The sequence below is a fragment of the Siniperca chuatsi genome, linkage group LG16 (assembly GCF_020085105.1).
Source record: "Siniperca chuatsi isolate FFG_IHB_CAS linkage group LG16, ASM2008510v1, whole genome shotgun sequence".
Lineage (NCBI taxonomy): Eukaryota > Metazoa > Chordata > Actinopteri > Centrarchiformes > Sinipercidae > Siniperca > Siniperca chuatsi.
Window position 1 is genome coordinate 9105615 of NC_058057.1, and position 124018 is coordinate 9229632.

General features: G+C 41.5%; 4 protein-coding genes across 11 annotated transcripts; 3 read left to right on the top strand and 1 right to left on the bottom strand.

The window, feature by feature from the left end:
• The first annotated feature begins 441 nt into the window (after positions 1–441).
• On the top strand, positions 442–20036 carry LOC122863503 (cholesterol 24-hydroxylase-like). The gene is given in 26 exon segments (XM_044170070.1): positions 442–691; positions 850–924; positions 1128–1209; positions 1437–1510; positions 1774–1860; positions 2079–2217; positions 2347–2457; positions 5254–5537; positions 5768–5845; positions 9343–9420; positions 11027–11104; positions 15613–15690; positions 16054–16135; positions 16363–16436; positions 16700–16786; positions 17005–17143; positions 17273–17383; positions 17465–17627; positions 17908–17973; positions 18178–18250; positions 18335–18419; positions 18632–18742; positions 18965–19053; positions 19190–19256; positions 19344–19395; positions 19398–20036. Coding segments are annotated over 26 exon segments (2607 nt in total). The 5' UTR covers positions 442–542; the 3' UTR covers positions 19493–20036.
• A 632-nt stretch (positions 20037–20668) lies between these two features.
• ccdc85cb (coiled-coil domain containing 85C, b) lies at positions 20669–68054 on the top strand. 6 transcript variants are annotated; one of them, XM_044170077.1, is made up of 9 exons: positions 20681–20909; positions 21040–21136; positions 21389–22157; positions 52981–53060; positions 54400–54441; positions 58999–59103; positions 63632–63724; positions 64753–64851; positions 65853–68054. In XM_044170077.1, the coding sequence occupies exons 3-9, from the start codon at positions 21440–21442 to the stop codon at positions 65940–65942; spliced, it is 1227 nt and encodes a 408-aa protein (XP_044026012.1). In that variant the 5' UTR covers positions 20681–20909; positions 21040–21136; positions 21389–21439; the 3' UTR covers positions 65943–68054. The 6 variants fall into 6 exon arrangements, with proteins under 6 accessions (XP_044026011.1, XP_044026012.1, XP_044026013.1 ...); XM_044170076.1 differs by having other exon boundaries at positions 20669–22157; XM_044170078.1 differs by having other exon boundaries at positions 20681–22157; positions 59002–59103.
• A 1388-nt stretch (positions 68055–69442) lies between these two features.
• ccnk (cyclin K) lies at positions 69443–76264 on the bottom strand. The gene is made up of 11 exons (XM_044169740.1): positions 76096–76264; positions 75150–75385; positions 74636–74717; positions 74413–74544; positions 73263–73368; positions 73100–73157; positions 72409–72578; positions 72105–72313; positions 71893–71923; positions 71540–71611; positions 69443–71051 (listed from the first exon to the last, which is right to left on the bottom strand). The coding sequence occupies exons 1-11, from the start codon at positions 76102–76104 to the stop codon at positions 70501–70503; spliced, it is 1656 nt and encodes a 551-aa protein (XP_044025675.1). The 5' UTR covers positions 76105–76264; the 3' UTR covers positions 69443–70500.
• A 3604-nt stretch (positions 76265–79868) lies between these two features.
• On the top strand, positions 79869–112517 carry bcl11bb (BAF chromatin remodeling complex subunit BCL11B b). Of its 3 annotated transcripts, none has more exons than XM_044169583.1 (4): positions 79869–80025; positions 80876–81182; positions 89017–89400; positions 107273–112517. In XM_044169583.1, the coding sequence occupies exons 2-4, from the start codon at positions 81119–81121 to the stop codon at positions 109333–109335; spliced, it is 2511 nt and encodes an 836-aa protein (XP_044025518.1). In that variant the 5' UTR covers positions 79869–80025; positions 80876–81118; the 3' UTR covers positions 109336–112517. The 3 variants fall into 3 exon arrangements, with proteins under 3 accessions (XP_044025518.1, XP_044025517.1, XP_044025519.1); XM_044169582.1 differs by lacking the exon at positions 79869–80025 and adding an exon at positions 80394–80775; XM_044169584.1 differs by lacking the exons at positions 79869–80025; positions 80876–81182 and adding an exon at positions 88726–88869.
• Positions 112518–124018: the final 11501 nt, after the last annotated feature.

A 124018-nucleotide genomic window follows, 5' to 3' on the forward strand; every position in this document is an offset into this window, starting at 1 on the left:
CAGATACAGGTCCAGGAATAGGAAATGGGTTACCAGCTGGCAGTGGTAGAAACCAAGCAAAGAGTCCAACAAGGCTAAACAAATCTGACAGGGTGCATGCAAAGTGTAAAGTCCAAAATCCAGATACGGTCCAAGAGAGACAAAGAATCCTTACAAACAAACTCAACAAGGAACAAGGTACAACAAAAAATGCACACCGCGCACACACACACACACACACATACATACATACATACATACACATACACACACAGAAAAACAGCCACTTTGAAATAGCTGCTTCAAAATAAAGGATGAAAAGTGAGCATTTTCAACCACCAAGCCCCATTTTTAAGACATTGACTGCCACTGAGCTATGGAGCCTGTTATACTGCCGTTGTTAGTACACTACGTATTTAAAGGTCAAAAATATTACAGGTATGATGACGTACTTACTATACTGGAACACTTAACGAACGACTGACTAACTTTGACTTCACTGTGGACTAACATTAGCTAACTGGCGGTACAACGTTACGGTCTATGAGACTTGACTTACAGTAATGGCAATTTTCCCTGTGATTTTGAGCTGGACTGCTCAAGTGCTTATGTTTCTGCTCTTTATGATTTTCATAGCGTTTCTTGGTTACTGCTTGTATATTAAACACATTCACATGAAATATGACCACATACCTGGGCCTCCGAGAGACAGGTAACGTTAACGATAGCTTAACTAAGTTAAGTAGGTCGTTGTTTAACGTTAGTTGGCGCTTATGTTAGTCGTTTCCTCGTCAATTAGCTCACGTTAGCTAAAACAACAACAAGTATATTGACATTAACGTTACCCGACACTTTGTTTTTCTTCCACAGTTTTCTCTTCGGACATTCACCAACGCTCTGGATAATGAAAAATGGCGGAGTTGTATATGACACATTGCTGGAATGGTAAGCTCAAGCGATGTTTCATTCATATTCATCTATTCATATTGACAAAATTGTGTAGTTTAACACTTAATGGAAAAATGTCAACTCAGAACACACACACATGTATATGTTTTCAGTAGTTATTGTGACCGGTGCACCTTCAGGTTTACCTGTGTAACCGTATTTTTTCCAATTCAAACTTATAATTAAGATGCCATTTACAGGGCCGAGAAACATGGTTCTGTTTGCAGGATGAATATTCTGCATTACGTTTTAGTCTGTGTGACCTGTCCAGAGGCGACCAAGGTAAACACAGCATCTTCCAATAGTAGCCTATTTGTGTAACCATGATTGCATAAGCATTGCCCAATAACCAGTGTAAAAGTGCACAGATAGACCTATTTTCATGGAGACCCTTGCAAAATAAAAAACTATTGTCATTTTTGGTAAAATTGTATAAGTATATGTCTTGATAATATTTGCATTAAAAACACCTACTCTTTTTTTGTTCCCACTTTTGATGGCTGTTTCAGGAAATCCTGATGTCCCCAAAGTATCCCAAAGATAGATATCTTCACAGCAGACTCTTCAACCTGTTTGGTCAAAGGTAGTTTACCAGACTGTCAGATTCGCTATACTGTTCATACTGTATACATTTCAGTGATACTGCATCAGCCATTGTTGTCAAACTGGCCTAGGAACAATTTAGCAATAATAAGAGGAGGAGGTGTAATTTGTCATACTGTCAAGTAATCTTGGCATGTTTTAGATACACTTGTTAGTATTGTCAGTCAACAAAGTCTGGTACTCAGGCAATGACAACCTTATTTTGTTATTTTGAAAGTATTGTGTTCCATGTCTCTCTTCAAGGTTCCTAGGTAATGGTCTGGTAACAGTACGGGACCATGAACTGTGGTATAAACAGCGCCGGATCGTGGACCCTGCTTTCAGCAGCTTGTGAGTTTATTTTATAATTACAAAGAGACAGATTGAAGTATCTGCTCAACCTTTATTTTATATCCTGTGTTTGCAATCATTGTAGATTCTGTTCAGATTGCGGGTATCTTTTATCTGTTTCTTTTGGACAACATAGTCCAATTACAGGATTTCTGTGGAGCTTTGCAAGTAAGTCCTGGCCATGCTAGTCTGCTGTCTAAAACTACCATTATTTCCAGGTATTTGAGAGGTCTAATGGACACTTTCAATGAGAGGGCAGAGAAGCTGATGAATAAACTTACTGATGTCGCTGATAACCAAACAGACGCCAACATGCTCCACCTAGTCAACTGTGTTACCCTTGATGTTATTGCTAAGGTATTGTGCTGTATTCTGTTTTTCTCGAATGTGGCGAAAGCACCAGCTTATCACAAGAGTTCATCTAATCAAGTTGTAACTACCTTAGTGTATACGTATGTATGCGTTTGTTTTCTTGAAAACTCCCAGGTTGCATTTGGTGTGGATTTAGACCTGTTGAAGAATAGTTCACCTTTCCCTAAAGCCATTGAGACATGCCTGAAAGGTCTGATATACTCTGTCAGAGACATCTTTTTTGAGGTATGACTTCCAAGTTTGTATGTAGTTTGAATGGTGAAAATATTGTAAACTGCGTGAGATCCTAAAATCTTGCATTTCCAGTTTAAACCAAAGAACCGACCATTCATTAATGAAGTGAGGGACGCTTGCCGCCTGCTGCGTACAACTGGAGCTCAGTGGATTAATGACAGAAAGACTGCCATGCAAAACGGCGAGGACGTCCCCAAGGACATCCTCATGCAGATCATCAAAACTGCTGGCAAAGGTTATGGTCCATAAAGTTCATATTCGATTTGATTACATAAGAAGAAAGTTAAAAAATCCCTGTGTTGTCATAGGGTCATGGCAGTGGAGAATACTATAACAAATATCATTTACTTTCCTTATTGTTAGATTTGCAGAGCAGAAGTGCAAAGTTAAGCTACTACCTGTTCACCATTAGAAACAGTAGAGTATGTAACTAGATAAGATAGGTCAGTTAATATGCATGTACAGTATAAATGAGTTCGAATTATATTTAAAAAATAAATAAAATAAGATGACCAGAATATTGGTTTAGTTGTTTAATTGTATTTTCTTATTATTCCAGAGGAAAGCATGACTAAAGAAGATGAAGAGTTAATGTTGGACAATTTTGTGACATTTTTCATCGCTGGTGAGTCTGTGTTGTTTCTGCTTTGATGTGTGAAATGCTTCAAAAAAAATAAAAAATCCTAAATTGTATGGTGTGTTTAGGTGCACAAGGATCATCCCGCCCCGTGGTTTAGAGATAAAGACTACGATCACTTTAATGTGCGTTGTGTGTTGTACGTTTACTTCATTTGAAGGCAATGTTCTGATTCATTTTGCCATCTGTAACATTTTAGGGCAAGAAACAACAGCTAATCAGCTGGCTTTTTGCATCATGGAACTTGCAAGACATCCTGATGTACTGGAGAAGTGAGAACTAATAATGCCGTGCAAAACAGTTTCGTAATGTAGCTATTGAACGATGGTTTCTTCAGTTGTGTTTTTATTTCTCAGAGTAAAGAAAGAGGTGGATGATGTCATTGGGATGAAACAGGACATTAGTTATGACGATCTGGGGGAACTGAGCTACCTCTCACAGGTACATATCATAAAGTTAGGTTATTATGGTCCCGCTCATTTTAGGAGTGAAGCATGTGAATCCATTGTGAAACGTACTCACATATTCATTCATTCATTCATTCATTCACTGACTAGATTGGCTTCTTCTCTGCAATTCTGCTTAAATGTGCTTAAATGTATTTATTATTTTTTAAGCAATCGACCCAAGATGTGCACCTCACACTGTAACTTCCCCCCAGGTGCTAAAAGAGACTCTGAGGATTTACCCGACAGCTCCAGGCACATCTCGTGATGTACTGCAAGACATTGTCATTGATGGTATCCCCATACCTGGAGGAGTCACATGTTTTGTGAGTCATTCACTTTTGAGTGTGTTTAGACCTCTAAAGCAGGAAGTGTGTGTCCGGAACCAAAACTGTTTTACAGGGTGTTTCTGTTTTATATACAGTACGTAAAGGGCAATGGCACCTATCACTTAAAAACACACACAACAAAACAAGACTTTTTTTTTTAGAATACTGACAAAGCATAGTATCAATATGTTCAATAAATGATTCTGAAATTCAGTTTAGCAGCTATCTGACTGGGAGAATGGATAAATTCTTCAAGGACCCGCTGACATTTGATCCAGACAGATTTCACCCAGATGCTCCCAAGTAAGTAGCATATAATTTTCACATAATGGCATGCTTTATTTTTAGTCTTAACACATTGGAACACTGATCGTTGTCCCAGCTAAAAGAAAGAACATGGTGTGTATTGAGTGATGCTGTTTCTTATCTGTTTTACAAGGCCCTATTACTGCTACTTCCCCTTTTCCCTCGGCCAACGCTCATGCCTGGGACAGAACTTTGCTCAGGTGAGCGGTGACAGTCATAAATAATCAACACAAACACACACCAAACTACACATGGAGTTAGCTCAATGGGTGGTGGGGTGATTGCAGATGGAGGCTAAAGTGGTGATGGCCAAGCTGCTCCAGAGGTTTGACTTCACCCTTTTGCCGGGACAGACCTTTGACATCCTGGACACTGGCACGCTCAGGCCGAAGAGTGGAGTGGTGTGCTCTGTGAGACACAGGAATCCCAAGACATAAATGGTCATACAGCACCATAACATAATAATAGTCTATGTGGTGAAATTGGGTTATTGGGTTGTTTAGACTAGCTTACTGCCTGCAGCGCTGTACTCCTGCCTGAGCCAAAAGCGTCTTATGCTGCCAAGTTGTTTTATTATGTTTTCTATTCATTTTATTTAGCCTTTGTAAAGAAAACAGTATCAGTGATGCTCATTTTAATGATATACACAGTATATTCACATGAAGTTATAGTGATGTTTTTATAATTTCCTAACCATGAGGATACGGGGAGTAGGTTATCATTAGCACTTTAATCTTGGTGGAACTAACCCTTTAGCTCTGCGTAGTTGTTCTTCCATACTCGCTGAGCTTCTAAACTCTTAGAACTTAAACGTTTGTGCCTTTAACAATAATAATAAAAGCTGAATTTACCATTTTTACACAAATGAAATCAAACCACAGAAGGAAATGATCAACTGTTTTACACATTATTTTACTGATGTAGAAATAACTTGTTATTATTTGGTTGTTTTGCACTTTAATAAACTGATAATTGATTTAATGCCTGACAATCTGATTTTATTTCATGCTCAGTTTGTATGGTGAAAATATTGTAAACTGTGTGAGATCCTAAAATCTTGCATTTCCAGTTTAATCCAAAGAACCGACCATTCATTAATGAAGTGAGGGACGCTTGCCGCCTGCTGCGTACAACTGGAGCTCAGTGGATTAATGACAGAAAGACTGCCATGCAAAACGGCGAGGACGTCCCCAAGGACATCCTCACGCAGATCATCAAAACTGCTGTTTTTGAGACTGCTCAAGTGCTTATGTTTCTGCTCTTTATGGTTTTCATAGCGTTTCTTGGTTACTGCTTGTATATTAAACACATTCACATGAAATATGACCACATACCTGGGCCTCCGAGAGACAGGTAACGTTAACGATAGCTTAACTAAGTTAAGTAGGGCGTTGTTTAACGTTAAAGTTAAGTTAACGTTAAAGTTAAGTAGTCGTTGTTTAACGTTAAAGTTAAGTAGGTCGTTGTTTAACGTTAGTTGGCGCTTATGTTACTCGTTTCCTCCTCAGTTAGCTCACGTTAGCTAAAACAACAACAAGCATATTGACATTAACGTTACCCGACACTTTGTTTTTCTTCCACAGTTTTCTCTTCGGACATTCACCAACGTTTTTGAGGGTAATGAAAAATGGCGGAGTTGTACATGACACATTGCTGGAATGGTAAGCTCAAGCAATGTTTCATTCATATTCATCTATTCATATTGATAAAATTATGTAGTTAAATGTTTAACACTTAATGGAAAAATGTCAACTCAGAACAAACGCCATCACAAACATTGTTAAGTTAACTTGTTCCCAGGTAGCCAGGTACCACACAGCGTTACGCCACTACCGTAGACCCCCTATAGGCTGCTATAGGCTATAGCTAGCTAAATCCGTGATAATAATAAAGCTTAACGCTAGTTCACTAGTTTCGATATGTCTGTACCTCTTTGTTAATGCAGTTTTTTTATGTTTTTAAGTTGTTAACACTGAGATTAAAAGTTGTTGGAGCAAAGTGGTGGACCAACCGACTGACTAACAGACCGACATTGCTGACATCTCTTTATTAAACCTATGTGAGATTCTGTGTTGACTCAAACAATTACGCTGTTATTCCAGTGCTCCTGGAGATGAGTGTAATTGTATAAACCGAGGGAGGGTTTCCCGCTTCACCAGCTGAAATGAAGGCAGGCGGGATCTGACGTGTGAAGTGCATCTACCTGGTGTCTGGTGTCTATTTTTCAATACACCGTTGACATTGTGTACCCTACTATATATTAACTTGATAAAGATTCTGTCGTACGGGATGCAGTATGTGGACTCAAATGCAGACGACCAGGAAGCGGTATGAGGATGAAGTAGCCGCATGGCTACAGTGTTTATTGGGGTGAAGTAGCTTACAGGCAGATAGACCGGTAGGCAGACAGGCAACAAACAGGTAACAGGCAGGTAGGCAGATACAGGTCCAGGAATAGGAAATGGGTTACCAGCTGGCAGTGGTAGAAACCAAGCAAAGAGTCCAACAAGGCTAAACAAATCTGACAGGGAGCATGCAAAGTATAAAGTCCAAAATCCAGATACGGTCCAAGAGAGACAAAGAATCCTTACAAACAAACTCAACAAGGAACAAGGTACAACAAAAAATGCACACCACACACACACACACACACACACACACACACACACACACACACACTGAAAAAACAGCCACTTTGAAATAGCTGCTTCAAAATTAAGGATGAAAAGTGAGCATTTTCAACCACCAAGCCCCATTTTTAAGACATTGACTGCCACTGAGCTATGGAGCCTGTTATACTGCCGTTGTTAGTACAGTACGTATTTAAAGGTCAAAAATATTACAGGTATGATGACGTACTTACTATACTGGAACACTTAACGAACGACTGACTAACTTTGACTTCACTACGGACTAACGTTAGCTAACTGGCGGTACAACGTTACGGTCTATGAGACTTGACTTGCAGTAATGGCAATTTTCCATGTGATTTTGAGCTGGACTGCTCAAGTGCTTATGTTTCTGCTCTTTATGATTTTCATAGCGTTTCTTGGTTACTGCTTGTATATTAAACACATTCACATGAAATATAACCACATACCTGGGCCTCCGAGAGACAGGTAACGTTAACGATAGCTTAGTGTTTGTTAGCGATAGTGTTTGTTTTCTTGAAAACTCCCAGGTTGCGTTTGGTGTGGATTTAGACCTGTTGAAGAATAGTTCACCTTTCCCTAAAGCCATTGAGACATGCCTGAAAGGTCTGATATACTCTGTCAGAGACCGCTTTTTTGAGGTATGACTTCCAAGTTTGTATGTAGTTTGAATGGTGAAAATATTGTAAACTGTGTGAGATCCTAAAATCTTGCATTTCCAGTTTAAACCAAAGAACCGACCATTCATTAATGAAGTGAGGGACGCTTGCCGCCCGCTGCGTACAACTGGAGCTCAGTGGATTAATGACAGAAAGACTGCCATGCAAAACGGCGAGGATGTCCCCAAGGACATCCTCATGCAGATCATCAAAACTGCTGGCAAAGGTTATGGTCCATAAAGTTCATATTCGATTTGATTACATAAGAAGAAAGTTTAAAAATCCCTGTGTTGTCATAGGGTCATGGCAGTGGAGAATACTATAACAAATATCATTTACTTTCCTTATTGTTAGATTTGCAGAGCAGAAGTGCAAAGTTAAGCTACTACCTGTTCACAATCAGATACAGTAGAGTATGTAACTAGATAAGATAGGTCAGTTAATATGCATGTACAGTATAAATGAGTTTGAATTATATTTAAAAAATAAATAAAATAAGATGACCAGAATATTGGTTTAGTTGTTCAACTGTATTTTCTTATTATTCCAGAGGAGAGCATGACTAAAGAAGATGAAGAGTTAATGTTGGACAATTTTGTGACATTTTTCATCGCGGGTGAGTCTGTGTTGTTTCTGCTTTGATGTGTGAAATGCTCCAAAATAAAAAAAAAAATCCCAAATTGTATGGTGTGTTTAGGTGGACTGTCCTTTTAAGGACCCCCCCCCCTTGTGGTTTAGAGATAAAGACTACGATCACTTTAATGTGCGTTGTGTGTTGTACGTTTACTTCATTTGAAGGTAATGTTCTGATTAATTTTGCCATCTGTGACATTTTAGGGCAAGAAACAACAGCTAATCAGCTGGCTTTTTGCATCATGGAACTTGCAAGACATCCTGATATACTGGAGAAATGAGAACTAATAATGCCGTGCAAAACAGTTTAGTAATGTAGCTACTGAACGATTGAACTCTGAGGTGGGAGGCAGTACAATTTGGTTCAAAGTTTTAAAGTCGTGAAAACTCTCTAACTCACCTCTGCGTCATGTTTATCATGAACCGAAGTTTAGGTGCAGTGGGTGCATGCCACATAGGCCAACAGCTCAGTGTTTAGGGACCTTGCATACAGCATATGCATGCAAAGTGTAAAGTCCAAAATCCAGATACGGTCCAAGGGAGACAAAGAATCCTTACAAACAAATTCAACAAGGTACAACAAAAAATGCACACCGCACACACACACAGACTCACACACACACACACACACACTGAAAAAACAGCCACTTTGAAATAGCTGCTTCAAAATAAAGGATGAAAAGTGAGCATTTTCCACCACCAAGCCCCATTTTTAAGACATTGACTGCCACTGAGCTATGGAGCCTGTTATACTGCCGTTGTTAGTACAGTACGTATTTAAAGGTCAAAAATATTACTTACTATACTGGAACACTTAACGAACGACTGACTAACTTTGACTTCACTGTGGACTAACATTAGCTAACTGGCGGTACAACGTTACGCTCTATGAGATTTGACTTGCCGTAATGGCAATTTTCCATGTGATTTTGAGCTGGACTGCTCAAGTGCTTATGTTTCTGCTCTTTATGATTTTCATAGCGTTTCTTGGTTACTGCTTGTATATTAAACACATTCACATGAAATATGACCACATACCTGGGCCTCCGAGAGACAGGTAACGTTAACGATAGCTTAACTAAGTTAAGTAGGTCGTTGTTTAACGTTAGTTGGCGCTTATGTTACTCGTTTCCTCCTCAGTTAGCTCACGTTAGCTAAAACAACAACAAGTATATTGGCATTAACGTTACCCGACACTTTGTTTTTCTTCCACAGTTTTCTCTTCGGACATTCACCAACGTTCTTGAGGGTAATGAAAAATGGCGGAGTTGTACATGACACATTTCTGGAATGGTAAGCTCAAGCGATGTTTCATTCAAATTTATCTATTCATATTGACAAAATTATGTAGTTAAATGTTTAACACTTAATGGAAAAATGTCAACTCAGAACAAACGCCATCACAAACATTGTTAAGTTAACTTGTTCCCAGGTAGCCAGGTACCACACAGCGTTACGCCACTACCGTAGACCCCCTATAGGCTGCTATAGGCTATAGCTAGCTAAATCCGTGATAATAATAAAGCTTAACGCTAGTTCACTAGTTTCGATATGTCTGTACCTCTTTGTTAATGCAGTTTTTTTATGTTTTTAAGTTGTTGTTAACACTGAGATTAAAAGTTGTTGGAGTAAAGTGGTGGACCAACCGACTGACTAACAGACCGACATTGCTGACATCTCTTTATTAAACCTATGTGAGATTCTGTGTTGACTCAAACAATTACGTTGTTATTCCAGTGCTCCTGGAGATGAGTGTAATTGTATAAACCGAGGGAGGGTTTCCCGCTTCACCAGCTGAAATGAAGGCAGGCGGGATCTGACGTGTGAAGTGCATCTACCTGGTGTCTGGTGTCTATTTTTCAATACACCGTTGACATTGTGTACCCTACTATATATTAACTTGATAAAGATTCTGTCGTACGGGATGCAGTATGTGGACTCAAATGCAGACGACCAGGAAGCGGTATGAGGATGAAGTAGCCGCATGGCTACAGTGTTTATTGGGGTGAAGTAGCTTACAGGCAGATAGACCGGTAGGCAGACAGGCAACAAACAGGTAACAGGCAGGTAGGCAGATACAGGTCCAGGAATAGGAAATGGGTTACCAGCTGGCAGTGGTAGAAACCAAGCAAAGAGTCCAACAAGGCTAAACAAATCTGACAGGAGCATGCAAAGTATAAAGTCCAAAATCCAGATACGGTCCAAGAGAGACAAAGAATCCTTACAAACAAACTCAACAAGGAACAAGGTACAACAAAAAATGCACACCACACACACACACACACACACACACACACACACTGAAAAAACAGCCACTTTGAAATAGCTGCTTCAAAATTAAGGATGAAAAGTGAGCATTTTCAACCACCAAGCCCCATTTTTAAGACATTGACTGCCACTGAGCTATGGAGCCTGTTATACTGCCGTTGTTAGTACAGTACGTATTTAAAGGTCAAAAATATTACAGGTATGATGACGTACTTACTATACTGGAACACTTAACGAACGACTGACTAACTTTGACTTCACTACGGACTAACGTTAGCTAACTGGCGGTACAACGTTACGGTCTATGAGACTTGACTTGCAGTAATGGCAATTTTCCATGTGATTTTGAGCTGGACTGCTCAAGTGCTTATGTTTCTGCTCTTTATGATTTTCATAGCGTTTCTTGGTTACTGCTTGTATATTAAACACATTCACATGAAATATAACCACATACCTGGGCCTCCGAGAGACAGGTAACGTTAACGATAGCTTAACTAAGTTAAGTAGGTCGTTGTTTAACGTTAGTTGGCGCTTATGTTACTCGTTTCCTCCTCAGTTAGCTCACGTTAGCTAAAACAACAACAAGTATATTGGCATTAACGTTACCCGACACTTTGTTTTTCTTCCACAGTTTTCTCTTCGGACATTCACCAACGTTCTTGAGGGTAATGAAAAATGGCGGAGTTGTACATGACACAGTTCTGGAATGGTAAGCTCAAGCGATGTTTCATTCAAATTTATCTATTCATATTGACAAAATTATGTAGTTAAATGTTTAACACTTAATGGAAAAATGTCAACTCAGAACAAACGCCATCACAAACATTGTTAAGTTAACTTGTTCCCAGGTAGCCAGGTACCACACAGCGTTACGCCACTACCGTAGACCCCTATAGGCTGCTATAGGCTATAGCTAGCTAAATCCGAGATAATAATAAAGCTTAACGCTAGTTAACTAGTTTCGATATGTCTGTACCTCTTTGTTAATGCAGTTTTTTTATGTTTTTAAGTTGTTGTTAACACTGAGATTAAAAGTTGTTGGAGCAAAGTGGTGGACCAACCGACTGACTAACAGACCGACATTGCCATCCATAGAACCATGCCACTAGCATGGCTAAAAATGCATAAAAACTATGACTGTGTACATTATTGTCTTACATTCACTTGCAGGGACTGTTGCATGTAAAAGCACAATAATATTATTTCTTATGATGTCTAGTGTCAAAATGTCCTTTCCTCTTTAACATTTTTCGTGCTCCTCAATCTTGCAGACCGAGTACAGGCAAACTGTTTTATCCAGCAAGAACAATATTCAGCACGATAATCCCAACACTGGACATCAATATCCTCAGAGAAGTCTGAATAACTGACATTCTTTGGATGAACCAGACTCTACAAACTTTTGTTTATTTACTCATGTCCAGTAGGAGTCTTAATTTTCTCCCTCTCTCTTTCTCTGTTGATAATATAATCAAAAGAGCAGCAAACACAATATCTTCGGACACGAGAGGGGCCTGCAGATCCAGTAGTACTGAGGCGGCAGCCAGCCAGCCATAACAACATCAAACAGCCCCTAGCCTCCAGCGTTTACACAGAGCCAAGACCCTGGACCAAAAATATGATTGCTCGTTCTTTTTAAGATAAGAATGCAGACAAGCTAGAAGGTTATTGCGAACGATATGTACAGGTATGAAGTGGCCATAGTGGTAGTGCATGGACTGTTGCAAACAAGTAGTAAGAAAGTGGATGCCTTAGATCAGAATGTGAGATCTTGTCTTGCAGGATTGATGGGAGCAAAAATGAAGGACATTCTCATTTAAATGGGCAATACACATTGCATGTTTTGACACTAGAAACTAGAAACATCACAATCTGTCTTATTTTCCTAGCAAGTCCACAGTTTATGTTCTCAAGCAGAGATGGGAGAGTACTGGAAATCTGAGGAAACTGACAGAAGAGCACCACCTGCTGGTCACCATGACGAAGTACACAGGACTTTACAAATACTATTCTGCCTGAAACTTCAGCAGTGTTCTTAAAATTCAAAGCTCGATTTGTAATCTTATTCATAATGTTGTTCACCAGTTGTTGCATTTAAAGTTAAGCTCATAAATAGACCATCTTATTTTCCCAATTAACTGACTACTCAATTAATCGTTTGGTCTATAAAATATTAGAAAATAGTGAAACAACACATTTTCCCACAGCCCATCTTCAAAGACTTTGTCTAACCAACAGTACAAAACCCATAGATAGTTAATTTACTATCATGGAAAACAGAGAAAACCATCAAATAGTTACTTTTTAGAAGCTGCAACCAGTGAATTTTTTAAAAAACGAATAATAGATTATGAAAATGGTTGCAGATTAATTTTCTGTCCATCAATTAATCGATAAATCAACTAAATGTTTTAGCTTTAACTTGTGATCAGTTGATCTGCAGGGTTATATATAAGGATTAAATCACAAATACATCAACATAAACAAAAACATTTTTGGTTTGTCCTAAATGAATCATATTTTACTTTCAGACTCCCTGTTTCAGCGCCTGGTTAAGTGGTCTGAAAAATGTGCTACATGTATTTGAACAGAGTAGCAGTGTAGATTTGCATTCCCTCTCCTTTTCATGTTGGTAATTCCGCCCCTCACACTGTGACTCTGAAAAGCTTGGTTTACCATGTAAAAATAATCCTATAGTGTGTGTATATCACCACCCACATGTTGAGATGGCGCTCAGATTAGCGTGCTGTTCATTGCTTCCAGCTTCGTGTCAGCCTAAAGAACGTTAAGTAGGTGAGCGTATGACTTTTTGAAGAGGACACGTTGAGCTTTTTGGGGTTTATTGGTTAAAAGGACACCAGTAGTGTTGGATTACCAAGAAGACTGCACTCGCATTTCATAGCTATAATCAGTCAGGAATATATATTTTTTTAATAATTTCACCATATTTCCTACAAATAAGATGCTGTACAGGGAAATGCATCAGGGAAAAGGTCGGGATGCTTAAAGGTAGTTCTTGAAGAACAATGCAGTCGATAAAAGTCGATCTAATTGTAACTGTGTGGTGTTGTGTACTGTAGCGTGATTTTTCCGCACATATGTCCTTTATGTTTGCACTGATGTTGTGTGTGGTGTACTGTCACAGCCATTCCATGTCCACTGAGATTAATTTCACCAGCCTAGCTGTGTGGTAATAAAAGAAACTTGAACTTGATAAAAGAAACAACATAGCTGTTTCTAAATCAGATTTTGTGCCTTTTGCGCTTACTTTGTCACAGCCTTTGACAGCAGAATGTGTTTATGATGAGCCAATATATTTACACGAGCAAACATAAGTGCGCACTGGATTCACAATGCCCATCTGCATCACTTAACCAGTCACTTCTGTATGCATCTCTTTATTAAACCTATGTGAGATTCTGTGTTGACTCAAACAATTACGCTGTTATTCCAGTGCTCCTGGAGATGAGTGTAATTGTATAAACCGAGGGAGGGTTTCCCGCTTCACCAGCTGAAATGAAGGCAGGCGGGATCTGATGTGTGAAGTGCATCTACCTACGTAGATGTATGCTCTGATTGGCAATATTGGACCTATTTTCAGTCATGGAGGAATTCCCTTGTCCGTCCGTGTTGAAACTGATTGGTGAGGGATGAACTCTGAGGTGGGAGGCAGTACAATTTGGTTCAAAGTTTTAAAGTCGTGAAATCTCTCTAACTCACCTCTGCATCATGTTTATCATGAACCGAAGTTTAGGTGCAGTGGGTGCATGCCACATAGGCCTACTTCTGCTTCATTAAGAAGGCACAACAGCTCAGTGTTTAGGGACCTTGCATACAGAGAAAGTTAGAGCTAAACTGGTTTTTGTGTGCTTTATTGTTATGCTGTATACTGGTGTCTATTTTTCAATACACCGCTGACATGGTGTACGCTACTATATATTAACTTGATAAAGATCCTTACTAAACGCAATGAAAAAACAGCCACTTTGAAATAGCTACTTCGAAATAAAGGATGAAAAGTGAGCATTTTCCACCACCAAGCCCCATTTTTAAGACATTGACTCAAGAACCTCAATCGAGTTCGAAACTTGTCTGTACTAAAACCCGACTGTTCCTGGTGATGGCTCAGTGTTTAGGACCTCATTAGCTGAAAAACACTAATTGTATACTCTTAACACTCTTCTGGACCACCAAGTTTTTGCTCAGTGGACATGGTTAGGTTGTCAGTATGAACAGTTCCATAGGAGTATAAAATTTAACTTTGCTATAACATGTTTCATTTTTCCTCTAAAAAAAAGGTGTCTGACATGACTGGCATGAAGAAATCACGTCAACTGATAAAGTCTGATTAAGACTATATTTCTCACATAAAAACATCAGTTTTCCTGTTTATAATGGTTAGTAATGTAAATTTATCTAATTGTAAAATTATCTTGCCTGTAATATAGTGTATTATATTTGATTTGCTTAGAACTTCTGTTCCTGTGTGCACTGACTTGATAGTGAGCAGCTGTAACAAAAGAGTTTCCCCTAGGGGATCAATAAAGTATTTCTGATTCTGATTCTGATCTGAAACTCTGACCATGCTATTTTCTATGGTCATTATACTTAGTACCATACTTTCTTATATTATATTTATTTATATTTATTTATTTTGCTGGTGAGAACAACCAGGAATGTCTATTGTTGAATGTCTAAATGTCTATTCTGTATACATGCTGTTGCGAACAGTTGCAAACTGCCCTGACAATATGGTTGTAAAGGCTAGCAGGCTACAGGCGGTACAGGTATGATGACATAGTTACTATACTGGAACACTTAACGAACCACTGACTAAGTTTCACTTCACTTTGGACTAACGTTAGCTAACTGGCGGTACAACGTTACGGTCTATGAGACTTGACTTACAGTAATGGCAATTTTCCATGTGATTTTGAGTTGGACTGCTCAAGTGCTTATGTTTCTGCTCTTTATGGTTTTCATAGCGTTTCTTGGTTACTGCTTGTATATTAAACACATTCACATGAAATATGACCACATACCTGGGCCTCCGAGAGACAGGTAACGTTAACGATAGCTTAACTAAGTTAAGTAGGTCGTCGTTTAACGTTAGTTGGCGCTTATGTTACTCGTTTCCTCCTCAGTTAGCTCACGTTAGCTAAAACAACAACAAGTATATTGGCATTAACGTTACCCGACACTTTGTTTTTCTTCCAGTTTTCTCTTCGGACATTCACCAACGTTTTTGAGGGTAATGAAAAATGGCGGAGTTGTACATGACACATTTCTGGAATGGTAAGCTCAAGCGATGTTTCATTCATATTCATATTGACAAAAGTATGCAGTTAAATGTTTAACACTTAATGGAAAAATGTCAACTCAGAACAAACGCCATCGCAAACATTGTTAAGTTAACTTGTTCCCAGGTAGCCAGGTACCACACAGCGTTACGCCACTATAGGCTGCTATAGGCTACAGCTAGCTAAATCCGTGATAATGATAAAGCTTAACGCTAGTTAACTAGTTTCGATATGTCTATACCTCTTTGTTAATGCAGTTTTTATGTTTTTAAGTTATATATTTATATATATGGTACAGATTGACCTGTATAACTGTATTATTTGCAATTCAAACTTATAATTAAGATGCCATTTACAGGGCCGAGAAACATGGTTCTGTTTGCAGGATGAATATTCTGCATTACGTTTTAGTCTGTGTGACCTGTCCAGAGGCGACCAAGGTAAACACAGCATCTTCCAATAGTAGCCTATTTGTGTAACCATGATTGCATAAGCATTGCCCAATAACCAGTGTAAAAGTGCACAGATAGACCTATTTTCATGGAGACCCTTGCAAAATAAAAAACTATTGTCATTTTTGGTAAAATTGTATAAGCATATGTCTTGATAATATTTGCATTAAAAACACCTTGTCTTTCAATGTTCCCTTTTTTGATGGCTTTTTCAGGAAATCCTGATGTCCCCAAAGTATCCCAAAGATAGATATCTTCACAGCAGACTCTTCAACCTGTTTGGTCAAAGGTAGTTTACCAGACTGTCAGATTCACTATACTGTTCATACTGTATACATTTCAGTGATACTGCATCAGTCATTGTTGTCAAACTGGCCTAGGAACAATTTAGCAATAATAAGAGGAGGAGGTGTAATTTGTCATACTGTCAAGTAATCTTGGCATGTTTTAGGTACACTTGTTAGTATTGTCAGTCAACAAAGTCTGGTACTCAGGCAATGACAACCTTATTTTGCTATTTTGAAAGTATTGTGTTCCATGTCTCTCTTCAAGGTTCCTAGGTAATGGTCTGGTAACAGCACAGGACCATGAACTGTGGTATAAACAGCGCCGGATCATGGACCCTGCTTTCAGCAGCTTGTGAGTTTATTTTATAATTACAAAGAGACAGATTGAAGTATCAGCTCAACCTTTATTTTATGTCCTGTGTTTGCAATCATTGTAGATTCTGTTCAGATTGCGGGTATCTTTTATCTGTTTCTTTTGGACAACATAGTCCAATTACAGGATTTCTGTGGAGCTTTGCAAGTATGTCCTGGCCATGCTAGTCCGCTGTCTAAAACTACCATTATTTCCAGGTATTTGAGAGGTCTAATGGACACTTTCAATGAGAGGGCAGAGAAGCTGATGAATAAACTTACTGATGTCGCTGATAACCAAACAGACGCCAACATGCTCCACCTAGTCAACTGTGTTACCCTTGATGTTATTGCTAAGGTATTGTGCTGTAGTCTGTTTTTCTTGAATGTGGCGAAAGCACCAGCTTATCACAAGAGTTCATCTAATCAAGTTGTAACTACCTTAGTATATACGTATGTATGTGTTTGTTTTCTTGAAAACTCCCAGGTTGCGTTTGGTGTGGATTTAGACCTGTTGAAGAATAGTTCACCTTTCCCTAAAGCCATTGAGACATGCCTGAAAGGTTTGGTATACTCTGTCAGAGACATCTTTTTTGAGGTATGACTTCCAAGTTTGTATGTAGTTTGAATGGTGAAAATATTGTAAACTGTGTGAGATCCTAAAATCTTGCATTTCCAGTTTAAACCAAAGAACCGACCATTCATTAATGAAGTGAGGGACGCTTGCCGCCTGCTGCGTACAACTGGAGCTCAGTGGATTAATGACAGAAAGACTGCCATGCAAAACGGCGAGGACGTCCCCAAGGACATCCTCACGCAGATCATCAAAACTGCTGGCAAAGGTTATGGTCCATAAAGTTCATATTCGATTTGATTACATAAGAAGAACATTTAAAAATCCCTGTGTTGTCATAGGGTCATGGCAGTGGAGAATACTATAACAAATATCATTTACTTTCCTTATTGTTAGATTTGCAGAGCAGAAGTGCAAAGTTAAGCTACTACCTGTTCACAATCAGATACAGTAGAGTATGTAACTAGATAAGATATTTAAAAAATAAATAAAATAAGATGACCAGAATATTGGTTTAGTTGTTCAATTGTATTTTCTTATTATTCCAGAGGAGAGCATGACTAAAGAAGATGAAGAGTTAATGTTGGACAATTTTGTGACATTTTTTATCGCGGGTGAGTCTGTGTTGTTTCTGCTTTGATGTGTGAAATGCTCCAAAATAAAAAAAAAATCCTAAATTGTATGGTGTGTAAGGATCTCCCCCCCCCCTTGTGGTTTAGAGATAAAGACTACGATCACTTTAATGTGCGTTGTGTGTTGTGCGTTTACTTCATTTGAAGGCAATGTTCTGATTCATTTTGCCATCTGTAACATTTTAGGGCAAGAAACAACAGCTAATCAGCTGGCTTTTTGCATCATGGAACTTGCAAGACATCCTGATGTACTGGAGAAGTGAGAACTAATAATGGCGTGCAAAACAGTTTCGTAATGTAGCAATTGAACGATGGTTTCTTCAGTTGTGTTTTTATTTCTCAGAGTAAAGAAAGAGGTGGATGATGTCATTGGGATGAAACAGGACATTAGTTATGACGATCTGCGGGAACTGAGCTACCTCTCACAGGTACATATCATGAAGTTAGGTTATTATGGTTCCGCTCATTTTAGGAGTGAAGCATGTGAATCCATTGTGAAACGTACTCACATATTCATTCATTCATTCACTGACTAGATTGGCTTCTTCTCTGCAATTCTGCTTAAATGTGCTTAAATGTATTTATTATTTTTTAAGCAATCGACCCAAGATGTGCACCTCACACTGTAACTTCCCCCCAGGTGCTAAAAGAGACTCTGAGGATTTACCCGACAGCTCCAGGCACATCTCGTGATGTACTGCAAGACATTGTCATTGATGGTATCCACATACCTGGAGGAGTCACATGTTTTGTGAGTCATTCACTTTTGAGTGTGTTTAAACCTCTAAAGCAGGAAGTGTGTGTCCGGAACCAAAACTGTTTTACAGGGTGTTTCTGTTTTATATACAGTACGTAAAGGGCAATGGCACCTATCACTTAAAAACACACACAACAAAACAAGACTTTTTTTTTTTTTTTTGAATACTGACAAAGCATACTATCAATATGTTCAATAAATGATTCTGAAATTCAGTTTAGCAGCTATCTGACTGGGAGAATGGATAAATTCTTCAAGGACCCGCTGACATTTGATCCAGACAGATTTCACCCAGATGCTCCCAAGTAAGTAGCATATAATTTTCACATAATGGCATGCTTTATTTTTAGTCTTAACACATTGGAACACTGATCGTTGTCCCAGCTAAAAGAAAGAACATGGTGTGTATTGAGTGATGCTGTTTCTTATCTGTTTTACAAGGCCCTATTACTGCTACTTCCCCTTTTCCCTCGGCCAACGCTCATGCCTGGGACAGAACTTTGCTCAGGTGAGCGGTGACAGTCATAAATAATCAACACAAACACACACGAAACTACACATGGAGTTAGCTCAATGGGTGGTGGGGTGATTGCAGATGGAGGCTAAAGTGGTGATGGCCAAGCTGCTCCAGAGGTTTGACTTCACCCTTTGCCGGGACAGACCTTTGACATCCTGGACACTGGCACGCTCAGGCCGAAGAGTGGAGTGGTGTGCTCTGTGAGACACAGGAATCCCAAGACATAAATGGTCATACAGCACCATAACATAATAATAGTCTATGTGGTGAAATTGGGTTATTGGGTTGTTTAGACTAGCTTACTGCCTGCAGCGCTGTACTCCTGCCTGAGCCAAAAGCGTCTTATGCTGCCAAGTTGTTTTATTATGTTTTCTATTCATTTTATTTAGCCTTTGTAAAGAAAACAGTATCAGTGATGCTCATTTTAATGATATACACAGTATATTCACATGAAGTTATAATGATGTTTTTATAATTTCCTAACCATGAGGATACGGGGAGTAGGTTATCATTAGCACTTTAATCTTGGTGGAACTAACCCTTTAGCTCTGCGTAGTTGTTCTTCCATACTCGCTGAGCTTCTAAACTCTTAGAACTTAAACGTTTGTGCCTTTAACAATAATAATAAAAGCTGAATTTACCATTTTTACACAAATGAAATCAAACCACAGAAGGAAATGATCAACTGTTTTACACATTATTTTACGGATGTAGAAATAACTTGTTATTATTTGGTTGTTTTGCACTTTAATAAACTGATAATTGATTTAATTCTTGACTATCTGATTTTATTTCATGCTCAGTTTGCTGTGCAGTGATTTTCTTCATATACTCAACTTGCTGTGTTTTTGGCCAATACTGACAGTGGACACAGGGGGGCGCTGCGACCTTGCAAAGAGATCTCAAAAGCACCTGTTAAACTACACTTTTCAGAGAATTAACACTTTCAAAAGTTGACACTCATCTAAGCTTCATTTCAGGAGTTTGTTTTCATATTTTTTTATATTTAAGATGAGTTTTTTTAAGTGGTGGTTTTGTAGTCGGAGGCTGATGTCAATAGGCTGGGTTAAAGTCATTTTTCATTTTGAAATAATTAGTAATTGGGCCAATTATACAACAGCTTTTTTGCTTAAAAATCAACAAAAAATCAGCTAGCTTTTACTAATAGAAGTCAAACAGTTAAAGTTTAGAAATATTAAAAGCTAAATATACCACACAAAAAGCTTCAATATATGCATGTTTATTAATGTAATAACATATTTGTAAAAATAGGTGTTCTAAGCTATAGTCTAGTGCTCTTTTATTATGTTAAATTAACAATATGTTTTTCTCAGCCCTGAACGGCTCTTACTGTTCCTTTAAGAGGGCTGAGCCTGGGCCTCGTGACGCTTCACCGCACTCCTCATCTACCTGCTGCCCACTCCTCTCCCACGTCGTGATTGGCCGTCTTGGCAGAAATCCTCTTGAATGATTTCAAACCGGAGTGTGTGGACACGCAGGAGGAGGAGGAGGGGGTCTACCGCTAATTCCGAGCTGGCAGAGTGGAAGGGCTCAAATCCTCCGTCCGCCAACACACCACCTCAGCAAAGCGGCTTATCCGAGGAGCATTGTTGACGGTAAAACGCGTTCAGGAGTGCACCGCCGGTAAAAACAAAAGTGGGCTTTTAGAGGTGTCGTGTTTACGCGAATTATCGCCTTTTAAGTCAAATTTGCCTTTAGTTAATATTAAAATACCAATTTGTTGCGTTTTCTGTTTACCTTCCTTTGAATGGAGCGATGTCCAGCGGAGACGGCGCACATTGCGATGGGACGCGGTATGTTGTGCTGACAGGACTCGGCTCCGGGGACCAGGACCTGATTGAAAATAACTGGTAATCGATTAAAAACCATGTGTTGTCGTTTATGACGGAATGTGAGTATCAGCAGATTCATAAAGGATTTTCCTTTAAAAGATTAGTGAGGGCATTCAGTTCATGCACGGGTTGCCATAGCATCACATTAATATTTTCCTTTTCATGATCCTGCTGAAGAGGAGGGCATAACGATTTTTTCACATTTTGGACAATGTATTCCTTTTTTAACACAATTCCGCAACTGAGGCTTGGTTAAATGACTTTTGACAGTTAATTTCAAGTCACCGTTTAAACGAACTGAGACTCACAGCCAAGACAGCCATGGCTAAAAATCCGTCCGAGGGACCGAAGGATGAACTGAGCCGGCTGACGGACGAGGATCTGCTGCGGTGCAGCAAAGAGGAGTTGGTCCGGAGATTAAGGAGGGCTGACAGCGAGAAAATGAACTTGATGATCGACCATGGCAACATGATGAAAGACATCAATCGGCGGCTGCAGGTGCACCTGCACGAAATCCGGAGTCTGAAGGAGATCAACCAGAAGCTGCAGGACGACAACCATGAGCTCCGGGAGCTCTGCTGCTTCCTGGACGATGACCGGCAGAAGGGCAAGAAGCTGTCCCGAGAGTGGCAGCGCTTTGGCCGGTACACTGCCAGTGCCATGTGGAAGGAGGTGGGTACCTACATGATGAAGCTGAAGGAGCTAGAGGCCAACCAGGACACCGTGCTGAGGGAGAACTCTGAGCTGAAGGAGATCATCCTCATGCTGGATGAGGAGAGGAACGGAGCAGGGTCCAGGAGCTCCATAGACAGTCAGTCCAGTTTAACCAACCTGAACGGTGGCACCGGCACCATCAGGGATGTTGGAGACGGGAGTAGCACGTCCAGCACTGGTAGTGCTGGTAGCCCCGACCACCACAATCACAACCACATACACAAGCCCACCTCAGAGAACAGTAAGATAGGCCCCACCATGAGGAGGTCCATGGATGACCTGTCAGCACCGCACCATCACAGGAGCATCCCCAATGGACTTAATGGTGAGTACACACACTCCCTCCACCTGTGGAAACACACCTGGCTGTCTTAAGCCGCATGCAGACTTCACACAGGCCCCACAAGTTGCACATCCTAGAGTCCAACCAATCAAACCAGAGATTAGTTCCAAAATAAAAGCTTTTTGGCCCTGTGCACTTACATTAAACATTGATGAATTGGCCCTTTTTTGATTTGATTTTATCTTTGAAGTTACTCTCATGGGTTGGGATGGATGGCCAAAAGTTATCCCTGACTTAAAAGATCCCCAGACAAGGGACACAAGTTGTTGCCCTTTTGAGGCCTCTTGAAATTATAGTTGATTTCTCACAGAGTTCAACCTCACATCTTACATTGTGAGGTTGAGCTCTCAAAAGACACGTACGCCACTGGCCTATTACATCTGTATTCCTGTTTCTTGGGTTCATTGCTCATGGATAATACAGGCAGGATGTGTTGCGTAGTTACCATGTGCATGTGATTGCACTGACAACATATGCTGATCAAAATTGCTGTGAAGGATAAAGCTGGGGGGTCTTGGCTTAACCTCACTGTAAAGTCCTGATTGGGGTGATTATAACACACACACGCACGCACACACACACATATGCACACGCAGCATCCTTAAGTGGCCTTTTCAGTCCCACACTACCCCATCATGTCAATCTGCACTGATTTAGGTCACTGCACTTGTGGTCCTCAAGGAAGAGGACAAATAGCTTTTAGAGGGGGCTGAAGCAAATTGATGTTGCTGATTATCATTATTGTCTTTGGTTGTGGAAGAGCACTCATGTCTGCTTAGTGCCCGTTTGAAATGCATGGCATGGGACCAGAAATCAATGTCCCTGTTCTAAGACCTAAATACACGGCTGAAAGCTTCGAGCCGGGATGAAAATGCCCTGATGGAACGGGAGGACACTAAGCCTCGTTTAGCTAGCACATGGGCTGATAACTCGCCATGATCTGTTTGGCGAGGGAATAAATTCTGTTTCATGGGGAAACAAATCCCCATTCAGTTGAAACTTTATATATTTATTTTATTTTACCGTGATTAACAAGGGCAGGGCAGCAGCAGCACGTAGAAGCTCAAAGCAAGCAGCTTCAAATCAGATCACATAGGTCACATGTTATTCATCTGACATTCCTGGAATTGTGGACTGTGTGAACCGTGAAGGTAACAAATACAAAAGGATGGAAGCATGCATGAGAGAGAGCTCAGGGAGCCCTTAATCCGGAAACACATACACTCACACACAATTTTGGGCGGTGTTTGGCTGTCATTACGTAACATCGATATTGTGTCTGCAGCGGCCCAGCACCTCTCTAAGCCGCTGTTTCGCTAGATGTGTGTGACATTGTGTGCCCCTGAGGTTCTGGCTCAATGTGTTCATCATTGTCAATGACATACAGACACACACACACACACATGCGAGAGAAGGTTTATTATTTCATTGTTAAAACCAATGCATTGGTAATGAGACTGATGCTACCTAGTCCTAAACAAAGCTGAGCATCACAGATCTTTCTGGCTTTTACATAAACAACTCCATGCGGAAAGAAACAGAGCTACTATTGACTACTGTTGTGGTGTGAAATAACCCAAGATGGCAATCGATTAAAAACAACAACAAAGCAATACTACATTGATCCCTATCTACTATTACACACAAGTTGGATGGCTGTACCCAGGAGCATTCAGATGAAACACCTCTCAATGAATAAATCTCAAAAACCTGCTTGAATAGAAAATTTAATTGCCTGCAGGTCGACACTAGCTTCAACAGGCCTGACTAGTAAGAAAATGGTTTTCTTAACCGGGACAGATTTACTCAATTGGCTGCTTGAAATCCGAGTGGAGTGACCATGTTGTGAGGTCAGATCTGGCCACGGTGTGAGGTCTGCAGAGTGACTTTATTTAATGCTGTCCAAATGCCAGTGGCTCCCCTGGGCATTTAGGAGACAAGCTTGAGGATTGGCGCTCAAGTGGTAAATGAACAGCATCTGTCCGGTGGCCAGACACACATACAGATGGGAAGAAGAGGAGGAGGAGGATGAAAGCGTTTGGTGTCCTGTCCAACCGACCAGTTGTTTCAGCTAGAGGCTTGTGTTTCATATCTTTTCAGTCATTTTTTACATTCTTTCATCGTTTTGGTAAATCTCAAAGTCCATCTCTTCAGAGGCAAAAGAGGCACTGGAGAGAGGAGTGTATGAAAGGGGGGCCCAGCAAAGAGCCCTCAGTGGGTCTTGGGGGGGTTGGGGGGAGTGGCTGAACTGGGGTAAGGGGTTGGCTGCAAAGCCTGGGGGTGGAGTGGTGGGTTGACTGTAGGAGGGCATATTGAGCTCAAAGGAGGTTGGGTTTCGGAGACATCCTGCTGTCTTCTTAATTGAATTTCTTGTGCGTAGACATGGCTGACAACCCCCCCCCCCCCTTCTTTGGTGATACAGGCAACACACACAGACGCGCATTCTGTGTGTGTGCATGTTTACTTGGACAGTGTGTGCGGTGTAGTGTGTGAGGAGTAGCGAAGGCTTCTGTTCTCAAGAAATAAAAAAGAAACAACAGCAGGGGCTACATTGAGTACCACTGTGTTTCATAACCAATAATAGTGACTTCTATTTCCAGACTAATCAACGTCTGCATTCGCTTTTGGTGGTCTGGAACCCAATTCCAGTCAAAGACCGCCTGAAATATGATGCTGTCACAGAGAGCTTGCATTAGGCTCCCCTATAGTGCCATACAGACTGAGCATAGTTGTGTGAGATTGAGACAAAGTGGCCAAGCGAGAGCAGCAAAGTGCTGCCTTGACATTGTCCAGATGAACTGATAAAGATCCTCTCTGCAATAATGCTTGTTGACCTTTAACAGACCCTCACACATTCTTCTGGCCTTTTAGCTGCCAAATGGCTTTAAAGGAACAATGTTTCTAACTCAGCAGATAAAGTGACTCCAAACAAGCCAAAGAGCGAGGTTTCTCTGACACAGAAAGGAGGAATTATCCGACCCCAGGCTGACGTAAACATATTTTGCTACTTTTACTGCAGTTGATGGGACAGTATAGCAGCTTATGTTGTGCAGAGGACTATATTTTTCATTAAAAGCGTTAGAAAGTGGTCCATGTCTATAATGTCACCAATATGATTGACTTGCAGTTTGAACCCGTCAACGTATAAGAAACTGATGCCATTTGGCTGCCGTACCCTTGGTGATGTGAGTAAGGTGCCATGGACTGACACATGTAAACTAATGCAAGGAAATAAAACATGCAATAAATAAAACATTGATTTAGTAAATGGGTTTTAGTCCTGCTGTGCAGGGACAACTGGGGCTAGTTCTAGCACATTTATGCAGCCACAGTGGCTTTATCCTTCACTTTCACACTGACTGTTTGTTTTTCCACGTGTGCCAGAGGCCAGTGAGATGTTCAATCAGGCCCGACTGCTGGAGACGGCACGCTAAAATAGTGGACCTTCATTACTGAAAAAAGTTAACAGTAGCCTCTCCCTCTCCTCCTTTAAACCATAACTAAAGGCTTGGTCATACTAGCATTTAAAACGGGCAAATTTAGCAGTGAAATCAATTTGATTTCGCGGGGGTAAAATAAATCTGTGTGAATTTTTTCACGTTGAGCTCGACATTGGTGAACTTTGAGTCGCTAATTCATGCTGTTGACCAATAGCAAGCTGTCAGTGCTAACATTTGAGGGAACAGAAAGCTACGGAGTCGAAAATGGAAGAAGCTATTGTAGCTTATTAACTGTGTTGCACCATCTATTTTTATTTAACCTCCTCTGTTGCAGGACAAACTGCTCCACAAAAGAGGCATGGTTTGCAGACAGTTGCAAGACAGTAGTATGAATGCGTCTTATGATAAACTGAATTTATTGTCCCTAACTGACAGTTAGCAAGCTCTTTTGCTTGCAGAAATTTGTTTCCCTCTTCAATAAAATTGTTTATGGAATAAAATGCAATGGTGCACAACCCTGAGAGCAAAACGCTAAGAGGCGAGTAAACAGCACAGTACAGAGAAAATAGAAAGAAGGTCAGCGAGCTATTGTGACTGGCTAATGCCACAAATTTGTTGTGAGCAGTTTCGTGTAGGAGCTATTTTTACTGATAGTTCCTACATGAAACTGCTCACAACAAGGTATGTGGACTATCTTGAGTAACCGGGTGATGATTTCTGGAAAGAGACATTGCTGTTGAGTTGTTCAAATGTATTGTTTTTTTGTTTTGTTTTTTTTTGGCGCTTTGAGCATCACAAGCCGAGTGCCATATAGTCCCATTATATTCCAAAAATGCAGACTTCTCTACGGCCGATATCTCCAAAACTCGGCAACTCACACCAAAACAATCCAGATGGATAAACAGCACTACAGTTAAGAGGGAAAATATGTATTTTTGATTTTGGGGTGAACTGTCCCTTTAATACTTTGCAGACCTCATTACCATGAGTCTGTCAGTCCACTGCGTGTGGCTCTCAGAAACCAGTCGGATAGGTTAGTGATTCACTGGAGATTAAGACCTGTAAAAGCTTCAGCAGAATGCAGTTATTTGAATTTGATTTATGTTGTTCTTGCACTGGCCTCCTACATTTTTTCTCTCGAGTAAATTGTGATGTTCCTAAGAAGCTTTCCTATGTTTAATCTACTGTGTTGAGTCACCCTGTAAACCCACTGTATACCCACTTTGGCTAAGATTAGGTTCAAATTAGTCCTAATTAACTCACTGAGAAGTCATAAAATTCCGTGTTTAAACTGGGGTCTTAAATACCTGGCCTTTCTATGTGTGTCTTAATATATGAGGTGCCACAGTGAGTGTGAACTCTTCACCCTTCTAATTTAGAGGCTTTTCTCTCTCTGTGTCTGGCTCTCTTTTCAGTTTCCTTTTCTTTTACCCTTGGGGAGTGACGTGACCTAAAAACCAGCCCTCCCAGTTGGCCACCAGTGTGTGTGCGTGTGTGTGTGTGTGTGTGTGTTTTATCACACTAACGCAAATGAGTCAGTGCCTTGATATTCACATTCATGTGTGACTGAAGCATTTGGTCGTTTTCCCTCTGAGGTGAATTATCAATAAGCTTTAAAAGTGAGATCACACATTTCTTACAGTCTTTAATTGAAGATCTATTGGGGTCACTTTTTATGAGAAAGAATCAAAGTCCCTGTTTACTTTTTTTTGAATCACTGCAAAATCTCCGTAGCTAGTTTAATTTCTTCAAAGAACCAGTCAGGCCTTCGATCACTCTTGTGTTTTTCTTAAATAAACATCAATCAATCACAGCCTGCTAAGTGAGCCTTGGCGTTTCTCTGTGTGAGCTCCTTTTCTGGTTTCAAAGGAAACCGGAGGATCAACAACACAATAGTGTTTTCCTCTCAGCCGTGGTTTCAAGTCATTGTGTGACATGTCTGGGGGGCCGAAAAAAGGGCGTCTAAGCAGGAATAGGATGTTTCTGTCACTGATATCCTGTTTGTCCACACTCTGATTCATGTTTCTGTGTTCCAAGGCGCTGATTTGGTTTCTTGTAGCCTCACCCAAATGGTTACATTTGTACTTTTCTCATAAAGGGCATAATCAAAACTTAAAAAAAAAGGAAGAACAAGAGCTACTCTTGGTGACTAAACTGAAATTACATCTCTAAGATTATTATGATTGTGAAAATTAATAGGATCGCATTAGGTCATGTTAAAACATGCAGTAGCCCTTTTTGATACCTACTATTCCAAAAAGAAATACTGACAGATAACTTGCTTCATTGTTTAGTTTTGTAGTTTGCAAATTACTCCCAGAGACATATTGAATTGGAAATTTTCTTTCCTCGGAGCACAGCACGGGCTCTACTTGCTCTCTCTGGCTTGCGTTTCCCAGCACCCTGTCTGCCTGTGTGAGGCCTGGTCGGCTGATAACACAGATAATGGAGTAGAAAAACACACACATGGATACGCACAGGAGAGATTGAAAGAGCCACAGGGGGAACTCTCAGCTGTGTACTGTTAGTGAAAAGCCAGCCTGTCAGGATGTCCCACATTCCTGGATAAACAAAAGAGGAAGTGGGTCTCTCCTCTTAGTGACACAGCAGGAATGAGACTGCATGGAAAGAGGAACTGCAAGATGGAAAACGAAAGAAAGCGTGCGTCTCTAGGTCGCTTTTTTTGAACTTCTACCTCCCCGTGTTTCCTTACCTGCCAGACTTCACTTCACCAGTCTTTCCCTCTCCCTCCATCTGCATCCATCTCTCTCTCTCTCGATTCCTGTGAAACTGCTGTCTGATCCTCTGTCCGTTCATTCCTATCAACGCAGCACCCAACAGACAGAATGAGGTTATAGAGCCAGCATGAGCCTTGCACACACACACACGGACTCCCTGTAAGATCTAATGCTAAAGCCTGTATGTTTTATGTATGTGTGGTCGTCACTGACATCTTCAACTCATACCTACCAAAACAATATGTTATCTTACAAATATGAAGGCAATTTCAGCCACTTATCCCAGCCTTCCTCTCTCTGTGTCTCCCTCTCAGTCTATACTGATCTAAATGCATGTCCTTCCTTTCTGATCATTGGGCAGTGGGCTGCTGGAAGGGCTGGGTTGCTCAGTCGCCTAGGCAACAACAATGATCAGTGGGGCGAGTGGACGGCGCCCACGCCTAGCCTCAGAGTCACTGAAGCGGAGGGAAGTAAGGGGGATGGGGATAGGTTTGGGCATGGTTGGCCTCCATGCTGGTTGACCCATGCAAAATGATGCCAGCCAGAGCGAGGTCAGCTGTGTGTGTGTGTGTGTTTTCACTTGCTGTTTCCAAGTAACTTACTCATAAAGGACAAACAGGGCGTGGTCCGAGTTACACACTCATTTTTAAGCTATTTGTAACCGGCTTTGCTATCAGATATGGAAACCTCACTTGAGCATGGGTTATATATGAAGCAGATAATTGTACCTGGTCTGAATGGCCGGGGTTTTCCAATATGGAATACCCAGCTAGTTGAAATGTACTAAAATACAGAACTAAAAAATCTAAATCAGAGTTCAAAATCTCCGTCTAAACCAAATTGTCTTTCTTTTTTGTGAAACAATGTCTGTGTGTGTGTGTGTGTGTGTGTGTGTGAGAGAGAGAGAGAGAGAGAGAGTAAGTTTATATGCTTTTTTTTTTTTAATTTTGGCATGGTCATGTCATCAAAAAGTGAAGTGTGTGAAGTCCATAAAGTGACTCACTAGCTGGCAAACTGGAGACAGTTGACTGCTACATCCCCCATCAAAATACACACATCCATGGAGACACACCCAAGTGTCCATGTATGAACCTGCCAGGATTCACCCAAAATGGATTTTAAAGATGGATACATATAGATATAATGTAAAATAACAGACCCACTCTAATTAGCATTAAACTGAATATGCTTTGCTCCTGTGCAGTACAAATCTGGGTATGCATCTCTTATAATGTTGAGAAATAACATATTTAACTTACACATATTTCCTAACCAAATAGTATAGTGGCTAATTTGAAATAAACTCTCCTCTACAAGCTGGGTTGTAAAGTGCTTGTTCTCCACTGTAGAAGGATTTATCAAAGGTACCGTCCCTCGCTTGTCCTCTGTCCCATTGTCAGCCTGTCCTTAACCAACTAAAGTTGATTTTAATGACCGGTACTGCAACCCTAGCAAGACCCACATTGATCTGTGTTGTATGTCAGATCTAAACAACTGATTTAAGATGCAAACGAGAGACAGAGGAGGGGAGTTCGAATGAGTACACAGTGACAAAAACCCATCTGGGGTTGCACCATAAACTCACCATCAGCAATTCGATTCTGTCTATGCAACACACCCAGTGACCTTCGACAGTGGAACAGTCCCAGGTTACCAAAAGTCAGCAACTCCTAGACAGAACACCTCTTCATCAGCTCCTTTCGAGGCCTGGGAGGAACAAGGCGTTCATCTGGATTTTCTGCCTGTCAGCTCTTTGCTTTTGGTTGCTGTGACATCGGAGACTTGAGTCAGCAGATTTCTTCACCTTGCTTGCATTTAGATAGCGCTGTCACCTCAGTCCAACATGTAGTTTAACAGTTATAGATTTTCTCTGGTGGTTAAAATGTGGGCATGGGGCCACTTTTGGTGGGTTCCACATGGAATGGCTCATTAGTTTTCAAGTTGAGAGACATAATTCCTCATCTGGAATTTGTGCAATAGCTGACTGGAAAATCTGTTGCGCTGTTGCAATAATGAAATATTGAAGCACTTGATTGGTTGCTTAGATGATATCAACTTCACAGCATAGTTGGGACTTACCATAACTGGAGCGCATGCAAAAAAAAAAAAAAAAAAGTGAAACTGGCGGTGAGCCCTCTAGATGGATGAGATAATGTGGAGTTTTGACGGTCGGCTGAAGCATCTGGAATGAATTGTACAGTCTCAACACTGTTGCTCCATCCTCAGGAAGTTATTTGGGATGGTTTTAGGTAACCTTGCTCTGCTAATTTCCTCTTGCAGGTCAGTTTTAAGTGCCAAGACTGGACTGCGTCACCTGGGGAAACATGTATCTGTTTTGGTTTCGGATGGACCTTGAGACAGACATTTCTCTTGACTCGTTCCTGTCACTTAGTTGAAACATTTGGATGACAAGTGATCAGTCAAAGGGGATTATGTGTGTGTTTGTGTGTGATGAATGCAGAAATGAGATGCTTTATTTTCTAAACATGTAAAGAATGAACTGATTTGGGAACATATGAGTGATATTTTGTGTAACTGCCCTCCTCCTCTCCAATAATACACCCCCCCAATTAAGGCCACTGTGGCCAGTGTAGCCTATTGTTATCCACATAATCTTACAAAGAAGGTGGAAAAAGTAGTTTCCTATCTGTCCCTCTGAACTTTAAGAAGACTTGGTGGGGGCCTTACATGAAGTATCTCTTTACATAGCAAAATAAGGAAGCAGCTACACAGTTCATGAAAGAAAAGGTGAGTTAACATTTGTTCCAAGTATCTGGACAGTTTCTTCAAAAATGGGATGATGTTTTGCTTTTACCAGATAATAGCTTCCTTTGCCACTAGCCACGCTAGTGTTATCGCCCTAGGGATGGCAATGTCAGTTATTCATCAGTCCACCTCTTTGTTCCAGACTGAAATATCTACATAGCAACTATTAACAACTATTGGATGGATTGCCATGAAATTTGGCCTTTAAGTTGACATTACTGGTCCCCGGAGGATGAATCCTTATGACTTTGGCGATCCCCGACTGACCTCAACCAAGAGATCGGCTGACTGCCTTCAGTACCAAATGAAAAACTTGAAAAAGGCTTTGATTAGAGCTGCGATAATGATCTGTATAAAGATGAAGCAAACGCTAGAGCAGCCACACCAGTCCCATAAATAACTAAATGTATTCACAAATGTTTTAACACTCATTCCCCAGGTGTCTCCTGCTGGGTACAAAACCTTTCACCTTGTGCTTTATTAGGTAAAATATTTAAAGAGGAAATTTGACAGCTGAAAAGTTGGTGAGTCACATGGGGAAGGTCAGAGGCCAGCTTAGAAATCTCTGCTGTGAATACATCATCAGTATTCCCCTGCACATTAAATATTTATTTAAAAATGATTCATCTGTTTTTATCAGAGTCCCAGTCGTGCTGCTCATGACAAATACTCGCCGACAATCTGATGGCTGTTGAAATTCCATCAGAAACGTATTAAGACCACCCCACTTAACTGGGCTTGGCCTCAGATTATAAGGGCTGATCAAAGTCGTTATTCATTCGACTCCACTGATGTGGCTGTCACAATCATAAAGCGCTTAGGTGAAAGCTGATCATATGAAAATGCTGGCTCACAGAAAGGGAGTTTGTCTGACTAAATCGATGACTGGCAGCCTTGATGGATGAGAGGGAGAGGTACAAGTACAAATGCATTTTATCCTTTCATCTATTTGCATTTATTTGACATTCATGGCATTGGAGGATATCTGTGCTGGTATTAATGTTCGTGGAACAACCATCAGGGATGGCCACATGATTATCTGAAACTCTGGAGTTGTTCCTGGGTCTCCCTCCGATCCTCTTTAACGCCACCAGAGTTAGCTCTGGGTTCAGCAGATGTACAGCTAATGTCTGATCACACACAGGCTGCTTGGCCACAGTGTTTGATCTTAAAAGGGGATGTAGTGGAGGTTGATTAGATGGAGAATAAAATGAAAGTGGGGATAGGGGGACTTTGGTTTAGGAGTGTTTTGATGGAGGATCGAGGGAAGAGATGGCAGCCTCTCTTGTTTCTGTTGCAGTCGGTTTCTGTCAGGACGGCCATTATGACTTCCTACGGAGTTGGTAGGTGTCATATGAGGCAAATGGAGCCAGTTATTCATCACGCAGCATATTTCATACTCTTCTCACTCACATGCTGAGAGGAGATGACACTTCTGACAGTCAATTATAGGCGGCCCGTTTCTCCTCTCCAGTGCTGTGGCCTCTTCAGTTACGATCTCACACTGCTCCACTCCTCTGCTGCTGTTTTTGGGAGAGTTCAGCATCAGCACATTTTGAATCAGGCGTTAGCTTGCAAGGCAGCAAAGGTTGGTGAACACTAGAAGTGTTACTATAAGCAGATCGTAATAAGAGTATGGCTGCTTTAAAACATAAGTTGAATTAAATGCATTATGATATGATAATCAGAATGTTCAAATATTACAGGGAGGGGGTGATACTTGCGATTGATGGAAATGGCGCTGCAGCCGTGACATTTTCAGTGATGTCTGGGTGAGGTTAGACTGATGAGTGAACTCAGTGAGCCCACCCACGCGTCGCCTCACATACACACACAACTGCACAGAAAAATCTCTGAAATCTTACCCATTTCTTTGATGATTCCACTTTGACATGTGGCCGTGTCTGTAGCTATCATCACTATTTTTGATCTCAATCTGCAATATATTAATTGAGTAACAAAGCCAGCCAAGATGGGTTTCCAGTGATGTTTTACAGTGTGTTACCTCCTATGTATCTTCTCTGTCTTGCTCGCTCTCCTCTCAGTCAACAAAAGATGTAAGGGGATTAAACCATTGATGTTGTAGCTCTGCCGTGGCTCTCTGAAACATGGCAGAGGGTTTGGAGGGGAGGGCTTCTCCGTTAAAAGGATTTATAGAGTGGGATCCAGTGCTGTATCTCTGCCCACCACTCTTTTAAATACATGGCACGTAGCCCTGCGTATGATATGCACTGTATGAACCGAGGCACCCTTTAGAAGACATAACGGTGTTAAATGGCATGCGCACTTGATAAAAGTGCCCTTATTAGGGTGCAACAGGGTGTCCTAACAGGAAGTAGAAGGATAAATGTAGGGATGGGGTGAAAGTGTCTCCTAGGGGGTTGTTGAGGAGAACCTCTAAAAGAAAGATGCAAGGTTGAAGATGCAGGAGCAACAGAGGACACTGCAGAGCAAGCGGCTTCTCCTTTTGCTTGTTGCTAGGATACTATGCCCTTTTATTCAGTATTATGGGGTGTCCTTTACCGCGCTTTCTCAACACAGTGGCGCCTCCTTTAGCCCTGTGGCTTTCTACTGTACATCTCTCCCCCTGCTTTTGACAAATTCAAGTTTTATTCTTCTAAACAAGTTGAATCTTATTACGGAGGAACACATCTAGAGCCATGGATTTTCTTTTCTGACGGAAAAATGTGGACCTGTAGGGCCTTCCTGTAGTCAGCACATGTACAACAAACAAAAACAGTAGGCATTACATGAAAAAGGATGAAGAGGCAGCCTGTTGCCATGTGCTACCGGTTAGTAATTCTCGAGACCCATGCTACATATAGTGCAGTATTTATACTACATGGAACAAGATGAAAGGTACAGTGTGAGCAGTTTCCATGCAATAGTTAATAATTGACCGTTGGATGAGGGAATAGTATCATAAAAGCCGCCAAGTAGAATGAAGCATGGAACCAATTCCTATTGTGTTGGTGATGGTATTTACCACAGTCATGGCAGCGAGGTTCACCAAATGGGTGGAAAGGCTGACGGAGGAGGTTTTCAAGGAGCCCACATTAGTGGTTGTCAGCCGATGTGGGCCGCAGAGAGGGGGGAATCTGGACAAATGAGGAGAGTTGAGAAAAATGTGGCAAAGGAGGAGGTGGGATGAGGAGAAATGGATGATGTTTTGGGTTATGGAGGGTTTGGGAAGGAGACACGAGGAGGGAAGAAGAGAGGAGAGAGAAATAGGAGAACATGAAAGGTGATGCAAAGGTGAAAATAGCCGAGATGGGGCAAAAAGAGAAGGAGGAGGAGCAGGTGAGAGGGCAGAAAAAAAGAAGAGCCTATAAAAGAGGAGACGATTAAGATGGAAAGGAAGATGCCACTCATCGGAGGCACAGCTGGAAATTGGCCATCCCTGAAACCTCAGCTGCTGCCGCTGAGAGGTTAGGTGAAAAAAACCCTTAAAAAACGACAAAAAAGACTGAAAGGCCAGAAATATCACTGCACCTGCAGAGCGCTGAAAAATGCACACTACTGAGCACGAGATGAAGACTTGCAGCCGACTTTTCATACTTTTTATTCTCAGAGAAGTAAATATTTCAACAGAGGAATCCGTTTTATCTCCACTCACACAGCTGCTATCGCTGTGCTTTACATTTTGACTTATAAAAAAAGGCTTGCAAGGTATGTTTTTTTTGTAGCCTTTTGGCTACACAAATAATTTATAAAGAGTTTTTTACTCAAATAACTGATTCCTGATACTTTCATCTATCAGATACTGGAAACCAGGGAACTCAAATGTTTTCTAGGAATGCAGGGAATTAATATTGTTGTCAGTACTGACAATTTGGCTCTGCTTTATACGTGATACATTGTAATAGTACAAGTACATAGGCAGACATACTGAATACTCCCTCTCCACATTCCAGTCGGCAGCCTAATTCAACAAACGCAGTGCTATGCAAATCTCTGTTGTAGCTGTGCTTTTATACACTTTCATATTACCGTCAGTGTGTTTCATAACTCATCCAACTTGGAGCGTTTCCAGCTGCCTAAATGCTTTGCTATCAACACATATCTCAGTGGTGGTCTGAAGTTGACTTATTTACAGTTTTGCTATGAGTTATGGATTTCAGTTTGAGATATTGAATGTAAAATTGTGATTATTGCAAGGCTGCAGATGTTAATGGCTCTTGGCTGGGAACTTGAAATTTCTGGGGAATGAGAAGAGCATGCTGACAGGAACTTAAGATAAAAGGTAAAGTGAGCGTAGCGTATTCTCATTGTCGTAATAAAAACAGTGAGTTGGTTATGTAAGTCAGGTGTCGGCCTGTGAACATGCCCTGTTGAACTGCCTCATGGGATTCCACATGTGGAAAGAAAAAATGTGAGATGAACTCGAGTTCATGTTCCACAAGGCGAAGAGAGAGAAACGGGACATTGTTGTCTTATTTACACATATCAGTTCATGGAGCAGTATTGAAAAAGTACAGTTTATGTTAAACATAACTGTTATTAAAAGCAATAATTAAGTTAGTGAAGTGGATAAATATGCTGACATCATTCTTCAGCCAGCAGCATTTTACATTTTAATAAGCCATTATTGTGAAATTAAAAAGTAAGGCTTGCATCTTTCTTTTTGGTCACCGTGCTGACACCACACAGATAATCAATAATCCATGCATTCCACATTGCATGGGCCCAGCACACGTTGGGTGAAAGACGGTTGAACCTGGACAGGCCGCCAGTCATCACAGTGCTGACACACAGACCGACAGACTAACACATTCACACCCACGGGCAATTTAGTTAGCCTTACCTGCATGTTTTTAGAGCAAAGGAAAACTCTAAACGGAAAGGCCTCCACCATTTGAAAACGATGAATTAAGTACAATTTTTAAGCAAGAGATCTTGTGGACAAAGAGCTAGCATATGTTTCTGTTTGCTGATCTGGAGCTTTTACAGTTTTTCAGATGATTTAGAGGTTTGATAACCCTCGATTTACAAAAAGGCATAAATGACTAAAGGCTTGTTTAGAGCAAGTTAGCACTGATTTAGTGTCCCTACAAATTCAGAATCACTATTATTTAATTATAAATGTATTAGAATTTGTCCTTGTTTAAAATCTCCACAGACAGTATATTAACAGCCTCTCCCTCCCTTCTGCCTTTGTCACACTATCTCTTCATCAATGGCTGTTTCCTCTACCAGTTTCTGTCAGTGATTTCATTTTGGCCCTCGCTCCGTTTCACCATGGAACTGTTAGTAAGATCCAGTGAGTCAGAGGGCCCACCTGGTCACTGCTGGCTCATTCTGATCTGTGTCACTCACAGCTAATGTGAGCTGACACAGCAGCTTCCAAAGGACAGCTGGCTCCGCAGCACACAATGGAGGCCATGCAGTGTCCATCCAGCTGCGCTGTCCAAGGTAAAGTTAGTCTGGCTTTTGCTGTTGACTCATCTCTAGTGCCTTTTGACTGTGGTTGCAAAGGTTGCCTGACTTTTAGTAGACAGACAGCCTCGCAGAAAAGAAGGACCGGGTGTTAACTTGGCAAAAACAGTCGCAAATAGTACAGTTTTGAGCATTAGTCATCCAACATGGATGACTAATGCTCAAAACGTTGACGCATATTGTAATATCACATATCATTAAATGTCTATGGCCCTGTTAAGACCTGGTATCTCGGATAATATCCAGACTGTGTGTAGATGCAGCTGGGACAGGTTGCAGTTCACACCTGACATAAAAATGTATCTTCAAAATAAAATGAAAATACTGGCCGACAGTCATTTTTGGCCAATGAATGATGGTGTCATGTTTTGAAGTTAAGAGTTAAAATTCATAATATTTGATATATTAAAGCAATATATTAGTTTAAAGGAATGTGTGGTCAATATGTGCCGGTTAGCTTAGCTTAGCTTAGCGAAAAGACTGAAAACAGGGGGAAACAGCTAGCCTGACTCTGTCCGAAGATATCAGCACCTCTTCAGCTCACTATTTAACATGTTACATCTTGTTTTTTTTTTTTAATCCATACAAAAAATGAAGTGTAAAAGCGACAATTCGCCATTTTTACATTTACATTTCTTGGCAGGGACCATTGCCAGGCAACCAGCAGAGACTTAAGGAAGTTACTGGTCTGCAGATTTTTATTCTTTTAGACAGAGCCAGGCTATTGGTTTCCCATTGTTTCCAGTCTTCGCTAAGCTAATGAGCTGCGGGCTGTAGCTTCATATGTAGTGTACAGACACGAGAGTGGTATCAGTATCACTATCAGTATCAGTCTTCTCTGTCTGCAAGAAAGCGAATGTGTATTTCCCAAAATGTCAAACTATTGCTTTAAGGTTCACAATCAGTATATTAGTTAACAACTAACCAAGCTAGCTAGATTGTGTCTACTTGAGTGGGCTGAATGTTGCTTCATCCAACATGATGGTGATGGTCTATAACCAAATTGTTAATTTTGGACATCTTGAAATAGTCCTTTTATGAAGATTCAGGACCGGTTTTGAGGGATTCATCAAATAAAATGTCCTCTGTCTTTTAAACTAATTACCCAGTAGGAGTGTTTTATTCAACCATCTCCTACAGTTCAGTGGCTTTGGAATCCAGTGGCAGCATATCAGCTTCAGCCACAGCTATAATTTTCCAGTCACAAACAGTTTTATTTTATAGTTTGGGAGCACATTTTGCTGTTTTGCATTTCATTTATGGGACCCAGACTCCAAAAAATCTTCAAAGTCTGCGGCTGTTAGATTGATGAGGCCGGCTTATAATTCTGCCCCGTCAGAGGATGTCTCAAACCCAACTGCATCTGCAACCACCCTGCTGTGTAAATGATATCCATGCATCATAAAGTGAGAAACTTGAGACTTGACGACCTGATAATGGGGTGTCAGGGAGGTCTAATATAATAAAATTACCGGTTGATGAGTTTCCATTAGGCTTTATGAGGTATTTATGTGTGTGTGAGATGGAGTCCCGCTGTACTGTAGTCTTCATCAGATTGATTCAGGGCAGGTTAACCAACTGGCTATAAACCAATAGTCTCCTAATGGAATTTGTTCCCCTCATTCTCCCTTCTGTGTGTGTGTGTGTGTGTGTGTGTGTGTGTGTGTGCGCGCATTTGCCCCCCCTGTACAAGCTACACTAATAAACCTAATGGCTATAAAGTCAGAGGTGGGGTTTAGGCCTATTAAAAGGATGGACTGTTTCAGTGCTGCAGTGGCAGTTATGGAATCTGGACCCTTATGATACCACAGCACAGTGTATAATGACATTTAAAACCCTCCCTATGCACTGCGCTACCGGATATATATAATGCCATAATCCACTCCATCATCCGATCAAATGTAATGCCCTCATTTTTAAACTTGTTTTACACGGGCAGGAGCTGCAGTTGTAAATGTCATTATTGCCCTAAGGGTGGAAAAAGGGTGGATGTTTGTAACAACGCTGCTGGATGAAGCCATTCATTAGCTGCAATTAAATGTTTACTGGTGTGATTAATCTCTAACATGATTGGAGCTGTATTAGGTTGAGTTGCAGCTTGTTTTATTGATTGTATACTTTGAAGAGCTCTCACACACATTCTGCCAGTACGCTGTGTGTAGGTGGGGGACAAATTATTATTTTACCTTTTAATTGATGCAGTCGAAGCTAGACAGGAAAGGGGGAGAGTTATTTTGTTATTTTTTCATCCTGGTGGTCAGGACCCCTCAATGGGTCGCAAGATAAATCTGGGGGGTTCCAAGATGATTGACCTTATAACAAAGCAGAGAAACAGTGAAGTACTTTTGTTGCACAAATTTTTATTTTTTCTGACTTTCCTCTAATATTTGTGGTTTTTCCTGTGAATTAATCAAATTTACCTCTACAAAAATCAATTATTCTGTGAAGGAAAAATTGGTTTGCTCATATACATAGTAAACTGTGTGTGCCTTGCGAAAGGGATTTAGTTTACAGTAGTTAAGTTTCCATCCAAATGTAGTGCAAATTTTAACTATTTCCAGAAAAGTCAGCTAAATAAAATGTTAATTAATGTGCCTTTCCATCCACAGTTCCAAGACAATAATCCATTATTTAGGTAGAGTAAATGTAATAGCTACATAGCCTAATCCAAATATTTTACCAACCTGTCAGAGCAGTAACGTGCCATCTGTGTCTGCCCTCAGTCCTCTCTCAGCGCTCTCCAACAAGGAAAAGCTAAAGCTACACCAATGGTTATCCGTGTTTAGTTTCTTTTTTTATCTGGAGCATCAGACACTTTTCTTGGACTCTTCTCAGGTTTTATTCCTATAGTTGCTATAGCCTACTTGTCACTACAGTTGTTCCAGAGACATGTAGAGAGAGAGTTGCATCAGCTCAGTTCAATTTCAATTCAAGTATCCTTATTGGTGTGACTGCATACAATACAACAATCCACTGGACCCTTATTTTTTATTTATTTATTTATTTTTTACAGCAATGGCAGATTGCGGAGCTCTCTACATGACTCTGAGTTGCTCCCTGCTTCCGCTCTGGCAAATCAAATCAAAACCAAACCAATCATTGCTGGTTGGCGTAAAACGCATCATTACCTGTGCGCCAGCGTGTGAATATCGCCACAGACACCAGATTTAAAAACCCTGTGCACTGCGAAATACAGAGAGATTTTCCTGGCGGTGATAGGCTTAATCAGCATTGTGCGAACTTGTTTGGAATGTAACGGATGTATACACAGACGTTATATGTAAAAGTCCTGCACTCTAGCTTTAATTTGAGGAACATTACAGTCTCCTCATCGCTCCACACAGATCTGATGTTTTCGCCTGTCACCATTTTTTGTTACTTCAGTGACAACTGACGTTTAGTCACATTTGTCATGGTTTATTCGCTGAGGCTGTTTCCATTGCACTTTGTCACATTTTGTTTTTATCGATACACCAACTTATCCCCGTAGCGGGGAGTTATGCGCAAATTGAAAATGTGCATAAACACAGGTGGTTAGAAACACACTTAATGATAGGAGATAAAGAAAAGAAAATCGTCACATTGGAGAAGCTGGATGATACAAATGTTTGGCAACCACAAATTACTTTTGACAATTAAGTGAAATTGTTGGAGGGCACACTGTGTCCCAGGTCTATTTAAACTGGAAAAAAATTAGACAAGATTAGACACCTTGGAAATGCTTGGCAGCTCCGATCAAACAGAAGACATGTTAAGAAAACATGTTCTTGGTGCAGCCCATCTCTCAGCCCAGCAGACCTAATGTTTACATGTCGGGGCTCGTAAAGTTTACCTCTTGAAAGGTCACTGGCATTTACGCTCACTTGACTCTTCCTCTCTGTGATGTTTCACACCTTTGACTCCATCTTTCACACTCACAGACATACATAGATGCACATGTGCTTTTCTCTGCATGAAGCTGCTTGCCGTCGGCAGTGTGTGCGCAGACACTTGGAAGATTAAAATGTTATTTTGCTGCTGCTGCTTCTTACAAAAAGATTATATGTTTTTAGGGGTGGGGGGGTTGTTAGCGCCATGTCCCTGTTTGGATATGTTTCAGACTGTTCTGACCTGCAGAAGAGGGTGAGGATGTCTGCGACTCAAAGCCAGATACATAGGTCACTTTACGCCAGTAGGGCAAAGTGATTTTGAGTTCAAAAGTCACTCAGAAAACTCCCAAGGGATAAATTCAGTGACATGGATAATGAGTCCCGGCTAGCCTTGTTTTCGTTTGTATTGGAGACCTGGATGTAATAGAATTCCCTTGGTTATTATGCCTTTTTCTGTCCTGTCTGCACACTATCCCTTGTCTCCCTACCCCTACCGTACGTACATCTCGCTCTCATTCTCCTGTTTCCTTTCTAATGGCCTCTTTGCCGACAACTGTGGAGCACTGTCGCCTTCGCTTAGTTTCACCACATCTCAAAACGCTGTTGTCAGGGCGAGTCAAAGGCTATGGAACTCCAGTCCAACATCAATCCAATTTTAGCCATGGTTGGGATGGGATAACTGTCTATCTGGGCAGCTCTTATGTAAGATCTATTTCTCTTTGTGGCAATTACTGTGCTAATAGCCCTTTCGGTGATCCCTTTTATCCGTCAGTGCTCGGTTAATAGTTGGTAAAGCTCCAGATGACACCATTGAATGGAGGGGTTTTTGTTTCTCCGAGTCGTTTCATTTGAGAGGCTTGTCCTCGTGCTGTTAGAAATCTCTCCATTAATTTCACAGAATATGCAATTACTTATATTGTTTAGGTTACATTAGAAGGTTATTCTTACTAGAGTTCTTTTACAGAGTCATTTGTCTGATGTCTTGCATGTTGTCACAGGTAATGCTTTGTTTAGACATATAGTCAACCAAAACACCAGAGCAAGATAGATTTTGTCAGCACAAAAGTAGAGCCACAAGTTGAATCTTGCCTGCTTCCCCTTTCTCTCTGATTTGCATTAGAATAAAATCGGAGGCGGTTATTATTCATGTAAACAGTAATGAAACCACTAGATGATGTCACTGGAAAGAAAAGGTTATTTTCTCTGGATTGGAAGAAGCCCCGGATTGCAGATTGCATCAGAACCCACATGGCAGATGGGATTTTCAGAGGCCGATAATAAAGGGGTTTCAGGGTTATACTTATTGAAGGAACATTCTCTGTATTTTCCATCTAACTGCTAGCTGTTCGACTCTGCATACATAAGCACAACCTTTGCCAGCTCAGCAGTCAGTCAGACAGGCTTTTAAAGGAACGGAGAGGCATGCAGATTTATGCAAATGAGGTTGCCATGGGGTTTGTAGTGGTGAAACCGTGGTAACGGGGAGAGGAATGAGGTTAAAGAGGGCCATGGGCTCTGGGAGGATGTTCTCTACCCACAATGCCCTCTGGTATTTGTTTACACACTGCGGTGAGTTGTGGGTTGTGCGAGGTAAAGCCAGCCATCTCTTAAGCATCTTCTGCAAAGCCTTCTATGGGTATCATGTTGATGACATCCAGATGTTTATAGGCAACATATCTGTGTATCTGTTAAGTTAAATTGTTGTTTTAGTTTTGTTGAAAGGGGCATGGTTTAACTTGGTTTAAAGTTAACCAACAAGTAAATATTCATAATTCCTGCTAGCAAAACAAATGTAATCCCCACAACAAATCATCCCATCTAAAGAGCGTGTGTGATACTGAAATGTATTTAAACAAGAGGGATTGTGCAGTTTTGTGCACTGCTATTTAAAACAAATAAGGGATAAGCACTGTAGCATAGTTATTCCACAGTGATTTGCCACCATGTTCTTCTACGCAAGCAGAAAATCTAACTGGTTGACTGATCTAGGGGAATTTAGTGTCCCATCCCTGAATCAGTCAAGAGTTATGACCCTTGACTTTCAGTGTCAAGGGCCATGAGTGTCACTGAGTGTGACATAGTGAGTGAGAGGCTTTTTAGGTCTTCTTGGAATAAGAAAATACTGAACAGAAGATATTGTTCACTTTAGTCTTAGTACACCCGTACCAGATGGCTTTCATGGACTCCATTTTAGTATTTACCCAGTAGCTCAGGCTCAGTATAGCATTATACTCTAGTCAAGGTATGACCCATTACAAACCTGCTCTAAACGTAGTTTGGGTCCTGACTTTATTCTGACTTTATGGTAACACAGGGTTGAAAGATGGTTAAGAAAGGTCATCTGCAACATAACGTAACATATATGACTGGTTTCCCGTAGACAAACAATAGCTCATAGCTAATCCATCTTCAAATGTCACTAATCTTTTCTGTTTTGTTTCACAATGAATAGCCACCATACGCACACAAGGACAGTAATTAAGGGTGCAGACCAAATATAAACCCACTGCTTTGATTTCATGGGATTAAACCCAACTGGCTGCCAGATTGCCATTCTTCTAGCCTAATCAAAAGATTAAGGGCATAGGGCACTAGCTTTACAAGAGGCCCGATCATCTACAAAACAAATAAGCTGTGGCACTGCTGTTTGATTGTTATTTTGTGGTCGAGCAACGCATTTTGTTTAAGTTTTGACAAGCAGGGTCCGAAACTAACACCCGCCAAGTGTCAAATGCGGGTAGTCACGTAATAACAAATAATGCTGACAGTCTCTACCGCGTTTTGGTGTCATTTACGGTGCGCTGCTTCTGTCGTGACACTACCATATATGTTTTACTCGCGTCTAAACAGTGCCGCGAAACTGACCGTCTGGAGCGCTCCTAGTTTCGCGGCACTGTTTACCGTACAGGACATCAGATACTCTGCTAAACTATCACTTGCCGCCGGTCTGCTGCTGCAACCCGGTATCACGCCAAAGCGTTTAATACACACGCCGGTCCACTGTGGCAGTGTCACATTTTGCCTCGCGTAGGCGTGGCAGTGTCACGTTTTCAACACATTCTCATTCCGCGGTCAAGTTAGCAATAATAAATATGCAACGTCTGGTTAGACTTTCAAAATAAAGCTTGCTGAGAAACATTTCAGGTGACGGTTGCAGTTTGGTTAGGTTTAGGAAAAGATCATGGTTTGGCTTCCTTAAAACAATAAACGTTGACTATTGGTTTCACACGGGAAATGAACCCCGGTCTTCTGTGTGAAAGTCCTGTGTTTGACCCATTACTTTTATATTTGATCCTTAAGTACATTTAATTGCAAATACATATATATATATATATATATATATATATATATTAAAATAATTTAGCTTGAATGTACTGAAACAAATATATATGTATTATATAATAATATATATATAATATATATGTAGTATATGTGACGCAAAAAGACAATTTATTATTTATTTCGGTAAAAAAATATGCTTGGCCGGTGGATTTTTTCACCAGTCCCATTGGCCGGTGAGTCAAAAAGTTAATTTCGGACAATATTGACAAGGTTTTTGACAAGTTTTCCATTGTCACACAAATATCCCTTAATAATGTTCACATAATGAGTGAACGTGTTATTTTTAAATCACACATTAACACATTGGCTCATACGTATGTGATCACAGACGCGCACTAACATCGCACATACACAGACACATTTTCAGCCAGCCGCACAGAGCTGCAGGCGTGTGAAGGCGTCCGCTGACCCTGCAAGGGTGGTGACGACGAGTGGAGGAGACAGGGGAGGGACGCATCACTTTGCTGGACAGGATGTGTGATAGCAACGAGACACACATCTGTGTTACTGTCTGCTGGAATGCCTATAAATAAATGAGTTCTCTCTCTCTCTTTCTCTCCCACTAAGGATGTTGATATACTGATCAATAGCTAGACATTTACACAGATTTACACTGGTCTTCAATTTCCACTCAATAGACAGTAACAGGCTTACATTGTTAAAGTGCCCCAGCTGACCTCTACACAACTACATACATAACATGCTGTGGTTATTGTGTGTAATTAAGTTAATAGTGATTTTTCATCAACATCTCCCTGTTTTATCCAGACAGATTGATATATGTTAGGAAATATGAGAGGAAATGAGGTTCAGCCTGGATGCAGGGAGCAGGAAACGGGAACAGTGAGCACCTTTTTTGTAATGTGTTTACACTGAACTCTTCTGGACAAATGGGGAAAGGATTTAATAATATCTCTGTGTGTGACACCCCATCTAAGTTCCTTTACTGTCTGGTTGAGAAGCTGGACCATAATTTCTAGGGAATTTCCACTGCAGCAACTTTCTCAGGGGATTAAGAACTTTTTGAGGAACTCGGGAACTTTACCTGCGTTTCGACAGAGGACAACATAATATTGAATTCCGTACAATATCAAATAAGTCCCTGGTCTGAGGGTAGCACTCTCTGACTGATTAGACTTGAGAGGCTTTTGTCAGGTAAAATTTCCATAGTCTGACCTTGGCTTTAGATTAGGGCTGCAATTAACCATTTTTTTCATTAGTGATTAATCTGCTGTTTATTTATTAATTTTATTAATAAAGTTGTTCCTTATAGTACAAGTGTTGGAGTTTTGACCTCTTCAGACTTTTCCCCTTCTCCATGCACCTTGGAAGTAATGACTTAATAATTGATTATCAGAATTGTTGCCAGTTATTTTTCGGCGATCGACAATTCATTTTCTGTTGTTTGAATGTAATTGGTTAATCGACTAATTGCTTAAGCTCTACTTTAGATTAATCCAAGGCATGAAATTTAACTTTTTTGTTAAGGTGCTAATTTAAAAAAAAAACTGGTCACAATTGAAGTATTACTCTTTAACAGTGAACACACAGCTTGTAAATTCAGTATCAGTATGTGGTCAAGGTCCAAGGTCCCCTCACAGCCAATCAGCAGTCTTGTTTCCACTGTCGGCCCAAACAGGGCTTCACAAAACTATGATACTGGCATTATACACAAAAGTGTACTAAATATTTAAGCCACTAAAAACTCCTGAAGGCAAAATCTCATCATCATATGGTCTGTTACTTCACATTAGTGGGAAAATGCATTCAGTGCTGAGTTAAAACCTGACTGAGCAGTCCTTGGTTGTTAGTAAGCCTCTCTTGGCCTTGCTGTTGACAAGCGGCAAATGATTAAAAAGCTGATTTCACCTGGTCAATGTTTGAAGAGTTGTTGATACACACACAAGCCGTCCCTTTTGAAGTGTAATCCATTTGGCACTTTAACTTTCACACTAGTCACTTAGCATGAGTTGTCTCTCTTCAAGCATAAAGTAATATTGTGCTTTTTTCACACGCAGAGACACACGCTTAGAAACATTCACATGCACATGAAAAAACATGTCTTTCTACACACACACACCAGAGAGTGCGTGGGGAGGTGAGGCGCTCTCTCTCCCTTAGAGCGGGTGCCATGTCTTGTCAGATGGGGTTAGCTCCCCGCCAGCTGATGAGCCAGTCGAGCCTTTGAAGCCCTTCCAGGGGCCCGTGGTTTACGTGCTTGGGTTGCCAGGTTCTGCCATCCTCCTCATTAATGCAGCATGGGTGCCCACTCAACTTGTTGGTCTCTGTTCCTCCGGTCGGCTTGCCCTGGCTATGACCGAGTGCTGGGCAGCCAAGCAGAGGAGGCACACACATGCACACATAGACACACGCGCTGGCATGCTGGCCAAGCACATGCATGCATGCACACACACACATACAGTTAATAAAGACACACAAGAAGGGTTGCAGGTACAGATGCAAGTGCGTAGGTGCATTAGACCCATGCAGAAATGCAATACATAACACATACCTTCCTACACCTGCACATATGCACACATCATTCCTCTGCTCTTCTTTAGAGTGTGTTGGTTGGATAGTAGAAAATACAGAACACAGAGCTGAAACAATTAGTCGATTAGTTGAAACCCCTACCCCAAACCGCAATTGTCCAATCATACTATAGCTTAGCAACCATAACTAGGCATGGCAGGCCTGTCAAGCTTTGCATTCACAAGCTCTTCAGTGTTAATTTTCCCCAGACTCATTGGTTAGTCATCATCCTTTTCTCTTGTAAAAGTGAAACATACTGTTTTACATGGTTCTCTTTTTAAAATGAGTCAGCTGGAAACATTAGAAAGTCAGCTGGAGATGGTGTTTTCAACCACCTCACAAAGTTAGCATTAATGAGCTAGCTAGCTACAGCTGATAAAACGGTTATTATTTTAGCTGCCATTGGCTAGAAATGAGACAGACAGACAGACAGAAAATTGCTCTACAACAATTAATATAGTTAATTAATTGTTTAAGTAATTTATCAGTTGGTCAGACAAAAACAAGCAACTGCAAGCATCACCTTGGGCTCTGGGTAGTTGTGATGGGCATTTTTCACTATTTTCTAACATTTTATAGACTAAACAATCATGAAAATAATCAACACGTTAATAAGTAATCAAAATAACTATTATTTGCAGGCCTAATGTAACAGCAATCAAACTATTCCTTTCCCTCAGACCCGGCTCACCTGACTGGCACCCAAGTCTGACTAGAGGCAATGGTGCCTCTCTCCTTCTTTGTTTTCCTTCTTCACATCCCTTTTCCCTCTCTGTTTTTCTTCTTTCCCTCCTTTTTTCAGTTTTTAAGGTGGGGCCTCAGTCAAATTCTCCAATTTTTCTAGAGGTTTTTTCGAAGAGATGTTGTTGTATGATAAATTAGACTTTCTGTAGCCAGTGAGGTCCGATTTCATGGAATTCACTGTACTTTGACTTGGGTGTTGGTGCAGAGAAAGGAGAGGGAGACTGTTTAAACTGTTCCTGCTCTTTCTTCAACATCTTGAGGTAATTGACCCAGCCTCCTGCTTTGAGTACACATACTCACTCACACACACACACGCAGTATAATCACAGATGGGTTTAAAAAAACCCTCTCTCTCACAAACCCTCTCGTTTGCTCTCCTTCCCACACACACACACACACACACACACAGTCACCTTAGACATCCATGCAATCCACATGCATTCCCCATCTTACAGAATCTATACATAAGCACTCATTCATACTCCACACACACACACTCACATCGCTGAGAGAATATCCATGTCTCTGTGCTAAAACACTGCGATACAGCTGTGAATAGGACATGAAAGCCAAAGCCAAGCCAGGAATAATAAAAGCAGAGTGATTTCAATTCACTGCAGGCTTCTATGAGCCATGGGATCTGACTCGAAAACATAAGGGAAGCCTGGTCCTTTTTACCCATACAATTTTACCAAAGCTACTTTGATGTAGCAAAAACCTTGGAGTCAACAGCGTGGAGGCTGGTTTTGCTCTATTTGTAAAATTCCTGTCAGTCTCAGCTAAATGCCCAGTGTAAATTTGTACACGTGTGGTTTAATTTTATATCAAGCCATCCTAATTCTTGCAGCACCCCCTTAACCAGCATGCCTGACTCCATGCTTTACGCCTGTACTTCCTAATTTGCTCCAAAATGAGTGGCCTGCCTTGACCTCCAATAAACTCAGTCCCAACCAATGCCCCATACTGGGAAACATATATATAGGGAGAGCGTGACAGAGAGAAAGAACAAATGTAGAGATGGAAAGGCAAACTACAAATGTAAGGAAGAAACTGCTATTGAAAATAACCCAAAATATTTTAAAGTATGTTATCCAAAATCAAGCATATAAAGGACCATACCAGTGGCTAATCATGTTTTAGCCCATTTACTACTAATCACATATACTAATCACATAAACACAGTTTTTCAAACACACTTTGAAAACAATGTTGCTACAGTTAAGAAATGTGAATGTGTTTTTTCTACCATTCCAGGAAACCACTGGTTTCCATTCATTTTTGTATGATATTTAAAGGATAAGGCTGGCGGCATTCTATTTTTTTTTTTGTCATTCTCAACAAATCCCATGAAAAGACCAAAGCCAAAAATGCATAGTTTCTGAGTACTTTCTGACTTCCCCAGCCTGTTTATATCTCTCAGCCCCAAGCCCATTTGTTCCTAATGAAGACCTAAATCTTTAAAAATGGCTCACAAATATATACTTTAATTTTTACAAAAAAGCTAAATAATTTCCTAAAACAGCTGGGCATTGTCGTTTTCAGCAAATGTTACTCAAATAGGAGTAAATGTGGGATTGACTCAGTGTCCATGTTCATTGTCTTGAAAGAGCATGTTACCCAGTGCAGCAGTGTGGCTCATCTGTGTTTTTAATAGTTTTTGAGAAACAAGGCCTATGGCACAGGAATAAGATGGCTACACAATTCATTGTTTGTTTTGGTCTTTTAGCAGAGGCCGCTGCTATTCATATCATAGGGAAAGGATTACAAACCAATGGCTGCCTAGATTGATAGAAAAAATACATCCAAAAATCTAGAACTGCACAGCATGCATTTGAAAATGGTCAGCAAAATGTAATGTACATATGATTTGTAGTTAAGGAGCTTAGACTTGAAAACACACTGCTCTGGTCCTTTTAAGAAGCCTGTGATGTGGATTTGACACAACTAAACCAACTCAAGGACCACTTACTACACAATCTTCCCTGACAGATGGATTTCCTACCCATGACAACTGAGCAAATGTGATCCAGTGATGAAGCCTGTGTGATACGGGTGAATGCTCCGGAAACAGATAGTGGATGCCGAGCTGGGATTTGTCAAAGTAGTATTTCCGAGGTCAAGAATGAACTTTCGTGCTTATTTATGCAAATCTTTAAAAATACTGTGGTTGCTTTTTACCTTTAACACATCAACAACACAACACCTTCTTATGCAGTTTTAGTTCTACAGTTATCTGAAAAAACTTGCAAACAGTGTGATGCTGAGTAACTGTGGCATGGTGCAGAAGCAAAGTGAGCTGTAATGGACAGATGGGGATAGGATGTTTGGAGCACAGTGGGAGACAAAGAAGAACCAGTTGAGGTCATGACCTTTAGAGGATTGCACCAAGTTTTGGGGAGCTTGGCTTTCATTCTGTTTAACGTATGGTAAAAATGAGAAAACAACCCCTCAAAAAAGTTAAGTTGACCAATTGACCGGTCTCCAAAATATTTGCAAACCTTTTTAAGAGCAGAAAATAAATACAATGGACAGAGAAGTTAAAGCAGAGGGATTTAATAAAACACAGACAGAGAGGGAAACAGGGAGTGGAGCAGAGTTAAGGAGGGAGTGGCCGTTGGAAGTGGGTCACAGCAGCACTGACGTGATACAAAGTGATGTGCAGAGAGGGGGACGGACTCGCGTCACCTTTTGTCCTGCGCACACACACACACACACACACACACACACACTCACATACACCCACATGCTCTCACATTAAGATACATCAGCTCAGTTCATTGGGTAAACAACACTTGTGCAGAGGTAAAAATAGCTTACTTGTGCATTGTACTGTAAGGACAAGGTTTCCCCTCCCTCTCTCTGTATTGTTTACTGCTTAGTTGAACACTTTTACTTTCCTACTACTTCACAGCGCCTTGTACTCACTTTATCCGCTCTTAAGATCGCATTCAGGTTATGCATAAGGAATAATGGCCTCTCCCTGGGTGCTTGTTGTGTATAAAAGAGTGCAGAGCTGAGTTTTGCAGGGTAATTATTGTGGCTCGGCTACGCGATCCCCGTATGATCTGTAGCTCTTCCTCCAGCTTCATGGAGGAGCAGCGGAGAGAGTATGTGAAGCCGGCGGGATGGAGGGGATGAAAGAATGGAGGAGTGGCAGGGGATCCAGGGAACAGTTTAATTGCCTGACCCCTCTCCCACCAGGATGACTCTCTGGAGCCGGGTGTTAAAGAGAGGGTGACGGCTGGATTCTCCCTGCAGATCCCTGCGGCTCTGGGCATGTGTACAGTGTGATTGTGCATGTTGTGTGTTCCTGTGAATGTTCCCACAGTAGATATGCGCATGTTTAAGCAGGACCATTTAATCATTTCATGTGTGATGCGCTCTGAGAGTGAACATAACCCCCTATAGCACATCAAAGGCTTAGAGATGGGGAGTGGAAGGGAGACATGGTGCTGTGGTATGTGAAGACTCAGACTGCTCATGACAGTGGGATTCCTCACTTTAGCCAATTTTGTGTTTCTCTAGTCCAATAGAGTATGCCTGCACTAAATATCAATATTCATCTTTGATTGCTTATCTTGATTTTTGTTTAAGTAGTTCTAAGGAGATGAAAAGCCTGACAGACTCAGATGACTTGTGAGTTTATTGGATTAGTGATGGCGAGATCTCAATCTCTGTAAGTAATCTAAATATACACACAACTGAGGGGGAAAAAGCAACCCCCTTCTGAGGCTTCTCTCTGTTGTTTGTGTGCTGGTGATGACTGAAGGCTGAGGAACCTTCATCCTAATCGGCTTGAGATCTGGCCGCAGGTCAGGCCAGCAGATGAATCCAGATTAGGGGGTCACAAGGCAAGAAGAGAGGATTACCAGCTCTGGCCACTGCAGCCTCCTCCTTTAGCTGTCCAACTGCCGTCTATCCAACCAACTGACAGCACTGTCTGTACTGGCCCACCTAAAAAGTCAAGGGCCAAGACATCATTCTCAGGCAGAAATCTAGCTCCATATTTTAACCTGGTTTCTCTAATCTATTACCCTCATTGTGGAAACTGGGTTTCTTGTTTCACATGATGTTTAAGAATTCAGGGTCCTGCAGAAAGCTGACTATAACCTTCTATCTTAAGTGTATATAAACATGTGAAACAAGAGTGCAGCTATTATCTGTGACTGTGTGTGTGTCATTGCAAATCCACCGAATCTAGGCTGCCCCTGAGTGTGTTTTTAATATTGGATTTGTGCAGAATAGCGCCCCCTGGTTGCAAAGTGCTGATCAACTAGATTACATGAATAACAGCCTGGTTAGACTTGTTAGGGTCAGTTAAGTATAAACAAACTAAGGTCAGAGTTACCTCACTGACCTCACAAGCTGTGATTTTATGTGTGAGTGTGTGTGCGCACAGTACCCTACAGCAGTAGCTTCTCATCTGCATCTTAACTCAACCCAGCATTTTCATCAGAAAACCTCCCCACCAGCTTTATTATATCTCCTCATCACCCTCTTCACTCTCTGTCTGTCTGTACTTCCACTTAGAAAACAAAATAAAATAAAGCTGTGTGCACAGTTGGGTGCTCCCAACTAGTAGTCGGAGTGTGATTCCTGTGCGTACTTCGGCTTTGATCTCACTGTAAATTAAACATGCCTTTTAAGATAACAGGCTCTGTGCCACCTACTGAGTCAAACTGCACCTCCACTCTTCACACAGCTCCTGTCCCTGGTTTGAACTCAGTAGAGTTGATTCATGTTAACGCAGAATGCTGCTTTATCAGGATCAACAACAGTTGAGGGAATCTCTGTGGAGCAATTAGGTGACATTTTGTTTTCAGGTGTATACAGCACAGAGACAGTTTTCCAGCAAATCTCAAACATAACATTGATGTCTGTTTTGCAATGAATGAGTGGCACAGGAGAATGTGGGCCAAACTGGGAAATGGCCCCAGTCAAGTACGAGGTCAAAAGTTAGGTCAAGCACTTCTAATCTGGGTGGGAACACTCAACGCTTGACATTAGGCTACAACTAGTTTTTTTTAGCACATGAGGGCTTTGTTAAAAGCACTATACATGGTAGATGGATTTGCAGAATAATACTAGTAGTAGTTAGAAGTTTTCTGATTAGTTGTAAAGTGACAGACAGATAAATCGCAGCCCTTCATAAATTATTTATCTGATACTTTTTTGACTATCAGGGCCTCTCATTTACCTGCTGATACTTAGACTAGAAATATAAACATGTGGTCCAGTATGCTAATTCATAATAAGCAGTTTGTACAACAAACAGCAAAATCAGACCTCTGTGTATTGTTTTTGGGTTGCAAAATAATTATTTTAAGTGAAGGGAGTTTCAAAATGGAAGATCACTGTTCAATAAAAGGGCAAAATATTGTACATATTTAAATTTTATACTTAAAGGTCCAGTATGTAGGATTTAGTGGCATTTAGCGATGAAATTGCAGTTTGCAACAATTCCAATACTGCTCGCCTCACCCTCCCCTTCCAAGCGTCTAGGAGAAACTACGGTGGCCGCGAAAAATGCGAAAGGCCCAGTCTAGAGCCAGTGATTGGTTTGTCCATTCTGGGCTACTGTAGAAACATGGTTGTGCAACATGGCGGCCTCCGTGGAAGGGGACCCGCTCCCTCTGTAGATAAAAAGGGTTCATTCTAAGGTAACGAAAACACAACAATTCTTATACACTAATGAAAACATACTATATATTCCATTTCTGCCAATGGCAACTCCTAAATGTTACATACTGGACCTTTTAAACCATGATGTAAAACGCCTCATTGGAGAATGAGTTTTTGGGTCTCCCAAAGTGCACAGTAAACTTTCAAGCTCTATGTGGTCCTTTAGCTCCAGTGGCCGTGCCTGCCTGTTTTCCTTCTGAGGTCTTTGAAATGCTAATGACTTCTTCCCTTCTTTTCTTCTCCCTCTCTCCTCCAGATTCCTCCTCCAGCTACATCAGGCAGCTGGAGACTAAAGTGCGGATCCTGGAGGACGATAACAGCAAGCTTCTCTCACAGGTACACACATACAGACACTGTACATATTGTACTTGTAAATGCTACTGCATATCGCTCAGTCGCTATTAGCCCAGTCCAGTACTATTTGAACTTATACCCTCACTAAAAACCTCTTGTGCAACTTTCCAACTCACCCAAAACATGTGATAGGTTGCTGTGATGAGATAAAGTTGTTGCCTGATGCCTCTGTGAAGCCACCCCCTCACAACAGCCTGCCTGTTAGTTGGAGAATATGTTTATCCATGTTTAATTCATGGGGAGTTGGTTAGCTTCAGTAGCGAGCAGTGAAGTTAGCCCCCGAGGCGAACTGTGGGAGCAGAGGAGAGATGAGAGGAGGAAAAAGGAGGGGAAAGAAGCATTAAGTGACGGTGACAGAGTAAAGCATTTCTCCCAAAGTTGACCTTGCTCTGACTTCTCTCAAATTTGGAGGATGGAGGGCTGAGTGAGTGGAGGTGGTAGTGTGAGAAGGAGGGGGTGGATTTCTAGTCTGGTTCACTCGGAGTTCACATGTCAGTCTGCTTAGGTGTGTCTTACATACATGCAACCACAGACAGTGGAAATCTACAACTGAAACATATTCATTGGTCATGTTACGGGGATCAAATTGTGGAACACTGAAAGTTATGGCTCTTTAATTATTGGTAAATATTCATACATTGTAGTCTTTAATACATGATTTGTTCTGTTTTATGATGTGATTCAGTTCATTTGAATGCAAGTCAGGCTGCAGACAGTCGAGTTGGAATTTCACAGTTTGAATGGCTTTTTGATTCAAAGCCTTTATTCTTTTTTTAAAAGTGATTTCTCTTTCTCCCCAATTATCTCCCAGCAGATTCACATGTAGGCGAAGAGTGTAGGCTGAAATCACTGATACGAAACCTAAATGATCCTCATAATTAGCCCTTAACTGCTACAATTAGGTGCTACACATTGTCTCACAGCAGTCAAGACATATAATATGACCCTGCTTCTTGAAGTCGACTAATAGTCCTTGTTCACATTTACATTCAAGTGAAAGTTTTTTTCTTTACTTTTAGATTTGAGGTTGAAATGAGTACCACTGATAAAACTTAACAGTAGTAATAGAATAACACTTAATAATCTAATTAATCACACACAATTAATTGAATACTACAAAATATAGGACAGTTGTGTTGCCATTAATCAGAATAGTCCTCTAAAAAACTTAAAAGTCTTGTGTTTTCTGTGTTTTTACAGTATCTTCATCTTATGTGGAGCCCAGGATGATTACAGTTGCTACCATTGCTGTTAATAATGGCTCCCAATAGACAATAATCAAAGAATGAACCAATACGCTATTATGTTTTTCTCTCCCTAGGCTTATAGCCGGTATAGTTTATCACAGATACAGACGAAAAAGGTAACTTTCTGAAATGTCACTGTTTGTTGGCTCCTCTGCTGGTCAATCGTTTGAGCCTCTTTTGCCTTTTCACTCTTTTATCTGTTTGGTGGTGGGACTTTTTCACAGCTTTAAGCTTGTTGCTTTCTCATATATAGAGGGTGGACACAATAAAAGCAACACCTGTACAATGCAATGCACTCTGCAGTAACGTTGAAGGGTATAATGTTGAGTTTAGGTTGACACTTTCACGCAATTGCTGAATCAATTCTATGGTTAACGTTTATAGGAATAGTTCGGCATTTTGGGCAATGTGCTTATTCGCTTTCTTGCTGAGAGTTAGATGAAAAGATTGATACCACTCTCATGTCTGTGCGCTAAATATGTAGCTACAGCCAGCAGCTGGTTAGCTTAGCTTAGCATAAAGACCGGAAACAGGGAGAAACAGCTAGCCTAGCTCTGTCCAAAGGTAAGAAAAGTCTGCTTACCAGCTCCTCTAAAGCTCACAAATTAACACTTAATATCTTGTTTGTTTAATTCGTACAAAAACCAAAGTGTAAAAATGACACGTTGAGGTGGAGTCTCTGTTGGTTGCCTGGCCAAGAAATGTCCCACACGTAACCCTCTGCAAAACCACAATTTCTTATTTACTTCTCTTGTTACACTTTTTTTGTACAAATTTAACAAATGAGTCATAACGTGAATTAGTGAGCTTTAGAGGTGCTGGTACGCAGATTTTGTTACCTTTGGACAGAGTGGTTTCCAGTCTTTACGCTAAGCTAAGCTAACCGGCTGCTGTCTGTAGATTCATATTTATCGTAAAGACGTGAGAGTGGTATCAATCTTCTCATCTAACTCTCACATAGTGAATGAACGATTTCCCAAAATGTCAAAATATATGTTTGTGGCCACATTCAGGTACTTGTTGTACCTAATATTTTGTCTGTCAAAATACAATCCAATACAACAAAGTGTGACCTCAAACATTTCCATAGAACTGAATCACCCTTGTGGCAAAGTGTCAGTGTTATGAGCCTAAAAGAATTGGATTGCATTACCTTATAGAGTTGTTGCTTCTGTGTTCAGTCACTGTTATGCGCTGCTAGCATGCTATGCTAATGAATGAGCACAGGTGGCTCTGCTTGTATGTGGCCTATCTTGGCAAGAAAGCCTTTCTCTGTCCTTGGAGCTGTTTTGCACAGCGCACTCAGTGTTTGGTACGAGGTACCCTAGGTGAATGAATGCTACATTGTGCTTTGGTGCATAAATGACACACGCTTGTCCTGGCTTGTCGGGACGTCTGGTGGGATGAATAATTTAAGATACAGGGGCAAAACAGGTAGATCCAGGTATCAATAATGCATGGCCGACAACTGGTGTGTGAGCGCAACTGAAGAATGAAGGAATGTCTGGAGTTAAAAAATACTATCTTGTGTCATTATTAAACTTTGCTTTCCATTAAATTGTAAGATTGGTAATGAAAACACTATTATTAAGATTCCATTAAATAATGGAGAAAATAAAGATGGAGTTTACTATTAAATTTGACTCTTGTGCAATAACCTACTTACCAATGTGTCTGAATACTAGCAGGTGCAATTGTTACAATGGATTAGTTGCCCCAATGGACCTATTGCCTAACTTCCTTTGTTATGAAACTGGCCCAGTGGAGCTTGTGTTGAGCCTGAAGGAAACAATAGCCTCTTATTGCTGGAATGTTGACCCTCCAAACCAGCTTGGCTGAAGGATTTTACTGTACTAAAGGGAGAGGGGAGGGAGTTAACAACAAGGTCCCATGGTGAATATTAACAAGGACCCACGTGGCACAGGTGTAAACACAATGAGAAAAACCGGTATGTGTGCACGTGCACACCCGCGCTCATACTCAAACACGCCCAGGATTGGAACATGGTTTAGTTACTGTTGCTAATGTGGTTTACAGTCATAACAGTGGCAGATTTACCACTCGAAATTCTTAGTAACCTTTGAAACAGTTGGTCCTTGATTTGAGGCAGAACTAAACAAAAGCAGGTCTCTCATTTCATGACACCTATTAGCTCTAGCTAGCTTGCTAATTAAGCTAACATTTTCTCTATGAGTTAGTTGAAAATGCTGTCTCCGGCTGACATTTTACTGTTTCCAGCTGATTTTTAAGAAATACAAGAACGCTCTTAAATATGATGGCTACATACATCATATTGTGCCAAAGCACTGAGGCTGAAGCCTGCAGTCCCAGGCAAAAAGTTAGCATCCTTACCCCACCAACTTGTGATCCATATAAAAGACACAGAAATAAAGAAACAGCATTGTTGCTGTATTGCAGTGTAGCGCTAGTTGGTCCTAGTATTTTAAGCATGTTATGGAAACATTTAAGGTCAGACTTTACCCAGTGTCTAGCACAGGTTACTCAGATTAAACGGATTCTGTTCTGTATTCCGCTAAATTATGGCAGTCAAGGAGCATGCTGCTATCTTCTCTACCCTTTTGTCAAAGCGGCATCACCCCTACCGTGCCCCTCATAACTCAAACAGGAAATGATGCGTGACGTCCACAGCTTCTCCATGTCAGCACCAAGACTATTGTGATGGATGGTTAGACGGAGGAGCCTGAGTTTTAGCTGAGAAGACTGCAGAGGGTCAACTGTCCCCGGCTGTCTGGCAAACAAATAGCTTTGTTGACCTAGGAGGTGGTCAAGGTCAACTCAGGAAAGGAAGTAAAGTTGGAGATGTGTGTTGGTTTGTATGTAAAGCTTGACTTAGCATAACAGGAATATTCTTTAGATGATGGAAACCTTGTCAGAAAACTATTTCTCAACTTACTAAGTCTTCTTATTCAGTTGACAGATGTGTTAATTTCATGGATTGTGTGCTTGTCACTCCCCCAGATATGACATTTAGGGCATAGCTTGCTGACAGACACAAAGCCTGAAGAAATGACACAGAGATGTTAGCAAAGGTACAGAATTGAGGACATGAATATGGAAACCCAAAGGATAGATCAAGAAGTGCCAAGGGAAGGATTGTGAAAGGTTAGAGGAACACTAGCAGGATACTGAGCTGGAAGAGAAGAGAAGGGGGAATATCAAAGGACAGAGAAGACAAGGGGAATGCTGATTGTAGCTTTGTGTGTACACACTGTGGATGTGACTGTGCACCTGCGTGTGTGTGTGTGTGTGTGTGTGTGACACAGAGAGATAATACAGAAGCAGACAACACAGCACAATGTCCACTCATTCATAGACGCACACCCACAGCTCATTGGGCTATTTATTGCCCGATCGCTGCCAGGCACCACATGTGTTTACACGCCGCGCCTCTCGTAGAGGGAACACTAGTGCCTGACATGATAAATGTCATAAGGAACAGTGGTGTTGCCGTGTTCCTGCCTACAGAGAGAAACTAGGCTGGTTACCGCCCCCAGGAACCAGTGGTCTTTGGCTGCTAATGAGGACAAATCTTAGGAACTCTGTCCCTGCGTAATGGCCCTCGATGATGACGCAACGTGATACAGCCCAGCGCATTGAAGTGCCATTTATGTAGCAAGCCTCAACAAATAAAAATCAGCTTTGTAAATGAAGCAATGGCGTCAGAGTGACGATGAGAGCGCAGGTGGAAGTGTAGGAGGGGGACAGAACCTCAGGGTCCTTAATACACCATCACTGAGGATCTTAATATACACAGTAGAGAATGACTAACATGTAAACAGATATATTATCTGACGAAGATATAGTGTTGTTGGGCTGGAGGGCTGGATCTCCCAATTCGATTCGATTTCCATTCACAAAGTCCAGTATCGGTTCGATTCAATTTAACTCAATTCAGTTCTTGATGATTCCGTTACTTCCTGGGAAGTAAGCAACACTATTGTTTCTTGAATATAAAATTATGTAATTAAGTGCACATTATAGGCTAAGTTGTAAACACATTTCCCGGTTATAAAACTGGACCAAGGATTTTCTTTGGCAAATGCAAAACATGACACATCTGTATTCTTTAGGCCTACATGTGCAAAACAGTTGAGCAAGAATAATAAAAGACCTGCAACACTTGCAAGGGCCTCATCATATGTTAAAAATATATGCTATCCCATACATCAATGGACTGTCAGTACCAGATGCTTCAACTAAGTACAGCACATCCACTTTAATTATCACTTTGAGTACAGACAGGGCAGAAACTGAAGATCTGCTTACTTATTCATCTGCACTGTTTGTGTTGACAAGACATCAGCCTGGTATCTGCAAACAGCTGGCTAGCTAGCGTTAGCTCCCATCATTATCTGCCTCAAAAATCCAGTATCAGTTGTTGTACGTTTTTGTGATATAGAGTAATGTCTATATGGGATATAACTGTATTAACACTGAGATGCAAATACATTGATTCTGAGTCATAGTAATGATGGAAAAACGTCAGAAAGATCCTATGCGTATTATGTTATTTTGGGTTTTGGATTAAGGATTTGGATTAATTGGCATGCAGTAAAGCAATTCCCAATGTATTTTCGATTGACATGGCATTGAAGCCTTATATCTCTGTTTTTTTGTGTTTGTGTGTTTGTTTTGTGCCCGTGTGTGCTCAGCAGTGTAACCCAGGTGACCTTCGGGCCCTGAGGAAGGGAATGACCCTCTACCACTCAGAGTCCCAGCTGTCCTCCCTGCCCCAGCGCCAGGAAGCCATGCACATGGTCAGTACCCAGGGGGCTAACACGCACACACTCAAACACACATAAACTGACCCACACAAGAAGGGTACACACATACAATGACTCACATTAACGCACATAGAGGGATACCCACTCATACCTAACCACTTAAACAGCCATAGTCGAAGATCAACACTATGACTTATACAAATTAGGGTCTTATAGAGACAGGGTTTAATTGCACACACACTTACACACACACTTAATTGTAGGGAAGACTGTGCCAGTGCCTTCACCCACAGTGGAATCAAGTCAAGTCAGCTCTAATTCACTTTACTTCTAACTCTCCAATTACACCTCCACAGGCAACCTCACTCTCTCTTACACATGACAGGAAGTGAAATACACACACACACACACACACAGGAAGAAAGAGAGAGAGGGAAGAAAAATAACAAGTGAAAGGAGGAAGAAGAGAGACAGACAAGAATGGAATATTACGAGGAGTCAGCCTTCCCTTCTCTTCCTCCCATATCCTCTCCCTTCAGCGCTCTTCCTCCTCCCTGGAGCCTGTTTGAACTGAATCCCACTATAAAAGTAATAATCCTCTACAATCCACCGCCACCCCTTACCCTGCCAGTGTCTGGGGAGGAGAGGCTGAGTAATTGTTTTCTGACTGCTTAAGGAAGGTCAGAGCCAGGCTATCCCACTAACCAGAGGACTAAACCATCTCCGTGTAAAAATCAATATTGTGTTTTAATCACAGGCCCAGTGTGAGGCGCAGGCTAACTGCGTTCAGAGCCATCTTGCACCTTTTTTTAGCTCATGTGTCAAACCCGCCTCCTCATGGAGGTTTGTGCCGTTCAGTGATGTCCATGAACCTTGACCCAAGGAGAGGTCTCTCCCCGCAGGAGGAAGGATAAATTGCAAATTATCTTGGTGGGTTGTCTCCCTGCATTTAATTTCACAGTGCGGGTTCACATGAAACAAGGTCACAACATTGACTTGAGCTGTGAATTTTGGCTCCTTGCTGACATGACATTTGATGTCATTCTGACTGAGATTAGAAAGTGAATTTGTGTGACTACATTTAGTAACATTCAGTCAGGAGTCGGCTGCATCAGCTGTTCGTAACTTCAAACTTAGCCTTTGTTATAACACAGATGTTCACTAACTGGAGTTTTACATATCACTAAATTAAAACAGGTTGCAAAACACACACAGCTAGCTGAACAAGCTAACTGACAAAGCTAACATTTTCTTGCTAATATATGTCCCATTAGATTGAGTGAGAGGTAATATGGAATATGGCCAATATATCTGACAGGACACTTGATTGAAGTTCAGTTTAATGGTATAAACTAGGAAGATTTAAAATGATAATTCACAAAAATAACATGATAAACCTCAAAATATGAAACCTAATGCTAATAATGTCAAACTAAATGACCAAATAAGGTCAGTTAGGTGGCGTAAATGGATTTATCTCTCACTCTAAACTGCATGAATATTTCTAACTCTGAAACACACACGTGCCTCTGTATGCATATATAAATTAAATTAAACAGGGTCATATTTACATTTATAAAGTCTTGTCAGGTAACTTTAAAGGAATAGTTCGACATTTTGGGAAATGCGCTTATTCGCTTTCTTACTGAGAATTAGATGAGAAGACTGATACCACTCTCATGTCTGTGTGCTAAATATGCAGCTACAGCCAGCAGCTGGTCAGCTTAGCTTAGCATAAAGACTGGAAACAGGGGGAAACAGCTAGCCTGGCTCTGTCCAAAGAAAAAAAAAATGCTAGTAGCACCACCTCTAAAGCTCACTATTTAACATGTTATATCTTGTTTATTTAATTTCTACAAAAAACAAAGTGTGAAAAAGGACAAATAGAGGTTACGGGGGGGGGTTAGATGCAGGACTATTTCTTAGCTAGGAATGGTGACCTCCTAGAGTCACCGTGAGGTAGCCTGGCTACCTGCAGAGGCTTCAGCAAGCTTACCATATGATACTAGCAAATCAGTTGCATGCAGCACAGAATAACATATTCTTGTGATTCATGTCCTCTTCTTATGATGGCTTTGTTGTCGTGACAACTCCACGGAGATGCACTCATGTTGAGCTGTATGGTGATCGATTGCCTGCTCTCTCATGTGGCACAAGTTCATCTGCGTTTGAGAGAAAGCCCTTGTCTTAAGATGGAGAGGGAGAGAGAGACTGAAAGAGAAGATGAGAGGTGTGAGGCCACAGACTATAACAGCAGGACTTGAGTGAATTGGACTCTTCGTTGTGTGTACCCATCCTCATCTATGAGCTCATCCTTTTTATTTAGTCCTTTGTCTCATTCAGGCCCAGTTTCAGGACAGTGAGTGTGCATGAGATTGTCATATGGAAAACGAGCAAGAAAGATAAAAAGAAAATATGGATAGAGAAAGGAAGCGGCCAGCCTGCGTGATTCTCACAAACACTCAACAGTCGGCTCTGATTCTGTATGCTCTAACTACAAACCATTGATTCTGACAGCGTTTGCTTTCCTCATCCGGCAAGGCCTAAATCAAGCCTGTTTATGCAGGCAAGTCATCCCCAACTATACATCCATATGAACAGTAAACATTGCCTGGAGCTGACTGTGTCTCTGCACTGTCCAAATCTGTTTCTTTACTGCACGGCTCCAGCGCAAAATAAACAGAAAAACGTGGCCCTGATGCTAGCAGGAAGTGTTTACACATTTCAAATAATAGCTTCAACCCACAGAGGAGAGCATCAAAAGGGGGCGGCCGTGATGTTTTTTCTTGTAGCTGACTTCAAAGTCCACTGCAGAAGAGCTGTATGGAAAATGAAGTCATTACATTTGTTGCTGTGACCTTAAAAAAGAAGAGACACACTTTACTCAAAGGGAAATATGTTTGTATTTAACAAGTCATTTTCTCACAAGTGTGGACTTAACCTTGGTGATGCATTTAATAATGTGGGGGTGTCACACAGTAAATATCTACCACTCTATATATCACTCTATCATTCTATTTAGTTGCTAATCCACTACAGTGAGCATTTCATTGACTGTATTTAATTGATTGACTGATTTTTAAATACAATTTTAATCTGTATATGCTTGTACATATACATTTAACATTGTAGAAGTTTATATTTCTCAAAGTAGCGCATTGAAACACGCATTGTTTTGGTATCAATAACGAAACTTCAGTTATCTTATCGGCATTAATATAAAAAAATTCAAATGCTACCCAAGTTGCAAGTGTTTTACAGTGTTTTGAAAACTCTTGTTGGTGCATTCAAAGGACACTCCGAGACTGTATAGCATGCTGCAGAACAGCAACCTTTTTAATACCAGTTACAACCAAATTCATATTAACTTTTTCATTTTGTCCATGATTTTCTGATATAAAAGCTCATGAATGAAATACCTTATGGCAGGTGACTCTCATCTCCATGCAATCGGGGCATGTTTGACTTTTCTAATACCATAGCTGTGTGGATAACATCAACTTGGAAAAAAAGAAGCTAAACCACTGCTAAGTTTCTCTTTTTTTAAATCACAGTTTGGGCATATTGATAACCTTTCACCATCTGAGAAAATAAAATCATAAAAGCATCACTGTACATTCACTACAAACAGTTGTAACAGTTATTCTTATGGTTTTCAGTGGTTGTCAGGTGAGCAGTTGTCGGGCTGTAACCTGCAGGACCAGCAAAAAATCTATTTTTCATGTGGTTGATTTGATGTGAATAGACTGTTGGGCCGTTTCCACAAAGCATCACTCTTGGCTGCAGTAGGATTATTATTTTATCTCTGTGCTGTTAGGTTGTGTGGGCTCATTCTGGCACCTAAATGGGGCCAGCGGGCGAGGAGGGAGCTGACAAATGCATTGCTAGTGAACGGAGAATTGAACCCGGGCTAACAGAGCCACGGAGCTGTGTCTAATGCAGGGCCCTGATGCCAGGTTACAGTGAATGGTGCCATTGTGTGTCCCAGAGATCTCTGTGTCCCTCTAACAGAGAACCACTGTCTGGAACTAACCGGGGGGTAGGATGAGTCAAGCAACCCCCTGGTCCTCTTCCTGGCTGGCTGCTCCCATCACACCCGGTTAAATCACTCTGTGCAGGTAGCAGTCCTGGCTGGGAGTTGAATATGTGGTGAATGCAAAAAGGGAAGAAAAACACAAGGGGAGGAGAGGTGATTTGAGTTGGGATGAAAGGGATGGCATTTTCAGTGCTACAGTACAAGAAATCTGTTAAATCAAAACCAGACACCCACTAATAAGGAGAGCGTGGTTTATTTTCTGTCATTGGGAGATGTATCTTGGATGTGGCTCAAATGAAGAGCACTGTGGGTTAAACTCTGTGACAGCAGATGTGAAGAGATGGGAGTTTGACAGGCTGCAGAGAAAGTTGTTGTGGGTTTAGACCTGACTCTTAACCTTTGTCGCAGGTCACCCCTTCTCTCACATCTTTGCTGTTGCTGTGCACTGTGTACTGTGGAGGAAATGACACAAAACCTTATTTTTTTATATTTTTACATTATTTTTTCTTCCTCTTCTCCCCCCAGGGTACTGGCCGTCTCCCAACCAGCGAGTCCTCTCCTGCCACAGGCTACCTGTCCTGCGTCCAGAAGCCTGAGGCTGTGGTGCATGCCATGAAGGTACTATATTCACTTATTAAATTCAATTTCAGGGAAATTGTGGTAGGGAAACTACTGTGTTTCTGATCCCTGTCACACTAGTGGAAATCCAGTTTTTCTACTTCTTTCACAAAACTCAATTTTGTACTGTTCCGTGTTGACTTCAGTCCTACTTTTTGCTGCATACACTGTTGTGCAACAGTGAACTCCACTACACTGTCAAAATAAATTGACTGAAGATTTTAGGAGAGACATTTTTCACCAGTCAGACAATGCTTTAGCCTGATAAACAGACTGAATTTCCATTTGGTTTCATTTCATTCATTCAGCCTGTTATTGTGTTCATGTAGGCCGAGAAACGTTTTTCAAATTGATAAAAGAAATATTTTGATTTTAAAGTTATTTCTGTAAGTTGACTTACAGCAACTTGTTCAGCTGCGTCAATCTCATCCAGGCTTACCATTTTTCTGTTGCTATTTTTAATGAATGTTGCTAGGTAGCTTGCTAGCTATGTAGGAAGATGACGTCCCCATTCTTAATCCTGCCTACTGTGATTGGTCAACTGTTTCTCTAACTGGGGAAAACAGCCATCAACGGGCACAACACCAGACCAATACGAATCGCTGAACAAATCCGAGACTCCAGGTTCAGACCTCTGAAACTAGTTCCAGATTCAGAGGTCTGGAACCAGGCTTAAAATGCTTCAATATCTATTTAAGTGCAAATAGTCAAAAGTTTTATATATTGTCGGTAAACCCTAACAGCTCTCTCTGTTCCAAAAAATCAATTTGTGATAATGCTAATAATTTAAATACCAAAATGCAAAGACTCAAGTTTAAAAAGGAGTAAAATTAGTGCAAAAATGCATTTGTTAGAGAAAACATTGAGAAACAAAAAGCTTGGAACAGACGTACAGTTTTGTTTTTGCTCCCCTGTAACATTACTAAAATAGTACTCACACCTTAACTATGTGTCCGTCTCGTATATTAATGGAACTGGTCACTTCAGAGCATACAAACAGACACACTCATCGCTATGTCTGCCATCAGGTGCTGGAGGTCCACGAGAACTTGGACAAGCAGGTTCCTGAGGACTATGAGGACGATCTCAGTGAGAAAGAGAAGGCCATTGTACGAGAGATGTGCAACGTAAGTGCAACACTTGCCCTACTGCCCGAGCATGTTGCTTTCGATTCTAGCTTCCAATATGTTATAATAAGTATCAGAAAACATTTCTATTGCATTAGTGCATGAAAACCAACTGTACTATATTCTTACCCTTGCTGTAAACAAAGGAACCTTGTGTCCATAATGTTCCTGTTTGTTCTGTCTCTCTGTTGGTCAGTTTTTTTTCGTTCTACTGGGTGCAAATCAGGTCAGTTTTTGAGCTGCTTTCACTAATGAGGAAGCCTCATTTAGACTCATTTGGTTTGGAATGACACTTGCAGCAGTGTCCTGGGCACAGCGCTCCCTCTTGTTTTCTTTCTTTCTTTCTCTCTCTCTCTATCTATATCTCTGTCCCCCTCTCACTCCCTCGTCCATGCTCCAGAGCCAACTCTAAACTGGAAGTACTAAGTAGAGGCTTGTAGTTGAGCTGTCAGAGCAATTAAACTGGAGCAGCAGGGAAAAGAGCACTCCCCCCCTCAATTATTCCTCTCCTCTGCCCTCCCCCTCATCTCCCTCCATCTTTTTCTGTTGGTGCTGAAAGGCCTGGTCCGGGATAAAAGGTCCGCTGATTAGAGAGAAAACGAGAGCTGGGCTATCTGGGGCCTGCAGAGATATGTGACAGGCCAGGAATCTGGGGAGCACTACAATAGTACCTCTGTAATATCACTGGGGTCCCTCGAGGGCCCCTCTCACTCACTTGCAGAGAGATCTCAGCACCAGAGAGCAGCCTCGCAGAGACAGGGGACAGAGATTCAGAGATAGCTCTACCGTAACGTGTATGTGTGTGTGTGTGCGTGCGCAGTCTTTGCAGCTCAAAATCAAACTGTGAGCATTTGAAGTTTTCACTGTTGAAGAAGAAAGTCCTTTTTTTTTCTGCCTAGCCTTACTCTTTCAGTCTCTGCCTCTATGTCTGCCTCACTCTTTCTGTATGTCTCGCTCTCTCTCTTTCCCCTCTCAACTTCTCTCTCTGCTTCTGTTTGCAGGTGGTGTGGAGAAAGCTGGGTGATGCAGCAGGATCAAAGCTGTCCGTCAGACAGCACCTCTCTGGGAACCAGTTCAAAGGGCCGCTGTAGCATGGCAACTAGAGAGAGAGAGAGAGATCAGGATTTACAGTACCTACACTCACCTGAAAACACCTCTTACTACCTGCGCCTACACAACCCATAATGCCATGCTCCCTACTGCCTACAGCACCCAGCATTCCTTCAACACTCTCTTAAGACTGGCTAAGATAGCTACTAAATGGACCTGGTAGTCTGTTATTCACATGTACAAACATGTTTTTATCTCAGAGCTTATGAAGCGTTGACAACTGGCAGCTAGTTTCACTGATTCGCCACTTTTCTTCGTTGATTTGGAGGATTCCAGCTACACATTTATCTCTCTCTGTAAAAGCTATAAACACACACCACTTTTAGTCCTTTAGAGCATAGCTGTGCTACACTAAGCTAGCGATATGACATGGTTTCAAGCACAGACCTGATGAGGCCGCAGGAGCAGAAATCTCTTCCCATGTTGCGGGGATGTAAAGGCAACATCGTGGCGGTATCTTCAGATAAGTTTTGATAGTACTTCCTGTAGAGACCCTAGCTCATGTCATATGTATTGCCCCCTAGTGGTCAACGAGTATAACTAGCATTAGCATTCTAAAGTGTTAACTAATGTGAAACCCACTGTGACCTAGCGCCTTTTGCTCATAAGACAAGTCTATGGATTATAAAGTCTAGAGATCACTGTTAACTTGTGTATATTATGTATAAAACCATAGCACTACTTCATTGTTATTGCTGATTTTACTTTTATCTATATTTTGTATTCTAGCGTGGCCATGTGATCAATTATTTCGTTTGAAAAGCACACACAACTGGACCTTTTAAACAGGGTTTGCTTTTGGAAAAAAAAATGTAATCTTGTTTTTGTTTGTTTTTTATTCTTTTCCATATTAATTGATATTATTCCTTCTCTCTGTAACCTCTGAAAATGTATCAAGGCCATTCTGAATCAAACCATCTCCACAGGCTAATGGATAGATAATTTTCTTACATTGTAAACCTAACTACAATTGTATGCTGTGTGCATGCTAGACAATCATTTTCTCAGGTTGGGAGGGCTCCAGCTTTACCTTTGCCCATCTGGTGACAGCGTGTGTGTGTGTTGGCGTGCATGTGTGTGTGGAAGGAGACTGAATGGTTCTCTTGCAGCTGTAGCATCTGCCTGTGAATCCTCTTTTTCTCTATTGAACCCTGGTTACAACTCGGTTGAAGACTTCTGAAGGCATTTGCTGAATCCATAATTAGTAAACAAATACTAAACCCTAAAGTTCAGTTTGGATGGCATTTTTGGATTGCTCCTATTTCCTTGTTTATCATTTTATATCTGAATAGATGAAAAAAGTAACTTTTCTTAAGCTCAGCCCTTTTCTGTTGTCATGGATTCAGCAGGTGTGTTCATGTAGCGCATGTTTCTTAAAGTTGAATCTTTTTTTCTTAGAATATGAGAGATACCGTAAGTCTTCCCTTAGATGTCTCCTGAAAACACTTAACATTTAAAAACGAGTATTTCTTGATGTCAGAATGAACAAACACTGTTTGTCAAAGTATTTATTGCCAGGTGTCACATAGAGATGGGAGCGCTATCAGTAACTGAATAGTCATATTTTAAATTTATCAGATTTGTCAAAGTTATTTGATAGATAAGTTTAATGACTGACAGATCAGGCTCTCCCATCTCTAGTGTTATTTGTTCCAAATTAGAACATTTCTGAGGCTGCCCGCCATGCACCTCTGTTCTCTCAAATAATGGGTCAAAAATAAATCAAAATATGTTTTGTTTTTTTTAAAGTGTCCTTTTTTCTAGGAACTGATTTGAAGCCATGATACAATTTTGAATACTTTATATATGGCATTTGATTTGAAATGTGCCACATTTTTTCTGCATGGTGTTTTGATTTGGAACCCAACTGTCTTTTTTAAAAACATCTAGAGTTTCTTTTTTCTGCCTATACACTTAAACCACAGTACAGAATCCTAGAATCTACAGCGTAAATGTCAATTCCTGTAGTAACTAGCATGGCTGTAAATTCTTTTCATGAATTTCACGATGAATATTTGGCAGGTGAAAAGAAAACTGAACTAGGCCACTTTTAGAAAACTTTGGGAGAAAATAAACAAAGTTGGTTAATGATACTGTGGAGTGCTGTCTTTATTTGATGAAGCAAACATTTTTGCAGGCATGTTGTTTTCTTCAGTGGATGAGTTAGACTGCCCTCTGTTGGTACAGTACTGGAAGTAAAACCACTTATGAAGTTATGTACATCAGTGGGTACTGTGAGTGGAAAGCTCAAATAATAAACTTAAAAAATAGAAATTGTGATTTGATTTAGAAAAAACTAAACATCCGTGTGTGTTAAGGAGGAAAATAAACAGCCAAATAGGATTACAAATTGGAGTATCCCATCAACCTCAGTTACACATTAACACCAACTGCTAAACAATAGTTAGCAAGCAAGCAGTTGAAGTTGAATTGTAAAGGTTGCTCATTTCTTCCATTTTTCCCAGTTAAAGGGTTTTTTTGGGGTAGTTTTTCCTAGTAGTTACCCTCATATAGGATCTAAGGATAGAGGGTGTCATATAGTGTACACATTGTAAAGATCAGTTCAGAAATACTTTATTGATCCCCGAGGGGAAACTCTTTTGCTACAGCTGCTCACTATCACGTCAGTGCACACAGGAATAGAAGTACTAGCAAAAAATATAATACACTATAATACAGGTCAGAAAATAAATTAAGTACCAAGTGGGTATAAGTATAAAGTGGGTTTACCGGTTGATGATAATAATAATACGGTATAAAGTAATAGTGCATGAACTGTCAAGTTAAGTGTAGCTATTAAGATTATAATGAGATGGAGGATATTGCACAGCGGTAATAGAGGTATGAATAAATATCAATTTCAATAAATAGGGAATTTTTAAACTGAAAAGAATATATTGCACAGGAGTATTAACACAGAATATTGCACAATTATTAAGTATTGCAGAGATGTAGGGGTCAATGTCCAGTATAATGACTTAGGGTCATATAGACTAACTCCTCCCTCTAAGTGTTAAAGAGTTTGATGGCCACTGGCAGGAATGACTTCCTGTGGTGCTTTTTGGAGTCCCTTGAGGCATTTGTGATATTGGGCTATATAAATAAAACTGACTTGACTTTACTAGTTAGCTACAGGTAATGAATGAAAAAGCTTCAAGTATGGATAAGCAGTAGAAATAGTTAGCAGTAAGTAATGGATAAATAGTTGAAAAAGTGAGATAAAGGTAATGGATAAATGGTTGAAATAGCTAAAAGTAATGGTTAAATTGTTGTATGTTGGTTATATGAAAAGAAATATATTGTAAGAGCATTCATAAGAACACGGGTGGTCAGGATGAAGGAGTACTTGAGCTCATGTGACAGGGCTGTGACGGTACATCAGACACAAATATTGGGAACCACTGCTGCACATAATGAATGCAGTTACAACTAGATGATCAACACCTTTTTACCTTATACAGCTTGAAAACACACTAGTCAGTTCAAAGTAGGAAAAGCAGGTCTTTATTGTCCTAAGTGCCACACACCAAACCAAAGCTGCGTGCAGGATACAGAAAAGAGAAGCCTGACTAAGGCACGTACGGATAGAAACTCTAAAAAAAAATAAGCCTAAATGAAAAGATCAGAAATGTACAAATATACCTTGTACTGAAATATACTGTCCAGTGTTAGACATGGTTGGTTTGATAACAGGGTTTATGTACTGTAGTTCATGTAATACTATCTGCAGGGCAGACTCACTAAAAATAACGGGACAGGAAATAACTGAAAATGAAAAAACTGACAGCATCTAATGGTAGCGTTAACATCTTGTAACATGATCTCAGTGTTTTCACAGAATGGAAAGTAACATATCACAAAAAGGATATACATCCCGTTTTAACAAACTGTATATTCATAAACATGTCCAACAATCCTTTTTATATTTGACTACTGCATGTTCAACCATCAAGATTTTATTACACTGTTTTTCTCAGCAAAACAGTGGGATATGTGGAAAAAAACAGATTGCAGGGGAAAGGACTGGAAATTCATGAAAACCAAAACATAATCAGGTTGGTTATAATATAGAAGCTAATATAAGACTTAACCTTTGATCTCATTAAAAGGTAAAGTAAAAATTGTACATTTCACCCACCTATAATTACTGAATGAGCATGTGTGACAACAACTAAATTCAGGGCACTAATATTTCCTGGTACATTTCCAGAATAATAACAATGAGTGGAAAGTGTTTGTTACAAAATCCTGGAACTATGCACATTAAGTACCATCCTGTACATGTTTAAGCCACTTATTTCAGGACTCTCACTGCAGTCTTTCAGTGCCAGTTCAGGTTCTCATAAAAATACTGTCCAGACCACACTTTTCCTATAAAGTCTATTTGTTGTTAAGCCTTCATTAAGAACCTCATCAACAAAAGTCATACTTGAGGTGAACAAACTCTCCCTGTTTGTACCAGAATAACACAAGTTCCTGGTTGTTCTCCCTCTCCAGCTGTGGCTCTGCACAGATTCAGTTCATAAACTGTTGTCACACTCATCTCATCCACCCACCACGGTTCAGGGGCATGCCAGGTGGAGGGGGCAAGGGCACCTGTGACTGTCCTGGGGGCACGGGGGGTGGAGGAGGGTACCCAGCAGGCGGGAGACCTATACCTGGAGGTGGTACGTGGCCCGGCGGCATGCGTGGAGGTGGTGGTGGAGGATAGCTGTTGTAACCCGGTGGCGGATACGTTGGCGGCAAGTTGGGTGGCGGGTAGCTGGAAGGAGGAGGCGGAGGGCCTGGAGGTGGTGCTGCAGGCGGTGGATAGACGTGGGTATGATATGGCGGTATTGGGGGTGCGTAGCTGGGTGGCATGGGGGCGTAGGAGGGCCCTTCTGTCTTCATCATCGACTGCAGGCTCTGGAAGCCTTCTCCGGACATGTAGGAGCTGGTGGTGGACATGATGTAGTTGGAGGGCGGAGGTGGAGGAGGCCGATGGGGTAGGGGAGGCGGCTGATGTGGAGGTGGAGCGTGCGGGAGAGGAGGAGCTGTTTCACTTGCTGGTTCTGCTTCCGTGGGAGGGGCTGGAGCGGGGGCTTTGCGGTCTAGCGAGCGAAGACAAAAACAACTTGTTAAAAATGTGTCATCATCTTTCCTGTAAAAACTACGAGGCTACTTATTTCCCCCATGATCTCAAATAACCTCTCCGTTCCCAGACAGTGAGCACACAGCTAGACCAAGACTGCCAGGCTTCAGCCACATAGGAGGTCTCATTATCAGGCTCAAGCACTAATCAGATTGGTCTGGGAGAGGTTAGGAGTATGCGTGTGTTGGGAAACATAATGTCCAGACGAGTTGCTGGTTATGTAAGCAGACTGAGAGGACTAAAGACTTTGGGTTGCTTTCTAAGCTTGAGTCCCAGGCAGGGGGTCCTGGCTACTCATTATGGGCCTCTTTGGTGGCACACACAAACAGACAGCGGGGCTGTTGAGAGAACGCAAGCACGTACCTATGCTCTAACCCAACTCTAAATCATTCTAATTTCCTCACAAATTAGAGTGGAGGAAGACAGACGACAAAGAGTCGCTCTTACCTGGGGGAGGCTGCGATGTAGGCAGAGGGGGCATGGGGCTCTCCAGTCTAGGAATCTTTGATCCAGCTTGTTCTGTAAATTAAAACAGATCAGTCAAAAAGATGCAAAAGCTATTTAAAATCCAGTGAATGCCTTAAGGACCTTTTCTGTAGGCTTGCATATTCATCAAATCCTAAAACCTGCCAGGGAAATACTAATACCAGCCACTTAGAATCTACAGTTTATATCTTGCCAAGACTATCTAAATTGATGTCATGTTAATTAGCTAAACTTTTCTTAGAGGAAATATTTCAGCTGCTTTAAAACCCAAATGAGCAGAATTTTGCCTGCATGAGGTTTAACAAAAGTCTTACCTGGAGCCTTTGGTTCATCTTTTGGGGATGTCTGAAAAAAAATCAATGCAAATACTCAGTTCCCACTTTGAGGTAGGTTATGTTGAGTGTTGACATATGAATCAACATATGTTGATTCATATGTCACAAGCTGTAGTATCCTGTTGGGAAAAAAAGCAAGGGAGATTCCAGTGGCCATGGTTTTAGACAACGCAATTCAAGCATATACTCACATGTGAACGTTTGAGCTGGCGTGCAGGGCTGCCTCCCTGAGGAGAAGTCTTCTTTGGTGGTGGGGGAGGAGGGTTGGCGGTTGGTGGTTGTCCCTGTGGGACTGGAGGAGCGGGGGCCTGAAGAACAGGTGCACGCTCCTTCTCCTGCATCTGCTGAGGGATGGGCTTGTTTCCCTGGGAGTACAGGTCCAGGATCTGGTGGCAAATGTCTGGGAGACAAAGACATGTTTTTGTTTAGACAAGTCTGAAAGAAGATGAAATATTGTAGGAAAGGCATGAAGTGTCATGGCTTTATGATGAGTACCTTCAAGCAGCTCAACTGGGACATCCTGGACAAACTGCTCCCACCAGCGGCGTGACGACTGCTTGGCGGTCCACTCCTGGATGTCAAACTTACAGAGGCGGCCGGCCAGGTACATCACGGCTACCGCAATAATCTCTGGTTCCCACTGCAGAGACAGCATGGTGCACAGGCTGCCAGAGACAGAATCAAAATGGTTACAGTCTTATCTCAGTTTTTTCAGCTATGAGGAAAATGCTTTTTAAATGAAGATCTTAAAATACGTTGACTAATTTCTAATTCTATCCCATTATGTGCTCCATTATTTATTTTTCTTATTATTTTGTGTCATTTGCCTTTATTTGGTAGCACACAATAGAGAGGCAGACAGGAAATGTAGGGGGGGGAGAGAGAGAGATGAAAACAAAAGGCCCTGGCTGGATTTGAGTCGGGGACGTTACGGTTATGCGGTATGCTTGTTAAACCACTAGGCCACTATGACACCCCCATAGAATTCAGTCTTCATAAAAATACGCTTCCCAGACTGCAAATCCTGTTTTAGTAATATTTCTATTCATCAGTGCACATACTTACCAGCCAGCAGGTTAGGTGATAAAGAGTTTTAAAAAGACAAAGCGTATCCTATACATGACACATTGCACTACAGAAGAAGTCTTCTGTAAAACGAAGAGAGTTTAAAAGGCCAACTGCTCACCTGTCATTGACAAAGGTCCATGCCATCTGTAGCACCTTGCATACTTTATTCTTCTCACCTTTAAGAAGAAGAACAAGAAAAAGATCCATAAGCTTTCCGGATTCCTACAATCATAAAGTATCACACTCTGTGAGGATCTAATGCCATACTTATCCCATCTCACCTTTGAGTTGCTTGACGTAGCGCAGCAGGAACATGTAAGGGTGCTCCACCTGCAGGTCAAATTTGATAGTCTGGAGCAAAATTCTCTCCAACACCATCACCTCTTCCTGTTGAAAGAAATACAGATACTTTAAATATCCCTGTTGGTGAGAACACAGACCCAAGCACGGCAACTAAGGGCTTGCTCACTACGCAGGGCACCATCTTTCCACCTCTTACACACTGGCATACCTGGAGCATGAAAACAGAGCCTTTACATCACATCTACAACACTTACTAGTAACTTCAAAGGTACTTCACTGCATCCTGTAGTAATATATTTAAGTAGATTTTTCTGAGGCTCTGGATGTCACTAGCTGTCAGTTGCCCAGCACTACACATGCATGGATTGAAATAGAAAAAACAAACAACTGTTACTTTGTCATATCCATTTTTCCAATTTTTATAATGTCCAACTACAGTCCTCATGTAAAAATGATCCAGCCACTTACAAAGAAAATAAATGATGAATGCATACTGTTGCACATAAATAATAAATGTAAGTATGAATAATAAGTAAGAATGAATCAATATGGGGAGTATAAGAGGTTAAAAACTGGTCCTGATCGAACAACCAAACAAATCTTAATTTAATGACTAGAGTGGATATTTAACTTATGCCATTATGAGTAAGAAATATTTGGGTGGATGAGAGGTCAATTTCTCACCCCAAATCTTTATTTTCTTAATTTGGTGAAAAATCAGTGTGTCGCTAGTCCTTTTCTGGCCAAATTTTGTGATTTGTGAATTTCATCAAAACCTTCATAAGCTAGCTAAGATGGAGACCTGCCTACATCTCGATGTGTACTTAGTAAACCCTTTGCACTCACTACATAAAAAGTCTCATGTAAGCAGTCAGACAAGAGGCAGAATCCTACTACATAAGATTATGGCTGTTTGATAGAGCAGATTAACAGCAACTAGGCTGCAGCAAGTTTTCTTTCATGTTTTTGCTTCTTTCTAGAGCTCCATGATATTATGTCAGCCTCTGTAAAGCTGGTTTACAAAGGATTTTAGGTTAATACTATTCATTTCTTTTCTGCACTCAGTGACCAGAAGAAATTCTTTGACTGAAATACAAAGACAATGGGGAAAGATTTAAGAAACTGCACCTTTGGATCATCTCCAAACTGTGCAAACTGCACATCATTCAGTAAGCTGCGGGCTGTTTTGATGATGTCTTTACACTTCTTTGGGGTTTCCTCCACTTTCCCCGCCAGGAAAAGACAGCAAGCACCTGTCACCTGTTGAGACACAAACCACACCATTAATCCCACACATGAAGTCCACTTCCAGGAACAGGAAAAACTAAGGATAACCATCAGCTGAACTTACATATCTGGGGAACTGCTTGAAGGAGTGAAACATGTAGAAGCGATGGAAATATATGATGCCAGTTGCCAGTGTGTCATAGTGTCTGATGACAGTCAAGGATATTACGGAAAGCATTTACATTTATTTGCAAGTCAAGTTCTTCAGCAGTTACGTAAAAAAAAACCAAATCCTTACAAAAAGATGTTTCACATCGAATGGGCTGCTACGACCATTACATACAATAACTCATTGTTGCTTCCTGTTCACAAGCATGTCTTTATAACAAAATGTTAATGTGATCCTGTAAAAGAATGTAGGAGAAATAGTAAAAACCACAGCTTAACAGAATACAGTATTTTAGCTGTATCATTTCTTCATAGTTTGGATGCTGTTATGTTTTTTGTTTGTCATTTACTGTTGTACTGTTGTTCGTCATCAGGGACTAACTGAAAATAAAATTTTCATTAAAAGTGTCATTAATTTAAATTGTCATGCTTTTCCCAGTTGATCAAATGGATCAAACAATCAAGGATACAGGCCAAGTCTGGTCCCCACGTCAAAAATGAAGCGGGCTCCTTCTCTCCGATACCGGGCCTCTGTGCCAGGGTCCAGGCCTTCAGACTGAGAAGGGGTGTGGGCTAAATCCTTCTTGTCCCAGTACCAGCATGGCTTGATGTGGTCTAGAATTACTTGGCCGGTCATTGAAAAGTTCTCCTTGGATTCCTTCACTGACTGAGGAGAGGCAACGGTGGATGGACCTGCTGCACTGGACTGAAGTTACAATGCATAAACAGAGAGATGACACAGAGAAATGTGAATTATGAAGGAGGAATGGGTCACATTTTGCCAACCTGCATTTTCCTCATGTCCAGTTTCTGTAGAGGTAACTAACTTCCTAATAGTTTGAAAATCCTAAAATTAGCAAGGCTAAAAAGGGAAAACAGATTTTAACGTAACTTCATGTTTGGCATGGCACCTCCCATCCCATTCATTCATAAATTACGGCTGTCGCTAAGCACACAGATAAACATGACGTATGTGACATAATTAATACATTAATGTGGATGTCAAAAACAACGAAGAAGGATTTCCCCGAATTAGTATAACGAAACTGTTAATTCCACGTTAGCATTCAGTAATGCTAGCCGAGCTAGCGTTAATGAGAACTTAAAGTTGGCTTCGTGAAGCTAACGTTACCAAATAACCACCAATGTGTGGACATTAGTCGATTATTTATAGGCCAAGAGGTACGCGGGCAAGGTCAGTTAAATACACTGATAGGATATAATGAATTAAACTTTGGAATAAAGGCAGTCAAAGTTGACAACTAGGTGATACTCTTCGCTAGCAGCTTCGGCTAGCAAACTTGCTCCACTCGAGGTCTTAACACCGCTGAGGCTAAGAACGCTGCAACCTGTCAAAACTAGTTACAATTCAGCCCGATTATCGCCCGTCTGTTTAAGATGAAGCGCGACTCTTACCTTTAACATGTAGCCGTCGGAGTAAATCACCCAAAAACAGACAGCTGTATGAGTAATCGGCAGTTATTCAAAATAAATTGGCTAACAAGTGATCAAAAACGGTCCCCATTGTAACAAGGACACCGCCATTATGGAGCACGTCAGAGACTGTTGGCAGACGTCACTACGCAGGACATCTGATACACGTGTGCTGTGGTTAAACTTCAGTTTTACCTTTCCTCTGCTAAATTAATTTGTTCAGTTTAATTGCTTTTCATCCTACTGGAAAACCTTAATATGACATACGTATGAAGAATTCAAATTTTCTTTTAAGTATGCTAAAAATGTGTTATTTCCAATAATATCCACTAGAGGGAGACAAAGAATTACTCATGGACATGGGCAGCCAAGACTGGATTTTTGCCTCATGCAGTCTATGATTTGACCAGATGACTCACTAGAAAATCAGTATATTGTTTATAAAAATAATTTTTTTGAACTACGCTTCGAAGTGCAAATCACAAGCAAGCAAACAACCACAAACAACATTTACACACAGTTATTATATGTATAGTTCAAGATAATATCTTGAATGTTCACTTCACACTTGATTTTGTCACATGCCTGTTTAAAAAGACTATGTGGGTTTGTGCTCAGGCTGCAGGGCTGTGTTGTACCCAAATGGTTTGAGCAGGTAGCCCTATAAATTCATAGAAATATGAACCTATATATATATATATATATAGAAAAAGATCATTATTATTACACCCATATGCAGTGGTGCAAAATTATTTATGGAAGGATGTAAAAATGTAAGTAAGAGGGAGTGGGATTAGAGAATTATATATTACACAAACAGCAGCACTCAAAATAAATCTAAGTCAGCTAAAAACAAAAAGCTTGTTTGTTTTATATTATAGAGATCTATTTTTTGTTAACCAGTTAGATATCAAAAGGGGCAACAGATTTCCTACACTCTTTGAATACTTAAACACATGGAAGCAAATTTCCCTTTGTCTTTTGAGGGTTATAGACTATATATATATATATATATATATATATATATATATATATATATATATATATAACTTTTTTAAATCTATATAAATGAAAGAAAACAGAGTTTCTAATCATTTCTGAGCCCAATACCATAGGTTTTCTTTTGTCTAATATCTTAAGATACACATTTTCATTTGTGTCATTATAAAAATCTGATGAATTTGACTGTTTAACATGGAATAATTAAATGCTTTTAACCACACGTCAAATCAAAATCATTGATATCCTTCACATACATGTAGGCTATGGCTATGCACTGCAGAAAACCTACTGGAGTAGCATCTTTTGCAGAGCAAGGTAGCAATACAGGCGTATAAAAACATGGATTTAATGATTGGAATTTATTCTAAATAAGAGTAATATTATTGGTTGAAGCTAAACTAATTTTTCTCTCCTCACTCACTCACTTCACTCTTTTAAACTTGATATGAACAAGAGCTCATGGTACTCATCACCACCTTTGTTTGCTTTAATATGTTACAGGGTTAAGAGCAGACTACATCTAAGTAACATCTTGTGCCCTCTTCATTTCTCCTCCTCCTGAGAAAAGCCAGCAGTGAATCTTTTACTTTGTCCAAATTAAAATTTGGAATCTGCATGCATTATATATTCACCCGTGCTCGGACAAATCCTCTTAACTGTGGGAGAAATTGTCAGGATGTGTCCTGTAGAAAAGTAAAAGCCTTGTCTAGTTGTATTGCCTGTAGCAAGGGAGCATCTCAATCTGTCACTCAAGTCCACACAGACACACACACACCCACACACACACACCAGCCACAGTAAATCAGCTTATGAATAATATATACTTGGACTTTCTTTATTAATATTAAACATTGCATAATGAAGCACTAACTATAAGCAAATCCCAGAGCAATATTCATATTACCGTGAGCTGTCCTGGAGTGGACCTTTCATTGTTTATGTCAGTCCTGTTGTGGTTAAACACATCAAAATGTCTGCTTTGACTGGTTTTTACACTTAACCTCGAGTACACAAAATGCTTTTTTTGTTCTTAAAAACTGTATTATGTTCAGTGCAGTTTTTTCTAACATATGTTGGTCTATTTTAAGATATTAATGCCATTTTTGGTATATTCTTTAGAGAGTAAACAGATGGGAGAGACATGAAAAATGTAAGATAAAAGGATGTGATGAAGGTTGTGACCCAGAATCAAAGTTGCATGCACTTTTGTCCACTGATGTGCAAGAGCTTCCTTACTTAAACTTTATCCTTGGGCTCATTTTTATGATTTAACATAAATTATAAGTGCCTGGAATCTATTAAAAGCCCTGATCATTTTGGAAAAGAGCTAAAATGGCAACATAATGTCTTTTGTTACTTGGACAAAACTTTCATTTGAGCATATCCTTGTCTCTTGTGTAGGTATTGCCCTGCGGTGTGTTCAGGTATCTCCACTCCAGTGATGGCACTTACCATGCGTGATGCATGTCTCCTTAGAGGCAACACTTTGGACTTAAAACCTTTCCTGTGTCCACAAGTAGGGTGTTTGTGGTGTATTGGCCCTGTGCAACCCAACTTAAACTGCCTTTGCCCGGAGCCAGCAGATACAAGCTATAATGGAGACATTGATGTATTATTGAGAAACCCATGGGTAAAGATCAAGGAGCTGCTCGCTGCCAGCAGGGATAGCAAGAGAGTGTGTGAACTCAGGATAATGTTTTCCTTCAGCATCCAATGCGTCCTCGACTGCTGTTGCTCTCTTGGTCCGATGCGAAAAAGAAGACATTTCATGTAATATCACATGCTGAATTCATGCGCTCCAGTCAAAGCAATATGCTTGACAACATGCTCGGCCTATCTGTGAAACATAGCTGTTGTGCTGTAGTGTTTCAATGTGGAGTCTGCTGAGGTTACGTCTACTTGAGCCAGAGCTGAGATGACATTTCATTTATATAAATAATTACTGTCCTGAAAGTCCCCTAAGCCTGCCCTGAAGCAATCAAACTTCTAATGCTCTTAAAATTGCCCACCATGTTTTATTAATGGCAGGCTATAAAATGCATTGCTATAGCTGCACACTTCTCTGCTGAGAGGAAATAGTGTCAACTTTCATTTTTATTCAACAATGTATTTCAACCAAATTATAGCACAACGCAGGTTTGAATTGTATGGTAAGGTTAAAAAAAAAAGAAAGAAACTTAAGTGCGTCCTTAGCAGAGCTGCATGTACAAGGCACTTATCTGTGCATGGTACTGATCTAAACAGTGAGTTATGTGCGGAAAGATTGCCCATTAGTGCCATTAATTGCCTCTGAGTGAACCTGATCTGCTCTTCAAAGACTCTCTTAGATTTTGAATTGTATGAATGGCAAATTAAGGAGGCTTCATTCTAAAAATAAGAATAAAGTATGGTAAGGCTGTGTTAAGGTATCACCCCCCTAAGTTTGTAATGTCCCCTTACTGTGCCAACAGAGGGTACTGTTGCCTCACAACATGTTTATATGATCCCAACAACAAAGATGCTGCCTGCAGTTTTCCTCCCCTCTGATTCAATGTGAGGAAAAAGGTGTGTTTTACATTTAAATTAATTATGTGCAGTAGCGTTGTTTGGTCATTTACATATCCTAGAATGCCACAATAACATACAAGTATGAATTATCTAAATGAAAGGTGACCTTTGAACCCAGATTGACAGATACGGTTGATTTAATCCGGGTGGTCCTGCTATTCCAGCCATTTTAAAACAGTTTCCCTTCTGGTGTAGCCTGCGAAATTTCAGCTGGCGTTATATGAAAGGGAAAAAGATGTGTAACAATCAGTAAAGTGATTAAGACATACAGGAAACATGTAGTGTGGAAAAAGGAAACACATAATACTTCAGGACATCATGGTGTTTTGGATGTAATGGCCATTAGAGCCGATCAATGCGCAGGTAAGAGAGGGGGTGTTGGGTGGTAACTTCACTGCTTACATTGTCTGCCTTAAGTAACGACTGATGATTGATAATGACTTTTTGTATGGAGCCCAGCGCTGAGGTCCGGGGGAGCCACCGCTAGTTGCCTCCAGTGTCCGTGTGCTTCACATGCCTTGTTGTGTCTGACGCGGAAACGTCGCGGACGCACTTGAACTTGAATCCCACTCTACTGGAGGCAACCCCCCCCCCCAAACACACACACACACACACTCGCACAAAAACACAGGCTGCATGTAGTCTGCGCGCGCACAAATGCGGGGTCGTCCCAAACAGAGCCTCTTTCATCGTGTGAGTCAACAAGAAGTAGCCTCGACACTGTATGGAAACTAGGAAACATTGGACCTCTGCTTGTTGGACGAGAAGGAGGAGGAGGTGTCTTGTCTGCCCGCCTGCTCTCTCTCTCTCTCTCTCTCTCTCTCTCTCTCTCTCTCTCTCTCTCTCTCTCAATCAACGAGGCTTCTGCCACCAGAGCCAAGAGTTGCCGTTCCGCGCACCGATGCCAAAACACGCAGGAGGAGTCAGTGCCAAAGGGTCATTTTAGCGCATCACTGCTGAAATGGAAGAACTGTAGGGAATCCTAGAATAAACAGCAGCCGTTTGACCCCAGATGATATAATCATATCATTAAAATTAAGAAAAGGGAAACGCAAATAAGAGCCAATACCCATCACCGGTGGAGTGTTCCGTACTTCATCTGTCGCCGCAGAGGTGGGCAGTCCAGGATTTTTATCTGCAAAAGGTCATTGCAAAACATTACCTACCTGCGCACATATCAGCTCAAAACTACACTTTGGCTTCCTCAATCCAGGTGTTGCTTCCTCCGAAGACGCTGCAGGACATTTTGGACAAACTGGTCTTCCATCCTTACTCCGCTCCTGTCCGACTCCTCACCTTCCGAGCGCGCATCAAAGTTGCAGCTGAAGACTGTAAATAGTAGAGGGATTAAGAAAGGGAAAAGTTGATCACCTGCGATCCAGAGAGGACCGACACCACGGTCCAAGCCGACTCCAAGTGCCGTTCACCGGGCGATGCCAGAGTAAATGCCGGGGCAATGTCCCGCCGCAAGCAGGTGAACCCGCAGCACTTATCGTTGACGCACAGGGAGACAATACAAGGTGAGTTTAATTCCTGCAAGACTTCTCACCTCATATATGATTAAGTTTACTGGTTTAAATGATTTATACTTTATCATTATTATTAATTTCCAGGGCAAAATAAAAGTATTTTTTAGTCTTTGGAAAACATGGAAGCCAATCAATTTGTGAAAATAAATGTACCATGTGATAACACTTGTGCACAGACAAGGAAAACAATGTAGTATGTTTTTTTTAAAGATACTTTTAGACTGAATTTGAGTAATTGTATAGGTTAATAATTGTTGTTTTACATCTTGATTGTACAAGATTTACAAATTGATCAGCACAATTCGGTAATATTTCAAAAGCGCCATTTGCAGCTTCATATGACTTTACTACGAGAGATGATCTTATGACAACTACATTGGGACTGTCTGGCTGAGTGTGTGTGTTTGTGTTTGTGTGTGTTTGCATGTGCACACACGTGCGTCGCGCGTGTATGAGCGTGTAATTCAACATTTCATCACAACACAATTTAGCATTTTTTCCAGCATATTGAAACATGTGGCAATGTGTATATTTATGTGTAATGATACACATTTCACTGATTTCTAAATACAGAGGTTGGCTATTTATTTTGTGACTTTGCTATAGGTGACTTGGATCTTAATTGAAACGTATTTTTAATTTAAATAATCTCTTTCTCTTCTGCTCTCGCTCTCACACACACACACACACACACACACACACACACACACACACAAACAAACACACAGACTCTCAAAATTATTTGTCTTGACACATAAAGGCCTATCTGCACTTTAAGATAACATTTGAACAAAATAACAAAAAAATAATTGTGCACAAAACTTAAGTTCAGTTTTCAATCACACCAAAAAAAGAAAACACCACACAGGAGCTAACAACAATCTGAACTTTTATTAATACGATATTTTAAAACGAAGGCTCATAACTTGTTTGAAGCTTTCCAAAATTCTGATTAAATTGCGCAGATTAAATCTGAGGCAGGATTTTTTTTATGTGAGCATATGATTAAAAAGTCGCATAATCCAATTTCAAATCAATTATATCAATCTAACCTTCATCTCCCAGCGCTCTGCTTTGCCTAAATCCAATTTCATAGAGGCCTAATCTGAGTAATTCATTGCAGAAGTTCATGATGTAATCTTTGGCCAATCTGTTTTGTGTTGAAAAGGGTTATGCGCATTCCGTCCCACCCGACACATTTAGCATTTAGACTAATCATTTATCCCATTCACTTTGTATCTCTCTCTCTCCCCCCTCTCTCTTTCTCTCTCTCTCTCTCTCTCTCTCTCTCTGTCTGTCTCTGTCTCTGTCACCGACTTTCCTCCTATTGAGTTTGCAGTTGAAATAATTACGGCAATTTCAAACGTAAAGAGCAATCTGAAATCTAAATGTTTTCTATAAGCTGTGTTTTTATTGTCTAATTGAGAAAGTATGTTGCAACCTCAGCAGATTTTAGGCAGATGACAAATATTGATCCAGCTCTAACATCGATCTGGCAGTGTATTTTCTCTGCTGTCACAGCCACTATCTGCCAGTTAATTAAGATGGAGACCGAGCTGATCATAACATAACATTTTCCACAGTGTAACATTTCTAACAGGACTACAGTTTCACCTCTGGCATGTTGGGGTTAAACATTTACCTGCATGAATTATGAAAAATAATTGCAACGGTTTTCATATTTTCATTTGTCTTTAGGGAAAGGATACACATTTGGACTGACTGTTAAATATTTGCCTCCCCTCCTTCCAGCCATGGGTCACTTTGTTTGACATCTTTTGCATGCTAGTTACACAAAACCTCACAGCACCTGCTGCACAGTCAGCACATTCTTGAAACCGAACCTGCGGTGCTGAATGTAGATACTTGCATAATTAGACTGATAATGAGTTGTCACGTTTAGTTTTAAATTTCTTAATTTTCTTGTCCGGAGCTGAAGCTGCATTCAAATGACTCCAGGGTGCATCTGTTCTTGCCTGAAGCTTTTAATGACTAGTTTCAGAGATCCTTTTAATCACTGCTGACCTCTCTGCACACACTTGCAAGTGTCAAACAACAACTTAAGTTGACATATTAGCAAATGCTGACAAATGCTTGATGTTCAGCTCGACCATACAGAGGTCAATGCTGTGCTAAAGTGGCTATTAGAGCAAGTGAAGTAGGACGCTGAAAAGCTGGGCCATCTGGGCCTGAATCTTGTCCTACCTGTTCTTTCACATGTTACACACTGTCTCCTGCTTGATGAACTGTGGCCTCAAGCAGTGACAGTGACCTGAGAGGCACAGGTGCAAGATTAAGGAAGGACCCGGCCTGCTTGTATTTTTTTGTTTGTTTCTTTGTGATGCTATCAAGGAGGTCAAATGTAATGCCAAAACTGGACTTTGAACAAAAAGCAATTGCGTTATTATTCATATCCAATTGTTCTCTCTCTGCCAGAACAATGTGTGTCTGTGTGTGAGTGTGTGCACAGATGCACTTGTATTTACATAAAGCACTTGAGCTGGGTTTACCATACGTACAGGATATCTTAATAATGACACCACATCTGTAGCTGTGATGGATGGAAGGCTTTTAATGTACCTAACATTCAATGTCTGGGGGCTGGATGTCGCTGTGGGCTGTTTCCTTAAGCTGGGTGGGTCTATGGAGGACCAGGATCACACCTCAGGCTGGAGGATCTGAGGAGCGCTGGGGGAAAACCAAACTGTAATTTGATTGAGTCAACATATAATGAGAGCTTTGCATATGTACAGCGTTATTGTCGGAGAACGTTTCAGAAATTGAGTTAAAAAAAAAACCCAACAAGTAGATGCTGTTGTTTATTTTTAATATTTTTAATATGACCTCATCAATCGGTCACCTTGGTCTTTGAGGTTGTACAACACTTCGGCGCCACCTATCAAGACCAGTCACAAGGTATCTCTTTACACAAGTAATAAAATGAAGTTTCTGCAGGGTGCCAGCATATATCAATCACATGTCAGATCAGGGGTTATTCAGTGGAACTGAATGCAGCCTTGTGCCTTGCAGCCATGGGCTTTAGGTCACACTCTGCTTGGGAGTGCAGAGAACCTGAATATCAGCATATTTCTGGACAGGCTTTTAGTGGAAGACTGTGTACTGGAAATCTACTTACCAGGCCAGACATCAAAAGAGGACGTACGAGTGACTGTAACTGCAATGAATGCACACAATGTACAAGTGTGCGCCAAGGAAAGCAGTCACACACACATATAGACTCAGCATATACTGTAAAAATGCACATATCACTCTCAAAGTGCATGACCACATATACAAACTGTACATGTTCACACACACTAAGAAATCACATGCAACAAGCCATTCTGTCTAAGCTGAATTTGACCTTCAGTTTACAGTTCATCCTTTGTTTAATTAAGACTCTTGCAGGCAAAAAGGCAAACATCCCCTCTAGGCTTTTTTAGGCTCTTCCAGTCAATGATTCAGCTTGGAGTCACATCCATGACAAAGAAAACTATCACAGGAATATCCTTATGAATTACTCACGCGTTAATGTGGAACGACCGGTGTTTAGTATCACAGGCCTCCCTTGTTCAGAGACTGGTATTTTTTGCAATCTAATATCAGAGTTATTACAGAGAATTGTTTTCTGGATCCAGCAATGGAAACGCCTCGTGATAACTGTTTACTCTCAGAATTGGCATGCTACTTGTGAAACAGTTAATGTTTTCGTCTTTATTCGCACCATATGGCTGTCAAATGCTGGGGGAGAAAGCCACCGTACGCACTGCAACCCCACAGTAAATATTCACACTCATTGTGGTAACCGGATGATAATCTCACAGGAGATGATTGGTGAGCGATTTATGATTTACTGCAAGGCATTGCAGTTTGTTCTCAGATTGTCTTTCAATATTTCAATATTATTGAACACATTTAATCAATTTTGCAACGCTATAAAGCTTCTTTATTATTATTATTATTATATCTCTTAAAATTGTTCGACAAATTTGATTTATATCTCCAAATGTCATGCCTCATAGCTTGCAAGCCATTTATAGTAATTTAGTGACAAGTCACAGTCAGCTGCAGAGCCGTATTCTGCTCACTTTCAGACTGATAATCTAAGATTTATGATAAGAAATGAGACTGCTACAGATTAAATGGTGATAAGATAATGAAACACACAGGCCTGGAACTTACACAACACACACTGTTGCAGCTCTCCTTGGCAATCGCAGCCGAGAAAAAGGGATAGGCTAAGCGAGGCCGCTTGTTGTTTGAATTTTTGATTGCAACCATCTGCAACGTTGCTGGTGTCATTTATTTTCAATGACAGCGTGAATCTTACCCGACTTTCCCTGTGGGGTTTACGTGTGTGTGTGTGTGTGTGTGTGTGTGTGCGTGTGTGTGTATGCATGTGTTTTTAGCTCAGCAAATGGAAGGGGAAAACAAAGAAAGGGAGACAGGTCTGAACCCATACAGTATGGTCGACTGTCATATGAGTGCCCCTGGCTTTACTCTGCCTTCACCAGCAGAACAGAGTGTGCAGCTGGTATTAAAATGTTGTGTAAGGTCAGGACTTTAGCGCCAACGGAAAATAGTTTCACGGTTTCTGTTTAACGCCACTTAGAAGAATCTCATCAAATTCACATCGTTAAATTCAAACAAATGTTTTCAAATCCACCAAAAATTACATTTTCTCAGTTTCTTATTCAACGTAGGGCAGAGTAGAACTTTTCAAACCATGTTGTACATTTTTCTTTGCCTTCACCTTCACCTCAGGCAACAATGAAGACAACAAAAAGAGTCATCAGATGTATAAGAGCATATTAGGGATTAGTGGGATTTATAGGGGCAATTAATGTCAGAGGACATGAGAGGACCCTTATTTAGGCTACAGTATGCACCTTGGCATGTTTTACCTACCTAGCTTGTTTTACCTGGTCACTACTGTGAAAAACACTGACGAGGACGTCACATTTACTGTATCATATACAAATTTTATACAGTAAAATTACAATGCAACTCTAACCGAACTGTGTGGCAAACATTTTAATATTTGCAATTTAAAAAAATCAGCTGCAAATGAAACAATCCCTCGCCTCTGACAACATTGTTTCTTCATTAAATACTTTTCGGCCAGGCGTTTGAATATATTTTTCCACCTTTTACACAAATGGAAATATTAGTGAAAGAGGCCCATTGTCTTCAGCTGTGTCTTCCATCTGGTACACATTGTGCAGTGGCAGTGTGCAGCGGCAGCAGGCAGCAGCAGTGGAGTGACTGACTGACTCTCTCCTCATCAAACTGATAGGGGGTGCTCTAAGGCTGCCTGACTTAACTCACACTTGATAAGGCAGAGTAGCAGGACTGTCATTGGGTGAATATAGCTCTGTGCATGTGTGAGAGAGAGTGAGAGAAAGACAGAGAGAGACCAAGAGAGAGAAATAAAGTATGTGTGGTATTGTGTTAGACAGCTGGGTTTCATTGCTATCATCACGCCTTCTCAACGATGGCATGTTTGACAGTGTGTCTGCTATGCTCCCTTACCTATCAAGCATGTTCCTATCACATAGGAGTTTATACAGAAGAATTAGACACTGTCTGTCACGATGATAGGCTACATTTGGGTGTTATTCTTTCGTGTGTATGTTTCCATTTCAGTGTGTTTGTGTCCATGGTCCTTTTTTTTTTTTTTTCGTTTTTTCTCTTCCCTGCAAGCATTCCATGTTCAGTTCCTTCTTGCACCTGCGTTTTTCTCACACAGGTGAGCCTCGGGATAGATGAGTGAGCGGGTTACAGAGAGGGGTGCGGTTTTTAGAAGATGTCCGACTGATATTTGAGTGGCACAGTGACAGTGCCAACGCCTGCTAATTTAACGCCTTCTGCCCCCAGGCCGTGTTACTCAACCATAGGTTAACAAACAGGCCCTACTGTATTTGTTTCTGCCTCTCGCAGGGTGAAAGTCAAGTTCAAATGCCCAGGTGTCTCATCTCGTTGACTTGATGTTGTCTTTTTCTCATTTACAACACAGGAGGATCTGGGTCTTTTGCCACCTGTCTTGTTTTCAGCGTCAGAAACGAGAGCACGCCATATTGTTAGCAGAGATCTCCTGCATAGTCCCACTTATATGCATTGCACATATGCACACATGCATGCGTGCGCACAGTTACATGGGTTGTGTGAAGACTCTGGAACATTGCTTCATGTGAATTACGGTCACAAGCTGTGAACTGTAGGTAAATATGTGTTTGTGTTCCTTCTTTGCCGCCAAAGATTATGAGATGGAAATTATTTGGCAGGCATCCAGGAACCCATCTCCATTTAGAGAAAAGATATTTGGCATCGGATCATCACTCCAGGGCGAAGTGAGTGGACTGGAACGTGTGTGTGTGTGTGTGTGGGTGGGTGGGTGGTTGGTTATGGGAGGGGTGATTCATAGTTGCAAAGAAATATTTGAAATAATAAAAAATAGGGTAAAAATGTGTATGATATTCCGCCGGAACTCTGGCTGAGTTTAATGGTTATGGCTGCGAATTTAGAGGAGCAACGCCTCCCTGACAGTTTGAGATGGGTGATAAGAGAGTTTAGGATCTCTGCTGTGATATCTACACACCAGGATACAGGCACACACAAACCAACACACACCCTCTTTGTCTAATCTTTGCAATTATTAGGGTGTCATGTTTGGAGAAAGAGAGAGAAGAGAGGCAAAGGGGAGGGAGGGGTGTGTGTGTGTGTGTGTGTGTGTGTGTGTGTGTGGGGGTGGGGTGGGGGGTGGGGGTGGGGGGTGTTGCTAGAAGTGGATGAGCAGTAGAGACAGGCAGGCGATGCTATGCTCTTCTCCCAGGCATCAACACCTCTCCCTGGGTACCCGCTCACTCAGACGCCCCTAGAGTCTCTGGAGCTTCAGGTTTCCTCCGGGCTTTTTAGAAGAGGACACATTTTCATACTGGTACATCAGGGCAGTGTTTAAAAAAAATGGAGGTTGTCCATGAGGGATTTACGTTAAGCTGAGGGACTCAGTCTACACTATAGGGGAGGAGGGGGGAGAGGAATGTGTAATGGTTATTAATGACCGTGTCAGATCTGTGAAGAATGAGATTTACTCTCTTAACAGGACCCCGGGTTTGGCTTTATAGATTTTCTGTCTGTGGAGAATACAGTGTTCGAACTCACCTGTGTGCTGCTCCATTCATGGACACACACACTTAGACATCTTACTGTTTTGTTTTTTTTCTTTCTCATTTTTCTTTTCTGTGTCTTATTCCGTGATACACACACAACATGATCACACACACACACACACACACGCGCGTGCGCACGCTGGTGGATGTGGCCTCCGCTACGCTACACTTTGTTCTGCACAAGCTTGGGCTCCCACGTGGTGAAGGCAGCCGTCTAGCTATGACAGCTTAGTGCAGCGAAGGCCCTCACCGGAAACCCAGCCTGCACTGTGAGATGAATAGCTTCCTGGCCACACACACACACACACACACACACACAAATAGAAGCACAGACACACATATACATACAGTGTATGTGCTGCCACCCACGCAGATCTCTCACGGATAAGCTGTGCAGGTGTTTGTCTTGGCGAAGTAGCTTTACAGGGGCGTTGTTTTATGCCATGAAAGTGACACAATTGTGAACGTAATGATCATCTCGTGTGGGAGAGAGAGATGGCTTTTATCAGGTAATGTTATCAGGAATAACTAAACCTCGCTGCATATTTTCTCTCTTCCTGTGTCTCTCACTGTCTTTCTTCTTGCTCTCTTCAAATCTTTAAAAAAAGAAACACAAGTCATTTACATCTGTCACCTTCCTCTCCCCTTTTCTGCAGCTGAGGCCAATCATGATTCAGGGGCTGGATCTCCATCTCCGGAACCATCCACTCCCAGCCCTCGGAGGGCCGGACCCGGGGAGCATGATCTGCTGACCTGCGGCCAGTGCCAGACCAACTTCCCTCTGGGCGATATCCTGGTTTTCATCGAGCACAAGCGTCGTCTGTGCCGGGGGCCCAGAAGCGGACCGGGGTCCTTCTCCAAGCCTGGGGAGACTGGCGGGGTCATGGGCATTTCCATCTCTCCCAGGGCCAGGTCACTGGAGCTGGGTAGAGGGTCCATTCCGGTGGAGGTGGGCATCCAGGTGACCCCCGGTGGAGAGGAGGATGTGGAGAGGAGGCTGACGCCGGCCAGGGGGATCTGCCCCAAACAGGAGAGAGGAGGTACGGAGACTGGAACACACTGTACATTTAAAGGAGAATGCAAGAAGAACCAATACGCAGCTCAACTCTAAACACAGAGTTTTGAAGAGAGCTCTCTTGTCAGTATAGATGCACATTTCTTACACACATGTAGGTGCAAAAACACATGCACACATCTCTCACCTGTCCAAGACAGATAGCTCTCTTTAAAGAATCCCAGCTGCTTGTTATTTTGACAGTGGCCTTCAGGAGGGATTAATGTAGCCTGGGATGATTTCATTAGAGTGAGTGAGAGCTGCACTGTATGTCTATTCTGCTCCGTAAAAGTAAAACATCACACACACACACACACACACACACACATACACACAAAATCACACACACCAAACAAACACACACTGGCAGGCCTGAAGGACTTCTTCAACTGAAACCAATTGTGAAAGGCGAGGAAGAAGGTGATAGAGGAGCCACCCCCAGTGTGTGTGTGTGTGTGTGTGTTTGGGTTTTTTTCCTTTCTTTTTATTTGCTCGTATGAGTGCACATTACGTGTCTGAGCGTTAGTAAAGAAATCCTGCAGCATGTGAAAAAAAAGAGGTTAAGAAAGCTGATTAAAATTCATCTGTGTGCGTGGTGAGGAGAAGGGGATTAATAAAGCAGCAAGGCTGCTGTTCATCTGACTATATGGGGGGGGGGGCTGAGGCCTGTAGACTGCCAGCGCTGCAGGGAAACCAGTTCAAAGTTATCAGAGGAGACAGTCACCATCACACCCGAGAGCTGGGAAGGCTATCCGGGATTACACAAACTCCAGTAGACTAAGAGGGACTTGGTTAGAGAAGGGAGACGGCTGTATTGTGGAAGTTACCAGCCAGAATTACATGTAAAAAGATTATACAGTTAACACAGAAACTGGTCACCAGTGTCTTAAACTGGTATGTTATGGAGAGACTTAAATAGTAAAGGGTAGACTTTTATAATCCATTATATTATGTGTATGCACATGTAATATAATGCATATATACATAAGTTGTAATAATATTCTACTTATTAAAAACAGTTCTTACACAACCGCCACCACACATCCAAATTAATGGGGTGATTATACTGGTTTATGATATATTTACACAAGCAATGGAGAACTGGGAGAATTGGTGTTAAAGGTGTGAATGTAGATTTTATGTAGATGTCATGTCATCAGGCTGTGGTTGTTTCTTTTCACAGCATGTGAGCAATTTTTTTATTATTACATTTGTGTGGTAAAGATCCTTGGCGCAAGCAACAAATGTTTGATAACAAAATTGATCAGATTCAGTCCCCCCCAAAATGTAAAACTAAGAAAATACAGGAGGGAAAACGTATGCTTTATTTAGACGTGTATTAGGAGAGACTTTTAAATTTAGTTTAGTTTAAATTTTGTTTTGTATGTCACACATACATTCACTTTACTACTGTGGGATTCTTTAAGATTAAGCTGGTCTGTGAAATATTGCAAAATGTTTTGTAAAAAGTCCCTTAAAGGTACAAAGTTTCAGAATCAAAGCTGGTGTATTCATCTTTTTTAATCACTACAGAGATCAGAACATATGCACAGTTTCTGTGTGTGGCCAGCAGCTGTGTGTGGTCACCATCTTTTGCAGTGGGAAAACTGTATTGAAGGAGAACACAAACAATATGTGACAGCACAGTTTTGGATGTCACAGCTTATTTTTGATAATAAAAAGTGTGAGAATTTTGTAGAAGTTCTTCAAGTAATTTCTTTAAATCAAAAACAAAGATAGGAAAAAAAAGTCTAATTACTAATCTAATTAAATCCGAAAATGTTGAGACAGCCCATCAATGTTGTTACAATTTAGATTGTAATTGGACTTTTGCTAATTGTCTAATTTTTCAGTTGTACTTTGGAAATTTAATAAGCATTAAACCACCTTGTGTAGGAACCCACCGAGAAGCCTTGTGGCAGCAGAAAAAAGTTTATGCAATGAAAAAGGCATTTTTCATGGCATTTTGTCTGTAAGGTGGTCAGAGGAAAAACATTTAGGCAGAATCAGTGAGTGAGTCAGCCTGTTAGAGCAGCAGTCAGTTAGTCACTCAGACAGACAGACAGACAGTCTTATCACTATGAGACCAGGACATGAAAGCACTCGAAGCCCCAAATGAAAGAGAGGAGGAGAGCTTTGTTCAACACATTAGATTGCCACTCAAGGCAGTCTCAAGTTTCAACCAAATTAGATTACATTATTAGGTCTAATTAAGTCCAATGTGTTAGCAGCACCCACACTCACAGGCACACACACACACACACACACGTAAGGAAATATCATCACATTTACTTGCGCGTAGTATTGAGAACTTTGCAGCCAGAACACACACAAATATTTGCAGCACAGGTGACTAAAAAAGAAAATGAGAATATGTGTCAAACATAACACCATCCTGCGCACTCTTATGTACAGAAATGCACATGCACCCATAATGTACTCTTGCGTGCGCAAAATACTTGTGCTATATGCATAACCTTTAACCCTCTCCTCTCCTGGATTGCTTTTTTTTTCACTTGGTTGTGTTTTATAACATCCTGCCTGGCCTCTTTGTCTGTCAGCCTGCTTGCTTAAACTGCAAACATGCTGCAAGGCTAGCAGATTCAACCCCAAAAGGCGCAAACACACTCGCACAAACACACACGCGTGCACATGCGCACTCTCTCGTGCACATGGTGTAGATGAAAAATGGCCCTTCTGTGCTCTACCCCCCCCTTGAGTTTCTCTTGCTGATGCATGCACTCTGTGTGTATATAAGTGGGCTTTGTCAGAGTATGTTAATATTGTGTGTGTGCTTTGTATGAATTTGTGTATGTGTGTGTGCGGTGTCTGTGAGGAATGATGCGTGTCACCAGGCAAGCGAGAGGTTGTCACTAGGGGAGTGTTACCATGCTAAGACGACCCTGGCCCTGCTTTGAACCCCTCCCAGGACGGCTGCAGGGCCCCCTCGGAGCACTTTAAGACATCTAGTACATAAGGGCGAAGTCACATCATGACAACCTCTCTCTCTCTCTGTCTGTCTGTCTGTCTCTTTCTTTCTCACTCACAAATACTGTGTATATAGATCACACGGTAAATATTTCATGAGACCATGTGAACGACAGCAACATCCTCAAACATCTCTCTCTCTTTTTCTCTCAGTCCACCTCTCATCTCCCTGCTGTCACTTTTGTGGGCACATTAGGCTGAAGATTTTGCACTGGTTCGTCGTATTTGAATTTTTTTTTTTTGGTGGGAGGCTACTTTCAAGCTCGATGCGATACCGATACTGTTGTTCTTAACTGAACCAAAGTGGCTGTGGATTTATGATCAAAGAATTTAAATGAGACCCGCCACTTTAGAACTGTCACACCTACATGAACAACATTTCTGCGGTTGTGAAAGTGTGTTAAAGTGTGCAGGAGCATTTTTACATGATAAGATCAGTATTTGTTCATGAGCTAATGAGCAACAAGGGATTTTTTTTTTATCACCTAAAATGGCTGATGGTGGTTTTCTGGATGAAAACCTCTGGTGTAACCTACAAAGCGTATCAAAAGGGACAATGACCTTTGTGCCCAAAGAGGTCAAATCTGCAATGTTTGACACTTGTTTCACTGCCGCTGTCACTAAATAACTGTGACATTCCAGTTCCCACACCTCACCGCCGATTTGAAGGTGTCTCTCTTCTCTCTTCTCTTCATCCCTCTCTCTGCTTCTCCCCTCATCTTTTTTTTTTTTTTTTTGCCCCACCACCCAATGCTCCTTTAATCACCTGGCTTGCTCTCATTTCCATATTAAATAGGCTTTAATCATGAAAAGCAATCAGGCTTTTGCATATTCATACCTTCCCCTGTACGCCGGCTTCCCTGTCTCGCTCCAGTGCCAAGCAGCCAGTAATCAGTAGGCAGGCGGCGTAATGCCATAGCCCCGGCCCATCGCATGAAAACACACACACTGTGTGAGTTAGAAATAACTTCACATGCTACTTACGCATTATCTCTACTCCAGGAGAGAGAGAGATAGAGGGAGAGGGAGAGGGGTAAGAGATAAAAAAAGAAAGATGGCGAGACTGATCCCTGATTTGAGCTGCGAATATTTGTACAGAGGCTCAAGGAAAAGTCAATTTGCATAATGACTTTGTAGTTTTGCATTAATCACATTTGCATATGAAAATGCGTTAATTACTCCTGATGATTTTTTTTTAAAAACTTGCTTCATTTAATGTCCAAGCTCTGGGGTTGTGATTAGGGGTTACATGGTGGCAGTTGTGTAGGTGGTGTGTGTGTGTGTGCCTGCAAGTGTGTCTCATGTGTGTTCATGCTTTTGCATTTCTGGTGCAGTCTGTGTGTGTTTATGTGCTCTTACATGAGTGTTTTGAGTGCTTGCCAGGGAATTTATCTTGTGTCTGCTGTTAAACGTGTGTGTCTATTTTAGTTAGTTTGTGTGTGTGTGTTTCCCAGTTTCTGTGAGTGGCAAATATTTCTTTATTCCTCTGTGGGGAAAAAAAGAGGAGTACACTCCTTTCTCCATTTAAATGCACAACTTTTTTTTAATAACATGAACACACACTCATTTATGATACAGTATTGCCTTCTCGTGTTTCTTTTTTTGCACTTTCAAGCTGCAATAGGGGAAAAGAAAAAGAGAAAGTGAGAGACAAGATATAGTGATGTTAGAGGTATTTAAAAGAAGAATATGTTTCATAATGTCAACATTATACAGATTACTGGACTTTATAGATAATACCATTGCTTAGAAACAGAATAGAGGATGCTCCTCTTAGAGGTTTAAATTTTAATGCTTTTTCCTACAGCAACACAAGCCAGGCTGAATTTTATTTTTGAAACATTTTCATGCAAAAATGAATTAAATACAAAATCTAAGATACACCCAATCCATCCAAGAATTGAGGAGTTCATTTGCAAAAACAGATAAGCGCCACCAACACCGGTTTGATTGATATTCCCGGGAGTGCAAAAAAACATTATTTAGGAAAATAAATAAAAACTGAGATATTTTTGCAAATTAACCTTTCAATTATTCCCATTTCATGCATTTTTCTGTATTTGTATGCATATAGTTGCACATGCTTTTGCAGAATAATGCATGTGACTCGCTCACCCCTGCACAGTCAGTTATAGGCACTGGTTGAATCTAAGAAGTGAATAGTTCACTGCACTAAAATAACTTTATTTGTCACTGCAATTTCTAAACTTAAATGCTTACAAAGAGCAAGCAACATGCTTTGCTAAGATCTCCTAAGGTTAGCTCATGAGCTGTGATGGTGATCCTGCAGAAACACACAGCAAAAGAAAACTTTTGCCTTATCTTAAAAATTAAGGTAAAAGAATTAAATAATTTCCATTTGCAGTCATTAATTCACCATTTGTATGTCTCTGAGCATCTATGAGAATTTGGGTTAACATAGACATCAGTGTGTGTGTGTGTACAATTACAGTATACGTGTTCCTGCCTGTGTATGGGCCCCTAGAGTTGTTGGCTCATAACATTGTACCTCAGACAGGACCACCCCAGGGGCTGTCTGACTTTGCTTGTGTGTGTCTGTCTGCTATATCAAGCAGGGTCAACTAGGTCTATAAGAAAACTGCTAAAATGGCACAGCTGCATATGCACACTGCCACAGCCACCTGACACACGTGCTCACACGCATACACTAACACACACATAGAAATGTACATTAAAACATTTATGCAGAAAAACGGTAACTCAACATTCATGCAGGAATACACACACAGATAAGAGCCACACACACAAAACACGTGTGCATGCAGGAATGCATACAAAGACTCCCATCTTACATTAAGGCCTGCATCTCCCACCAAACACACTCACGCACACACAGACACATGCACATGCACACACAGCTTAAAGGCTCCCACATGAAGGCATCAAACGCTCCACAGCCAGCTTTATGGTACTCATATGGCAGCAGATTTGATATTTTCCTACCACAGCGGGGGAATAAAACTCGCCACTAATTTGGACTGCGAGCGCCACCGCTAACTTTCAGCATGTGCTGACTGACTGTGTCTTCCAGATGTGTGGACTCTTTGCTCCTTAACAGCCTTACTTAAGAGGCATTAGAAACCTCACACCCCGTCCCTGCTACGCATGGAGAGTGATGATGGCGCTTTGGTATTTAACTCAAACACGCTGCTTTGTGTGGCTTTGAGTGAAGTGCTGATGTGAACTTCATGGTCTCGCTGCTATGGACCATAAGTTGTCTTGTGTCAGTGGGAATCTGTGAAAATGTGTTTATGTTTTTTTGCATAAATAGCTATAATCAAGGTAATTTGACAGCTGCACTGTAGTTATGCAAGCTACACCTTTGCTTCACCTCTCTGGCTGTGACATTTGATAACACATGTGCTTTCATCAGTGTTGAGTAATGTTGCAGATTTCATGAAGAATCTACTGTAATTACAGTATAAGTATGCATGTGTATGTACACTTTCAAATACAAGCACATGCAAGACCCTAAATGAGAACCTGCTCAGCAACATGTACACCTTTCTCCCGCTCTGGAAACACTCCTTAGAGAAACCTTCAAGTCTTCATGACGGACATGCAGATACAATCGTCATGTGTCTGTGTGTGTTCAGCTATTGTGCAGTCTGAAAGACATTAGAGCATAACATATAATATGCCCCTTTCAGGAGTAAATGGGGAGATTTTCTGACCGGGACGTTCACTCACCCTTTTCTATTGAAAAGTAGCATGTTTTTGCCAATGGGAGGAATAGGGCTACCATTAGTATTTGTGAAAAGGAAAAGAGATGGCGCTTGTTAGCCAGTCAGACAGGGGTAATCCTACTTGCTACACTGTTGCTGTTCCTTTCCTCTTATCTTATTAGTGTCCCACTCTGATTTGGTGGGATTGTGGGAGAAGAAAATGAGGAGACAGCGTTTATGGCCGTATTTTCCTTTTACAGGCTGCTTCACCGCAAGAGATATTGAAAGCCTTTCATGGTACACTTACGATTCCCCTTATTTCATCCACTTATTTGTCTCGAGCAATTACTCCGAGAGAGAACACAAGAAACAGACAAACACATGATGAACGTACGTTGCCTTTATGTAGGTGTGTCTCTTAAACATAAATCTGTGTCAGGACCAATATCTACTAGTGTACAAACAACATATTGTATACACAAGATAGTATTCATTCATACATAGTAGCAATTTCCTGTAAGCAGTAAAAGTTGAATGAAGGAGAAAAAAAGCAAAAACACGGAATTAATTGCTAATGTATTAAAGGGTCAGTTCTACAAAAATTTGGAAAAATAATATTTTTTTTAGCTAACTTACCTTGTGGTACCTAGCCATGAAGGTAGTTTTCGTTTTATTTGCCCAGGTTTTGAGGTTTTGATATATACAGTATGTCTCTGAGATTTTTTCTACCTCCACCCCAATACAAGGGAGGTGAATGGAATTCCATTTGTAGTGCTCAAACTTAAAAAAAAAAAAAGATGTTTAAAAATGCTAATAGTGACAATTCTTTCCAGAAACAGTGTCCCTGTTACTCTGGATAATCCACAGACAGGTCCATTTCCAGTGAAAACAGGGAGGTCGGTCTGTGGATTATCTGGTTGGAGGACCAGGGACATTTTATTTGGAAAGACACATTGGTGTCTATTTCAAACATATTTTTTTCAATGCCGTGAGCACTGCAGAAATGTATGGATGGGTGGAGGCAGAAATATCAGACGAATATCTCAAAACCTGGGTATATAAAACTATTTGCGTGGCTAGATTTTTTAATATTCTGGGTGAACAGACACTTTAAGTGAGAGGATGCTTACAATTGTTGTCCTGGCTCTATTCACTATAAATTTAAATATGTTTTTATATTAACTTGTATTGCTTTTTTTACTTTCACTTTAACTCATAAAACCTGTACTGATAGCTACGAGAAAAGGAAAGAAACATCTGCTCTGGTCTGTTTCTTGGATGAAAGAGGGCTTGCGCTGTCATGTCCATAGATGGCATTGCAGACAGGGGAGTTAACTGCTCAAGGTTAAGGGGCTACACTCTCCCTGTATACTGGCGTAATTCATACTTTTCCAGAAAGCCCTCTTCTCTGTGTCTGTCTTCCCCAGAGCAGAACAGTGCAAGCCAAAATGAAATAAAGCCTAAGATGTTATCAGGGTGATTGGTGCCAGCGGAGCTTGTCTGGGCCTGTGGTCTGGCGGGGCAGCTCTGGCCCATACCAGCGCTTGTATGTGTGTGAGTGTGGGTGTGTGTGTGTGTGTTTGTGTGTGTGTGTGTGTGTGTGTGTGAGTCCTAAAGGCACTGGATAGATGAAAGCTTTCTTTAACCATAAGCTATGCAGGAGCCGTGCCAGGAGCAGGAAATGTATCAGCGTGATAACAGCCAGAAAGACAGAGAGAAAACGAGAAAGAGAAAGAAAGAAATGACAGAGAGAGAGACAGAGAGAGAGAGAGAGAGAGAGAGGCCACATGGAACCTACAGGGGGATGCCTGAGGCCAAAGTCAGCCCCATCGCACACACACACAAATGTCACTTCATAAATATGTCTTGGGTGTGTATGTTGAGAGATGAATCTATGTCTGCATTTGTGTGTGTATGGGTGTGTGTGGAGCATTCAGTTTACATATTAGAGATGGACACACCTGAGTATGTATAGGACCCATAAGAGAGAGAAAACCGAATTCACCTGGAGACATGATTATTGCAACACAAATAATGTTGTGCCGCTGGCACGACAGGACCTTATAGATGAGGGAGAGATGAATGGATAAACAGAGGGAAACACAAAGAGAGTCTCATGTTGTCTTATTGCACATAAACGCTAGAATTGAGTATCTTTAGTACACTCATTTGATTATATTAGATCATAGTTCATTTATTTGTGGGAAGAGAAGGAAGGAATTTTAATCATCTTTCTTTTAATTGTCTTAAATAGTTGGAGGGTCTGACATTTAGCATTACTACACATTACATTAACGTGGAACTTGAGCCTTAGTCTACAGGTGAAATGATTGAAAAAATTGACATGTTGGGAAATATGCTTATTCACTGCCGAGAATTAGATGAGATGAGCTTAGCTTAGTACAAAGACTAGAAACAGGGAGAAACAGCTCACCTGACTCTGTTCAAAGGTAACAAAATCCACCTACCAGCAACTCTAAAGCTCTTAAAGGTCCAGTGTGTAACTTTTAGGAGGAGCTATTGGCAGAATATAATATTTAAGTATTATATTAGTTTTAATTAAATATGTTTTAATTAGTGTATAATCACCTGAAAATAAGAACAGTTGTTTTTTCATTACCTTAGAATAAGCTGTTTTTATCTACATAAGGGGCGGGTCCCCTTCCACGGAGGTTGCCATGTTGCACCGCCATGTTTCTACAGTAGCCCAGAATGGACAAACCAAATACTGGCTCTAGATAGGGCCGTTTGCGTTTTCCCGAGTTTCGCGCCCACTGTAGTTTCTCCAACACGCTTGGAAGGGGAGGGTGAGGCGAGCGGTATTCAAATTGTTGCAAACTGCAATTTCACTGCTAGATGCCACTAAATCCTAAAAAACAAACAAAAAAAGACTCTGCAAGTCACTGCTCTGTGGCAAGAAATAGTCTGGTACATAACCCCCTGTAAAACCACAACGTGTCGTTTTTACACTTCGGTTTTTGTATGGATTAAACAATGGAGATATAAAGTGTTAATTAGTAGGCTTTAGAGATACTGCTAGGCAGATTGTGTTACCTTTGGACAGAGCTAGGCTAACTGTTTCTCCATTTCAAGTCTTTGTGCTAAGCTAAGCAAACCAGCGCCCAGTTGTAGCCTTATATTTAATGGACAAATATGAGAGTGGTATCAATCTTCTCAAAAATGTGTTTTTTCCAAAATGTCGAACCAGTGCTTTAAGAGTTCCAAGCATATCACATACCCATATTCTACTTTTCAAAATGGGCTCCATAACCTCTTTTTCAGAGCAGTTAAACAAAGAGAGCTGAATATCTCTGGTCCATTTTTTATTTTTTACACCTTCCCCTTTTGTTACATTGGTTTAGTAAGCTAACACTAATTAGATAGCTTGCAAATTGGCGTCAAATGATGCAACACTCCTGAGCTCTCTCCTGTGATGTTCACAGCCTTTGCTTCGTGTTTGAGTGTGAGGAAAAAACACTGTATCTTTAAGTAGCCAGGATTATATATTAAACTAGAAAAACTGTGGAATAACAGTGAATTAGATCATGAATGTTCAGGTTCTCTTTCCCGATCACTGGAACGTACTCTCCACCATGTCTGAAGCATGTGAGGGGCAAGTTTTATAACAGGCTGATTGGGTTGGAAGGGCCTGTGTGCTTCTTTCAGGGCCGTGGTGGTATTTTCCTGTGGGCTGCTAGTTAAGTGGGACTGGCTGCTTGGCTCCAGTGGGCAAAACCCAGCTGGGGACCATTACTACTGCTAAAAGAATATAGCACCCTGTCACAGAATGGTAGCCCGATATACACACACTGAACATGGGCATATACATGCAAACACACGCATAAAAGACATACATAATACCATATACACATACTTCACAAACAGAGGCACAAAAGCACTATTTTTTCCTATTTTTCATTTGCTTCTATTTTCACATACTGTCTCTTTCACACACACACACACACACACACACACACACACACAGGGGTAAACTGAGTGCATTCACAGAAGATGTAACGTGTAATGTGTTACTACAGAAGATGGAGGAATTTGCAAAAGAACACCTGCTTATCACAGGTTGAGATGAGTGCTGTATCTCTATGTATAACTCTATGCTTTTGTTTGATTTAATTTAGTTTTGTTTAGTTGACCATTCAAGAAAAAAAAAACATTAAAAGAATAACACAACATATTTTATGCACTGTTTGTATAGAATGATTGATCCGATGAAAAATTTAATAAACCCACAAAACAGTATTTGTGTGTCACTCACATGTCAAAGTCAATTTCCTATTCACTGGCGGTGAATAGGAAATTGACTTTCTGGACAAAGTAAGAGTCCCTGTGGGGTATGACTGGAGCTCATTTGGATGTAAAACCTCGAACAAACATTGTGTGAGTCCACAAAGTCAGTCTCCATTTCATTGCCAAAGCAGCTTGAGTTTTTGTCTTTTGATGCCATCACCTATCCAAACATTTTGGAGTTTTCTTGCTCGTCTGTAGCATCACTGGGGACCTTTTCTCTAAAATATTTCATCTTGTATTTATTCTATTTATTAATGGTGGCTTTATCCTTTAATTCTTTCGAATGGTGGCTTTATCCTTTAATTAATTGCTTGCACAACTACAGTTCTACCTAGTGACGCCATTGGTTCTTTTTTTTCATTGTATGGCTTTCTCTGTTTTCCCTGCTGCTGCGTCATGGTAAAATGGGTAGGTGATGGAAAGAGAGATTAAAGTGGTTGTTATTCTATGGAAAATGGTAATGTAGGTGATAAAGAAAAACAAAGTGCAATTCTTCTTCTGTTTCCCATTCTGCCTGCAATTCTTTTTTCCTCTTTTGCTGTCCTTATTTTCTTATTTTCCTTTTCTCCCACCGCTTTCCCTTTCCTTCTTTCATCCTCTCTTCCATCTTGCTCCTCTTCTTGTTGCTTCTCGCAACCACAAGCACGATTGAGTGTCATCCATTTGTCAGCGTCACATGACAGACAGCAGACCTCACAAGTGTGTGCACATACCCCCAAAACACACACACTCACGCACAGACAAATACAGGCGCTGGGACCAGTTAGGAGCTGATGGCGATGAGTCAGGCTTAGAGAAATGCCACAGAGAGCTTAGCTAATGCACTTTATTGAGCTCCCTTTTTCTTTTCATTCTCTCCCTTTTTTTGTCTATATAGTTCCCTCTCTCTCCCTCCCTCTTACTCTCTGTCCTAGAAGCCGCGCCAAAAGTCATAGCTCTTTACTGACAGAGAGGTCTTTCCAGTTATTTTTCACAGTGCGTCCCCCGTGCCCTAGCTGGGATAGCTAGCCTCATGGTGGTATTGTGCTCCTTCGGTCGTGCTACATGAGAGCCTCTTCCATTCATGCATTGTTGCACAGCTGGACTTGCTCAATGTGTGTGTGTGTGTGTGTGTGTGTGTGTGTGTGTCTGTGATCAAGTTGTTGGAGATACCTGATCCCTTTTATTATTCATTTGACCCGCATCCCAGGAGACATGAGGGTCAGGGTGAGGTACCCAGATACCTTGTACAGGTGCTTAGTGTGTACGTGAGAGAAAAGGAAGACAGGGGGAGAGAGAAAATGGATAAATGAAGAGATTAATAAAGGAAAAGAGTGAAAGAGAAAATATTTCGTGCATGGCTCTCGATTCCACACTTTTCAACAAACACATTAGGGCGCACTGTTTCTTTAAATCCTCTCTCGGGCTCTCAGGCATTTCAGATGGTCATATTGGCTGCAGACACACGCACACACACACACACACACACACACACACACACACACACACACACACAGATGTATATGGTTAGCAGGCCAAAGCTGGTTTGAGTTAGCATGGAGCCAGTCACACTGTGTGAGAGCCTTACCCCCTGCCTGCTACTGCCACCCTCCACAGCCTCTTTCCTTCTTTCTGTCTCTCCATCTCTCTCTTTCTTTTATTAAATATGTGTCAGTCACTGCTTGCCTGGGTCGTAGTTAACCGTCCGAGCTCCCAACGCCCAAACACACAAACACACACACACACACACACACACACACACACACACACACAGATATAAAAGGTTGATCTGCGTGGCCTCGTATCTCCTGATTAGCCCCCTTTACGACAAACAAGCCATCAGAGCAGAGGGTAGCAGCGCACCGAAGGAGGAGGAGGAGGAGCAGGAAGGACGGCTGGGAGATGTGAGGAGGAGGAGAGGAGCAGAGGTGTAAAGGGGGGCAAGTGGGTGAGGTGAGGAGGCTGGGACCCTTGGGGACTCCTAGATCACAGCCATGCTAATGAAGGGCTGCTTTGCCGGCAGCAGAGGTGTCAGCTAACCCCTGACAGGTGCACACACGCGTACTCCCAGGGCTTGTGCCTGCCCGTGCACGTGTGTATGTTGCGAGAGGGCTGCAGGGGCAGGTTTGTGTCCCAGTGGCCTAGCCTGCGGGCGGCTTTGTTCTGTATGAAAATCTGTCGCTGTGGCGTTCTGTTGCCCTTGATGGAATGCAGGAGCAGTACAGCTGTTATAGAAAAGTTGTACTGATGAGATGGTCCTCAATAAAAATAACTCGAAGAGCCTCACTTGTCCTTATATGAATATATGGATTTTTTAACAATTACAGATATGTGGACAGATAAGCATTGGGGCAGCATGTGCACATGGGCACAGCCAACACAATCCTTTAGTTTATGGTGGGTGGTGGTTTACAGGTTACATCATCTGTCATAAATCAGTCTCCATCCCAAGTTATCAGTATAAGAAGAACAGAGACTTCAGGGACACTTCTATCATATGATAGGAACATCAAACCAAAACAACATAATCATAGTGCCTCACAATCACATATAGTTACACACACACACGTGTGACAACTACTGTAGCACATCCTTTGCTTCCCCCAGTCACCTCCTTGTTAACAACCGGAACCTGCACCTGCCTTCTTTTTCTACAGTAAAGCAACATTATTCTACACGCTCCAAACTTTGCTCCCTTGATGTAATGTTTTTTACCCTGTGCACTGTAGAATTGTCCATGCCAAATGGACGCAGTACAGCGGAGAAGTTGGTGGGCTGGCGTTCAAATTCTACTTATTTTCAATTATGATTTTTTTCCCCCTGAGCTTTGTGAGAATTCATTTGGCATCAGTGAGCATTCATTACCATCCACTCACAGTTCAGTGTCAGCTGAGAAGCTCCAGTTTGCCCATCTTGTCGAAGGCTAAGCCTGTAGATTTTTGTTATTCTTCAGTGGTCTTATAATAAGGCCCTCTGGATTAGAGCATCTGATAAAGGCCCCAAAATGTAAGTGTAATGTAAATGGAGGGAGCTCATTCTTTGAAAATATAAATCATACTCCGTCTGGAAAGCTGGCATATGTTAATTCCTACATTAAACACAAATCCACGTCTGCACCATTTGCCTGTTGTCTACTTCAACCCCGCCAAGCTCACACCAACTTTTCTTCACTGGCCATATGCAAACAGTCAATACCATGGCTCCCCTTCATTCACTGGCATTTTGTTTGTACTTTTTAAGACAAAATAATGACTATAAAAGGCAATCTGGAAAGAATAAAATCTGATGTAAAGCTCAGATCTTGGTCCCTGAAGACTGGGTTAATTGGCCCGGTGGTTTAGTAAAAAAACCAACCCAGGAGAGAAGGAGAGCATTATTACTGGCCCACCTCAGCTCCACGCATGTGCCAATGTTTTAATAACTTCCTCCAGGCCTCCTGGCCCTTAGCCCTTGTTTTGTTGCACAGGACAAAGAGCTGCCCTCCTAAACTGGTCTGTATTGTGTTCGTCTGTTTCATGGGAAAGTATGCCTGGGTGGACACCTGGGCAGAAATGTAACTGAAAAGTCAAAGATTCAGACTATTTCAAGGGAATCTCATCACACTATAGCACTTAAAGTAGCTGTACTGCTAGCAAAATGACAAAAAACGGCGAAATTCAGTTCATAATGCAGCACCATATTACAGAATCCTGCTGTGACTCCATTTCATTTAACCTTTCATCTCAGTCACATTCACTGAACAGTGTGTGTGTGCGTGTGTCAGTACGTGTGCGTCTGTGTGCATATGGTGTGTAAGAGTAAATTGGGCGATTAGGTCCAGCATTAGTGACTGCGTGGAGAGGAGAATGTAACTATTCTAACTGCTAGTTGACCTTGGTGGTCAGCAGTTGAGGGGTCCCTGCCTGCGTGTCAGGCAGACGACTGTAATTACCACAAACTGAAGCATGACACGGCCCACCGTGATTCTTTAATGAAGGCTTTTATTGGCTGGAGCACTGAGCAGCGACAACATTCACACTCTCCCAGCATGTGTGCAAGTGTATGTATGAGAGGAAAGAATGGAGTGGGGATGTCTGCGACTTATAATGGGTGTATATCTTTGTGCATCTATGTGTGTGCATGTTATTGTCGTAGAGAAACATGAAGGTAGTTTCCGTGATGTTACACATAGGTTTCTAAGGGGAGGTTTTGCAGCCTGCAGGTTTGGGTTTACCGCTTTACCTTTCTGTTGGTTAGAACCAGAAAAATCCAAATTTGGGCTACCAGAAGAAATGTGGGTCGGAGCTGAGGTGGTGTGATAGCCTGAGAGAACTGTCAGTCAAGCAAACATGTCCCCAGTGAAACCCTTCTTAAGGCTTTAATGTCCTCTTAATGGATAGCTAAATTTGAAATTGTTGCCAAGATGGCCATTAGAAGAAATTTGATGAGTTTTTAACACGCTGAATTGTTGTGCAAGATACAAAAAATATCACATATTCATATTGAAAGAGAAAGAATGTTTTCTGAGAACGTGCATCTAGCAGCCATTACAGGAATTGCAGCGCAAGGCACTTCCGTATTGCCGGCTTGTGATTATCTATCTATCTATCTATCTATCTTATTTGCTATTCCAGTCTCTTTTCTTTATCTGCCCCCCCCCCAATTGCTTGTTTGGGAAGTTGATGAAATTTGTCTTTGGCCGTCATTAGGCAGCAGCCATCAGCTGCCACTCTATTAGCTGCCACGCTTCCTTTAACAGCATATGGCACAGCTGTGTAAGATATGACAAGATGCAAATGTGTTGCTGTAGTGGTGGTGGTGTAGGAGGTTGTGGGTGTGGTGGTAAATGACTCGGTAGCTCTCATCATCAATGAAGTCATGTGCAGGCCAAAATACAGATAAAAAAATAAAACACAATTTGATAAATTGAGAGAGATCATCAATCCCTTTCCCAATCTCACATCTTCATTTCATATTGATCCTCGTGTGTTGATGAGATTATACAGCTCCCAAGTCTATAGACCCTTCTTGGTCCCTGGGGGCATGTAAATACCCTCTTGTGTGTGTGTGTGTGTGTGTCACTGTGTATGTGTGTGTTTGTGCATGTGACCAAGCACGTCTGGCCCTTAAAGTCCCTCCACCTCTCTTCTTACCCCCTCTCCTCCTCCTTTTCCCTTCCCTCTCTCGCTCTCTTCTCCCTGTCCAAGCTGTTAAGCTGTCCAGCTCTCTGCTGCCAAACGGCCGTGTGAAGCCTAGCCAAACTAAACACGGGCAGGCAGCCCGCCACTCGCCCCACACACACACACACACACACACACACACACACACACACACACACACACACAGCCATACAAGCACAAAAACGCATCCACATACATGTCCACATTTATGCACATACACACGCTCATACACACACGTTAGTAGCAGGAGTCAGGTCATATCCCACCCCACACAAACAGTGAGAGACGGCTACACCAGAGCTCCACTAATAGCAGAGAAAAACAGACAGAATCAGTAAATGAGCCCCTCATTAACTTTTTCTGACCCCGTCTCCCCTGGGGAAAGCCAAACCAATCACACCGCCAAATCAGCTTCCTGTACTAGACACTGATCCAACATCAGCTTTTGCTCATCTGCTCTGCATGGTACAAATGTGTGTGTGACTTTGTGAGTGTACTGAGGTGTGCTGTGAGAGAGGCGGGAGACAGAAAAGGAAAGTGTACAGAAAATATTGCTGCGGATGTATCTGTGTCTGCATGTGTGTTTTACATTCCATGACAATGGGTGGCTTTGAGGCAGTCCGCCATCTTAAGGGTTTATTTCTTGATCACATAAGACTTTGGGTAACTTCTCTGTCTTTGTTTTCCCCCTCCGGGCTCCAAGCTTTGGGACCACCGTACCAACTTGACTCCACTTGCGGTAGCCGCTGATGATAAAGTAGATGCAGATGCCTTGCAAGCAAACACAAGACTGTGGAAATGCCTCTTCAGTGCTAGCCTGTGTTGAATTAGATGAATCCCAACCTAGGTACTTTTTATGACTCACAAGCAGGCTGACAGGGCCATGCCACAGTGACTGATAGATTCATTTGGCATTATTAAGTCATGGCATTTAAAGGGGCGATTTGTCAGTGACTGACGTACAGTTTGTGTGTGTGTGTGTGTGTGTGTGTGTGTGTGTGTGTGTGTGTGTGTGTGTGTGTGTGCAGCCACAACAGATCACTTTACTATACTTGTTATTACACCAGTGATGTAGAGCTTTATTTAATGTAGATGCTGTGTTAAGACTGGGGGGGTCTTTACTGTTTACACATTGTCTCCATCACCTCTCCTGTCTCCCCCTTTGTGTGTCTCTCTTTCTCTCTGATTGCCACATCTCACCCTCCCTCACTCTCTCTCTCCCATATTTCCTTTTTTCTGATGTTCCGGTGTTTTTTTTTTTTTCATTGCTGGCTCCCCTGTCTCCATATGGAAATGACAGCGTAGACGAGATGGATCTGTATATTAAAGCCTAGCTGACATTAGAATTAGCATAATGTGTCGTGGCCTTAGGGCAGTACCTGCCATCTGCATTAGCCTGTAGACACACACACACACACACACACACACACACACACACACACACACACACACACACACACACACACACACACACACAAAATTTTATACACACAGACAAAGCCCATGAAAGACTCTCATACATAGACACAAATAGAAAGTTAATATAACTGTGCATTTTAAGTACAATAAATTTTCTAAAACTCCACACATGTTTACACAGGTTATTAATAAACATGAAGGCATTGTAAAGTAATATGTTGGTGTAAATTGTTGAATAAAAAATGTGTTTTTATTTTTGCACATTTAATTTGTATTTGGTTTTTACAATATTGATGGTGATTTTCTTTCTCCTGGCCCACAGATAAAAATGAGCCATCCAGCTACATCTGCACTACCTGTAAGCAGACCTTCACCAGCGCCTGGTTTCTGCTTCAGCATGCCCAGCACACTCATGGCATCCGCATCTACCTGGACAACCACCCAGTCAACTGTTCCCTCACACCCCGCATGGCTCTTCCTCCACCCCCATGTGCTGATGCCCTGCCCCGCTCCCCTCTCCCCACTTTCCTCGGTGACACCAACAACCCTTTCCACCTCCTCCGCATGGCTGCGCCCCTGCTCAGGGAACACCCCCCTCCCCCGGGGTACATGGAAACCCGGCTGCCTGCAACACCACCCTTTATCAGCCCTCCACCACCCCCTAGACCCCCTCTAGAGAGGCTGGGCCCAGAGGAGATGGGGCTGCTGTCCCAGCACCCCAGTGCCTTTGAGAGGGTGATGCGGATGACTCCCATGGAGCCTCCTTCCATGGATTTCTCCAGACGTCTGAGGGAACTGGCGGGCAACACGACCAATAATGGGGGGCCCACACCTCCTCTCTCACCCAACCGTGTGCCACCCATGCACCGCCTGCTGAGTCCCACGCTTTTCCAGCCTGGAGCCAAGCCCCCTGCATTTCTCACCTATGCCCCGCAGCCACCCACTTCTCAGGGGGGACACGGTTCTTCCAGCCCTCCTGACACCCAGGGACAGAACCAGACCCCGGGGAAATCCAAATCCTGTGAGTTCTGTGGCAAGATTTTCAAGTTCCAGAGCAACCTGATTGTCCACAGACGCAGTCACACAGGAGAGAGGCCGTACAAGTGTCATCTATGTGATCATGCCTGCTCCCAGGCCAGCAAGCTTAAGAGGCACATGAAGACACATATGCACAACAAGTCTGGGTCCTTGAGTGGCTCCCCAGAACAGGGAAATAGAGGAGAGGGAGGAGAGGGTGAAGAAAAGAGTAGGGAGGGAGATTCAAGAGGGATGGGGATGGACAATGAAGAGGAAGAGGAGGAAGAGGAGGAAGAAGAAGAGGAGGAAGAGGAAGAGGAGGAAGAACTGAGGAATGGTCAGCCAGATTCCAACTTAAGTGAGGACTCCCAGGAGTTCAACCAGAACAGGGAGAATGGCCCTAGACAGTCTCCCGAGGAGAAACCCCTGAGCAGGGATAGAGTAAATGACAGTGGCGGGGTGGGCATCATGCACCCGTACAACCATCTGGACAATCACCTTAGACTTAATCCTAACAAGAGAAGCCTGGAGAGACAACCTAATGGAGATGGTGGAGAGAGGGGTGAAGCAGAAAGAGAAAGAGAGAATGAGAGGGAGCAGGACAGAGAGCGAGATGAGCAGGAGGACCACAGACCTGTGATGAACGGCAGGATCAGTGTATCTGAAGCAGACTCCTTCCCTGTGCTGTTCCAGCGTCGGCCCACCCCCATCACCAGCCCAAGCCCCTCCAACAACAAGAGGATCAAGATAGAGAAGGAACAGCTGGAGCTTCCCCCAACCATACCCCTTATCTCCCCAGAGAATGTGTACTCTCAGCTCCTGGCTGGCTACGCTGCTTCACGCCACTTCATCAGAGAACCCTTCTTGGGATTCACAGATTCCCGTCAGTCGCCATTCGGCACCTCGTCCGAGCACTCCTCCTCAGAGACGGGAAGCCTCCGCTTCTCCACCCCGCCTGGGGAGTTGATGGAAGGAGGGAGCGCCTCGGGCCGCAGTGGCAGCAGTACTCCTCACCTCCTGCGGGGACCTGGACCCGGCAGGCCCCCAAGCTCTAAGGAGAGGAGAAGTGACACCTGCGAATACTGTGGGAAGGTGTTCAAGAACTGCAGCAACCTGACAGTGCACCGACGCAGCCACACAGGGGAACGGCCCTACAAGTGCGACCTGTGCAGCTACGCCTGCGCCCAGAGCTCCAAGCTGACACGCCACATGAAGACCCACGGGCAATTTGGGAAGGAGGTATACCGCTGCGACATCTGCCACATGCCCTTCAGCGTCTACAGCACGCTGGAGAAACACATGAAGAAATGGCATGGAGAACATTTGATGGCCAGTGAGGTCAAACTGGAGCAGGCGGACAGAGGTTAAGCCAGCAACCATTAGTTATACAGCCTACAGTGTACGCAAGCAAACACTCACACACACATACACAAAAGCGCACACACACACACACACACACACACACACACACACACACACACACACACGCACACACAAAATCCATATAACCACTTCTTCAGCTATGGGGCTTGGCTGGATAATCTCTCTCTTAAATAAATTTGAGACTGATTGATGTTCATCTTTTTTTCTTGTCACAGAAACTGCCACCTGAGAATATAAACAAAGGGAAACTTTAATGAGAACTTGTCTGGAATGCCCAACTTGGTGTTTCTTGGCAAACTGTCTGAGGATTTTATCAGTTAGGAATCCATGGAGCCTTTCTACTGTGCAATAATTTCTGTATTTATTGGATTTTTGTAATGATATTTGGCATGTGCAGGTACATCTTTGTGGGATTTCATATGGAGTTAGTTTTGAAATGTGCTAAAACGTTTTTTTTTTCTAAAATGCGATAACTGGAAAGAAGTCACCCTTAATACAAATTTTCTTTTTTTTCCTTTAAGGAAGCTTATTATCATGTGAGAGTAAAAATTGTGTGAAGCAGTTAGCTTTTAAAAATAATTGTTTTCTATATTAACTGCAGCAGCGGACTACAATCCATTCCCTCACACAGGCCTAAAGCACTGAATGTCAGCCTGACAATAAAACATCATGCTGGATTTTAAAAATCCAACATTATCTTAGAGACCTGATAAGTTACTTTTAATTTGTTCAGGGAATTTGTCCCCTTAAACATTGGCATGTGAATAACTTCAAAATGCAGTTACTGTATTGCTGTCCTTGCTTCAGTCAGGACATAAATAAAGGTTGCACTTAATGGAGGTACCCTTAACTGATGCTCAGTACATTCCCAATGTAGAATTAGACCACCATATTTAATATGTTGAATAAGTTAAGACTACTTGTGATTAATGTGAGAAGGAGAACAGTCCTGTTTATTAGTTGTAAATATATTCTTTTTTGTATATGTTAAAGTAGCCCCGACTGTACGTGAAAAATGGCCTAGAACTAAACAATCAGAAGACCAGCTGCTTGCATCATCCACAGTATATGCTAAGTGTAACTACCATTCATTATTGCTTTATCAGACCCACTTGATTATCTCCCCCACCCTATGTGTGCTTACTCAAAGGCAATTTGTTAAACTAAAGCTACTTCAACAATTGTAACACTTTCTAAATCATTCTCCATCTCCCTCTCGTGCCTGGTGTGGAATCTCTCTCTGACCCAGGTTGACTTCCCGTGTCCCCTTAGGATCCACAAAATGGTTTCAAATGAAATTCATATCAATGTGTGTTAGAGTGTGTGTTCTTCTCTCTGCAGTGTGCTCTAAGCTTCTCTCCGACGGTGTCTTTTCACAGTTCACTAGCTCAGATTCATGCATTAGAGCGGCTTTTAAAAGGAAGCCTGTTCATTCGCCTCACGAAGTGATATGGGTTTAACTCCCAGTAACAGATTTTGAGACAGTGTGCATGTTCGTGACTTTTGGGGATTACAGTTTTTATTTTCTGCATCGTTCTTCCTGAAATGAATCAGGTAGGAAAAAAAAGGCTACATGAGTTATGATAATTTTGAGCACAACTGCAATGGGGGATGGCCAGGAGACCTTGAGTAGGGGCTATTCTTATAGTAAAAATGAAAGATTGGTACTGAGAAATGAAAGTGTGAGAAAGAAATGGAGGGAGAGAGAGCAAGGCCTTGACCAGGGAGAAGAGTCATTCAAATGAAATTGGAAGCATATGAAACGTGTGTTTTTTTTTGTACCCAAATGCACATCTATTGGCCACATCTTATAACGGACCATCAGAGTGAGACAGAGCGAGCGTGAGAGGGAGGGAGTCAGCAAAGCCACATGAAAGGAGATTGAGACTACATCTTTCATTTTATTACTGCAATTCTCAATCATCAAAATCATTTTCACTTGAAAGTTCAACCTGCTTTTTTGGCCCATTGTCAGGTTTTATCTGTGCCATTTTGTTTTGATAGCAAAAGGATTATACTGTATCTTAAATGCAAATTCCTCTTTTTGTGATTTTTAGAAAGGAATTGATGTTGAGGTCATAGCAGCTCTCCATAAGCTATTCAGTTACCGTGTAGTTCAATATATTTTAGTGAATTGACATGAAAAGTGAGATCGGTTGAAGAGCTGCTTTCAGTTTGCTTACACATGTTGATGCATGAGTGCAAAAATCAAGATCCTGTTGTAAATGCACAGTGTATTCATTCCAGGAAAACTCAGATCAGAGTTAGGCCAAAATGAGCCATACCACTATGAAATATATCACATTCAAATGATGAACAGTGGAACCCTGACAGAGATCAAAATCACACATGGACATTCAGTCTTACAATATGTTTACAGTGTTGAAGTATGCCATTAATGAAATACTCTGTGTAAGTGTTTAAAATGATAATAAAGTATTGTTTTCTCAAATGTTCTTTCAAATGTTTTTGAATGCCATAGCAGTTTTGTATGATTATCCTGGTGGAGGGATTTTATCTTCATGAATATGTTTCTGTATGATTACTTGTTCACTGTATGGGAAGACAATTTTAGAAATGTAATATTGCAGAATCATGCCAGATTATTATTTTTTTCTAACAAGAGTGGTGCCATTATTGACTTTTGGTCTCTTAAATCTTTTTCAAATTTTTTTATTTAACTTTTTTTTTTTTTTTTTTTTTTTGAATGAGTTTCCTGTTGTTGGTTTGGCAGAGCTATTCTTCATGGATGTTAAAACAAAATGATAAAAAAAAAGAATTAGAAGAATGAGATGATCCTAAAAGAACATTCGGGCAGGGGAATAAAATGCTTTGCGTGGGAATGCTTTTCCAAATCAATTTTATGAGACATTCATGAACATTATGTTTTTCCTCATGGTTGGTTGAAGGTCTTGTGATGGCACTTACAGTACAACTGTAATTTTAAATACATTTTCATATTTCACTTTTCACAACTTTCACTTACACTCTTTGTACAAAATAGTTTCCTTGGTCTTTTTGGGGGGAGTGCATCATTGTGAAAAAAAGTGATTTCAGAACAGTACACATCTACTGTTTTGAGCATATATGTATTTTTGTAATGTGTTGAAAAATCAATACAAGAAAGCCAACACTTCAATAAATGTTGCAATTGCTCTATGATTGAAGCAACTTTTCATTCTGATTATTTCATCTTCCTTTTCTTCTACCACCAAGATTAATAACACATATTGGAACAGCTATAGGTACATAATAATTTTAGTGTACAGCTAAAAATATCCTAATTCAAAACTCTATTGTTGATATACCACCATTCTAGCCCATTCTGTGTAAATTACCCCATCTGTTAAGACAGAAAAAAAAATGTTTTATCAATTTCTGTAAGGGATTGAGCAAAAATAACAACGTTACTTTAGCCGGCAGGAATTGAGAACTGAGAGGAAACATCTTTACATCCCACACAAGTGAATCATGCATTTATACGCCATTAACAATGTTACATACAAACCATCAGAAATGGCTGCTAATAATTTAGTATGACTTCTAATCTGATGTTGGCTTTAGGGTGTGGAACCTTGTTTTACAGCCAACTGTCAGCCAAGAGTGGCTGATCCACGCAGGGTGTATAAAAATAAAATAAATATAAAAATAAAGATATGCCATTTATAAAAACTATACAAAACATACACAAACCAAACAGAAACTAATATATTTTCCCTATTATTCATTTTGTATATTGTGGAATTTAGAGTGTAAGAGCAGAGATTGTGAAAAGATATACAACTTTAACATATTACATATGCTGTATATACTGAGTCTATGAAGCAGGATTATGAACAAGAAGTCTTCCAGAATTTGACCATTGATAATGGCTATCAATTATACTGTTAAATGTTAAAACAAGGACTCACCTCCTACAATCATGTTAGAGCATCTCTGCAATGGAAATTAGCGGAATGTATGGCGGAGAGGACCACAAGAAAGGTGGACTCATTCACAACAATAGAAAACCAGGGTTTATCCTGCATCCTTGCTTTGGTCTGAAAGAGTTCTAACACTGTTCACGATAATTTTAAACTCCCGCATTCACACTGATGCTGTCTTGTGTTAAGTTGTAGTGGTTTTCTGAGCTACAGTAGGTGCATCTTCAAAGCATTGCGCTTGTTGTTGCTCAACACATTATTAAATTAATATTTTTTTGATGTTGTCCAATTTCAAATCAGAACACAGTTTCTTTTTCAACCAATGTTGGAAATAAATTCCCTCTAAACTATGTTCAAAATATTACACCTTTATGCTTTTTTCTAACACTCAAATGGAAGCCAGATAACATGAGTCTGGTGTAATAAAACATATAATTAATGCTGCCCTCAGTATTTGTCAGTCATTAGAGGGAATGAAAACTGCAGTGGATGTTGGATAGCTCTAGTGTGATGTCTAAAGGTCTCTGAGTTGATGTTTTTATGGTTGAAATTCAATAAATACCTATCATGCTGTCAGTGAGGAATCTTACTAGCTTGCAGCTATTTGGCCAAACGTTCTTTGGGCAAGACAAGACACAGATAGACAGTAGATACTGAATCTTACTAAAAAATTATATTTCACATTGTGCTACTTTACCAGTACATTGATTTGCAAAAGCACCTTCCAAAATTGAACTTCAGAGATGACTGCTAATACAAGTCTCTTGTCCTTAGAAAACAATACAAATGAGAATGTGACTCATATGTTTTATTTCTGAAGGTAGCTGTTGACAGTCTCATGCTTCAAAAATGAGTCCTGGCAAGAGTAAGGGGACCCATCAGGTATTTCTTGATATCAGGCCAACAGCAGTCAAGCCTGTCCTCGCTTGAGCCTCCAGGCCATTGGATAACATAACAGAAATAGTGCATGTGTGTGTGCGCTAGCTCAAAGAGAAAGCACGAGAAGAGAGAGAAGAGACACGACTATAGAGTGGAGATAGAGGAGTGAAGAAAGGAAAGAAGGCTTGCACAGGGCGGGTTTGTGTGAGAAAGTCAAATCAGGAGGAATTCTTGATGCTTGCCAGCTCTTACCACACACAACGACCCATGAAGTGTCTCAGTGTCTCAACATTATGCATGAGTCAATGTAAAAATTTAATTAGTACGTCAAAATATTCTGAAAATAATCACACAAGCAGCTACAAATTGCTCACACAGATGATGTTTGGAAGATCAGGTGTTTGCAGGGGGTATCTTATTGTGACTTTCCCAACTGTGTGTGTGTGTATGTGTTTGTGCCTGAAGGCTGACATCTGGGTGCCATGTTGATGATTCTGGTCTTCTGGTCAGCAGAAATGTGCATGTTGAGAAGATGTCACATTCCCACAGCTCTTATCCTAGCAATAGCCTAACTACTGACACAACAATTGGAATAGCATGACTTTCTGCAAATGGTTAGTGGCTGCAGATGTTTTTAATGATTCAAAAAAGGTAAAAATAAAACTGATTAAAGCTCATAATGCCAAATGATCTTCTTAGTTTATGTCTCACTTTTCATATGTCTATTTAAAACACATAAAGGATGCAATTTGATGGCATGACACATATTTTTCTTATCATATTCACATGCTGGAGAACAAAGTTGTGCATTTGTCTTACAAAATTGCAAATCATATTACAACCTCAAGCATCTTATTATACAACTTATTTTGGCAGAACCTTATTCCCATACTGAACTGTCTATTTTTTTAAAGGGCTACTCTCCATATAATCAGAAGCCACACAAATGTGTGCTCACAGACCCATTCCGGCCACTTCTCTGCCACGAGCCCATCTTGTGCAGTTCACATGTGACATGAGGTTAAAAAGCTCTCTTTAAAGCTTGTTTAGGAGAAGGCCCCCTCCTGTGTGCCCAGCTCCGTGGGAGAAAAGTGGCCTCCAGCGCCAGTGGTGAGGAGGTGCCGTATCCTCTTCACCAGAAAGCACTGGGCAGAGGCCCTATAGTCACAGACAGAGAGTCGCGGAGCGGGAGATGGGAAATCATGGTTTGGAGTAAAACCACGTCCTCGGGGAACAGGGTGTCAGCAGGGATTGCGGTTCACGTCCTGGGCCACACAGAACCACAAGACCGCCGCAGAGACCCCACTTTCCACTGGATCACAGGGCTCAGGCCCCACTGGCCTCTCTTTAGATATCCAGTTACTAATCTACTGGCCCTGACCAGTTTCCAGTCAAATGACGCTGCCCGCCCAGAAAGCAGACTGGGCTTCGCCCTGCGACACAGCGACCAGAGTAAATCCTGCCCAGCTGGCTGCTCTTGGGAAAAGGGTGAAAAAGGAGGGAGGAATGGATGGAGGGAGAGCAATTTAGAAGGGTGGTCAGGAGACAGAGAGCAGTGTGGTCGAGCGTGGTCACTCAACAGCTGTGGCTTGGGAAGATTCTCTCTTCAGGGAGAATCTGACCCAAAGGAACAAAGGCTTTGTGGTCATGTCGAGCGTGTAACTAAAGGACAGGAAATGCAGACTTTTTCAGAGGGAGGAAAAACACTAAAGCCACTCAGTGGGAGGTTTTGGTCATTTATGGCGCAACCATGTCGTCAAGCATCAAAACGGCACTCATCTCAAAACAGAAATGACAACTTACGGTTTCTATAATTGCCTCCCTTATATTCAGACAATTCCTTAACTGCAGGAAAACTAGAATCCATTGTTTGACAATGAAACATTATAGTTTCCTTTATTTTTTAAAACTCTTTTGCATTGCAAACGATAGTATGGAAGAGTGAACGGACATGACTGTGAAAACACCTGATGTGATCTACTTTAACACTGATTTGCCTTCAACTTATCCTTTTTTTATCACTAAAACAACTCAGTGGGTCGTGACTGCACAAGCCCTCCTAAACACTGGCCGTCATCCCGCCATGTCAAGCAAAACATTTATTTATCTTTGTGCTCCAGCCACACCCTCACTGTCTGCATATTTAAGTCTGCTCCTTCTCTTTTCTTTCAGTCTCATCATCACTTGCTCTGACTGTCATAACCTCACTTGTATCTATTTTCATTTCTCAGTTCTTTGTTCACTGTTTCCTCTCCTTCCTGCTTCAACTAGATTGATTCCTTCCAGATTCTCCTCATAGCTTCTTCTCCTTCCCTCTCCTCTTCACCTTCCCTCTCTTTTATTTTAGATACATTTTTTTTTCTCTTTCATACCCTGTGTCCAACTGTCAGTGTAGTTCCATTGGTGTCGGACCTCCCAGGTAGGCTCAGACACAGGTAGATAGCTACCGCGGTGGTGGAAGCTTCTCTGCTGTCGGCTTCCTGACGCCCGACCTGCCCCCCACACACACTCACACACATGCACACCTTGCCTCAGGGGGGTCAGTGTCATTGTTGGCATTGGGCACATGCTTGTCGTGGTGCAATATTAAATCTTCTCATTTGATTTGGGCTGTAATTATGTCGTAAAAACAAACTGGCTGTGAAGCCGTGGCCCGCCAGTGTGATCTACTTTCATCAAGTGCAGACTGGCTTAATTATAGAGTGTGCCATACACCCATCTTTCACTGGGCAGCTTTTCCTGCTGCTTCTTTAAGCCATCACATTCTTTTATTGTGCGTTAATCACAAGGCAATTGGGCCGTTTGCAATGGCTGGGGGTAAATTTTAACACTGGTCTGTACACATCCTGCGTATTCTGGAAAAAAAAAGCAGTTGTACATGGTAATGGAATCTGATGCCTCCTCTATTTCTGCGGTGTACTTAATGATATGGTTTTCATACCACAAAGGTATTCAAATGTGAGGAATCTCTGCTGAAAATAAAGGATTTGCTGTTCTTTGTGCACTTCAAATTGAGTGTGTGAGGTTAGACAGATAAGTAAGTAAATTTGACAATAAATGACCAAATCTCATCAAAAGAAATCACACTGATGTGAACGACTGTAAATAAAACTTAGATCTTTCCCCATGGGATTTTATTTCTGTTTCATTATCTTAAGAGGGAGCCATAAAACACTTGAAGGAATAACACTCGAGTATGAAGATCTATGAATTTTATGAGCAAATTATTTCCTCACATAGCCACGGCTTTTTATCTGGGTTTTACAGCCAGACATCTGAAATACATGTTTGTTTAGGCCTATATTTGCCACATGGCTAAGTCAAACCAGATTCCACCTTCACATCAACTTGCACAGCAGGATGCCAGATGCCAAACTGCAACATATGGCAATATGTATATTCATTTTTTACTGTGCTTCATGCAATATGTTTTGGAGCACTGCTTCAAATCACTCAAACAATTCAATTATTTGCCCTGTGTATTATATGTAATATCTCAAAGCTCATCTTCTGTTTATATGATTTCAGCAAAATTGTGTATGTTTATACTGAAGACAGTTAACAATAAGGACTTATAGTTGATCATTTAAATAATAAAAACCTTCACTCAGGAAAGTCACTAAAGAAACAATAATTTCTGATAAAATCTGGAAACAGCCATTTCATCAGAATAAAAACTAGTTACTAGTTAATTACAATTATAATCTTGATGTCAATGCTCAGTGGCAACCAGTAAGAGTACACAGCAACGGTTTATGTCAGAGATGAGTGTGTGAGGGAGGGATAAAGGATGGAGCTGTCTGGGGACTGACCCCTTTATGTCTTAATAGTTGAGCTGAAAAAGAGGGGAGACTATGAAAGCTGAAGGGTCACTGAGGGAGAACGCCCTCGGTTTTGTCCCTCTCCACCAGTCTTTTATGATGGGTTCATCTGTGTTGTGACAGGTGTGTGAAGTGAACACCTTACCAGAGGTAATTGCCATTTCTCTCCTGTGGGTCATTGTTTGTCCCTATGCCTGAAAAGACCATTAGAAAAAGACAATTTTTGGTTGTTACAGTGGTAGAGTTAGAGATGAAGACCATATAATTCTATTGTTCTCTCAGACATGAATTGAATGAAAATCACAATTATAAAAATATTCTAACAAACCTGAGTGGATCCATTAACAGTGGTGTGCTATACATGGACAGTAAACACCCTGCTGATGCTGTTCTTTAGCTGGGACAGACTGCTGTGGCTTCACAACAGCAACAATTATACCACTGAGGAGAGTCATAAAGGTGATTAACAGCTGCTTCTAATTAAAGATCAATTGAGAGTCTTTGAGGTGATTTGCCACCCCTCAAAATGGGCAGTTTTGAGGACCCCATGTTTCCAACTATAGTAGCCAATTGTTTCATGGAGTTCTTACATAAACACCCTGCCATAGATTTTAGACACTATCCTGTCATGACTCATGCTGAAGCCTTTGCAGCTGCCTGTATCAAAATAGTGGTTACACTGTCAGTTTGACCAATATTCACTTTAGCATCAAGTATTGTATTTAATATTTTGTAAGTTGCCATCAGCTTGTGGGTGCCTCTTTGCCAACTACCTTGTACAAACACCAAACCAGATAGCATTTAAAGTGATCTTTATTGACATCAGAACACAAGGTCTGCAGGGATTCATTTAGTAGCCAACATGAATGATAGGAAACATTAAGAGCAAGTTCATCTCAGGCTGTGACAAAATTCTGGTTGCTTTCAAGCAGAAGACAGTATCTTGCTCAGGCTGCATCCACCTGCCCTGATGTTTATACTGACGTGGCTGCATGTAACCTTATAGACCAACTCCTTCGTATGGCTGGTTTTGTCCATTTCCTTCACCATAGCTAATTCTGCCAATACTGTGCAGGGTAGCTGGGCTGCTTGACGCTCTGAGGGACTTGAGAGTCAGCAGGGAGGGTCAAGACCTGCTGAGTACTGGGGTAGGCAGGATAGTAGTCTCTTTTGTAGTGAGTGTCTTGCCAGTGGTCCCGCCCCTGCTCAAAGCTACTGCTGAAGTGAGAAACTGTGCCTGGAGGATATTGACCAGTCAGGAACATGTAGTCATAAGGATATTCAACCCAAATTGCGCCGAGGCCTGACGGCTGAAGTTGGCTTGTGGAGGCATATCCAGCAGCCACTTGGACACCAGGAGGTGGTGGCTGGAAGCCTAGCTCTTCCGTCTCAGACTCGTAGTTGCCATGCTCATAGTTCTTTTCCAGATGGGACATTTCACCTGCCTGGTACTCTGGACGAAACAGGCCAAGTGGACTCACATTGCTATAGTCAGGTGGTTGAGGGGCAGAATTACTGGGGGCAAACTGGCCAGTACTAGGTCTTGCGGGAGGGCCCTCACCAGAAAGGCTGGGAGGTGCAACTGCCCAGGCGATGTCTAGGGAGCAGAAGTTACAGGGATTTTAAGCATCAAGATATTACAATTTCAGAGCCAAGGGCTCTTCACCAAAAGTATTAGTATAAAGTGGCCATTGCACTACCCACGGGAGTGCACATTACAAGGCCCTCAAAACTCAAGCAAATCTGGTTTTTAATAATTACAGTCACATTAGCACTAGTTACCTTGTGTAGAGGAGGGCCGAGAGAACTTCGGCCTGCAGAAGAGCTGCTAACGTATCCTGACTGTACAGGTGCGGCAAAAGAGTTAGAGCTGTAAGAAGCTGCTGCTTCTCTCTGAACACTGGGTTGAGGGTAACTAGGTTCTGTACGTGGAGCTGCAACAATTTTAGAGTCAGAACCAGAAACTGCAGGGGCAAATCCACCAGAAGGCGGCACGCCTTTCCAGTTATGGCCAGCAGAAGCAGAGTTTGCACCATAACTGGAGGAGCTAGGATCAAAGCCTAGATATTAAGACAGATATTAGGACAAGTTTTTAAAATCATCATTAAACAACTTAAATGTTAACAGTGATACTTTACCTTGCTTTACTGGGTAGCTGTAATTCACACCCACCAGCATAACAAGGAGCAAGGCCCTATTGAAGAACACACAAAGCATAACTATGGCTACTTAACAGAAATTAGTCACAACATTACAAACAAATTGTTGCTTACCCTGACATAACACAAACAGCCATCATGTTGAACGAGCAGCTCTACAATCACAATGACCCTGTGAAAGGTTTATAAATGTTGCAAGTGACCTGCCCAGACCAATCAGAACGTAATGAATTAACGATACACAGCTGCTAGCAAATGAATCCTGATTAAGGTGGCTCCACCATGCTGAAACTTCAACAGCGAGTGTATCAAAGTTGGTCCAGTTGTCTCATTTTTTGCACATTGCTATCATAGGTGCGTTACATTACACAGTTTTGTACTTAGTACAGCATTTTATTTTCAGCATAACTAAGTTCTCCTTCTTCTTCTTTTCCTTTCGGCTGTTCCCTTTCAGGGGTTGCCACAGCGAATCATGTGCCTCCATCTAACCCTGTCCTCTGCACCCTCTTCACTCACACCAATTAACTTCATGTCCTCTCTCACTACATCCATAAATCTCCTCTTTGGTCTTCCTCTAGACCTCCTGCCTGGCAGCTCCAACCTCAGCATCCCTCAACCAATATATTCACAGTCTCTCCTCTGAACATGTCCAAACCACCTCAATCTGGCCTCTCTGACTTTATCTCCGAAACATCTAACATGAGCTGTCCCTCTGATGTACTCATTCCTGATCCTGTCCATCCTCGTCACTCCCAAAGAGAACCAGAACATCTTAAGCTCTGCTACCTCCAGCTCTGCCTCTTGTCTGTTCTTCAGTGTCACTGTCTCTAAGCTGTACAACATCGCTGGTCTCACCACCGTCTTGAACACCTTTCCTTTCATTCTTGCTGATACTCTTTTATCACACAACACACCTGACACTTTTCTCCACCCGTTCCAACCTGCTTGCACTCGCTTCTTCACCTCTTTTCCACAGTCTCCATTGCTCTGAACCGTTGACCCTAAGTACTTAAAGTCCTGCACCTCTGCTCCCTGTAACCTCACCGTTCCACCTGGGTCCCTCTCATTGACACACATGTATTCTGTCTTACTGCGGCTAAGCCTCATTCCTCTGTTTTCCAGAGCAGACCTCCATCTCTCTAGATTTTCCTCCACCTGCACCCTGCTCTCACTACAAATCGCAATGTCATCCGCAAACATCATAGTCCATGGAGATTCCTGTCTAACCTCATCTGTCAGCCTGTCCATCACCAGAGCAAACAAGAAGGGGCTCAGAGCCGATCCTTGATGCAGACCCACCTCCACCTTGAACTCCTCTGTCACACCTACAGCACACCTCACCACAGTCTTACAGCTCTCATACATGTCCTGCACCACTCTAACATACTTCTCTGCCACTCCAGACTTCCTCATACAATACCACAGCTCCTCTTTCAGCACCCTGTCATACGCTTTCTCTAAACCTACGAAGACACAATGCAACTCCCTATGACCTTCTCTGTACTTCTTTATCAGCATCCTCAAAGCAAATACTGCATCTGTTGTACTCTTTCTAGGCATGAAACCATATTGCTGCTCACAAATGCTCACCTCTGCCCTTAGCCTAGCTTCCACTACTCTTTCCCACAACTTCATTGTATGGCTCATCAGCTTTATTCCTCTGTAGTTGCCACAGCTCTGCACATCTCCCTTGTTCTTAAAAATTGGCACCAGTACACTTCTCCTCCATTCCTCGGGCATCCTCTCACTCTCCAAGGTCTTGTTAAACAAACTAGTCAGAAACTCTACTGCCACATCTCCTAGACACTTCCATACCTCCACAGGTATGTCATCAGGACCAACTGCCTTTCCACTCTTCATCCTCTTCAACGTCCTCCTCACTTCACTCTTGCTAATCTTTGCTACTTCCTGCTCCACACCAGTCACCTCTTCTACTCTTCGTTCCCTTTCATTTTCCTCATTCATCAACTCTTCAAAGTACTCCTTCCATCTTCCCATCACACTCCTGGCACCTGTCAATACATTTCCGTCCTTATCTTTAATCACCCTAACCTGCTACACATCCTTCCCATCTCTATCTCTTTGTCTGGCCAACCTGTACAAATCCACCTCTCCCTCTTTAGTGTCCAACCTAGCATACAAGTCCTCATATGCTCTTTGTTTGGCCTTTGCCACCTCTACCTTCACCTTACGCTGCATCTCCCTGTGCTCCTGTTTACTCTCTTCAGTCCTCTCAGTGTCCCACTTCTTCTTAGCTAACCTCTTTCTCTGTATACACTCCTGAACTTCCTCGTTCCACCACCAAGTCTCCTTGTCCACTTTCCTCTTTCCAGATGACACACCGAGTACCCTCCTACCTGTCTCCCTGATCACATTAGCTGTAGTGGTCCAGTCATCTGGGAGCACTTCCTGACCACCCAGAGTCTGTCTCAGCTCCACCCTGAAAACTACACGACATGCTTCCTTTTTCAACTTCCACCACTTCGTCCTCTGCTCTGCCTTTGTCCTCTTCATCTTCCTCACCACCAGAGTCATTTTACACACTACCATCCTGTGTTGTCTGGCTACACTCTCCCCTACCACTACTTTACAGTCACTGGTCTCTTTCAGATGACAACGTCTACACAAGATGTAGTCCACCTGAGTGCTTCTACCTCCACTCTTATATGTCACCCTATGTTCCTGCCTCTTCTGGAAGAAAGTGTTCACTACAGCTATTTCCATCCTCTTTGCAAAGTCTACCACCATCTGTCCTTCTGCGCTCCTGTCCTGAAGACCAAACCTGCCCATCACATTCTCATCACCTCTGTTCCCTTCACCTACATGCCCATTGAAATCTTCACCAATCACCACTCTCTCACCTCTGGGGATGCTCTGCATCACTTCATCTAACTCACTCCAGAATTTTTCCTTCTCTTCTAACTCACATCCTACCTGTGGGGCATAACCACTCACAACATTGAACATCACCCCTTCAATTTCCAGCTTCAGACTCATCAACCGGTCTGATACTCTTTTCACCTCTAGAACATTCCTCACAAACTCCTCTTTCAGGATAACTCCTACTCCGTTTCTCTTCCTATCTGACCCGTGGTAGAACAACTTGAACCCTGCTCCTAAGCTTCTAGCCTTGCTACTTTTCCACCTGGTCTCCTGGACACACAGTATGTCCACCTTCCTTCTCTGCATCATGTCAATCAACTCTCTAGCCTTCCCTGTCATAGTCCCAACATTCAAAGTCCCTACTGACAGTCCTACATTCTTAGCTTTCCTCTTCTCTCTCTGCCTACGAACACACCTTCCTCCTCTCCTTCTTCGTCTTTGACCAACGGTAGTCCAATTTCCACCGGTACCCTGTAGGTCAACAGCACTGGTGGCGGTTGTTGTTAACCCGGGCCCCGACCAATCCGGTATGGAAGTCATTGTCACGATTTGCATTTTTAATTTGGCATGTGTTTTACGTTGGATGCCCTTCCTGACACAACCCTCTGCATTTATCCAGACTTGGGACTGGCACAAGAAGACACTGGCTTGTGCCCCCTTGCGGTTGCATTATAACTAAGTTCTCCTTAGTTTATGTTTTTGTTTCTGTGTATTCCTTGTTATTCTGGTGATTTTTGTTTCTCTTTTCCACAAAGCAATCTCATTTCACATGCCTAAGATCTTTTTAGTACATCTTTAATTTAATTGTTTAGCAGTTCTTCAAGTTTTAATCTGTTAAATAGAAAAATGAAATGACACCAAATTTTTGACAGGTTAAATCACAAGGAAAGATGTAATGTGCTGGCACAGCTGAGAAGCTTCCTATTGACTCACCTAGAAGAGGGACATTGGGATTTGTTTATGAATGCCTCTTTAATAATAATAAAAAATAATAATAAAACTT

Excerpts from the sequence above, each read along its gene's own strand:
- ccdc85cb (XM_044170076.1), top strand. The coding sequence starts at position 21,440 with ATGGCTAAAAATCCGTCCGAGGGACCGAAGGATGAACTGAGCCGGCTG. Across the intron at positions 22,158-52,980 it reads CATCCCCAATGGACTTAATG|ATTCCTCCTCCAGCTACATC; the intron begins GTGAGTACACAC and ends TCTCTCCTCCAG. Across the intron at positions 59,104-63,631 it reads GCCAGGAAGCCATGCACATG|GGTACTGGCCGTCTCCCAAC; the intron begins GTCAGTACCCAG and ends TTCTCCCCCCAG.
- ccnk (XM_044169740.1), bottom strand. Across the intron at positions 72,579-73,099 it reads TGGACCTTTGTCAATGACAG|CCTGTGCACCATGCTGTCTC; the intron begins GTGAGCAGTTGG and ends TGTCTCTGGCAG. Across the intron at positions 71,052-71,539 it reads TACATCGCAGCCTCCCCCAG|ACCGCAAAGCCCCCGCTCCA; the intron begins GTAAGAGCGACT and ends TTCGCTCGCTAG.
- bcl11bb (XM_044169583.1), top strand. The coding sequence starts at position 81,119 with ATGTCCCGCCGCAAGCAGGTGAACCCGCAGCACTTATCGTTGACGCAC. Across the intron at positions 81,183-89,016 it reads GCACAGGGAGACAATACAAG|CTGAGGCCAATCATGATTCA; the intron begins GTGAGTTTAATT and ends CCTTTTCTGCAG. Across the intron at positions 89,401-107,272 it reads CCCCAAACAGGAGAGAGGAG|ATAAAAATGAGCCATCCAGC; the intron begins GTACGGAGACTG and ends CCTGGCCCACAG.